This window comes from Thalassophryne amazonica, chromosome 6 (assembly GCF_902500255.1).
Source record: "Thalassophryne amazonica chromosome 6, fThaAma1.1, whole genome shotgun sequence".
Classification (NCBI taxonomy): domain Eukaryota; kingdom Metazoa; phylum Chordata; class Actinopteri; order Batrachoidiformes; family Batrachoididae; genus Thalassophryne; species Thalassophryne amazonica.
The window spans coordinates 101,130,383-101,241,284 of record NC_047108.1 but is presented as its reverse complement, the minus strand read 5'-3'; the positions used below and the strand labels follow the sequence as shown (position 1 = coordinate 101,241,284).

The following is a 110,902-nucleotide window of genomic DNA, read 5'->3' as shown; positions in this document are numbered from 1 at the left end:
TGTCAGCTGGTTTTATGACAACATCAAGTAAAAAGTATGACAGAGAAAGTTCTATTTGACTATTTAGAAACATTGATTACAACTTTTATGATTTGAATAACCCAAAACCTATTCTTATATTCACATCTAATGGGGATGTTATCCAGCAAATTTGGAAATATGTTAACCAGCCATTTGAAAAAAGATGTACCCTGTTCTAAGTGACGCCATTGTTGAGTGACTGGTTTCCACAGGTTTACACTGTATTCAAACAGTTTTAGTCCCATTCAGTGATGGGAGTTGACTCCACATGGTGGCACACTTGCAATACATACATACGTGGTATAGGAAGTCAGCTGTCTAGGTCTTCTGTCTGTCTTTACAGTCTCAATTTACATAAATTACCTTATGCTTTAATCACATTTTCAACTTATAGATATATTTCTGTGTCTAATAATACAAGATATTCATGGAAAATTTTGTCCCAGACTATTGTACTAGCTCCAGAACACTGGACAAACTGCTGGACATTATGAATGATGCCAGTCACCCTCTGCACACCGTCATCAGCAACCAGAGGAGCCTCTTCAGCTGCAAACTGCTCCTTTCCAAGTGCAGGACCAACAGAATGAAAACTCCTTTGTCCCCCAGGCTAACAGACTTTACAACTCCTCATTTGTGTGGAGGAGGAGTAACAGGAAGACAGAGGTCAGGAATGAGAAGAACACTAGCAGCCAGTAAGCCAGTAGTGATCAGTATGACTGGTATTGTGTATTTCTATTGATATTTATATTTGCAAACTGTTTTCCTTTTTTTTTTTTTTTTTTTTAAACTTGTTCTGTGTGCTTCTTACCCTGTGTGCTGCTATACAATGCTGATGGAATAACTTCACATGGGAAAACAGTGTACTGTTTTGTTTTCGGCTGCAATCACCGAAGCAGTCGCAAAAAGTTCAGTTTTTTTCAGTTCCCAGCGGAGAAGGAAATACGAGGCAAATGGGAGACGTGTCGGTCGGTAAGTGTTAGCCTACGTACACAGCTAACCAGAATAGGTGTGTTCTCTTGCCTGCAAAACTGCCTCGACACATTTGAGCTCTGGATCATAAACAAACCGCAACACATGTCCACTTACCACCGCATTGTCAATTTTTCTTTGGGTTTTCACTTTGTTTGCATGTAATTTGCCCAAAATCTCAGAGAAAGTGCTATGTTTCTGTCCCTGGAAGTACAAAAATTACATCATATGCATCATATTTTACCCCTTTAGTGCCCACCCTCAAACGAGACTACGGTGCCCGATTGCTGCTACAAAATTTACTGTAACGTTCTAATGAGAAATGCTAATGTTATTTCAGCATATACACAGGGTCATCACATTATAATCAGAATTTTTTTCTAATATATGTTATAGTATGAATATTTTCACATTAAAGAGTGATAACATATTGATACAACATGAAAGGTCATATGTGAAAACATGATACTTTTGTCATAAGAAAATATCTCATGAATCTAATAAGCATTTTACATTACAACATGATACTCATATTTTCCTTTTCTGATGTGACAACAAAACAAATTGCATAAATAACACTAAAACATCAATAAAATTACAATGTGGTAATAAGAAAATATCTCTATATCGTGAATCTAATAAGCATTTTACATTACAACATGATACTAATTTTCCTTTTCTGACATGATACAACAAAACAAATTTGTTGTTATTGATGTTATAGTGTTATTTATGCAGTTGATGTTATAGTGTTATTTATGCAGTTAACTGCATAAATAACACTATAACATCAATAAAATTACACTGTAGTAAAAGAAAACAAAACTATAACACAAGATGTTTGTAGTTAAATCTTTCGTATTATTACAAATCTGGAATTTGAAAACGTTTAGTAATTCTGTATCTTGTTTTTTTAAACAGTGAGGACAAAATAGACTGCGCAGTTTTACCTCTGCTACAGATAATCGGTTTGAACACACCCTTGTGTCTGATTGGCGGAGAGCTTTTAGCGCGACGTGCTGCAGCCAATCACAGGAATGTTTTTCCTGTCATGTCAGTGTTCGAGTAGTAAGCTAAAGGATAATATATGTATAAACTCATATAAAAGACGATTTTTGTCGTTAAGGCAGTATAGCACGGGGAGGTTTGTGTAATTCGACCGAGTCTTTCGTCTTGGAATTTATTCGTGAAGATGTAAATACAGTCATGAGCGCGACGACAAGCGAATTAGATTAAACCTGCTAGTAAATGTTAGCATTAAGCCGCTAATTTTTAACGTTACACAAGGCCGCGGATAATTACCACTGCCGCTTCCTGTTCTGGTTCCGTTGAGAATGTAGGTAACGCTGCGAAACGTTACGACATCTCATTAGCCGTTTAGTTGCCCTACTAGCGTATCCGAGAACAGCGAAGTTACTTTTCAATAGGCTTTCAAGCTGCTCTGCTTGTTAGCTATTTGGCTAGCTAGTTAGCATGAGTGAAACTCGGGAGTGCAGACAGTCCGCTGACTCTGCTTCGAGAAAACGGTGTCTGTCACCACCGTCCGAGCGGGATGATGGGAGCGGGATCCACAGCAAGTACCCCAGGGCAACCAATTCGTCAAACGAAGCAGGGTTAACTTCTGGAAGTTGCAGAAACAGCGAAGCCGAGAGTAAACAAACAGCTGCGAGGCAGTCGGGAGATAACAAGGAAGAAGCTGCTGCAGCTGTGCAGAAAGATCAAGGTTCAAGCAGCACTAATGGTGCACTACGTGTCAAAAACTCAGCTGATGCTGGTCAGGATGCCAGCATCACAGAAAACCCCCAGTTCTCAAATACTGAGAGATCTTCTGGAGGAAATGTGGGGGGAACTGCAGAAAGAGATTATCAATCTTCGTCCACTCTGGATCAGTCGGACTCTGCTGCCATAGCAGCTGCTGAAGCTCTTGCCAGTCTCACAGGGGGAGACGGCGAAGATGGCGAGGAGACACCTTGCTCATCTGAAAAGGCCAAGCAAGCAAAACAAGGGAGTAAATTTAAACACCGTATTGGTCAACAGCTGTCGGACTGTAAAACACAAGCAGCTGCGGACAGCTCCACATCTGTGCACAGTACTGACAAAGACGATGTGGATGAAGGTGATGATTCTGTATCCGGATCTTCTTCCACACCAAGCTCCTCTTTTCCATCAGACAATGAGGATAACGAGGATGGGGAGTGTGCCATTGTCTCCGTTAAAATGGCCCCAGAGATGCGACAGTCTGTGGCTCTTCTGGCACAGGTACAGATGAGACTGGAAGCCCTGGAAAAGAAAAGTGCTAGACTCCACCAGCGGCTGGAGTTGAAGATTAGTCGCCAGCGGCGCCCACATCTGGATCAGCGTAGCTCCATCACAAAAACCATTCCTGGTTTTTGGGTGACAGCAGTATCCTTAAACAATGAAATTCCTTTCTCTCAGACCATGTTGTTCTCACTAAAGTAACTTAAAAAATGCCTGCATTTTGTTTTACCTTGACTTCAATGTGCTAGCTGTTGAATCATCCTCATCTGTCAGCTCACATTGATGAGACTGATGAAGATGCGCTTAGTTACATGACCGATCTTGAGGTAGGACAGTTACATGTCAGGTTTTTACATGCTGCTTTTTTTTTTTCTTTTTTTTTTGTATGTTTGAGTGACACTAAAGCATGTCTTCCTGTATTTCTCAGATTGAGTCTTTCACAAATAATAAACTGGGCTACAGGATCCGCTTCCACTTCAGACGAAACCCCTACTTTCAGAATAACATCATCATGAAAGAGCTACACCTTGGGATGGGAGGTGACTAAAAAGCTGTTGTTTCTAATGCCAGGTTATGAGTGTAAAAATGCACACTTTATAGTACTATTGTAAATGTGACACAATATATGGTTCAAAAAATGTATATTGTTGAGCTAGGTGAGGATCTCAATTATAAATTAAAAAAGGAACATTGTCACTAGTTTATTTGAATAGGTAGCAGTTCATTTATATTTCATTTGGGTATATTTGGTCATTATTTGGAAGTGACGCACTTCCTCTAACAGTTTCTAAATTGTGCTGAGTGAGTGAGTATAGAGTCAGAAAACCTAACTAATGTTTCAGCTGTATGTTAAATGATGCAGTGAAGAAAATGTTTGATTATTGTACATCTTGTTTGTTTTTATATAGCAGTGACAGACCAAGGCCACACCTTGGTGTGGCTAGAAAAATGCATAGTTTCATCCATCTAAATAAATGTGCTTCATCCCAGCCATTTGTATTTACAATAACTCAAATGCAATAAATCATATTATCTTGTCATTCATCAAAATAAAAGAACATATACTGAGGGACACGCCCCACCTGAGCAGCCACTCTGTTTTGTATAAACCTGAGATGGTCAGGTTTCAAGCTAAGCAAAGAAATGCCTGATTAGTACTTGGATGGGAGACCAGGAGCTGTATGTGTTTCTCCAGGTAAAACTGTGGTCGCATCAAGAAAAGCATCCGGTGTAAAGCGTGTGCCACATCTCAATGTAGACCTGTACTGGTTCTGCTGTGGCAACCCTTAACGAATGGGGTCAGCTGAAAGACAAATGGCATCAATTGAAAATGAGGCCTCATTGTGCCACCACTTACTCACACTCATCTTCAGCCGCTTACTCCAATAAAGGGTTACGGGGCGGCTGGAGCAGGATGGCAGTGTGTTGCTGGGCCACATATACAGTGCATCCAGAAAGTATCCACAGTGCGGTTATAGCCTTATTCCAAAATGGAGTAAATGTATTTTTCCCCTCAAAATTCAACTCACACCTCATAATGACAACATGAAAAAAGTTTTTGGAAATTTTTGCTTTTTTTTTTTTTTTTGAAAACTAAGAAATCACATATACATAAGTATTCACACTCTTTGCTCAATAGTTTGTTGATGCACTTTTGGCAGCAATTACAGCCTCAAGTCTTCTTGAATATGATGCCACAATTTTGCCACACCTATCTTTGAGCAATTTTGCCCATTCCTTTTGCAGCACCTCTCTAGCTCCATCAGGTTGGATGAGGAGCGTCGGTTCGCACCCATTTTCAGATCTCTCAAGAGATGTTCAATCGGATTCAGGTCTGGGCTCTGGCTGGGTCACTCAAGGACATTCACAGAGTTGTCCTGAAGCCACTCCTTTGATATCTTGGCTGTGTGCTTAGGACCATTGTCCTGCTGACAGATGAACTGCCACCCCAGTCTGAGCGCTCTGGAGCAGGTTTTCATCCACATTGTCTCTGTACGTTGCTGTATTCATCTTTCCCTCAATCTTGACTAGTCCCTGCTGCCGAAAAACATGCCCACAGCATGATGCTGCCACCACCATGCTTCACTGTAGGGATGGTGCCTGGTTTCTGCCAAACGTGACACCTGGCATTCACGCCAAGAGTTCAATTTTTGTCTTATCAGACCAGAGGATTTTGGTTCACATGGTATGAGAGCCCTTCTGTTGCCTTTTGGCAAACTCCAAGGAGTCGGCTGTGTGCCTTTTACTAAGGAGTAGCTTCTGTTTGGTCACTCTACCATACAGGCCTGATTGGTGGATTGCTACACAGATGGCTGTCCTTCTGGAAGGTTCTCCTCTCTCCATAGAGGAATGCTGGAGCTCTGACAGAGTGACCATCAGGTTCTTGGTCACCTCCCTGACTAAGGCCCTTCTCCCATGATCATTCATGTTAGACGCGTGGCCAGCTCTAGGAAGCGTCCTGATAGATCTGAACTTCTTCCATTTACAGATGATGAGGCCACTGTACTAATTGGGACCTTCAAAGCAGCAGAAAGTTTATTTATTTATTTTTAACAAATTTGCAATAATAAAAAAACACAATATTTTGTTTTTTTCACCCACATAGTCATTATGGGGTGTAATCTGTAGAATTTTGAGGAAAAAAAATGAATTTCAAACATTTTGGAATACGCCTGTAACATAAAATGTGGAAAAACTGAAGCACTGAATACTTTTTGGATGCACTGTATATGCATTTTGATCTATGGCTGTTATAAGGCTGTCATTCAATCCTCTGGTGATCCTGTTGTCTGCAGTTGTCTGAATTCTGTTGTGCAGATTCTGGTATTTGTCCAGTAGCAGGTGGTCTGTTGTGAATTGCATCGTCCAGCTCTGAGGGTTATTAAGTATGGTTGAATAGGGTGTCTGCTTCTAGGCCAGCAGTTTTTTCTTCTTGCCTACATTTACTGGCTGCATCTTGTGCAAGTGAACTTCATATCAGTCTGCATTTCTTTGCTCCTTCTTCCTGTAGCCTGCTTTGCAAGCATCTTGGATACAGAGTTCAGCTACCAATATGTAGATCTGAGTTTGTTTCCTGGTCATGCTACCTGTCTGTGTCCTTAGATAAGACACTTGATCTGCATTGTCTCAGTCCACCCTGCTTTAAATGGGTGTCAGCCTTGATTGGGGACATAACCTTTGATGGAGTGGTGCCCAAACAATGGGAAGTCCTAGATTTTCATGGAGACTTTCCTAGACTTTCATGTTCTGTTAAAATTATTGAGAACACCCCTGACTATAAGTGATTAATGAACATGTTTTGATCATATTTTGATGACTGTATTTGAAAAACATTTTGCACAGACAAGACATGCATTGTCATTTCACTGCATCTTAATTTTACACATTTAAATCTGGTTGAGATTCTAACTGTGAGTCTTCATCTGCAGGCTCTCCCATGTCATTTTCCAACCCCATTCTGTGGCATCGTGGGCATAACCTGACAGCCCACAGTGAACCCAGGAAAACTGTACGTGGGGTTTACCAGACGTTTTTCAGCTGGTTCAATGACCATAGCAGCCCAGCTCAAGATGATGTCGCTCAGGTATGACTAATGCATGCATTGTGTCAGTTCATGATTGTATCAGTCAGACATCAGCAGTCAGTACATCAGTATTAATTCTGTCACTGTTAGGGCTTTCATTGTTACAGTACTTGCATAAATATGGCAGGGGATCCAGTGCAGAAACTGTGTGGTTCAAATTTTAAAATAGCAAGTTACCAGACCCTTAGTATTACAAATTTGTGGTACATTTAGTGGGAAAGGGGCTCTTATCTTTGTGATGTTGCAGTTGACTAGAAAGGATGCTGTCAGGGCAGCTATGTTCTGTTCAAATTTCTGTTGGATGTGAGAGTAGGCCATTTACGCCAGCTTGCATGTAAAAATAAATATTTCAGATGCATTAAAAAAATGCAGAGCTCGCAGCACATTCAAAAATAGTGTTGAACCAATATGGATTAAGCATAGTGGAATGGTTGTTTATTACCCAAGAATTAGGTGTTTCAAATTTAATTGTGTCATACTAGCATAGTACAGCAGGTGTTGCACAATATATAATGTTCCTCAAAGATCTTTTATATTTTTCCCAGAGTATGAAGTGGAGGTGATTGATATTTAGGTAGGAAATAGTTGTTGATTTCATTTTTTTGCAAGTGATATATTTAACAATGCAAAACTTGGAAAAACACAACAAGGAGGGATACTCAGGCAGTGAAACACCTGCTGTGCCATGCGTGTTTGACACATTTCCGTTTATTCTTGGGTATAAAAGTCTTTCCAACTGAATTACGTCAAACAAGCATGCTACACACGCACACACACTGTGTAGTTACTATCAAACAACCTTCTAGACGTTGCATGACCTTTGACCTTGACTGAGCGTAGTTTTAACCAGTTCCTAGAAGTAGCTCTCATTCTCTCTTGCTCGCTCGCTTGCTTGCTCCACATGAAAGCATTGGACAAAAATTTGACCTTTGCCTGTGAATTTCACTTTGGTTGAGTTGGTGGGGGGAGAGATCCAGTTTGCCTTTTTGAATTCAGTGATTTAAAAACAAACAACTTTAATTCATATGGGTCAAAACTTTAAGTTATTTTGTTCACACACAGATGAACATAAAAGATGAAAAATGACGCTACTGCATGTGGGTGTAAAAAAAAAAAAAAAAAAAAAATGAATATTCTTTGTAAACATTGATTTAGTGCAGATGTTTGTGATACATCTGTCAAATCATTTATATAATCATATCCAAATATAATCATCAGAAATTAACTGCCAGTGGGACAAACTAACTCATGTTTTTAATGTTAATTCATATAATTTTGAAGATACATTTACAACTTTTATGTAAAACCATTCATTCATTGTCTAAACCTGCTCATTCCAGTTAAAGTTCACCAGGTTGCTGGAGCCTGTCCCAGCAGCCATTGTGCAAGAGGCAGGGTACATCCTGGGCAGGCTGTCAGTCTTTCATAGGGCTCTACAAAACCAGTGACTTATTAAACATCCTGATTCTGTTCTTAATTATTTAAACTAAAGTGGACGAATGCTTGTTGTATGAACTGAGCTGTAAATGGTTTGGAATCCTCCTTAGGCTGGGATTCATAATTTAAGTAACCATGCTGTAGACAGACTACAACCTTTACGCACTGTGTCCAGTGTGTATTTGAATAGGGTTGAAGTCCTGGGTTGAACAGAAAATTATGTTCTCCAGTTGAATCTAAATAAAACATAAGACATGTGCATGCATATCTGAGCAGTATTGTTCATTCATTTAAACTATGTGGTTGTTTGTTAGGTCTAAAAATCTTATATGGGATGGCAGATAAAGTAAAAGCTCACTTTTTTAGTTCAAGGTTTTTAGAGGCATAAAATTTGATAAGGGTGTAGTAGCACTGAAATTAGAGGCTCTACCTCAGGTTCATTGTACTTTTGTGCAATGACAAAGATATTCTGATTCTGTTAACATGATGCAAACATGTATTTTAATCTGCATTACTTAATCATTGCATTTAAACGGTTATGTTCCTCTATGTTTAAGATCTTGTTGACATTCTAAATTGGTGCATTTTCTGAGACAAGTTGTTCCTTTTCAGGCTGAAGTGCATAAAGGTTTCAGGTTTTATGTTACAAGCTTTTGAATGGGAGATGCTGAAAAGCGGTCAGAACGTTAAAGCCTGATATGACTCGGCGACATGCATAAAGTAAAAATTTTGCTTCAATGGGAAATCTTTTTTCCAAAAATACTCCATTAACTCCAGTATTACCCAACAAACTCCCAAGTTAAATAAAAAATTAAGGTCTTAAATAAAACAAACAAAAAAACTTTGATGCCAAGGTCTTTCACATTAGGTCCCTTATTCAGGAAAGTCTTCCTGCTAGGAAGATTTGTATTAAAATCATACCATAATTCAAAACTCTTTTCTGGCTTTGGTAATGCTGCAGACTGTTTGTACAGTCTTACAGAACATGTTAGTCCACATATACTGAATGAAACTGACCTTTGTGCTGGTGTTTAGATACTTAAGGATGACCTCTACCGAGACCCTCTGAGATATTACCTCACTCCACTATGGGAACCAAGAGAGAACGGCAGGTACAACAAACAATCTCTTATACCAGCTTTTCAGTGTGTAAATCTGCAGACACAAACTGTGTAATGTGTAAATGGGGAAACAAACTGCTAATTAAGTGCTAAACTCTGGGAACATTTGTGTCCATTCAAATTATTGTTACCGTAAATATGAACAGTTTGTTGCCTTTTTCTGCTTGATAAGGCCAGGTGGGATACTTGCCAAACCAGTGCCTCACTCCTTTTTGGGTTGGTTGGTTGGTTGTTTGTTTCCTCCATAGTACTGCCAGTGGGACCAGAGTATCTGGAAACGGTAATGGGGATGAGTGTGTGGTAATCTCTGACTCAGATGATGAGACTGGTGATGAGCATGGTGAGGCTGAACAAGGCCACAGTAAGGAGCAGGAAGAAGAAGAGGAGGAGGAGGAAGAAGAAGACAGGGGACCAAGTGCGGGTCAGTGGAGGAGTAGAACTTAAGTTTCCTGAGCTAAAACCCTTAAACACCTTAAAGCTTTTTGATGTACAGTTTATTTCTACCAATAAAACAAATGCACTTTCGACTAGAACAGAAGCTAATACTTATTTTCATCATTGATTAATCTATAAATTATTTCTTACGTATTTGTTTAATTGTTGCATGTGAAATGTCAAAATAGTTTTCAAAAAGTCCTGAATTCCACAGAACACAAAATGTCTTCCAATTACTTGTTTTGACCAAGTAACAATTCAAAATCCACAGATATCCAGTTGTCTGACAGTGGTTGAAACAAGTTAATTTCAAATTCGAAGTCAAGCCACTAGGCACTTGCCTTCTCTAAGCTCCTCCCACAACTGAGTTTTTGCCTTGGCTGCAGTCATGCTGGCCTTCTGGTACCTGTTCGCTGATTCTGGAGATCTCTGTGCACACAGAAAAGACCTCAGACTTCCTTCAGCCTGACAGCTTCCATCACCACAGATTTGAACTAGTGGGATCTTAGGTTGACAGTGCTACAATCAAGAGCAACCATCTGGCCACACCTCAGAACAGCTGCTTCAACAATAGAGGCCTTATGGCCCTGTCACACCTTGACGATTTAGCCTGCGTATGCCGGCCGTATTAAAAATGCTGGCACATGTGGGCGTACATCTAATAAATTAATGCAGCTGTCACACATTGGCAATTATCCAGTGTATGCCGACAGCCCCGTTTCCACCCAGTGGTTCGTATCTTGGTGGACCATTTTCATTGTGTACAGAATGCTGACGAGTCGACAGGCTGTGGTAAATGCTGCCATGAATGAACGAACTGCTTTCTCTTTAAATTAGAGGTCTCAAATCGATTCCAGAAAGGGCCAAGAGGGTGCAGATTTTCTTTGCAACCAGCCACTCCACCAGGTGATTTCACTGATTAACTTATTCCATCTGCTCAAAGTGATGTTAATCAGTGAAATCACCTGGTGGAGTGGCTGGTTGCAAAGAAAACCTACACTCTCTTGGCCTTTTCTGGACTCAGTTTGAAACCATTGCTTTAAATGTGTAGAGCGCTGTTGATTTCTGATCAGGTCCACTAATCAGACCTGATCAGGTCATCACAGACCTGAATAATGAAATGCTGTGATGATTTAAACTTTTAAAGCGCCAGTCGACCGCGATCACGTGTGGTCTGAATGAAGATCTGAATGTGTGATCTGTCGGTGTGGTGATCACCGACAGCGACGGCGCTTTAAGTGTTTAAACAGTGCATTAATCAGGCGTGATCACCCTGATCGATCAGGTCGTCTGATGATCACACAACAGCGACGGTGCTTTAACAGTTTAACTCATCACAGTGCTTCTCTGTGAGAAACGCACCTGGAGCAGAAACACTACATTTCCAGTCACAAATTAAAGTATTTTCAGACGTCATTTAAAAAAATCAGGAGCTTTATGTGGATTCATGTCCATCTGTGATGGTGAATTGGGCTGAAATGAACAGGTCAGATTTACTCCATGTGTGAATGAAACAGTCTGCCCGCATGAGGACCGCAGGATTCAGCCAGTCAGTGGTCAGCATTAATGGACAATTTTAGACTTACAGTAGTGTTCAGAATAATAGTAGTGCTATGTGACTAAAAAGATTAATCCAGGTTTTGAGTGTATTTCTTATTGTTACATGGGAAACAAGGTACCAGTAGATTCAGTAGATTCTCACAAATCCAACAAGACCAAGCATTCATGATATGCACACTCTTAAGGCTATGAAATTGGGCTATTAGTAAAAAAAAAAAAAAAAAAGTAGAAAAGGGGGTGTTCACAATAATAGTAGCATCTGCTGTTGATGCTACAAACTCAAACTATTATGTTCAAACTGCTTTTTTAGCAATCCTGTGAATCACTAAACTAGTATTTAGTTGTATAACCACAGTTTTTCATGATTTCTTCACATCTGCGAGGCATTAATTTTGTTGGTTTGGAACCTAGTGTTTACTAGTGTGCTTGGGGTCATTGTCTTGTTGAAACACCCATTCCAAGGGCATGTCCTCTTCAGCATAAGGCAACATGACCTCTTCAAGTATTTTGACATATCCAAACTGACCCATGATACCTGGTATGCGATGTATAGGCCCAACACCATAGTAGGAGAAACATGCCCATATCATGATGCTTGCACCACCATGCTTCACTGTCTTCACTGTGAACTGTGGCTTGAATTCAGAGTTTGGGTATTGTCTCACAAGCTGTCTGCGGCCCTTGGACACAAAAAGAACAATTTTACTCTCATCAGTCCACAAAATATTCCTCTATTTCTCTTTAGGCCAGTTGATGTGTTCTTTGGCAAATTGTAACCTGTTCTGCACGTCTTTTATTTAACAGAGGGACTTTGCGGGGGATTCTTGCAAATAAACTAGCTTCACACAGGCGTCTTCTAACTGTCACAGCACTTACAGGTAACTCCAGAGTGTCTTTGATCATCCTGGAGCTGATCAATGGGTGAGCCTTTGCCATTCTGGTTATTCTTCTATCCATTTTGATGGTTGTTTTCCGTTTTCTTCCATGCGTCTCTGTTTTTTTTTTTTTTTTTTTTTTTTTTTCCATTTTAAAGCATTGGAGATCATTGTAGATGAACAGCCTATAATTTTTTGCACCTGCGTATAAGTTTTCCCCTCTCCATTCAACTTTTTAATCAAACTACGCTGTTCTTCTGAACAATGTCTTGAACGTCCCATTTTCCTCAGGCTTTCAAAGAGAAAAGCATGTTCAATAGGTGCTGGCTTCATCCTCACATAGGGGACACCTGATTCACACCTGTTTGTTCCACAAATTTGACGAACTCACTGACTGAATGCCACACTACTATTATTGTGAACACCCCCTTTTCTACTTTTTTTTTTACTAATAGCCCAATTTCATAGCCTTAAGAGTGTGCATATCATGAATGCTTGGTCTTGTTGGATTTGTGAGAATCTACTGAATCTACTGGTACCTTGTTTCCCATGTAACAATAAGAAATATACTCAAAACCTGGATTAATCTTTTTAGTCACATAGCACTACTTTTATTCTGAACACTACTGTATGAGTAAATTACAAGAAACGTGTGCCCACAATCACATAACTTACCTGCAACTCATGTACCGCATGTGTGGTACGAATGAGTCACACGCTGGTATGCGTTGAAAATTTTTAGCATGCCCAAAATTTTTTGAGGAGCTCAGCTTATTAGGATGTATATCGGCGAGCTTCAACGTGCGCTTAACTTATAAAAAACTTACCATTATTAGACATGCCAGCATTTTTAATACGATTGGCATACGCTGGCTAAATCATCAAGAGGTGACAGGGCCGTTAAACATGGACCACTCCAACTCCATGTCCCCAACCTTTCTTGGAATGTAGAAGAAGTTTCTTCAGTCATGAATTAAAGGCCATCTGGACAGGTTCTTCCACCAAATGTTTCCAGAGAACCCATCACAACTTGTTTAGGTTTTCCAGGTTGGTTTGGTGTATTACCCTGTCATCTTACACTGCTCATCACTTAGTGCTGATCAATTGACAGCTCTCTCTTTGAGTGTCTAAGACACATTGACAGCTCTAATGATGTGATTACTTAATCAATCATCAACTTTTGACCAAGGGTGCTCTGATACCAAGTGTACTTATGAACACCCTTGTGTTCGAACAAGGTGTTTGTGATGGCGAGTTCTTGACTAGTGCTGAAGTCCAGTAATAGTACACTCTTTCAGATTGGGGAGGGGGGGGGGGGGGCAATCACTTTACAAGTTTCTCCATCATTGTTAATGTGAGCACTAAAGTCCCCCAGCAGAACTGTTGAGTCCCCAGCAGGAACCTTTTCCAGGACTCCACCAAGAGCAGGGGCAGGCAACTTGTTCCAGAAAGGGCCAAGAGGGTGCAGGTTTTCTTTGCAACCAGCCACTCCACCAGGTGATTTCACTGATTAACTGATTCCATCTGCTCAAAGTGATATTAATCAGTGAAATCACCTGGTGGAGTCAGTGGCTGCAAAGAAAACCTGCACCCTCTTGGCCCTTTCTGGAACAAGTTGTCCACCCCTGACCTAGAGTGTTCAAGAAAGCTGAAGTACTCAAAACTGCTGTTTGGTGCATATGCACAAACAGAGTCCTCTCTGCAACACGAAGTCGCTTTGATGCATTCCTCTAATTCACTGGGGAAGTCAGCAATATTATTGGACTCAGCTGGTGGCTAGTGAGTATCCTCACACCTGCCCAGCACCTCTTACCCTGTTCAACTCCAGAGAAAGAGTCCCGGCCAGTAGGCGCTAACCTAAAACCCTGGCTCCAGGAGCTGGCCCCCAGTCTCCATAAACTGGATGAAGTAACTTTGTTTTTGTATCACTCGTGAAAGGGTCATTTTTGAATCACCCTTCAGCTGTCTCCTCACCTGGGACCACCATAGGAGGCCTTACCAGAGCTAGTACTCCAGGCAACACAGTTCCCAGGATCACTGGAACGCACAAACCCCTCCACTGTGTTAAAGCATCTTAAAAGAGATATTTGTAAAACTGGAAAAACTTTAAATTTTTCCTCACTTAAGAAAGTTTAAGATAAGACTCTTACTTTTAAAGACCAGGGGTTTTCAAAGTGTGGGAGAGTGACACCCCCCCCCCCCCCCCCCCTCAGAGAACAAATGAATAACTGCCCCCCCCCCCCCCCCAACCAAAGCACATTCACACAATTTCAACAGCTTTGTGTTTCTTTTTAGTCTTTTACACGTTAAACATATTTTAAATATATTTGTGTTTTTAAGGAACTGCCTATGCATTTACACATTTTACAGCCTTTGTAGACATTTTAAACATATTAAAAAAAAAATTTTCTATTCTTCTATTTTTACCTTTTGTCATATTTTAAATGTCATTCTTTAAACATTTAAACATCTCTGTGTTTTTAAATGACATAACTAACCTGACAAATCAACATCCAGACCGTGTGTGTGTGTGTGTGTGTGTGTGTGTGTGTGTGTGTTTTACCAGCAGTGTAACTGGACTTATGCCTTGAGTCATGAAGGAAGATTAATGGGAATTTTATTCAGTCTTACCCATAAAGTGTAAATAAAGATGGACGATGCCCCCCCATTAACTCAGTGTGAAGTGGCCAGCTCGAGTTTGGGAGCATACATCAGTGCTGGTTGTTGCTGCAAACTCATGGAACTGCTTTGGATCTTGATTATCTGCCACAGCCACGTTTTACCGGGGCATTTCTTTGGCCTAGTGCTGTCACTGGGTTCCTCAGCAATGAGGCATGTGCATGGTGGACCATGGTCATGATTAATCCAATAGAACTCATCTGTATCTGCTCTGAAGTATGTACTGGGAAGGGGGTGAGGGGTGGAGATCAGACACTTGGAGAGTACCGAGGGTAATGCCACTTAAGGTTGGTGTACTGTGCTGTACGGCGAGTGTCTGTCTCTTAGTGAGGATGACACTGTTCAAAAATGAAAGCCAAACTCAAGTTAATACAGGTGTTGCTTGTTCAAGATACAAGTGCTTTTACCGTATTTTCCAGAGTACAATCACACTTGTTAAAAAATGCCTCTTAAAGAGGAAAAACACATATAAGTCACACATTTTTTTTTCTGTATAATCAGCTCTTTAATTTGGTATGTTTGTGCATTGTTGTAGTCTACTTTTATTATTGGTGTTTATTTTGTTTATTGTTTTGAATCCTGTGAAAGTCCTACATAAATAGTTACTATAATTATTATGATGAATAAGAAATGCATGATTTTTTTTTTTTTTTTTTGGTATATAAGTTGCAGGGCCTTCCAAACTAGAAAAAAGTGACTTATACTCTGGAAAATGTTATGAATTTTTACTTTGATTTTATTTTTACTATCCATGGCCACTTGGAGATGATAGAAGCATTCTGGTTTCATTTTGGGTAGGAGGGTCCTGTAGTGAGACTATCTTTATTTACAGTCTACAGTCCTATTTCTTAAAATTTATGATGGTCAGTCTTTTTAAATATCTTATGGAGTCACATTGGCCGTGAATTGACAGCTTGCTGTGCATGTCTGAAAGTGGCTTTAATGTGTGCGTAATGCAGGCTAAACTGAATAGACAGGTAATATTTCCCCTCAGATGAGAGCCCAGAGGAGGAGGATGCTGGAGAAATTGTGATTGATGGTAAGATTTCACCAGTGATTTAACTTGATCTCACACACATACACAATGGTGGTTGGGAACTTCCCCCTTTTTTTGGTCTTCCCTTTTAATTCTGTTTTTATTTCCCACTCTGACTTGAGTTTGCATTGACAGGAGTAGTTAGACTCCAATGACAAAGGTTGACTCAGCAGCCTTACTTTTCTCCTGCAGGCTCTGACGACAGTGACCAGGAGGCCTAACAAGTGCAGAAGACGACGATGACATGTATGTTGAGAAAGAAGAGCCATCGTTGGACCACAACAGACCAAGGCCAGGGTGTTGGTTTTTGAAGACCACGAGAGGTTAAATTTCTCTTCCTGATGGTCGTTATTTTTATGCACAGAATATCCACTCTTGTTGTTTTATACCTAAAATACAGTTTAAATCAGGGTTAACTACAATGACGAAGCCAAGGCAGCATGTTTCCCTCTATTTTGTAGGCAGTCTGTGCTGGTGTATTCTGCTGTATTCTTAGTTCACACCACAGTTTTCTAGAGAACAGGTTCTTAGACACATTATTTCAGACAGTTTATACAATTAGTGTTCTACTATAGTCTGTCCTCATGGCTGTCTGGTTGCCACTCCTTGCGGGCATTAGATTTTGCATTGCGAATTCTTCACATAGGTGAAAGCAGAACCTCCAGCGGCATTATCACTGATCTTTTCAAGAACGATTTTAGAATCAATATGATTTGTATAAAAAGCTAAATTGAGGTTGTGACAGTACATGTCAGATGCACTGAGTACTGAACCAAAATTTATTCTCAGGGATGATCACGGTGGAAGTTTTTTGAGAGGAAAAAATAAAAAAAACTTTGCTGATTGTGAGACATGTTGGCTGTGTATTAGTACACATGTATTCTGCTGTAATAAGTAGGAACAGCCATCCATCCATTTTCCAAACCCGCTTATTCCAGTTGAGGGTCAGGAGGGGCTGGAGCCTATCCCAGCAGTCATTGGGGGTGAGGCGGTGTACACAAATAGGGCTTTATATGCCAGTTATTTCCTCCCTACTCATTCACACCAACCTTCACCCCGCTTAATAATTTGTAATCCCTCTATTTTTAAATTTGCTGTGTTGTTTGATTTACATTTTTTTTACAAAGCATAAATGCCGGTGAGTATCTTCTTTTCTTTATATTTTAACTTAATGCTTTGTATTTGCTTTCTAAATGGTTTTAATGTTGATTTAGTTTGTATTCATGTTGTTTCAGATTGTGTTTTCTTTTTAAGGTATTTATTACATTGTTGTTTCCATAGTTCTGCATCATAGCATACCTATGAGCTTGAAGTAAAAAAAAACATAATTACTTTAATAATTTGTAGAATAAATAATTTGGTATCCATTGTTTCACAGTGACAAAATAGTGTGCACTGTAACTATACTTGTATTTGTTTACTTTTCTTAGTAATGAGATGTAAATAAATTTGAGCTTCATCTTAATTGTTTTAATAATGGTAAGGTTCATCTCATAATATGGAGTTTTCACAAAGCTATATATATTTTGTGTGCCGTGTTTTGCAGAACACTGTAGTGTAGTAATACCTCCAGTACTGAACAAAAGTTTTAGGCACTGTCCAGTTTTTATGGGAAAAAAAATACAGCGTTTTGTTTTTATTCTTCATCAGCATATCAACAGAACATCAAATGTGAAAATATCTAAATGGTATTTTCCAATAAAAATCAAATGGCCATTTTTTTCTTTCTGTTGAACTAAAGAAAATCAAGTATCAAGCTAGAAACTTTATTTTAAGATTTAAAACCTTTTTAGATATATTGCCCCATGCATGACAACATGTAAAGATGATAGCCAGTGTCACTCAGTAATAAAATGCTTATTTAAAAAAAAAAATGGGTTAGATACAGCCCATTATATTATGATCTCAAGGAGACCGCTTAAAAAAAAATCATGTGGAGGTGAAATTAGGGTTGGGCAATTAAACGATCTTGAAGTGGGATATTAAAGTTAAGCCACTTTTGGTGATAAGCCTTGTATAATTTTACTCAATATTGAAATAGCTTTCCTCTTACTTCATGTGATGTATTTGGAGGCAGCAGAGTGAGCAGCCAGTCAGCGCTGCTGCTTCACTGGAGTGCACATTTTAAAATAGCTACTTTTACAAAATTCTCCTTTACATAAAATATGCAGCAAGTCCATGTTATTCATACAGCACCAACAGTGTGCACCAGTCTTGCTTTGTGTAGACGTATAGGGCCACTAAGCTTCCTAAGATTTAAGGCATAAAAAGAATTTGCTTTGGCACCACTGTAATTTTATTTATTAGCCTTTAAATAGGGATTCATAACATGACATTACTAATACAATAAAAATTTGCGTTGTCTAGTAAAATTGATAAAAAGTTCCCCTGAAGTGTAAATTTTCATAAGAACAAATGACCTTGAGCTGCTTACGGCATCGATGGTTGAGACCAATACAGTCTATGACAGCGAAGTCATAGATCACGTGGGGCCTTCCCTAGACTTGCACAAGGGATTCTGGGAAGCACATAGTGACAGCCAATCAGAGTAGAGAGGCACCATGATCTCTCTGGCTGCTAATCCAGCATGCCAGGAAACGCTCTGAAAGCAAATCTGTTTCTGTATAAAGCGAACATGCTTTTCATGTATTATGTAAAAGTTTGTGAGAAATAAACACTTCTAAATCTAAAAATGCTGTTTTTGTAACCTCATAACACCTCTGAAGTGATTTACAAAGACGTCTCATGGTTATCAGTGTGCACACTACGTGTGCGTGCATCACCCATGGTCAAAGGTAACTTCTGGTCTTTTCAAAAGCTCATGCATGCACACACTCGTGCCCTCCTACGCACAGCGTTAAAAGGTAAATAAAAAACTCATGGAATTCCCCCAAGATAAATATCTTCTCGTCATTAAAATAAGATGTGATTTTACAAGATGTTTCTAAGATAAACCTACATTATAATGCTTGGATTTCAGTTTAAACTAAATTTTTTGAGTTTACTGAAATTTAGGTAGCCCTATAGCATTAATAGGCTCAGTGCTGATACAGCAATAGCTGTCAGCGTCTGTTAGTCAGTGTTGCAGCACTGCAAGTTTTAAAAACCTATTTCACTGTCCTTTGCTTCAGATACACACCAAATATGTTTCTGATGCATGGTGCATGTGATATACCCTTCTTACCAGCCAATCAGATTGAAATTCCACATAGTAGGGAGGGGTGTTATTTCAAAAAATTTGGAAATCTATAAATGTTTGCATGGAATAAACCATAGCAGGATAAATTTTGGGTCATTTGGTTCCATAAACCCATATGGGCGGAGCCAGTGAAGATAACGGGTTCAAAAATCGCCAAAAATATCGACGAAAATGTCATATCTTGAGAACCGCTGCACCTAGAGACTTTAAATTTGGCTCCAAATGTTGCTTGACCCCAAGTTTATTTTCAAAGTCTATAGTAATAATAAGCCTATCTGGTGTTTTTTAAGAGTAATTGACAAAAAAAAACTAATTTCAGTACATATGTTATGATCAATTGTAACAAACAAAATCTATGTAGTTTTTATTTCAGGTACATCAGTTGAGTATAATCATTACATGTAAAGAATGATATGGCCACAATGAACTAATTATAAGCAACAGAGTGGTTTTCTACGTCAACACCACATATACCACACGCGTTACTTGAAATTTTCACACGCTCCGTCCATATGGGTTTTTGGAACCAAATGACCCAAAATTTATCCTGCTACGGTTTATTCTGTGTATATTTCCATATTCCATGTAAACATTTATAGATTTCCAAATTTTTTGAAATAACACCCCTCCCTAACATAAGCAAGTTTTTTGTCTTCTCATGTATGTTTTTGTCCTGGTAACAGAGGTGGCACAATTGCATAGCCAGAGGGGTATTGGGAAGAAAATGCCTCCCCCCCCCACCTCCACCCCACAAACACACCTCTTAGCGTAAAGGTCCACTTTTGAAGACATTTTTGAACATGATAATCATCACAGTGAAGAAGTCCTATATAGGCCCTGAGGGCTGTTGGTGCTGGGGCTTATCGTTGGATTCCATAGTGTCAAGCGGATGAGATTCTATGATTCTCTCTGGACAGGGCATGGGCTACTTCCCCAGGCCGGTGCGCATTTACAGCTGGGTGGACTGAGACAATGTAGATTAGGTCTGCTATCCAAGGACGTAGACAGATAGCATGAGCAGGAATCAGACTCAGGTCTGCATATAGGCAGGCCGAATCCTTATCCACCCAGCTAACTGCTGTACCTGCTATCACAATAATGAAAATTAATGTATTTTTAACCACTTAGATATTGTCCTCTCAGTATTACTCTTGAATGTCCCAGTTTTAGTATAAAAAGTCCATTTGCTTGAATTTTAAAAAGTAAGTAAATGCACAAATAACTTAAACATTCTGGAGCAGCTTGGATTGAAGGTTTTCTTTCACGCAAAACAGAACTGGGCTTGTAACACTCTTAAGTGTAATATCTGGGAAACTACAGATGTTGGATGTGAACTCCCTATTAGCAGATAATACTAAATGACTCAGAACAGGGAAAGAATTAATAAAATAAATCCATCCCTATTGAAAAATCTTGGAACTTTTCATTTAAAAAAAAATGCCCTATATCGTCACTCGCGCATTTTGATTCAGGCAGAGCAAAACTTGTCACTTTCACTGGAGTAGAGGCTTGTGTTTGCTGTCTACAGTCAGCTGATTTGTCACACAAAATCTATCACGGTACAATCAAAAGCCCTTACCTATGACAACATATTGGACAGACACTATGTTCCTGCTGAGAGTGAATGCTTTTATTATTGTACACATTATATGCTTGTAATTGGCTGCTTGTTGTTGCTTATCAAATAATTTGTGATGGTAGTCACAGCTTTTATTTCATTGTTTCAATAAGTTACCAGGCTGGCTAACTTGTTTTCTTTATTAAGGCACATAAATTTGTTTGCACAGATAAGTGATTACATTGTTTTATTTTTTTTAAGTATTCTAAAGTTCAAATAATAAATTATTTGTTTTCTATAGGTTTCAGTCATTATACAATTCAAATCGGCAGCATTATCAAATTAGATCTGTTGATAAATATTGAAATCGATCAATATGGAGGTAAAAAGTTGCAATTATATTATTTTGCCATATCGCCCAGTCCCAGTTCAATTACGTAATCAAATTGTGTATTTAAAAAAAAAAAAAGTTACATGTTTTACTTATTTATACTTTAAAATGATAAACATTTAACAGCGTTATGCACATTTCATGTGCCTAAAACCTTTGCACAGTACTTGTTTGTTGCTTTGCTTTGTTACTTGCTTAAAGATCTATGTCCAATTTTCGAGTCACACCTAATAAAATGGGTGGTTGTTTGACCTTTGTGTGTTCCTTATCTATCACAATGACTTGCTTTCCTCCGGGCACTCCGGTATACTCCCACCTTCAAAAATACAAAAACATGCACATTCAGGTCTGCTCCATTCCCTGCCCTTGACCAAGGTAGTGTTTCTACATCTGGATTTGGTCCCTGAGTACCAGAGTGGCTGCCCACTGCTCCTAGTGGCTGGATTGTGTGTAACTGGAATTAGGATGGGTTAAATACAGAGGACACCTTTCATTGTATCCATGTATGTACAATGACAATAAAAGCGTTTCCTTTAATATTTTCTCCACCCGCTCTGTAATTTGTGCTCGGCCACTAGGTGGCAGTGTAGTTCAGTTTATTATTGCATCCTGGCTTTACCTGTGCTCCTGGATTTGAAGTGATGAATAATTTATTTTATACTTTGGTTGTGGCTTGTGCTGACAAAAAAAAGTCTTGCTTTTACTCAGCAGTCCAGCTGCACAGAACCAGTTGTATAGTTTGAGTTATTGACATACCTGACCTCTGATCTGTTTTGGGTAATGGGGTGTTTTTTTTTTTTATCCTCTTCTTGTTACAAGAGGAAAATTAAAGGCATTTGAGATACAGCTGTTGTTACAACATTTCATCTCAGATACGATGGTGCTGTGCAGTACCGCTGACGTTTTACATGTTGCACTGCAAATAGCCTCGGGTAAGACATTTTTGGACAGGCCCAAACAAAGGAACAGCACTGGTGTTGTAATGGTACACTTAAACCCTTGAATCCACTTTTAATGCACAGCTATAAATATTCCACTAGCAAAAACCTGTCCTGCTGTGGGCCCAGCAGCACCCAGGGTATGCAGTCCAGGATGGGCATACACTATTAATACTGGAGCTGTGAAATGATTGCATGTGAAACACGCGGTGTTTGTCTTCCCTTTGAAGCACTTTCATTCAGACCACATGTTTTTATGGCTATGAATTAATAACCGGCTTGGTTCCTACAATATTGATCATGACAAACTAATTACAGATTGCTGGGACAACAAAGCTGCTTTGCGGTCTGAGGTTTGTCTGCGTAGGGTGTCAGAAGCATAAATGGATTCCCCCCTGTGTAAACTCCAACCTCCAGGGTTGAGCTGGTGTTGCTACTGTACACAAATCATGTCATGTTGCTTTATGTCCTCAGGTTTCAGAAGGTAGCTCTGTGGAATCTGCTGCCCAACCCGATTCAGAGTGGAAAGATAACGCAGCAGCTCATTACTCACCTGTGTGATTGATGTTTCCTCCTGTAGCGCGCAGAAAAGAGTTTGTATTGCGCTCTGAGGCTCATCCACAGAGAGTAATCTGATAGTGAGAAGGGCCGCTGAATACCAACTACCTGAGCGTGTAGTGCATCCCATAGGCTTGTTTGAAAAAGCTTGTGCACCTTGCCTTTTACAGTTTTTTGTTGATACCACATTTCATGCACGCCCGATTGTCTGTCAGCTACGGTTGTTGTAAATGAACTTTGCAGAATGGAAAAGGATGATAAAAGTGAATGAGTGTGATTGAGGGAAATAGATGAGTGCAGCGATAAGCGGGGCTGCCTGGACCCTGACAGATACATGCAGCAGATGGATGATTCTTATCTGGGAGATCACAGAGTGCACGCTCGCGCCTAGGCACGGTTACAGAGAGCCATGATCGCACCAGACAGATGAATGCGCTCCCTCTTCCTCCCCCTTCCAATCACACTGCACATACAGTAGACACACACACACACAGGAGAGGAATTGACAGAATGAACAGATTGCAGCGCTTCATTAACCTTCTTGGCTTTGACATTGAAATTCACCTGAGGTCTGGTGTCTCAAGGCTGTGCACATATAGAGTCAGAAAGCACATGGAGCAGTGTGCAGAGAGAAAATAATTTGTTTTAACTGAAACAGCCGAGCAAGTGCATATGTGCCGCACTTCAATCATGCAGTGCTATTCCACTACAGATAATATTTATCACAGCATCAGGAGGAGCAGTCACAATATATTTAACATACCCATTCTGTGCTCTTTTCGTTTTAAACTGCAGCACTCATCCACTTAGCTGCTTTTCTTAAGAGTACTGACATTTTCATGTACAGTAAGCCACCGCTTGCGCGCTTCGCAACTGAATACAAATTGGTCTGCAAAGAAAGCCCCTCCAATACACGCCACCACCGAAACACCCTCATTGTTATTTGGACGTCTTCTTCGACAGCTGTTGATTCTCCCAGCTGAATTTTACAGCCGAGGACAGAGTGCCAGTTTGTCTTCAAGGCAGATGGTGGCTGGCTGGCCCGGTAGACATGTGGCATGTTGGATGAATGCAAGCTTCTACAGTGTCTTCTGTTTAAAAAAAAAAAAAATCCTGCAATCTTCCAATATGGCTTCAGGCACACAGGCTGCAACTGCAATGTGCGCCACGTTTATGATCTTCATGGCCAAGATGTTTTCCAAAGTTGCTCCTCTTTGATGATCACTGGCGTGTGACGTTCATACGTGTGACAGAGCACCTGTTCTTTTATCTTTTGATGCTTGATACATTTTTGTTTTTTTTTGTTTTTTTTCCTGACCTGCAAGATAACAATTAGAAGCAAAAACAGCTGCGAGAGAAGTATTTGCTTGGAACGCAGAGCATAAATCTAATCTAATCCTTCCATATTCAGCGATTCTGTCATTCCTTCTAGTGTTTCTGCTCAGCACACATTTCAAATACAAAGCATGATGACTACCCCCCCACCAGGTGTAGGCATGTTCAAATGCTCAACGTTCAGTTCATCAATATCGACCATTAGTAGGCCAAATAATGGGTTGTTTTCCCTCGAGGGGACGGCGTGCTGCTTCTGAAATTGTCATGATTGATGTGTCTGAGGGCTGAGATTCATCAGGAGTGAAAAATGGATACCTCGCATTTCACATAAACTAGCCATTAGATGAGCAGATCCTCCTGATTGAGGGTTTTTGCCTTAGAACTGGTTCTTACACCCAGGAATCAGGATGTCAGGCTCCCGCCCAAGCCTGCTGGCTAAATGGAATTGCACTCAACACGAATGCCTTTGCTTGTGGTTGATGGTCCCACAAGGTGGTGGCTCCATGTTGCTATTTTGGGCTGAGCCTGGCTTAACCCTTCAGATATAGCTGGCTACCAGACACTCCCCCTTGAATCCCCTCCCAGGCTTGCCTCTAGAGCACCATTCTGGTCGAGGTTTTTGTAACATAATGATTTTTGAAACACTCTACGCATCAATATTCTGACAACCTTCCAAGGGGTTTCTCAGCACTAAAATATTCAGTTCAAAACCACAGATTGGAGACTGGTGTGGTGCTAAGACATTATCTCTGCGGGGATGTGACAATATGTTACAGAGTATACACTTTGTTCTCATGGTGGGAGAAAGCCATCAGCTTTAATTTAAAACTTCTGAGTCCTGAAACTGCAACTCCCATTCAGCAAGACTGTAATGACATAGGATTTGACTCTTGCCTTGCAGTGGAAAGACGTAACAATGACTTTTATCCCATGAGCCCCCAATAGAGAGATTTTACAAGGTGTTAAGATCCACAACAGTCAATTTTCAGTCAAAAGGTAAAGCTCTGTTTTGAGTTTATTTATGTTTTGGCCATAATGTCAGTGTACCTTTTATAATGAGTGAAAGAGCTCATGAATACAGACAGATGAAGAGTTATCTTTGCAGGGTGATGCAACTGGACATCCAGAACCACTGCTCCTCCAAGTTGAATAGAGCTGGTGGGTGCTTCAGGTATTAGGGTTCATCCTGGGCTTTTGTTGCTGATCCAACTAAAGGGAAACACTGGGGTAGAACCAGGAAATGCTGGAGATACTCCATGGTCCATGTGGCCCTGACATGGGATCACCCCCCAGGTGATGCTTAAAATTGCAATGAAATAAGTTGGCAACTTACCTTGTAATCATTGTTGCAAAATGCCCAAAAAGACAATCAGCTGCCCACTAGTGTCCCATCTTGTCCCCCCAATATACCAGTTTATGAAAACCTTCAGTTACTGCAAGATGTTAGCTCCAGTCAATTTGTTCACCAAAGATGTGGCACATGGTACGTGAATAATCCGTTTAGAAATGTATTAATAATACCACCAGTATATATTGTAAGTAATCAAAATGTAGGATGCAATAAATACAGTTTGCAGTTTTAAGGGTTGGAAAACTGATCATCACCAAACACTTCTGTCCAGCGACCTCAAGAATCCGTAAGCTCTTCCCAGGTGTCCCTCGAAGGCAGAGGACGCAAATGCATGAGGGTGATTCTTTAACTACGGGCACTATTGGCCTTGTAAATGTAATTTCCACCACACCATTGCCTTACAATATAAAGCGCCTTGGGGCAACTGTTTGTTGTGATTTGGCGCTATATATACATGTGCTCTGATGTCACTGTTTATCTCCATAGAAACTACCCAAACAATCTTTCATACAAACTGTTTAGGGACATTACAGTATTGTGGTGGAAATTACGGCAATAGTGTGGGACAACTACATTTTGTTTAAAAAAAATCACAACAGTTGTATGACATTGAATACCCCATTTATGTTTTGATTATTTTACTGATATTTTATTCAGAGATTTTAAAACATTAGAAAAAATGTTTCTTCACCATTCATTTTTATCATTGAAGATCAAAAGTCTGGGTGTGGGACAAGCACAAAACGGCAATATTTGCATATAATGATGCTGAAAAAAGGTGAAAAAGTCATCATAGACTACTAGAACAAATTTCTTAACACACTTTCATTGTAAAGATAACTATAAAAGTGTGAAATTTCCCCATTTTTCTGTTTTTCATACAATATGATCAAAGGACATAAGTGCCCGTAGTCTAAGAATCACCCATGAATGTCACTGTAAAGATAAGTTACAGATACATTTCTGATGTCTGAATCCAGGAATATTGAAAACCTCAATCTTGGTTTTTATTTCAGGACAATGGCAAACCCAGACACTCTTACTCCTCACTCATCTTCTCAAGCACAGCAGTCAGGGTCTCCATTGATTCTGCAGAGTCCAAATCAGTAAATTTTTCCTCGCTGACAAAGGTAGCTGAACTGTTTTCCACAAACCTACACTGCACTCAGTCCATACAGCAATGGAACATTGAGGGACCCAGAACACATCTCTGATGAATGCCAGTATTCGCTAGGAAAAAGGTCATAATCCATCCTCTATACCCGCTTACTCCAATTAAGGTTCACAGAGGGGCTGGAGCCTATCCCAGCAGTCATAGGGCATGAGGCGGGGTACACTCTGGACAGGACACCTATCACAGGGCCACACAGACAAACGCATTCACGCCCGCACGCACACTTACGGTCAGTTTAGAGTTTCTAATTACCCAAACATGCATGTCTTTGGATGTGGGAGGAAGCTGAAGCACCCGGAGGCAACCTACACGAGCATGGGGATTACATGCAAGCTCCCCACAGAAAGGTCCTGGGTGGGTAACGATCTCACAACCTTTTTGCTGTGAGGCAACAGTGCTAACCACTAAGCCACTGTGCTGTAATCCATGTGGTGCTCAAGAATTCTCTGGAATGACCTTGTGTCAAATGAAAGGTTACTTTGGGGGACTTGTACACCTTACGTTGTGAGGGAACATCAACTGTTACATTTTGACTCTGTGGCTCTTATTTTGGGCATTTGAGCCCTCATTGTTGAAGACCCCAGATACTGGTTCTGTATTGTGGTTATGCAGTAACACCTGATACTACCACATACTCCCAGGACTGACCAGAAAAACTGAGCAAACTTACTGCCAGAGTCCTGTTGATACCCACGGGACAGTGTGGAGGTGCTTACCTCACAGCAGGAAGGTCCAGGGTTCAAAACCCACCCATGCCCTCTGCGTCAGGAAGGACATCCGGCATAAAACCTGTGCCAACTTGTGCTGATACTAAACAGGAGTAGCAAAGGAATCACACACACACTGTTGATAACCATGTATTTCCTTTTCAGCAATTTCTTTTTTTAAAATTTGACATTACCACAACCTTTTTAATATGGCTAAGGTTGGAGAAAAAAATTGAACTTGTCCATCACAGCAGCTTGATTACAATATAAACATTTCACTTAATGATTTATTCAACACTCTTATTCAGATACTACAGATAGAGAAAAGAGGTAATTCCAATAGGGAGTGCATCTTTGTGGCTTAAGCAAGGCAGTGGTGGGGGGGCGCTGTTCTTTGAGGAGGCATAAATAGATATGGATGACGTTAAAAGGTGCTTATGAAGCTGTGGGAGCTGCAGATTGTACCAGTATCCGTGGCCAAAGTTAAGAGTACACGGAAATCTGAACTCTGATCACAGTCCTGACTCATTTCCTCAGCTGGAAACAGAGGGGTGCCTGCTGTAAGGAAGGAAGCAAAGCATCCCTCCTGAACATCTCTTGTCACACCGGCGGTGCTCTCAGCCCAAAATCACGTACAGTCACAGCAATATCACCAATTATAATGAATCTAACCCAATAATGTGCAGTAAAGGTAAACAAAAAAAAAATTGTAGATTAATCTTTCCAGAGCTCGCCAGGGACAGAACAGCAGTCCTCTGTGACCTTTTACCCGCTGACACACCACGTTCCCTCACGTGTTTATTTTATTTGACTGTCTGCACAGCTGTTGCTCAGAATATACCCATCCTCCTCTTTTGTGTCATCAGTGCCCCGACTGCATCAGAGTTTAGCACAAAACCGGTAATGATGAGAGTCACTCTAAAAGCTCTTTAAATTTTAAGCTCGAGGCCTCTGTTAACAAGATGGACGGCCTTTACATCCAGCACCCCCTCCGGGTTACTTTGTCGCCGTCGTCATGAGCACTGAAGGCGGCCGCGCAGGAATCTTAGGAATCTTTTTCAGCTGACCTGGCGCTTATGGCGCTGAAAAGTAATGGTGACATTGCCCAAGTGGCAGAATGTCAGCTCCTCAATCATAGACGTGTCTGCCTGGTGCACCCCCCCCCCCCCCCCAAAAATGTTTACACAACACAGTAAAATTAAGTTTTCAGTGGTTTCTTGAACTGTTCTTTTTCAAGGCAGAATGATTCTATAACATACATCTTTACTTACGAAAAATATCAATGTGTTTTGGGTTTTTTGAAAACACATGGTCAAAATTATACATACAGGCTCAAAACTACACACGCACACACACACACACTTTTGGATTATGCATTCAGTCGAACTGAGAGCTCCAGAATGTCCTTTAATCTGCCGAGGGCTCTTAAAATCTATCAGTGATCCTGATTGACTACAGCTGGTAGCTTCTCTGTGCCACCATTAAAAGGGTTTGTTTGACAGATCTCATTGAATACAGTAAAGCGGGAAAGTCCAACAAGCTCAGTGCAGATCTGGGAAAGAGGATCACAGATTTATGCAACCCAGGAATGTCTCCAGGAGCTATTTGTAAATAATTGCCTATTCCAAGAAAATCAGATCTAACAATTGTACACAACTACAAGTTATTAGGAGGTGTAGCCGCTTTACAAAGGTCTGGAAGAAGACCCAAACTGCAAACCTAAACTGAGAGGAAACTGGTTGGTATGATGAGGAACATCAAGGAACCACCAAGGCACACAGACCTGTCTTGAACTGGAACACCAGTGCTGCTGTTGTACATCACCATGGATTGATGATGCTCCAGAATCAACACTTAGAAGCTTAACTAAGGTTTGCAACTGAATGCACAAATGAAGGGGCAAAAAAAAAAGTGGAGGAACATTTTATTTTTTAGATGAGCCAAAGACTGAGCCATTTAGCCACAACAGCCAGAATTACTGTATGATTAGAGGAGGTGACAGAATCAATACCAAGAAAACTGTTGACAACTGTGGAGATGGTGATGTAGCATCGTGTTCTGGGGCTAGTGTGTTGTACAGGCTGGATGGAATAATGAAGAACTACCTCTTCAGCAACACAAACCATCAGCTAGGTGGCTTAAACTTTAACACAGCTGAGTGTTCTAACAGTGTAAATCCCCAAACACATCAAAGCTGTTGTAGAATAGAAAAAAAAAAAAAAATTGGTGAACATTTAGCTTTAGGAATGGTATGCCCAAAATTCTAACCTGTGCTTATGAGTCAGGTCTCTCCAAGACAACCAGCAAACTTAACTGAACTCCAGTTCTGCCAAGAAGAGTGGTCAAAAAAGTAGAATTCTGCCCGAAGCTTGTTCAAAATCAGATATTTGGCTCAGTATTTACGAAAACCCTAACTCTTGGTTTCCAAAAATCCAAAATAAATAATAAAAAAGTGCACCAATTTTTGTTTTTCCAATTACAGGTGTACAGAGCATCCAGAAAGTAGTCACAGCGCTTCACTTTATCCACATTTTATGTTACAGCCTTATTCCAAAATGGGTGAAATTCATTTTTATCTTTCAAAATTATACTCACAACACCCCATAATGACAACATAATTTTTTTCGCTAATTTATTTAAAAATTTAAAAAATAAATAAATAAAAAAAACACTTGTACATAAGTATTCACACTCTGTGCTCAATATTTTGTTGATGCACCTTTGGCAGAAATTACAGCCTCAAGTCTGGGTTCTGCCTAGGTCACTCAAGGACATGTAGAGAGTTGTCCTGAAGCCACTCCTTTGATAGCTTGGCTGTGTGCTTCAAGTCATTGTCCTGCTGAAAGATGAACTGTCACCCCAGTCAGAGGTCAAGAGTGCTCTGGAGCAGGTTTTCATCCAGGATGTCTCTGTACATTGCTGCATTCTTCTTTCCCTCAATCCTGACTAGTCTCCCAGTTTCTGCCTCTGACAAACATCCCCACGGCATGATGCTGCCACCAACATGCTTCACTGTAGGGATGGGGTAAAAAATTTTTTTTATATATATAAATCCAAAACCTTTTTCTGACTATTTTTGGGGAGGTTTAAATCTGATGTGCACTTTCCATTTATGTCTGTTGCAGTTCTTGAGTGGTTCGGTTCCATCGCCGTTTAAAGCAGACAGGTGAAGATAACTCTTAAGGTGTACTCGTGCGGCTGCAAAAGAACACATTTTCTGTGCATATCCTCCATTATTGTGTGTCAGTGGTTCCCCTTTTCTTGTCAAAACTCCCTTTGAAAACAGAAAGAAGTCACACTCCCTCCACCCTATCATCTCCAGCAAATTGGTTTAACTTTAATTGGCTGTCAAGTCACACAAACTGACAGTTTTTAGCCACAAAAAGCACAATTATCTTTCCCAAAGCTGACAGGGAAGCTAAGAGAAACATGAATCCTGCAACTGGCTTCATATACTTTGTGTGTGTGTGTGTGTGTGTGTGTCTATATATATATATATATATATACGAGGGCTGTCAATAAAGTTACGGTCCTTTTTATTTTTTTCAAAAACTATATGGATTTCATTCATATGTTTTTACGTCAGACATGCTTGAACCCTCGTGCGCATGCGTGAGTTTTTCCACGCCTGTCGGTGACGTCATTCGCCTGTGAGCACTCCTTGTGGGAGGAGTCGTCCAGCCCCTCGTCGGAATTCCTTTGTCTGAGAAGTTGCTGAGAGACTGGCGCGTTGTTTGATCAGAATTTTTTCTAAACCTGTGAGACACATCGAAGTGGACACGGTTCGAAAAATTAAGCTGGTTTTCAGTGAAACTTTTAACAGCTGATGAGAGATTTTGAGGTGATTCTGTCGCTTTAAGGACTTTTCACGGTGTGAGACGTCGTGCAGCGCTCTCAGGCGGCGTCATCAGCCTGTTCAAGCTGAAAACCTCCACATTTCAGGCTCTATTGATCCAGGACGTCGTGAGAGAACAGAGAAGTTTCAGAAGAAGTCGGTTTCAGCATTTTATCCGGATATTCCACTGTTAAAGGAGATTTTTTTAATGAAAGACGTGCGGACGGGTCCGCGCGTCGGGACGCAGCCGACGCGGTGCGGCGGCACAGGAAAAACACCTCCGTGTTGATAACCATTTGTAAAATCCAGGCGGCTTTTGATGGCTTTCAGTGGAGTGAGTATATGAGAAATTGTTTAACAGGCAGGACATGTTCCAACTTGTCCTTAAGGCTTTCAACAGAGGTGTTTTTCCTGTGGCGGAGCGTCGCGGCGGCTGCGTCCCGACGCGCGGACCCGTCCGCACGTCTTTCATTAAAAAAATCTCCTTTAACAGTGGAATATCCGGATAAAATGCTGAAACCGACTTCTTCTGAAACTTCTCTGTTCTCTCACGACGTCCTGGATCAATAGAGCCTGAAATGTGGATGTTTTCAGCTTGAACAGGCTGACGACGCCGCCTGAGAGCGCAGCGCGACGTCTCGCACCGTGAAAAGTCCTTAAAGCGACAGAATCACCTCAAAATCTCTCATCAGCCGTTAAAATTTTCACTGAAAACCAGCTTAATTTTCGAACCGTGTCCACTTCGATGTGTCTCACAGGTTTAGAAAAAATTTTGATCAAACAACGCGCCAGTCTCTCAGCAACTTCTCAGACAAAGGAATTCCGACGAGGGGCTGGACGACTCCTCCCACAAGGAGTGCTCACAGGCGAATGACGTCACCGACAGGCGTGGAAAAACTCACGCACGCGCACGAGGGTTCAAGCATGTCTGACGTAAAAACATATGAATGAAATCCATATAGTTTTTGAAAAAAATAAAAAGGACCGTAACTTTATTGACAGCCCTCGTATATATATATATATATATATATATATATATATATATATATATATATATATATATACACAGTGACCTCCAAAAGTATTGGAACACGGTATTTCACACATTTTAATTTATTTATGCCATTTCAAATACAAAAAAATTCTAAAATTATCTTCCTTAAACTCAAACTGAAAGAAAATCTCTACAGCTTGATATAAATTCATTAAAATATGAATGCCAAGATGATGGGTTTCATAAAGTAATGGGCCCCTTTGGTATAATACCTCTAAGTAATCAGTTTTATTGCCAGTGGCCAAGTGGTTAATGCGCTTGGCTTCAGTGTGGAAGGTTCCGGGTTCAAATCCCACCCCTGCCACATTTCTCCATGTAATGTGGAGTTGCGCCAGGAAGGGCATCCGGCGTAAAACCTGTGCCAAATCAACATGCAGATCCACCTTGGATTTGCTGTGGCGACCCCGAGTGCAAACAAGGGAGCAGCCGAAGGGACTTACTATGAAGAAATACAAACAGTATGACACTCTATGGTAAATCTGTATGGAGTAAATAGTTCTCAAAATGTGAGTGACTGTGGAAGAAGAAGAGTGAGGAAAGCCACCAAGACACACAGACAACCCAGAAGACGTTCTAGGCTTCTCTGGCTATTGGAGAAATTGTGCACAGTGCATGTTTTGCATTTTATATTACCAGTTATACAGCTTCATGATTAAATGGTATAGAGGAGGATTTTCTTAAAAAGACCTGAAAGTTCAACTACAATTTGCCAGAAGGTAAATCTGAGATGCAAGCCTAAATTTGATGTTTTGGTGAAAGAAAATCCTCCTGTATATCACTTCATCATGAAGCTGTATAACATTCAGGGTCAAGCTGATGCCTGTGTGTGGGTTTGTTTAATGTGGGAATATCGTTGCTTGCCGTTGACAGATCCTTAGCCTGGTCCAATGACTGGGAAATCCCAGATGATCCGAGTTCCTGTTGAGCCTTCATGGCCACTGTAGTAGCCACAGGGTACACAAGTCCTCACTGTATTTCACCCCAACAGGCAATCCCCTACTTGATTTGTTACCCAGGTGTCACAGTGTGGAAGAGGGGTTGGATTTTGCCACCCATCAGTAGTCGTTCCAGTTGTACCCAAGGATCCTCCAAAGAGAACTGGTACCAAAGACATCTGGTCATTGCTTTAGGTCACTGATTAGCAGCCAAGACTCACAACATACAATAAATCAGGAAAGGACTTTGTTCTCCTGCACACTCCATAACTCTTCCCAGGCTTGACATCTCTCAAACTCAAAGGCCAAGGACAGGAATGTCACTGAAGAGTAAAAATTTTGGGGTCCAGGGGTATTTTCTAGATTTTACCGTACTTTTATTGGCAGGGATGGTGGCCAAGTGGTTAATGCGCTTGGTTTCAGTTCAGAAGGTTCCGGGTTCAAATCCCACCCCTGCCACATTTCTCCATGTAATGTGGAGTTGTGCCAACTCAAACATGCAGATCCACCTTGGATTTGCTGTGAGCAGGTTGAGAAAGAGACAGACCCACGCAACATTCTCAGAGTTCTGGGATTGGCTGTGAAACAAAGGTTGTCTAGAACAGGGACTGAAACTAGAGGTGAAACACTGCAGTTTCAGGAAGTGGTTGAATCAAGTCTGTGACATTCTACCACTGATTTATTAATATAAACAAGATGAAAAACAGTTGGATGTGCGGGCTCATCCATCAACCTCAGAAGGTTTAGTGCATGGAACAAATGTTTCCCAACTTGACCAGGTTTACGGTCCTGTGTCAAGGTATTTGACAAGAAAATAAGTCAGATGTAGCCATGGTAGCATACTAAATCAAATGGGATTGTGACCGCAGGACCTTTGTGGCCAGGACGGTGGTGGGATCGAACCCGGACGGTTCGCACTAAAGACCATTCCTCTACCAGGTCAGCCAAAGGGGAATTCCCTGTTAGCCAAGCTGGCGGGAATGTCTTTTCAATCAGGACCCGGGACCTTCATCCCACTACATATCTCCCCACCATTTTTAACTTCGTCCCGAAGTCACAGGTGCATTTAAGCATGTTCTGTGACTACCCACATCCTGTTCGTGACGCCACATTGTGACCGCAGGACCTTTGTGGCCGGGACGGCGGTGGGATCGAACCCGGACGGCTCTCACTAAAGACCATTCCTCTACCAGGTCAGCCAAAGGGGAATTCCCCGTTAGCCAAGCTAGCGGGAATGTCTTTTCAATCAGGACCCGGGACCTTCATCCCGCTACAGAATGATAAAAAAAACATCTTGGATTATGTGTGTTACATGAATTTGATCCCAGTTGTTGGTTTTTCAGCTGCTCCCAGATTCCAAGTCCAGTTTTGCATGGAAGAGAAACACACACAGCTCTTGGTCTTCCCAAGGAGTCTCCCACCCAAGCGCTAATCAGGACCTACTCTGGTTCACGTCTGAGATCGGACAGTATCACCAAGCAGGATGGCGCCATGGCGGCGCACTCAGCCATTCCAACGGTGTGCATCAATATCTTATAGAATAGAGCCTTAATTGTTATTGTACATATATACATGTAACGGAGGCCAGCAGGTGTCGCTGTGCAGATGTAGTTAGTAAACCTCACTCCCAACAGCTCAAAAGGATTCTCTGGTCACAAGGCCAGAGCCCTGGGTTTTAGCCTTCTGGTTAGAGAGTCCGACTCCCATGCCGGAGATCGTGAGTTCGCATCCCGAGGGGAGCGAATGGGCGGAGTCATAACAACAACGCAGAGTGCAGCCGCTACATACATACATACATACATACAACAAAATTTCTCCTCTGCATTTAACCCATCCTAATTACAGTTAGACACAATCCAACCACTAGCAGCAGTGGGCAGCCAGTCTGGCACCCAGGGTGCTATGGAAACTGGAAAAGAGAATTTTTACTGAATATTGTTATGGAAGCATGTTTCAACAATGCTTGAAACATATTGGCAGAGCTGTGGACCCTCCCCCCAAAAGAGTTACTAGCTCCGCCCCTGTTACAGCCCTGCTGTGGCGCGTGCTGCGGCAGTTTGAGGGTTAATAATACCCATATGGCGCACCAAGAGGTTTGGTTTATCGCTGCTGAGGGCCAACAGGAGAGGAGGGCTGGGTGGAGGCACAGCCGAGACGGCAGTCACTTCCTGCACCTCCACCTGGTCATCCTCAGATCACGGTCAGACGGATCTTCAGTTCCTCGCGGTGATGGTTTGCGCCATCCGCGCTGAAACTTTTTGGAAAGAGTGGAATACGCGCTCAGAGTCTCTGTTGCGGGTTTCTCTTCTGTGAATGTTTCACGGCAGGAGAAAAAAAAAAAAAATTTCCGTGTAGTTAAGACACAGTGATCAGGTCGCGTTTTCTCCCCGTTCACAGAGGAATCCTTAAAAACCTCGTCCAGGATTTCTTTGTGGACGTTTTCTCGTCCGGATCCGAGGCGCAAAAACGCGCGGAACGCAGCGGTGACATCCCGCAAAGTTGTGGATCTCAGAGACTTAAAAACAAGAAATATATATTAAAAAATAAAGAAATCAAAGGTAGGACATTGTCTTCTCTCTGGATTAACTTTTAACTCTTGTTTGGTTGTTCAGTGTTAAATTCCGTTGACGTGCACGCGGTTGTTCCTGTTTCTCTTCACAGGTGCGAAATGTTCAGACTGAAAGGGGGGAGGGAAAAAATAGCGAAATTTCATATGAGATGACTGGAAAATCTGGGGAAATAAATCCAAAAAAAAAAAAAAAAAAAGTAGCACGTCTCGTGATCATTAATCTGCTTTAATGTGATTATTCGTGACCATTGTTTATGAAAATTAATTTTTAAAAGTGGATTAACTGTAAGTGCTGTTTTAATTTGATTTTAAAGTGAATTTGAAGCTAACGTGGGTGGTTTTAAACTGTTAGTGTGGCGATGCATTGATTTTCTTCTTTTTTAATTTATTGATAATATAATGGTTCAAATTGAAGCCATTATTTTATCAATCAGTCAAGTTTTAAGTCATTATTTCAACCAAAGAAGCCAGTTTCTAAAGCCAGTTTTCCCCTTTTCCTTTTTATGTGATTAATCAGACAAAGCAAGGAAGCTGATCATTGAACATTTGTAACAGGGACACAAATCCATCTTCCCAGTGTGTTGATCTGGATTGTGCCACTGGCTTCTGTTTTTCATTTCTAACTGGTCAGCATGTAGTCATTTCACTTTTCCTCAGAATAATCAAATTTTTGTTTCTTGGGAACATGGGAGTGGCTCTTAAATTAAAGTCTTGCATCCTATTATTAAATGAATTTAATATTCCCCCGTAGCTTTCCAGCATGAATATACTTCTCAAAGCTGTCATTTTAAAGGAGTCATATTGTGCAAAATCTGAGTGAAGTTTTACACTATACTCAGTAAAAAAAGAAATGTTATTTTTACTTAATATAGTTATGTCATTTGGTCCCACAGAACTTGGTTATTTCAATGGAAATATAGTAATTTGTTATAATTTCATTTTGTCATGTCACCAGTCATGTTTTGTTGGTCCAGTTGGTGTAACTAGATTAAGTAGATATTGAATTTCATAATGTATATTTGGGGTTGTGCTACTTACCTATGCAAGCATGTAGAAACTCTCCTGCTCTGAGCAGATTTTGGTGCTTCTAACGGTTCGTTTTAAACATTTGTGACATATGTAACAGAAGTCTGGATTTCCTGTTTAAGTTGTAATCCACACCCAATGAGACGGTCCGTGTTGTTGTGACACTGCTACACAGCGTGCAGTATAGGGTTGGATGTTTAATCACTTCATTATCACTGTAACTGGTTAATAAGAAAAATTCATTGCAAGAGCCATGACAACGGTTGATAATAATTATTCAAGCACAGACGTGCACAAAGCACTGAGAGCAGATTGCACATGTGCAGTATGTTTGTGCTGCAGGCATCTTTTACTGTCTTCTAGCTGAATCAGAAAGGAAAAAAGCAATCAGTGTCACAGCTCTGCTCTTTGTGGGGTAAAGCCACTGCTCGTGACTTTTTTTGAATTGACACAACAACAAACTCATTTTAAGATTAAAAGCATGACAGTGATTGCTGACACACAGGAAGGGCTGTTCTAAAATGCTGAGATTCTGTGATGCATGGAGACAAGTCAAAGATGCATGAGTTCGGTTCATCAGCATCAAACTTTGCAAAACACAACAAATATGTCACCGAAAAGCATGTGAGACAAATATAGAGATTTTCATATGCAACTTCTGAATTTGATTTGTAACAACAATAAAAATCCTAGTTAGTTCATAATTAAACTGCATTATTAGTTACGTATACAACCCCTGGCAAAAATTATGGAATCACCGGCCTCGGAGGATGTTCATTCAGTTGTTTAATTTTGTAGAAAAAAAAAAGCAGATCACAGACATGACACAAAACTAAAGTCATTTCAAATGGCAACTTTCTGGCTTTAAGAAACACTATAAGAAATCGGGGGAAAAAATTTGTGGCAGTCAGTAACGGTTACTTTTTTAGACCAAGCAAAGGGAAAAAAAATATGGACTCACTCAATTCTGAGGAAAAAATTATGGAATCATGAAAAACAAAAGAACACTCCAACACATCACTAGTATTTTGTTGCACCACCTCTGGCTTTTATTACAGCTTGCAGTCTCTGAGGCATGGACTTAATGAGTGACAAACAGTACTCTTCATCAATCTGGCTCCAACTTTCTCTGATTGCTGTTGCCAGATCAGCTTTGCAGGTTGGAGCCTTGTCATGGACCATTTTCTTCAACTTCCACGAAAGATTTTCAATTGGATTAAGATCTGGACTGTTTGCAGGCCATGACATTGACCCTATGTGTCTTTTTGCAAGGAATGTTTTCACAGTTTTTGCTCTATGGCAAGATACATTATCATCTTGAAAAATGATTTCATCATCCCCAAACATCCTTTCAATTGATGGGATAAGAAAAGTGTCCAAAATATCAACGTAAACTTGTGCATTTATTGATGATGTAATGACAGCCATCTCCCCAGTGCCTTTACCTGACATGCAGCCCCATATCATCAATGACCGTGGAAATTTACATGTTCTCTTCAGGCAGTCATCTTTATAAATCTCATTGGAACGGCACCAAACAAAAGTTCCAGCATCATCACCTTGCCCAATGCAGATTCGAGCTTCATCACTGAATATGACTTTCATCCAGTCATCCACAGTCCACGATTGCTTTTCCTTAGCCCATTGTAACCTTGTTTTTTTCTGTTTAGGTATTGATGGCTTTCCTTTAGCTTTTCTGTATGTAAATCCCATTTCCTTTAGGCGGTTTCTTACAGTTCGGTCACAGACGTTGACTCCAGTTTCGTCCCATTCGTTCCTCATTTGTTTTGTTGTGCATTTTCGATTTTTGAGACATATTGCTTTAAGTTTTCTGTCTTGATGCTTTGATGTCTTCCTTGGTCTACCAGTATGTTTGCCTTTAACAACCTTCCCATGTTGTTTGTATTTGGTCCAGAGTTTAGACACAGCTGACTGTGAACAACCAACATCAGTCTGCAACACTGCGTGATGATTTACCCTCTTTTAAGAGTTTGATAATCCTCTCCTTTGTTTCAATTGACATCTCTCGTGTTGGAGCCATGATTCATGTCAGTCCACTTGGTGCAACAGCTCTCCAAGGTGTTATCACTCCTTTTTAGATGCAGACTAACGAGCAGATCTGATCTGATGCAGGTGTTAGTTTTGGGGATGAAAATTTACAGGGTGATTCCATAATTTATTCCTCAGTCCATATTTTTTTCCCTCTGCTTGGTCTAAAAAAGTAATCGTTACTGACTGCCACAATTTTTTTTTCTTGATTTCTTATAGTGTTTCTTAAAGCCAGAAAGTTGCCATTTGAAATGACTTTAGTTTTGTGTCATGTCTGTGATCTGCTTTTTTTCTACAAAATTAAACAACTGAATGAACATCCTCCGAGGCCGGTGATTCCATCATTTTTGCCAGGGGTTGTACGTGCACCTGTACAAAATAATTGTGAAACAGGTGAGCAGATTTTTACCAAACTTGCTCGAAATGCCCCTTGGATGAGTGTCTCCATATGATTACCTTTTTAGAACAGATTGGACAAAGACAAAGCTTTGAAAGGACAGTCGGAGAAACTTTTTCCAGAATATTCCACAACAAATTGTGCTGACTTAAGGTGGATATCAATAAGTTATGAAATTACATCACTATTGTTAAAAAAACACATTTATGTGAGCACGCAGGGAATTCATCAACCCTACAATGCCTTCATTCTCTATGTTTCATGTCACACTTCACCCAACACACACACACACACCTCAGAGACTTGATTTGTGTGTGATCACTGTTGGTGTGTTCACGAAAGGCGCTGTGAGCGCTTCCATGCTCGGCAGAATTATTCACCATTCTGCTTCGATATCGCCATCGGAACTTGAACAACATGTTTGAAACTCACTGTTTTAATGGCAGAAGTATGTGACCAAGCACACAGAAGCTCTGGATGTACACACTTTCAGTCTTCATAAATCTCATATAACTAATGCATTCTTTAATCATAAATCCACTCCTGTGTTACCTACGAGGGAAGCTGACAAAGACCGGGTCCCTAAAGGGGCCAGCAGTCTGTTGTGTAGCAGCACTTCAGTTTTAAACAGATGTGGCCATTTACAGAACCTGTGCAAAATATGTCAAAGCCATGACCTTGTTAGCAAAGGTGCATAATTGGACCCCTTTAAAGTTAAAGTTGAACTTTTTTGCAACCCTAGTCGTAATTAAACATCGGTAGTGATTAATATTCTAAGGGCACTACTCATCTTTGATAATTGCTTCATCTGCAAGAAGTAATTTTTTGAAAAGTAGTTCTGGAAGTTAATCCATCAGAGTGAATAGGTCGGTGAATCTGGAGCAGGGCTTCAAACCAAGTTTTTGTTTTACTTTTTATTTTTCAGTCAGTTTGTTCTGAGCAGAATCTGTATTTTAACATTTCCAGTTTTGGATTCCACCATAAAATGATCCAGTTTCAACCAAATGAAATACTGGTTAATGATGCTCCATTTAAGGAGTGTAACTAAACAATATGTATCTTTTCATACAACCCCAATTCCAATGAAGTTGGGACGTTGTGTAAAATGTAAATAAAAACAGAATACAAAAATTTGCAAATCCTCTTTAACCTATATTCAATTGACTACACCACAATGACAAGATATTCAATGTAAAACTGATAAACTTTATTGTTTTTGTGCAAATATTTGCTCATTTTGAAATGGATGCCTGCAACATGTTTCAAAAAAGCTAGGACAGTGGTATGTTTACCACTGTGTTACATCACCTTTCCTTCTAACAACACTCAATAAGCGTTTGGGAACTGAGGACACTAATTGTTGAAGCTTTGTAGGTGGAATTCTTTCCCATTCTTGCTTGATGTAGGACTTCAGTTGTGCAACAGTTCGGCGTCTCCGTTGTCGTATTTTGCACTTCATAATGCGCCACACATTTTCAATGGGTGACAGGTCTGGACTGCAGGCAGGCCAGTCTAGTACCCGCACTCTTTTACTACGAAGCCACGCTGTTGTAACACATGCAGAATGTGGCTTGACATTGTCTTGTTGAAATAAGCAGGGACGTCCCTGAAAAAGACGTTGCTTGGATGGCAGCATGTGTTGCTCCAAAACCTGGATGTACCTTTCAGCATTGATGGTGCCATCACAGATGTGTAAGTTGCCCATGTCATGGGCACTAACACACCCCATACCATCACAGATGCTGGCTTTTGAACTTTGCACTGGTAACAATCTGGATGGTCTTTTTCCTCTTTTCTCCAGAGGACACAATTTGAAATGTGGACTCATCAGACCACAGCACACTTTTCCAATTTGCATCTGTCCATTTCAAATGAGCTCAGGTCCAGAGAAGGCGGCGGCGTTTCTGGATGTTGTTGATGTATGGCTTTCACTTTGCATGGTAGAGTTTTAACTTGCACTGGTAGATGTAGCGACAAACTGTGTTAACTGACAATGGTTTTCTGAAGTGTTCCTGAGCCCACGCAGTAACGTCCTTTACACAATGATGTCAGTTTTTAATGCAGTGCCACCTGAGGGATCAAAGGTCACGGGCATTCAGTGTTGGTTTTCAGCCTTGCTGCTTACGTGTAGAAAGTTCTCCAGATTCTCTGAATCTTCTGATTATATTACGGACTGTAGATGATAGAATCCCTAAATTCCTTGCAATTGAACATTGAGAAACATTGTTCTTAAACTGTTCGAGTATTTTTTTCACTCAGTTGTTCACAAAGTGGTGATCCTCGCCCCATCTTTGCTTGTGAACAGCTGAGCCTTTTAGGGATGCTCCTTTTATACCCAATCATGACTAGGGATGGGTATCGAGAACCGGTTCCTTTCGGGTATCGTTAAGAAATGGTTCGATCCACCGACATCAATAACCTTTTTACTTAACGATTCCCTTATCGGTAATTCAGAGTGGCCGTTGTTTTTGGGGGTGTCAGGAAAATTATAATTTCTCTACATTGATTACAGACCCTGCAACGGGTCTGTAATCAACTTTTCTGCAGCGCGGTTTTGCTTTGAACCTTGAACCAATCGAAGCAGTGATTCACAGATCGAAGCAGTGCTTCGATCATTGCTTTGTTGATTAATTTTTTTTCTTTCGCTTTCCACCGCTAAAACCCTAACGAGCATATGGCTGTGAGTATTATTTACCTTTTTTTTGTTAAACCGACATGTTATGGTCTTCTGAGACAGTTGATAGATGTATTTTATAACTTAAAGACGGGGCCGATGCTAACACGTTAGCATGTATATGGTATTTTCAATGTTAAAATTAGCATTAAGCAGTTGCAGCTGTCAAGCGTTTGTTGTCGTAAATGAGTCAAATGTATTACAAATTGTAATATTTTTAATTTTTTTTGTTTCTATATTAATAATAATAGCAAGCACAACAATAATAGTAAGAATGACTTATCTAATGATTATACAATTTTAGAGAAAGAGACAAAAAGAACCTGAATAGAAACACAACAGAAAATATAAAACCAACTCACAATGAACATACATACATACATACATGCATACAGAAATACGTGTTTCCAGTTAACACCTAGTGACTCTCACACCTCCATTTCATCCCTGTCTTATTTAAGTTTAATGATAGTTTGTTTCGGTCAAACCATATTTTTAATATGTTAATTTCTTCAGTGATTTCCTCCAGAACTATCTGCCAAGCTAGAAAACTGCTGCATCCTAGTAAGAGCAGAATACTACTGGAATGAATTTGAATAAGGAAAGTTTTTTTTTCTCTCTCTCTCACTAAATGGATGCTGCACTCACTGGAGTTTATTGTCTGGAATAGTCCCAGATTGCATTTCAGAGCTTCTAGAATTCAAACATTTTCGTGCAGGTGGTGTTGGGGGGTAATTTTGGGTTTCAGCTTTTTTTGTTTTTCAACACTTTCCTCCCTTAATATGTGAAATCGTGAGTCACTTTTGCGCGGATTAAAGTTACTAACTGGGACTCCCGTCTTGTTGGGAGAAAGAAACGAGAATCATCCTCCGTTCTGTTCACACAGCTCCAAATGCTGCGCGGCTCTCTGACAAGTCAAGTTAGAATGATAGAATCCAGTCGGAATTCATAATTTCAAAGCGAAACACTGTTTTGTTTATTTTTATTTATGTCCAGAGATCAAGGATACAGTGACCAATTTACTATTTATTTACTTTAAGACTCAATGAAATACATAGAAAACCTGTAAAGCCGACATTTAGTACAAAATTCACAAGAGGTATCGATAAGGGAATCGATAAGGAATCGGATCGATAATGGCATCGATATCGATAAAATCTTATCTGATCGATAAGCAGAATCGATAATGGCATCGATATCGATAAAATCTTATCAACACCCATCCCTAATCATGACACTCACAATTAGTGTCCTCAGTTCCCAAACACTTATTGAGTGTTGTTAGCAGTGGTGGGCACACTTCCAATAATCCGATAACAGATAATTATCGAAGATAATGTTTTCATTATCGGATTATCTTTTTAGATAAATTTAAAAACCATCATCAGACTAATTATCTTCCGATGAATTACCGTCCAATAACTTCTAGACCGATAACGTACTAAACTAACCTGAACAGTGAAAAACATTTTTAAACTGTTAAAGCTGTTGAGACCTACCTGTTAAAAGTTTCCTAAAAGGCATGTTGTTCTACCCTCTGCAATCAGAAACCACTCTATCGTCTGTAAGCAAAGGAGAACTGGTAACCCAAAAAAAGTCATTTTCTTTAACACCATACTAATATAATCGCAATGTCACCAAGTCATCCAGAGGCATGCATGTTTAACTTATGGTTCAAATTTTAACCACTCATTTTAGACAAGTTATTTAAAATTATTGTCATGTCTGAAGTTTATAAAGTGAAAATATCAGATATATGTTTTAGTTTTAAAGTAATGTGCTAATTTTTAAGGTTTTGTGAGCACATCCTGTGACCCGCAATGCATTTTGGGTAGGATGATGTAATCTCAGTACATCACGACAGGACAAATGCATTTCAGACACTCTGTTCAGGGTCCACAGATAACAGCATTAAACTCTAGTGCCTAAAACTCTCGTGAATATATTCTCTGGGTTTATAGACATTAGTGTATTTGCGTTTGTTAAATTCCATGCATCTTAAATGTAGCAGACACGGATTATCTGGAATTTTGTTTGACATTTTTTCAAGGGCACTACTGCCATCTACTGGCCAGGAGTGTTCATGGCAGTATTAAACGTCTGGGTACATGGCTGCTCTCAAAGTGTTGGTATTGTCCATTGTCCAGGTGCTTTTTGTGTGCATATATGTTAACTTTGTATTCTAAAACTACAGTTAGAAGTAATTCCGACTCCTTATCGGTCCACACGAACGAGGTTGCCGCCATGTTTTTAGTTTTTGTGGAAGTGACGACAAGAGAATAAGGCTCCTGATTGGATAGAATTTTAATCAGTACCGCCACCCAAAGGTTTGGCAGACTAATTACAACACATTTATACGGTTCGATGTGGATGGATTTTTTTTTTTTAAACAACGTAGTGTGGATGGTTTTTTCCCCAAACTGAAAGGGTAAGATATTCGGTTTTACAAATACCCGACAACGTGTGTACATGGCCTTATGTCTGTGAAAGCCACTATATAAATAAATTTACTTACTTATTTACTAATATTGAGTGCACGTTTTACAACATCATAAAAGTTTTAAAACATGCAATTGCGATGACACTTCCAGGAGCTCCGTAAAAATGCCTTTTTACAAATAAAAATGGAATATTTTATAAAAGCACATTTATCTTTAAACCAACACATGTCACATTAACGTGTTGGTTTACATAATGGATTACTGAACCAATCACTGTTTAGCACTTTTACCCAGAATGCTTTGCGGTGTGTGTTTGTTACAAAACCTCAGAATTAGTGCCTTATTCAACATTAAAAGATATATGTTATATTTTAACTTTGTACAAATGACAGAATTGACATTAATGGAGTTATTCTATCAGTATTTTCAAAAAACCATAAGTTAGTATGACTTTATTTTTCAAGACCGCTGCCTGACTGGAGTGTTGAAATTGATAAGGAGTTGGCGTTATGGCTGTGCTTGGTGGTGTTCCTCTGTGGTGGGGTGGGAGCGCTGTTGTAAACAAGAGCTTCCAGGAGGGGCAGAATGTTGAAAGAAAAATGATTATAATTAGTGAAGAGTTGATTTTGTGGGGGCACTCAGGATTTGTCTGTGCTGCTTCTTGCAGGGGGCAGCATGGTCAAACATTCTTACTTATTTTTAGGTCTTTTACCGCTTTTGATGCTTTTAAAAGCGATAGTGTTAAAAATCAATTTTAGCTCTATAGTAACTATAAATGTCCCATAGACAACACCGGAATGTATCGGTTAGCAATTATCTGTAACTTCCGACACATTTTTGGGTGGTTTATCAGTTTATCTTTATCAGAGATAACTTTTCAGTTATCTTATTATCTGTTATCGAAGTTAATTTTTTGGTTATCTGTGCCCACCACTGGTTGTTAGAAAGAAAAGTTATGTAACACGGCGGTAAACATACCACTGTCCCAGCTTTTTTGAAACATGTTGCAGGCATCCATTTCAAAATGAGCAAATATTTGCATGAAAGCAATAAAGTTTATCAGTTTGAACATTAAATATCCTGTTTTTGTGGTGTATTGAATATAGGTTGAAGAGGATTTGCAAATCATTGTATTCTGTTTTTATTTACATTTTACACAACGTCCCAACTTCATTGGAATTTGGGTTGTATCACTAATGCCACAGTTAACAAGCTAGGCTATGCTGGCCACATCGCTTAGCCTAGTTGGAGCTATCTAATGATTTCAAATATTATTTCTCTTTGAATGTTATCCTTTCCTTCAAACACTGATGAAGTTGATTTCTAAGACCAACATTTATGTGGTACATAGCACAATATTTACGACCTCTGTCCAGAAATGGGAAACCACAACACATTTTACTTTAGTTGCCTGCCGCTGGTACGTTTCTCTCCACCATTAAAAGATGTGGGTGACCTCAACACCAAACTATTACAAGCAGAAAATATTTTAATTAGCAGTAAAATAACCAAAAAATAATAATTCATGTGGTTGCCATTCTTTCAAAGAAACATCACTGTTCCATAACATTAAAAAATATATAAAGTTTCTGGTTTTGTTTGGTTCCTATAGTGATGTATTGTCAACTGTTTCTGGTTTTGGTTTTCATTCTTTGAACCAGTTCAAAGCTTTGACATGGAGTTAAAAATCCACTCTCTAAAATAAATAGCACTCCAACAACACTAACAACCCACTTTTTAATCATTAGCATGTTAGCTGTGCAAAACCTCTGAAGAGTTTTTTTTTTTCCCCCATAATAAACAGGTTTGTGTCACTTCTGCCACCACTGATCTTAAAGGATGGTTCCAGTAAGTTTGTAAATAGTTCCTATATTACCATAATGATAATAATATCACCAGCACCATGGGCCTGATTTAGGTTTGTGTGTAAGAATGTGCAAACATCATTGCATTTGCAAATACACATGTATATTGAATTACAAACCATGCGTAATGAGGATAGCATCTGCCAAATGTGTAAAATAGTACATTTTGTCCATTTAGAGCCTTTGCATTCGTGAATATCCAGTTGGGGTCTGTCCACCCGAGTGTGCAAAATTCTGGGAGGGAACGAGCAAATAAGTGTTTACACGCAACACAATTTATGATGGTCAATAGGAAATTTAGTGGGTGCTGATATCATTTGAATTTTGCGAGTTTAAAACATTAGCATTAACTTTTTGCATTTAACAGACTGCTATTCCAGCACAGAGACTGCACAGAATGAAAAAGGAAAAAAAAAATTAATTGTTAATTTTGAGCATAGTTAATGTTAATTCATGCTTGTTTCTTTTAGAATAAATGTCTTCATGCGTAACAGGTGGACCACACACACAGATGCACATATTAGACTCTGTGTGAGACATTACGGCTCAGGACACACAGCATGTGGACATGCTTATGCACTAGATATTATAATAAACAAACACACAAACAAAAACAACCTCCTATTTCAGACATTTAATTATTGTTCCATACATGGTATTTTAGCAAACTGGTGAATAATTATGCTGCATTCTGCTTGTGGAATGCACAGAGAACTGTGCACAAAGCTGCCTGTGTGCATTCCACCATCAGAATGAACCGTAATGATTCACCAGCTTGCTAAAATACCATGTAAGTAAGGACCTTTGGCTTCTCAATTTTTTACTTGGGGTTGCTGCGGCAGATCTGCATGTTGATTTGGCAGATGTTTTACACCGGATGACCTTCCTGACGCAACTCCACAATACATGGAGAATGGGCAGAGGTGGTCTTGAATCTGGAACCTTCTACTCTGGAAACAAGTGCACTAAATGCATGATCACCACGCTGCCCACAGCTGAAATACCATGTAACAATTAAATGTCTGAAATAGGAAATTGTCTTCTTCTTATTAATTTTTAATTACCAGGATGTGTGAACACACAGTTATGTTGCAGAGTTCTTGCGCAATAGCTGCAAGTAGCTGCTTTAACTTTATTATTATATGGTATGGGATTTTGCCTACTTCTGATTGGCCCATTTGCCACTTTCTGAGCTGTACCACATGTCGAGTTGACCGCTGGTGGATCCGAGTAGACCGCGCATGTGAAATGAGTACACCTCGCGTGCAGCGTAGCGCTAGCTAATCGAGCGACGCCTTCTATCGATCAATCAATCAATCAATCAATCAATTTTTATATAGCGCCAAATCACAACAAACAGTTGCCCCAAGGCGCTTTATATTGTAAGGCAAGGCCATACAATAATTATGTAAAACCCCAACGGTCAATTTCTAGAAATGAGAGCTGCTCCATCCAAAGTGGGATGGATGCCGTCTCTCCTAACAAGACCAGGTTTTCCCCAGAAGCTTTGCCAATTATCTATGAAGCCCACCTCATTTTTTGGACACCACTCAGACAGCCAGCAATTCAAGGAGAACATGCGGCTAAACATGTCACTCCCGGTCTGATTGGGGAGGGGCCCAGAGAAAACTACAGAGTCCGACATTGTTTTTGCAAAGTTACACACCGATTTAATGTTAATTTTAGTGACCTCCGATTGGCGTAACCGGGTGTCATTACTGCCGACGTGAATTACAATCTTACCAAATTTACGCTTAGCCTTAGCCAGCAGTTTCAAATTTCCTTCAATGTCGCCTGCTCTGGCCCCCGGAAGACAATTGACTATGGTTGCTGGTGTCGCTAACTTCACATTTCGCAAAACAGAGTCGCCAATAACCAGAGTTTGATCCTCGGTGGGTGTGTCGTCGAGTGGGGAAAAACGGTTAGAGATGTGAACGGGTTGGCGGTGTACACGGGGCTTCTGTTTAGGGCTACGCTTCCTCCTCACATTCACCCAGTCAGCCTGCTTTCCCGGCTGCTCGGGATCTGCCAGGGGGTAACTAACGGCGGCTAAGCTACCTTGGTCTGCACCGACTACAGGGGCCTGGCTAGCTGTAGAATTTTCCACGGTGCGGAGCCGAGTCTCCAATTCGCCCAGCCTTGCCTCCAAAGCTACGAATAAGCTACACTTATTACAAGTACCGTTACTGCTAAAGGAGGCCGAGGAATAACTAAACATTTCACACCCAGAGCAGAAAAGTGCGGGAGAGACAGGAGAAGCCGCCATGCTAAATCGGCTAAGAGCTAGTAGCTACGCTAAGCTAGCGGATTCCTAAAAACACGCAAAGTGAATAATGTGTAAATAATTTAGAGGTGATTCAGCAGAAGGAGTGCTTTAGTTAAGGCACGTAAAGATTACACTGGGAAACAAATCGTAATGTAGATAACTAGATCAATCTAACTGCGCAGATTAAATAGCTAACAGATACAGAAAAACACCGCTGTGCTCCGGAACAGGAAGTGATACAATACCGCAGTGAGAGCCAACCACCAGTAGAGGCAATCAAGATAACGACCAATCAGATAACACAATACAACGTCTACTTTGGCTGTCAGTTTGTTGGCAAGATGGCAAAGACAGGTTTGCGTCTGTTAGTGACGCTGACTTAAAACGAATTTTACACAAAAACGATGCGAAGAACACCCGCAGAAATACACAGTCAGCTGCCAACCTGTTACGCAAGTACGTCACTGAAAAGGGACATGCGCCCACTTTGAAACTTACGACAGACGGATGCTTGACGGAGTACTCGGTCGATTTTACGTGGAAGCTAGACAGGCGAATGGCGAACTTTATAAGAAAACAAGCCTGATGACACTTCGTCACGGACTCAACAGGCATCTCCAGTCGATCGATGGGATGTCAGTTGGTGCAGTATGACAGTAATAAGAAAGAGTTGAAACTTGAGATTGATTTTTTTTAGTTTTAGTATGTTTAACAAACACCCAATTTTCTTGTTTACCATATAATAAAGCAGTTATAGACTTTTGATTTCGGTGTACCCGTGATTATGCGGACCTGGTCAGGAAGGCCTCGGTGAACCCCATCCTGACCAGGTCCGCATAATCACGGGTACACCAAAATCAAAAGTCTATAATTGTATATTGTCCACTTATGGTGATTAACATGCACAAAATCCTTATTCACATACTGATGTCTGCATCGCATTACCACCTGTTAGTAAATCACCTGCAAAATTGTCTCCACCCACAGAAGTTTGAATTGCCCACACAATTCAACACAGTTGTTATCTGGGATCATAGTCGACTCAGGGGTGGTGGATAAGTGGTTCGTACATTTGGATTCAGTGCGGAAGGTTCCGAGTTTAAACCCCACCCCTGCCACATTTCTTCATGTAATGCAGAGTTGCGTCAGGAAGGGCATCCGGCGTAATACTTCTGCCAAACCAACATGCAGATCTACACCAAAAACTGGCAACGAAGGGACTCATCATAGTCAACCAGGCCCTCTGTGTTGTAACTCATCATGAAATTTAAGAATGTGTTAATAACTACGCTGTACAGTTTTAAGTTTCAGAAAAACATCATTTTGAGTTAATTTCGATCTACATCCATAAATTTCTTTGAAAACGGGATTTCTGTCACCTATTGCAGTCGTCGAATGCCAGTCAAGCCCTCAGAGACTTGGCGGTAACAAGACGCGTAGCGGCTGCTGAAGGCCTTGACTCCGCAGACGTCACGAACAAAAGTAAGCTCATGAAATGGCTTATAGCCCGAACCCGGCACACCTTCAGGGAGACAATTTAATGGACGTTATGGACTCAGCTTTTAGTGTTCATAATTTATGTGGGATCCTCCCTGGCAAAGTGCAGATGCATAATGAATGCTTGTGTTAAGGTCTCACAGTTCGGCTGCGTTTCAACACCCTCCAAAGTGTCAGAAACTGTTTCAGCGAGCCCTACGTGTTTCTTTGAAGTGTTACCCCTCCCCCCCCCACCCATCACCTTCAGGGGGATAAAAAAAGAACAAAACAAATGGACGTGCGCTTTGTTCAGAGAGATGGAGGGAATAGCTAATGGGGGGCTTGTTTAATGAAATGTGTTTTCTGAAATGTACACCTCTTATAATGCACGCGCGCACACACACACACAATCAATCAATTTCAATCAATCAATTTTATTTATATAGCGCCAAATCACAACAAAGAGTTGCCCCAAGGCGCTTTATATTGTAAGGCAAGGCCATACAATAATTACGTAAAAACCCCAACGGTCAAAACGACCCCCTGTGAGCAAGCACTTGGCGACAGTGGGAAGGAAAAACTCCCTTTTAACAGGAAGAAACCTCCAGCAGAACCAGGCTCAGGGAGGGGCAGTCTTCTGCTGGGAACTGGTTGGGGCTGAGGGAGAGAACCAGGAAAAAGACATGCTGTGGAGGGGAGCAGAGATCAATCACTAATGATTAAATGCAGAGTGGTGCATACAGAGCAAAAAGAGAAAGAAACACTCAGTGCATCATGGGAACCCTCCAGCAGTCTAAGTCTATAGCAGCATAACTAAGGGATGGTTCAGGGTCACCTGATCCAGCCCTAACTATAAGCTTTAGCAAAAAGGAAAGTTTTAAGCCTAATCTTAAAAGTAGAGAGGGTGTCTGTCTCCCTGATCCGAATTGGGAGCTGGTTCCACAGGAGAGGAGCCTGAAAGCTGAAGGCTCTGCCTCCCATTCTACTCTTACAAACCCTAGGAACTACAAGTAAGCCTGCAGTCTGAGAGCGAAGCACTCTATTGGGGTGATATGGTACTATGAGGTCCCTAAGATAAGATGGGACCTGATTATTCAAAACCTTATAAGTAAGAAGAAGAATTTTAAATTCTATTCTAGAATTAACAGGAAGCCAATGAAGAGAGGCCAATATGGGTGAGATATGCCCTCTCCTTCTAGTCCCTGTTAGTACTCTAGCTACAGCATTTTGAATTAACTGAAGGCTTTTCAGGGAACTTTTAGGACAACCTGATGATAATAATGAATTACAATAGTCCAGCCTAGAGGAAATAAATGCATGAATTAGTTTTTCAGCATCACTCTGAGACAAGACCTTTCTAATTTTAGAGATATTGCGTAAATGCAAAAAAGCAGTCCTACATATTTGTTTAATATGCGCTTTGAATGACATATCCTGATCAAAAATGACTCCAAGATTTCTCACAGTATTACTAGAGGTCAGGGTAATGCCATCCAGAGTAAGGATCTGGTTAGACACCATGTTTCTAAGATTTGTGGGGCCAAGTACAATAACTTCAGTTTTATCTGAGTTTAAAAGCAGGAAATTAGAGGTCATCCATGTCTTTATGTCTGTAAGACAATCCTGCAGTTTAACTAATTGGTGTGTGTCCTCTGGCTTCATGGATAGATAAAACTGGGTATCATCTGCGTAACAATGAAAATTTAAGCAATGCCGTCTAATAATACTGCCTAAGGGAAGCATGTATAAAGTGAATAAAATTGGTCCTAGCACAGAACCTTGTGGAACTCCATAATTAACCTTAGTCTGTGAAGAAGATTCCCCATTTAAGTGAACAAATTGTAATCTATTAGATAAATATGATTCAAACCACCGCAGCGCAGTGCCTTTAATACCTATGGCATGCTCTAATCTCTGTAATAAAATTTTATGGTCAACAGTATCAAAAGCAGCACTGAGGTCTAACAGAACAAGCACAGAGATGAGTCCACTGTCTGAGGCCATAAGTAGATCATTTGTAACCTTCACTAATGCTGTTTCTGTACTATGATGAATTCTAAAACCTGACTGAAACTCTTCAAATAGACCATTCCTCTGCAGATGATCAGTTAGCTGTTTTACAACTACCCTTTCAAGAATTTTTGAGAGAAAAGGAAGGTTGGAGATTGGCCTATAATTAGCTAAGATAGCTGGGTCAAGTGATGGCTTTTTAAGTAATGGTTTAATTACTGCCACCTTAAAAGCCTGTGGTACATAGCCAACTAATAAAGATAGATTGATCATATTTAAGATCGAAGCATTAAATAATGGTAGGGCTTCCTTGAGCAGCCTGGTAGGAATGGGGTCTAATAGACATGTTGATGGTTTGGATGAAGTAACTAATGAAAATAACTCAGACAGAACAATCTGAGAGAAAGAGTCTAACCAAATACCGGCATCACTGAAAGCAGCCAAAGATAACGATACGTCTTTGGGATGGTTATGAGTAATTTTTTCTCTAATAGTTAAAATTGTATTAGCAAAGAAAGTCATGAAGTCATTACTAGTTAAAGGAATACTCGGCTCAATAGAGCTCTGACTCTTTGTCAGCCTGGCTACAGTGCTGAAAAGAAACCTGGGGTTGTTCTTATTTTCTTCAATTAGTGATGAGTAGTAAGATGTCCTAGCTTTACGGAGGGCTTTTTTATAGAGCAACAGACTCTTTTTCCAGGCTAAGTGAAGATCTTCTAAATTAGCGAGACGCCATTTCCTCTCCAACTTACGGGTTATCTGCTTTAAGCTGCGAGTTTGTGAGTTATACCATGGAGTCAGGCACTTCTGATTTAAAGCTTCTCTTTTTCAGAGGAGCTACAGCATCCAAAGTTGTCTTCAATGAGGATGTAAAACTATTGACGAGATACTCTATCTCACTTACAGAGTTTAGGTAGCTACTCTGCACTGTGTTGGTATATGGCATTAGAGAACATAAAGAAGGAATCATATCCTTAAACCTAGTTACAGCGCTTTCTGAAAGACTTCTAGTGTAATGAAACTTATTCCCCACTGCTGGGTAGTCCATCAGAGTAAATGTAAATGTTATTAAGAAATGATCAGACAGAAGGGAGTTTTCAGGGAATACTGTTAAGTCTTCAATTTCCATACCATAAGTCAGAACAAGATCTAAGATATGATTAAAGTGGTGGGTGGACTTATTTACATTTTGAGCAAAGCCAATTGAGTCTAATAATAGATTAAATGCAGTGTTGAGGCTGTCATTCTCAGCATCTGTGTGGATGTTAAAATCGCCCACTATAATTATCTTATCTGAGCTAAGCACTAAGTCAGACAAAAGGTCTGAAAATTCACTGAGAAACTCACAGTAACGACCAGGTGGACGATAGATAATAACAAATAAAACTGGTTTTTGGGACTTCCAATTTGGATGGACAAGACTAAGAGTCAAGCTTCAAATGAATTAAAGCTCTGTCTGGGTTTTTGATTAATTAATAAGCTGGAATGGAAGATTGCTGCTAATCCTCCGCCCCGGCCCGTGCTACGAGCATTCTGGCAGTTATTGTGACTCGGGGGTGTTGACTCATTTAAACTAACATATTCATCCTGCTGTAACCAGGTTTCTGTAAGGCAGAATAAATCAATATGTTGATCAATTATTATATCATTTACTAACAGGGACTTAGAAGAGAGAGACCTAATGTTTAATAGACCACATTTAACTGTTTTAGTCTGTGGTGCAGTTGAAGGTGCTATATTATTACACACTATATTACACACACACCAAAGACATGGAAAATGCTGGTTTGTCTTCACACTGCACATACCACTACGTAGTCTTAACACATACCTGCGCGTGTTTACACTTTGACTAAATGATAGGCCTGTCATTTTTTCCAGAGCAGGTGGGGAGGTGTGGACATTGTGCCAAACACTACGTCTTTGAACGCCGTGGGCCATCTTCACATCAGACACGCCACAAAGCCTGTCCGTCCTTCTTTTTCTGTCCCATATTTCTCGTGGGTCAGCCTTTTTATAATAATAGTACACTCCTATGTCTTTCTTTGTGGGACAGATTTAGATCTCTGCGGGCTACCTGCATGACCGTTACCATGACAGCGTCTGGAGTCCGGCTCCTGCTGTTGGCCCTGTGTGTTTGCAGAGGTTTGGCCGTGCAGCAGTCTGCTCCCAGGGTTCGCCTCTCATTCAAAGGTGAGCTAAAAACCTTAGACTGTATATGTACTGGACAAAGTCTCTGTGACATCACCCAGAGGTTTTCTGAAGAGTTGGATTGAAGCTCAAATGGGGCGTCTCTAAATGTCACCATGTTACTACTGCCTGACCACCCAACTTCCAGCCAACCCATAAATGGGTAAAGAGGTGGAGAATGCGGAAGACCTACCCAACCTGAGCAGGAAGATTGAAGCTCACTCATCTATCTCAATGTTATTAAGCTAGCTAATGCTAACAGTTTAGGCTACCTGAATCAGGACGATTGGTTAATGCGTATTTTTGGTAAGGGTTCACTAGTCCGAAGGTTCAGTAGTCTCTGTGTGTGTATTTACTCCAAATTAAGCCAAGCATCGAAATTTGCAGAGTTACCTGTGAAGTTTGGATAATTGCCATTTGAATGAAATGCCAAAGTCTTAATTACGAAATATTGTGTATGACATTTACATTGTACGGTGCATCTTTATGACCAGTGAAGTTAAAAACAAAGTGATGTGTTTTTTGTTTTGTTTCGTTTTAATTAAAGTAACATTCATTCTGGCACCACAGATGAAAGAAGCGTCTTTTTAATTGAAACAAAAAAGTATACAGCTAGTAGTACAGTGAAACTTGGCATCAAAATATATTTATTTATTGACCTGAACCTTCGGACTAGTGGGATGTTACCATATTTTTTTGTGGACTGGTTGTTATAAAGGGTGGTTTGTGTATGGATATTAAAAACTAGTCAGCATATTGCCTCAATAACTACGTGCGACACTTTCACTATAGCTAATATCGCCAAGCTATCAGTACTTGATAATTAGCAAATAAACAAGCAAATGAAATAATATTAAGGATTAACTGAATAGGTATACTGGAGCACAGAGTTCTTACATACACAGTAGGCTATATTGTCTCAGATATTTAGAATAAAGTGCTCAGACAGGGCAAATACTGTTGAGTCCACACCAGCTAGCATCCACTGCTAACAGTACCCTGAACCCAGCTGTCACTCAAAGCAACCGCACACTTATTTATTCAAAAACTTGTTTGCTAAAACAATTTAAATTGATGGGTTATACAACAGTTCACTCCGTAGAGTCACCATGAATAACAAAAATAGCTACTGACACCAAAACAGTTTTATTGTACCAAGTTGAAAATGTTTATTTCTGCTGTAAAGTTGGAGATTTTAACATTTTGGGCTTCAATGGGGAATTGCTCATTTTTTGAGCCTGCCTCAAGTGGTTATTGAAGGAATTGCAGGTATTGGCACTTCCGCGTTGCCTTCACTGTTCTGCACAGGAGGTTACTACTTGGCTAAAATTCACATCTCATCCTTCATTTGTCTGGTTACTCATTCTTTGTCCCATACGTCCACACCGGCGCTTATGTTTCCTCTGTATACAAACATATTTCCTGCCTCATGTCAAACAAAAGGTGGATATTACGTGAGGTTTCTGAGGAAAAAAAAAAGTCACCACACCCTGAAATCCACACGCTATGGTTTATTGTTTCCTCTCTGTTGTTTATGTTTGGCGTTAAGACCTGACAAAGAAACACCTGATACTTGTAATGTGATGTCTTTTTTTTTTTTGGATAATGTTTTTGCTGTGAGGTGTAAATTGAAGATGGGACAGAATCGAGTTGGAATGTAACCCTTGGAAGTCTGCTCCCTGCACTCATTATCTCTATTGGCAGAGATTTAAGTTACAGATATGTGGATGATGCCTTTGATCCAAACAATACGGCATGATTACAGGTATGTCTGCAGACCTATCGTGTTTTCACCTCGAGTAAGCTCAAAGGTGTGAATGTGCAGACTCATAACCTGAAGTGTAAATAATATCAGAGGTGTGAATCCGGTTTGTAACATTCCTTACACGGGGAGCTGAGAGCTCACGACCGGGCGGCATTAGTGTTATCTTTAGTTAGCATAATGATTAAACTACAATTGGACTCTGCTGGGAGCCATTATTTCCTCAGCCACACCACAAATCTGAATTCAGACTTTTCTCCTTTGTGATGTCATAAGGGAAAAATACTAACAAAAGAGCAGCCATCTGGAAAAGTTAATGGACTTAAAGAAATGGATAAAAAACAAACGTTGATTTGGATCATCATCAAAATTTAATCAACTCATCCTTGACCCAAGCATCTCTTATCAAAAATCGAGCAGAATCCATCCACAATTTTATTTTATTTTTTTAATATATTGACTGCACACAGACAGAGGTGATCACATGACCTATGCCCTGCTCTGTTATTTGGTGGTGACAGTGAGAAGCAAAAAGGGACAAAACAATCCCTTTTGGAATGTTAAAGAAATTCCTTCAACAAAAGTCCTTTTTTTTGTGGATCTATTGTAGATTGAAATGTACCGTGTTTTCTTTCAGGTTAATCCACATTTTGTTTAGAGTTTCTTAAGTAAAGGCCCTATCTCACCAGCCACGTTGGCCTGGGTGGCCACCCAACCTAGGTTATGAAAATGAAAGAAACGTATAAACTCATTTCAAACTACTCTACATTATATTTCAAAACCATACATGTGGAGAGAGACAGAGAGAGAATGAAGAAGTGTCTGTTTCATCTACAGTCATACAAAATCTTTTCCACATGAAATGATGTCTTGACTTGTGACCATGTTATTTGAATTTTTGAATATCAATACCTCACTCACTCATTCATCTTGAACTGCTTACTTTAATTAAGGATCACAGGGGGCTGGAGCCTATCCCAGCAGTCATAGGGAGTGAGGTGGGGTGCACCGTGGCCAGTCTGTCGCAGGGCCACATATAGGCAAACAAATACATTCACACACGCGCGCACACCTACAGACAACTTAAAGTTTCCAATCCACCTAACCTGCATGTCTTTGGGTGTGGGAGGAAGCCAGAGCACCCGGAGAGAACCCACACAGACACGAGAAGAACATGCAAACTCTACACAGAAAAGCCACAGGTGGGAATCAATCCTATGATCTTTTTACTGTGAGGCAACAGTGCTAACCACTAAGCCATTATATAACACCTATTAAACATAAAATAATGGTTTATGTCTGTGTAGAAAAAGTCTCTCTTTCACATACCCCATTCACTGCATTCATCACTCATTCATTTCTCTCACTCGCTTTTTCATCTGCTGCTAAATTCGTACTAAATCATTTCTGGTTTGATGGATGGTGGCACGAGCATGTTATTAAAGTTTTATAACATAACAGCTGTTAAACAAGCGCAGTGGCCTCGGCAGTCACCAGACCAAGTCATTGGAAATGGAAATGAAAAGCCCTGATAAACACGCTCCTTTCCAGATACATGTAACTTCAAAACCACAAATATGCTGAGCACAGAGGCACCCAAAAGGTCATAAATTGTTCTGCAAAGAGATAAAATTATGTTACATAAATTGCACACATACAATTATGTATATTAATTTGAGAGACAATAGGGTTCAGGGTTAATTGGAGTAAGCGGATATAGAAGATGAATGAATAAAAGAATATTTGAGAGACAAGATGATAAGTACACTACTGTTTAATCTGCTTAACAGTAATTTATACATTTGCTGAGAATTTAAATGGCTGTGGTGGGCCAAAACAATGGGATTGCAGACTAAACCTGGCCCATGGGCCCCGCATTGGATAACCCCGGCTCAGAGACACAGTGAGAAGGAAGAAATCTGCTTTCGTTACTAAATCTTTGTATTTGTATGATATTGAGTTTTAGAAAAGAACCACTGTTCAGCAGTCAGAAGCAGTCACTTAGAAATCATGGAGGGGTCTGAAATTTTCATCTTAGGTGCATGTCCACTGTGAGAGATATAGTCTAAAAAAAAAAAAACGGAAATCACAATGTATGATTTTTTAAATAATTTAATAAATAACAAATAATTTATTTGTGCAAATAAGTATTTGAACACCTGTGAAAATCAATGTTAGTATTTGGTACAGTAGCCTGTGCTGGTTTGATCAGGGGGACCTTGCTGCCCTGCAGGATTTTAAACCATGACAGCATCATGTGTTACTAATGTAATCTTTGTGACTGTGGTCCCAGCTCTCTTCAGGTCATTGACCAGGTCCTCCTGTGTAGTTCTGAGCTTTCTCAGAATCATCCTTACCCCACAAAGTGAGATCTTGCATGGAATCCCAGACCGAGGGAGATTGACAGTCATCTTGTGTTTCTTCCACTTTCTAATAAATAATCATAACAGTTGTTGTCTTCTACCAAGCTGCTTGCCTGTTGTCCTGTAGTCCATCCCAGCCTTGTGCAGGTCTACAGTTTTGTCCCTGGTGTCCTTAGACAGCTCTTTGGTCTTGGCTATAGTGGACAGGTTGGAGTGTGATTGAGTGTGTGAACAGGTATGTGTATTTAATAAAATCAGAAATGATGGATGTGTCAGAAAGATGCCCCCCCCCCCCCCCCCCCCCCCCGAGATCATCTGCTACAAGAATGCCTCAGATAGCTGCAGAGAACCTGTGATAAGAAACGGGGACACGCTCCCAAAGGTGGTTGAGAACAACAGAGCTAAGGTCCTGTGGGACTTAAAATTCCAGACAGACAAGCAGCTGCTGGCCAGCCAACTAGACATAGTGATGATTGACAAGGCAACGAAAACCGCAGTTGTGATCAATGTGGTGATCCCAGCTGACAGCAACATCACACAGAAGGAGCATGAGAAAATAGAGACATGCCAAAGTCTGAAGGAACAACTGGACCAGATGTGGAAAGTAAAGTCTAAAGTGGACCCAGTGGTAATAGGGGTGCTAGGAACTGTAGCCCCAAACTGGAAGAGTGGCTCCAACAGATTCCAGGCACAACATCAGAGGTCTCTGTCCAGAAGAGTGCAGTCCTAGGAACAGCTAAGATGCTGTGCCCAACCCTCAAACTCCCAGGCTTCTGGCAGAAGACCTGAGCTTGAGGAACACACATACCACCCTGCTGGAGGGGGGGGCTGAATGGATGATTGTCATTTGATTGCTGCTTTGTATGTCACGTGACATGGATTATTTGTCCCATTTGTGTTGTGTTGTATTTAGAGTGCAGTTTGGTTCCATATGTTTGGCACCACTGCACGCTGCGAATCCCACCCACTAGTGAGGTGTGGCATTTAGCTAAACATGCGGAGTTTGTTTTGCTAACATACGACGATTTGAAAGAGCTAATTGACAGTGCTAATTCTTTGAACACACACAAACAAATCCACTGCTCTGTAAGACGTCTGAAGGCATGAAGAGCTGTTAGGAGGAAGTTAGAATGAAAAGATGGATTCATTTCTGATAAGATTTTTTTTTCTTTTTTTGTTGCACTGAGGAGTTTTTTTTTTTTTGGAAGTACAAGAATTCATTCATTCATTCAAGTTGGTGCACGGCATCACGGAATTCATCATCAGAATTATTTTTGGACTCCTATTTAAAATTCGTGTTGGATTGTTTATGTCAAAGCAGCAGTGATGGACAGAAGCTGGACAAATTTCTGCCGTGATTTTTCGCTGGAGTGAGGAAGTACACAGTTTTTTTTTTTTTTGTTTTGGAAGTACACAAAGTCAGTGCAGTGGAACACCAAAATGTAAGTCCCGTTCTGTTGTTTGTGAATGAATATAATATCAAATGACAAGGATCTATTTTAGCTGTTATATAAAACAAATAATGAATGTTTTTACATTATTTGTTTTTACATTCTTTCAATGGAACAAATATTTAATTCGGTGAAACGGTATGTTCCAGGTTTCACCTCATGAAATATTCATACCATTGAACTCATAAACATTCATTTATATATATATATATATATATATATATATATATATATATATATATATATATATATATATAAATGAGAGAGAGAGTGCATCTGTTGTTGTATTTATTTTTTAATTTTTATCCTAAAATGTACTTGCCCAACTGTTTTGTGGATTCACCTCAAACCGTAGCTGTACTCGTGGGTTTAATAGGTTCAGCACACACACTGTTTCAGTTCCAAAACTGAAGCACTTATGATGTATGTGCAAAAAGTACATGTATATTTTTAAAATTATTGGAGTTTACTACTAAAAAATATCATTAGTCCACCTCTTTGTTCATGTAAAATGTGAAATCTGTTGACATCTAAGATCTGTTTGACACTAAGTCCTATAATTGTGGCTCCAAACTGCTTGAGTTTGAAGCCTTGAGTTTGACCTTTCAACGTTGTCCAAGGTTCAAAGTCATGTGACCAATAGAAAAATGGCATCTGGCTTCATATTTGTGTTTAATTATAACCATAGGTGTATGGTTAACCATTTAGCCACTCTAAGTATCCTCTGTATATAAGCACTGCACCTAAAGTTTGTCCTTTATCAGAATATTTATGAAACCTCCTCCAAGAGCAAATAAACATTCATCAAATTGAATCAAAAGTGGTTTTATTAAAAATCCCGAAATGTTTTTTATTGGCACTTATTTTTTTCATATTTAAACTAGAATTTAATGGTTTCTTTCGTAGACTAAAAAATTCAACAACTTTTTGGTGAAACTCCATGAATTTCTTAATTAATCCTGCTAACAAATGCAAAAACACTCTTTGGTGGAAGTAAAAGATCTTTATTATACCACTTTATACCACATTATACCACTTTAGAAATGGGTGCTGGATATTTACTGAAATCATCACATCAGCTTTTCTCTGTGCTTCGGCGTAATCAGCATGCATTTTTTATATGAACTTTACCACCAATCCCATTTCAGTAAATGGCTTGCGTCCACCAGACTTTTTTTTCGTAGAAAAGTGCAGAAAGGCTGATTAACGGTGCAGATTTGGTCTTGAATGTGATCGTGTTGCTCCCTGACAAGATTTAAGAATTCACAACCGCACCAAATAAAGTATTTATAGCAGCTTGTGCAAAATGTGACATCTGGTTCAGTTAATAGATTGATGGGTAAGGTGCAGATCTCTGTCTCCCCCAACACACACACACACACACACACACACACACACACACACACACACACACACACACACACACACACACACACACACCTCCCACCCTTCTCGTACCAAACAAAAGAGAAAGTTGGATTTGCTGGCCAACTGTTTTCTGCTACTCCAAGGATTTACTGTTCATTGTTAGTGACAGCGACTCTCTTTGTTCCCTGAGGCGCCTGTGGAGGTTTGGGGGGCCGCTGGGGGGCATGTGACTCTTCTGAACAAATGCCTGGGTGACACTCTGGGGTGCAGGAGGTCGACAGAGGATAGCGATCCTGTATTGTTTCCTCTGTTGCTGGGAAAATACGTCAGATATATGCACTTCAGAGGAACTGGCCGAGCCCGATTCGAGTTAGTTGGATAGAAATAGTCGTCATTGCTAGAGAGCAAAACGTGCAGTGTAACCAAAGCCAGGTTTAGAATCTCATCCCCTGGCAGTGGCGTCACCCGTTTCTTCATGCTTCACATAGGCTGGAGGCTAAACAGCAACAGTCATTAGTGCCTTAGTGACAATATGCTGTAATACGAGCGCTTATACAAGTGGCCCAGCCCGCGGCTTCATACTTGTGTCCTTCCCTGTGTTTCCCTGACAGAGTTGGTGTTCGCTGAATGTTTACCAGATGATGGCAGTACATTGTTTGCTATTTTTGGAGAATGGAGACATGTATAGGGGTGTGGCATTTCTACATTTAGCCTGTGGCGTGAATCCACTATGGCCCGGTGACGATCGGACAGAGGCTTGTTATCGTGTGTTTACCTCTCACAAACACAACCGGACCTTGTCCCACCTCCGAGCCGCCGTCCCGACCGGAGATTCGATAGCATTGCTTATTTTAGTGCCACCTTGACTGCATCCTGTTAGCACTGACCTCAAACGGAAGATGACGGACACTTTGACACTTCCTCTTGGAAGACAGCGCCTGTGGGTCTGAGGGACAATTCGTCCCATAGCAAGATCCGGTGTACACACACATTGTGGGTGTCTAGAGTACATATGCCAAGGGTACAGTCACATCTATAAGTTTTAATAATTTTACCACTGTACATCACCATAATGGAGATGAAATGAAGCAATCAAGATGTGCCTGTAGTTTAGAATTTTATTTTGACTCACAGCCCTTTTTTTTACTAATCATTCCCACCACTTTCAGAGGACATAAGCAACTGGACAAGTATTACATTCATAAAAATAATCACTTTCACACACAGTTTTCTTTTAACAGGTCAGAGGATGGTGACATGAACTTTATTAATATCTTGGGAAGACTCCCTCAGGGAAACTGAGGTTTCAGCAGCATTGGATAGTAGCACACAGGGTAAGAAGCACACAGAGTATTAAAAGTAGAAGTAAAACAATTGGCAAAATATAAATACTGCTCGCTACCAAATACTACTGTTCCTCTCCGTCCCGTCCTCTGTCTTCCTGTTACTCCTCCTCTCCCTGAGTGAGGTGTTGTACAGTCTGATGTCCGGAGAGACAAAGGAGTTTTTCAGTCTGTTGGTCCTGCACTTGGGTAGGAGCAGTATGTGGCTGAAGAGGCTCCTCTGGTTGCTGATGACGGTGTGCAGAGGGTGACTGGCATCATCCATAATGTCCAGCAGTTTGTCCAGTGTTCTCATCTCTGCCACCGTCACCACCAGAGAGTCCAGCTTCATGCCAACAAAAAACATGTTATGGTTTTTGTCTAAAGAAAACTGAGGGTTAAAGACGTTATTTAATCCTTATATTTAGAATTATGTGTTTGTCCACTTATAGCCTCTAAAAAGGAAGGACTGTGTATAAAAATGGCTGTAATTCCCAAATAATTGAGATATTTTTGTTAATCTCCTTGAATTAAACCTGAAAGTCTACCCTACAAACTCGCCTGGTTTCATTTCAATGCATTATGTTGGCGTACAGAGGGAAAAATAAATAACTTAAAAACAGTATATGTCCAAATACTTATGGGCCCATCTGTATGAGTTAATTAAGAAGAATTTATAAAGAAATGACCTCAGGTAACGTTGAGTCAGTTTATGTCTCCGGCAACAACTTAAATAGTTCTTTGAAAGCTTTGAGAAAAAAAAAGGGAGAAACATTTTGTGCTGCGGCATGTCTTAACAGGTTCTGCTCTGCCGAACACAATCCTGTTCTTAAGAATTAACTGCAAGTTCCACTGACCGTCTGCGTCCTCAGGGGTGAGTGCACAGGGCCGGCGGTGCCTTCAACTCAATCACACAGTCAGAACACATAAAATATTGAGATCGTAAAAGCGAGAATGTTTCTTAAAACGCTCTAAGATGAGTTATATTTAATCAATGACATATGTTCCAGAAAAAAATGAGAAGGGCGTTCGCCAGTGGACCGTGAGTCCATTTACGTTGGTCATGAAACATTAACACAAAGGCACTTTAAGGCGACAGTTGGCCGCTCAGCTGTTTTGCGATCTGCTGTGTTATTTCCTCATTATTTAAAATTTACAAATAAGCAGGGAAAAGTTGACGTGTGTGTGTGTGTAATGTGTCACTGCCAGTGAAGCACGTCAAACTATTGTGTACATTCTTTCAAAAAAGAAAGAACACTCAGGTGAACTTAGTGACACCAAAAGGTTTAAAAATCTGGAAATAACTTGCAGTCATTTGGCCAGATCAAGAACACCCTCCATTGAGAGTGTATACATGTTAAAGTCAAGAATAAAGAGGCTTCGTCAGAGTCAGTGATGGTCTAGTGGTTAAGCAGTGGGCTTGAGAGCAGAGGATCCTTGGTTCAAAACCCCACCAGGCCAGAAAATCATTGACGGCCCTTGGTCGGGGACCCAAGGCCAATCTATGAAGTGCGAGATGCAGCAATGTGCAGCACCAGCGCATGGTCCCTGACCTGACAGTTCTCAAATAACATTGTTGACAGAGGTGACAGTTATCAACTTGTATCAGAATAAGGCGATGAAAATAACACTGATAATTGAAGGAAATGTTCACGATCATAAGCAATTGAACTTGTGTGTCTGATGTGGTGGAGGTCGTATTATGGTGTGGAAATGGAAGGCTGACAGTGGAACTGGTTCTCCAGTGATGATGTGACTGCTGAGAAAGAAATCAGACCGAATTCTTTAAAACTAAGGTTGGGACAATGTATGGTCTATCGTCATACCGCCTGTATTGAATCATGATTTTTTTCCCTTTGGTTTTTAGGAATATGGTTTTATGAAAGTCAGCTACCGCATGGAAGGAATAATGATCTCATGGAGAAATCATAAATGTTTTACGGTCCATCTGGAAAGTATTCACAGATTCACACATTTTTTAATGGGTTAGGGTTAGAAATTCATTTTTTTCCTCAAAATTCTACACACAATACCCCATAATGACAATGTCAAAACCATTTATTTAGATTTTTGCAAATTTATAAAACAAAAACCAAAACTAAGAAATCACATGTACATAAGTATTCACAGCCTTTGCCTTGAAGCTCAAAAAAAATTAAGCTCAGGTGCATCTTCTTTCCACTGATCATCCTTGAGATGTTTCTACAGCTTAATTGGAGTCCACCTACATATAAGGCCCCACAGTTAACAGTGCATGTCAGAGCAAATCTGGAAAAGGGTACACAAACATTTCTGCTGCTTTGAAGGTCCCAATGAGCACAGTGGCCTCCATTGTCCGTAAATGTAAGAAGTTCGGATCCACCAGGACTTTTCCTGGAGATGGTCACCAGCGATTGGGGGAGAAGGGCATTGGTCAGGGAGGTGACCAAGAACCCGATGGTCACTCTGTCAGAGCTCCGGCATTCCTCTGTGGAGAGAGGAGCAATGTACAGAGACATCATGGATGAAAACCTGCTCCATAGCGCTCTTGACCTCAGACTGGGGCAATGGTTCATCTTTCAGCAGGACAATGACTCTAAACTCACAGTGACGATATCAAAGGAGTGGCTTGAGGACAACTCTGTGAATGTCCTTGAGTGGCCCAGACCTGAATCTGATTGAACAACTCTGAAGAAATCTGAAAATGTCTGTGCACCGACGCTCGCCATCCAACCTGATGGAGTTTGAGAGGTTCTGCAAAGAGGAATGGGCAAAAGTGCCCAAAGATAGGTGCACCAAGCTTGTGGAATCATATTCAAGAAGACTTGAGGCTGTAATTGAGCATCTGCTGGATGGAAAAAGTGCCATAAAATGTAAATTACTTTGATGAAGCTCTTATCATTTTATGTTTGTACTTTAGGGTTCTACTGCTGTTTTTTTTTTTGTTTTGTTTTTATTGATGTATAATCTTATACAGTAGTGTTCAGAATAATAGTATTGCTATGTGACTAAAAAGATTAATCCAGGTTTTGAGTATATTTCTTATTGTTACATGGGAAACAAGGTACCAGTAGATTCAGTAGATTCTCACAAATCCAACAAGACCAAGCATTCATGATATGCACACTCTTAAGACTGTGAAATTTGGCTCTTAGTAAAAAAAGAAAAAGTAGAAAAGGAGGTGTTCACAATAATAGTTGTGTGGCATTCAGTTAGTGAGTTCGGCAATTTTGTGGAACAAACACGTGTGAATCAGGTGTCCCCTATTTAAGGATGAAGCCAGCACCTGTTGAACATGCTTTTCTCTTTGAAGGCCTGAGGAAAATGGGACATTCAAGACATTGTTCAGAAGAACAAAATGGATAGAAGAATAACCAGAATGGCAAAGGCTCACCCACTGATCAGCTCCAGGATGATCAAAGACAGTCTGGAGTTACCTGTAAGTGCTGTGACAGTTAGAAGACGCCTGTGTGAACCTAATTTATTTGCAAGAATCCCCCGCAAAGTCCCTCTGTTAAATAAAAGACGTGCAGAAGAGGTTACAATTTGCCAAAGAACACATCAACTGGCCTAAAGAGAAATGGAGGAATATTTTGTGGACTGATGAGAGTAAAATTGTTCTTTTTGGGTCCAAGGGCCGCAAACAGTTTGTGAGACGACCCCCAAACTCTGAATTCAAGCCACAGTTCACAGTGAAGACAGTGAAGCATGGTGGTGCAAGCATCATGATATGGGCATGTTTCTCCTACTATGGTGTTGGGCCTATACGAGGTCTGTTAGAAAAGGACTTCAAAAAATGATGCCCACCTCTTCCACCATTCAGAAGATTCAGACGGCTTTCGGTGGCTTTTCAGTCGTGTGACTATCGGAGAAATTGTGGAAGAGGTGGGCATGTCACAGCATGTCCTGTGAGACTTCAACACGGAGTTGCTTTTGCTCTGCCGTCAGCAGCTTGGTGCCAAAGCCATCGGCATGAATTTTACCGCCACTCTTTTCATGGCCAAATCTTCTGTCACAGTGGAATGTGCTGAAAAAGTGCTGATGTCCACCTCTTCCGCAATTTCTCGGATAGTCACACGATGGTCCCGCATCACCACAGCGTTCACTTTGGAATGATCTGCTCATTTCAGCATGTTGATGGCCGACTGGAGCATGGCTCGCTCTCCACCGTTGTGCGGCCGTCTTTAAACCGGTTGTACCGCTCCTTAATCTGTGTGATGCCCATAGGATCAACACTGAAAGCCGTCTGAATCTTCTGAATGGTTTCCACCTGGCTGTCGCCCAGTTTCTGGCAAAATTTGATGCACTCGCGCTGCTCCAGTCGTTCTGCCATTTTCCTTGCAATGAAAATCCGATGAGAGACTACACCCGTCCTCACACAAAGGCTGCTTACCAGCAAATGACGCAATCAACAGGCGTGAAAAAATTCACGCACGTGCATGAAGGTTCACGGTTGGCTCATGCACGCACACGTGATTCAGATCCATCAGGTTTTTGCAAAAAATAAAAAGGTCCGATACTTTTCTAACAGACCTCGTATATCGCATACCAGGTATCATGGATCAGTTTGGATATGTCAAAATACTTGAAGAGGTCATGTTGCCTTATGCTGAAGAGGACATGCCCTTGAAATGGGTGTTTCAACAAGACAATGACCCCAAGCACACTAGTAAACAAGCAAAATCTTGGTTCCAAACCAACAAAATTAATGCCTCGCAGATGTGAAGAAATCATGAAAAACTGTGGTTATACAAATAAATACTAGTTTAGTGATTCACAGGATTGCTAAAAAAGCAGTTTGAACATAATAGTTTTGAGTTTGTAGCGTCGACAGCAGATACTACTATTATTGTGAACACCCCCTTTTCTACTTTTTTTTTTTTTTTTTACTAATAGCCCAGTTTCATAGCCTTAAGAGTGTGCATATCATGAATGCTTGGTCTTGTTGGATTTGTGAGAATCTACTGGTACCTTGTTTCCCATGTAACAATAAGAAATATACTCAAAACCTGGATTCATCTTTTTAGTCACATAGCAATACTATTATTCTGAACACTACTGTAGATAGTTGCAAGTGAGTTGTGTTATTTTGTGATGAAGCCTTTTTGTAACAATATCTCATATATAAAGCTGACTGTGTGTGTGTGTGTGTGTGTGTGTGTGTGTGTGTGTGTGTGTGTGTGTGTGTGTGTGTTCTTTATTACACGTGTAGAATGGGTATCTCAGCTAGTAAATGATTTAAAACTATGACCTAAAACATGCTAATAATCCTCTAGTGTTTTAAGGTAAAGAATCGGTTAAAAATGTCTCCTGAGCTGACTCACTTTCTGAAGGCAAAAAGTCCCAAAAAGAAAAGGGAAGTGAATTCATATGGAGTGTAAACCTGGCACAGCGTCACCAGGGAGGAAACTCAGCATCTGGTGCTGTGTGCTGGTTCCAAACTTCATCCAGTTATTGGCAAAGGGTTTCCAACTAAGTATTTAAAAAAAAAAAAGAAAAAAGACAATTTAATTTGTGATTATGTTAGTACATCCAAGTACTTTCACTTCCTTAAAAATAAACAACCTTGTACAAATTTTCCTGGAAGTCTGATGTGGTTGCAAATACCTTCAGATTAACCATAAAAATCTGCACTTTGAGCACATGTTCACAACAGTATTTGCTTTCAGCTCCAACATGCTGTAGCTTTGTTAATGCTAAAATATTTATGGACCCCTCATGAATTTTTCTTCAAAGCAGCAGCACACGTTTCCCACGGGGGGCGCTCTGAGCAGATACAGCATTAATGCACACACGTTTCTTTCCACAGAGCTGATGGACACACGGGGAGCTCGACCCTTCAGCTTCTCCTTCAACACCAGCGACTACCGCATCCTTCTGATGGATCAGGATCAAGGCCGTCTCTACCTGGGCAGCCGGGAGTACCTGGTGGCTCTGGACATGCACAATGTCAACAAGGAGCCACTCATAGTGTGTAAAAAAAAAAAAACACAGCAGCTCACTTAAATCTTTGAATGTGACCTTAAATAGATCATTACACACATTTTCTGCATACGAACATAAACCACCAGATGTCTTAATATAACGCAATGCTAAAATACCCTCAGCCATATGAGCATTGTGTTCTTTATAATTTGCAGTTGTTTAATTAATTATTAAGCTCCTATTGCCTTACGTCCAATTTGTACATGTTCAATAAAGCCCATCTATCAATGAATCAAATCAAGTTTGCAGGAGGCCAGGCCTGTGCGCATATATGAACTTTTGAGAAGAGCGGAAGTTATGCAAATCAAGGAATATTTGTAGATCACCCTCTGTGCATTTGCAGGTATTAATGAGACAAATTTAGCTTTGAGTTAGTGTGCATGCTAATGTCTGCGAATTGCTTGTAAATCAGTTCACAGGTGTTTATTAGGTTCCAAAAACAGTGTTTTTAGTTTTAGAAGTGTTTATTTATCGCTAGCTTTTACATAATATGTGAGAAAGGTGTTATTTCTAGCCAAAAACAAAGTGAAGTTAGCACCTAGCAAAACCCGGAAGTGATGTCAACATGCTAACATCCGCTAAATGTTTTGTAAATCCTTCCAGAGGTGTTACTAGGTTACAAAACATTTTTTTTTTTTCAGTTTTAGAAGTGTTTATTTATCACTAGCTTTACATAATATATGAGAGAGGTGTTATTTCTAGCCAAAAATGAAGCAAAGTTAGCAGCTAGTAACACCAAGCAGTAACGTCACCACGCTAATGTCTGCAAAATCTTGCCATAAAATTAGGTACAGAATGTGACTTTTCAACCTCTTAAAATAGGTCAGTGCTAGCCATCCAAGGTCTGTGTCCCAAGATTGTTCTCTGTGAATTTGAAGACTCTGGTAGTAATAGGACTGGATTTATGCTGAGCACAGACAGATGGACAGATGGACAAATGGACGGACAAAAAGCCTTTGCAATACCCGTTGATGGCCTTGGATAAAAATGGATTTTAACATTTGTATGTAAAAATACCCTGAAGACACTGATGTGCAGACCACGTTCAAGACATTTTGGTTCATATCCCCTTTAATTGGAGAGGAGCTACTGCTTGCCCCCCACCCCACAACTCTGTGGACAGCAGTATCTCTGTGCCATTCTACCACAGACTGTGGGCGTGTCACATGGCACCAACAGGAATCCAGATATGAACTTGTGTGACGTATGCAGTGTTGCCACAGTTACATTGAAAAAGTAATCCAATTACTGATTACTGATTACTCCTTGAAAAAGTAACGTAGTTACTTTACTGATTACTCAGTTGTAAAAGTAACTAAGTTAGATTACTAGTTACTTTTTTAGTTACTTTCCCCAGCTGGCGACAACAACCCATGTCAACATGACAATGATACCTGTTTTGCCAAAACTCACTTTATAGTCACCCTTTCTTGACTTCAATGAAAATAAATACTTGTTTTATAAAAAGTAAAATAAAGACCTCTTTCTTGACCTTATATTTAACTGTTGACAGCACTGTAACAGTAAAACTTGCAGTTTCAAACCTACATTGTTTATAAATGTAACTATTAAATTCTAACATTTTTCTAACATTTAAATTCTCTCTAAACATTTTACTTCTCGAAATTATTATTATTTTAAGCAATATTAGTAGCTGTAGTAAAAAACGGCTTCAAAACTGGACCTTTTAATCTAGGGGTGTTGTGGGGGAGGGGGGCACATCCTTGCCCCATGCCCCCATTCCATCTGGATTCGCCCCTGCTTTGGCGTTTGAGCACAAAGAATGGATAACATTTATTTATGCAGAAAACAGGACCAGATTTACAGGTAAGAAAGTTTTATTGCATTTTCACATCATGTGGTCCTCAGAAAGAGAGTTTAGGTGCATTTGAGTGGAAAATAGTGTTAGTTGTTGACGCGTCGCGGAGGATCAGCTGTTTTTAACGAGACGATACGGAGCGGCTCAGCTCAGAATTCTAAATAAAGGAGGGAAAAAAGTTTAAAAATGTCTTTGTAAAGCTCAGTGCAGGTGTGCTGTTGTCACCATGCTGTAAGAGGTGAGGACGAGTCGAGCAGCTGCAAAAAACCGTGGATGAAAAGCTCACAGCTCGCTGAAAGTGGGCAGTTCAGTCGAACCCCGACCTCCTGCCCACGGACCAAGTTTAATGCTGCTATCGACCCACAATGAAAAATAATAGTAACGCACAGTGACATGGAGAAGTAACTTTAATCTGATTACTGATTTGGAAAGATTAACGCGTTAGATTACTCGTTACTAAAAAAGTGGTCAGATTAGAGTAACGCGTTACCGGCATCACTGGACGTATGTCACTAAATTCTAAAATTATCCGTTTCAGCCCTACATTTTGCTTAAAGAAAAGAGGCATTGACAGAATCCTCGAACTTCCATTTCAAAGTAAAACGACGTGGGGGCAGTCCCAGCGCCCTGAAAGTAGAATTCTCAGTGTTTTTACGCCTCTGTTTCCCAACTTCTACGGAACAAAGTAACCCCACACACAGCAATTTATGGCAACGTGATCTTGAGATCAAAGCAAAAGCACATGATCCCCTTTTGTTGAAAGCGTACTTTTACTTTAGTTTGTTGCTTTTTGGTGACGGAACTTGTAGGAGGACTTTAAATTTTAAAGGCCTTCTCTGTAACTCAACAGTAAACTAGCTGAGGGTTTGACTGATGTGTTGGTGACCCTATAAGCACCTTGGTAACAGGCAAGGATTCTTCTGCATTAAATACAATGTGTGTGTTTGTCCCATGAAGAGGTCTGCTTGCTGCTCAGCATAGATCAGGAAAGGTCAATTAAACTCATCCCGATTTTGAAAAATTTCAAAATTTTCAGGAGCTCAGCTGGACTAGCAGTGTGATGCATGTTCAGTGCAACTCTGCATCTATTTTTCATGCTGAGCATGGAAAAGGTATTTAAAGATATCAAGAGTTGAAGATGTAGTGTACACCAAGTTTACCCGGAGTTGTACCAGGCCTGTTCTGAGCCGCGCGTCGGTGAGGCTGAGGTGGAAACACATTTTCATGCCTTTTGCCAATTGTTGTGGCTGCTCAGGAAGGACTCGGCACGCAACGCTTCCAGGCAAGAGCTGCTTAGGGTAATCATCCGAATTATAAATCAGCCTGTTACGCCACAAAAGTAGGTCAGGTGTGAGTGCTGCTTTCGAGTTTACATATTTGCACGTTCACAAACGTTAATCCAGGGAGCTGGCTTGTTGTGATGCTGAAATAACCATTAAAAAAATGTAGAACATGAATTTCTGGAAATACCCTAAATTTATACTTCAGATTATCATCATTGTAGAACCTGAGAATTTTATTTAAAATGCAGAAAAGCAAAAGAAAGCAAAGTAAACCTGTTCAAGAACAATGAGCCACAGGACAGAGTTAGCATAAGCATTAATTGATACCCTAATAAAAGCAAAAACTTTTCATAATATGATTAGAGCTGGGTATCGATTCAAATTTCAAGATTCGATTCTGATTCTCAAGATTCAGAATAGATTATTTTGATACGATCCCATATTGAATTGGTTTAGTGTTATTAAAACCATTTTTGAGCTGGTTCCTAATTGTCTAGTTATGCAACATAATACTAGTATTATATTGACATTTTACAGCAAATTAATGAAGTATTGGTAGTTAATAATGATGGCTATAAGACTGATGGCACAGACCAGTCCCCCTCCCAGAATGATAGAGTAGTATTTTTATTTTACAAACATACTGAACAGATAAACAAACACTACTGTGTGAATTAAACGGCAGACATTTCTCTTGTCTTGCCTGCAACAGACAAGTCCCGGTTGTCATGATTGACTTGACAGAGGTTGATGAATAAATTGTGGACGTGTTACTTCTTCATCAGAACCAGCGCGTCCACAATCACTGTAGAGAAATGATCTTTTTCACACCCTCAGAAACAGCGCGACGGCAACTGCAGCATCATTTCTACAGAGACGCTGTTCCAACACTGGCGAGAAGTGCATATATATACAACCCCTGGCAAAAATTATGGAATCACCGGCCTCGGAGGATGTTCATTCAGTTGTTTAATTTTGTAGAAAAAAAGCAGATCACAGACATGACACAAAACTAAAGTCATTTCAAATGACAACTTTCTGGCTTTAAGAAACACTATAAGAAATCAAGAAAAAATATTGTGGCAGTCAGTAACGGTTACTTTTTTAGACCAAGCAGAGGAAAAAAATATGGAATCACTCAATTCTGAGGAAAAAATTATGGAATCACCCTGTAAATTTTCATCCCCCAAACTAACACCTGCATCAAATCAGATCTACTCCTTGACATTGACCCTATGTGTCTTTTTACAAGGAATGTTTTCGCAGTTTTTGCTCTATGGCAAGATGCATTATCATCTTGAAACATCCCCAAACATCCTTTCAATTGTCCAAAATATCAACGTAAACTTGTGCATTTATTGATGATGTAATGACAGCCATCTCCCCAGTGCCTTTACCTGACATGCAGCCCCATATCATCAATGACTGTGGAAATTTACATGTTCTCTTCAGGCAGTCATCATTATAAATCTCATTGGAACGGCACCAAACAAAAGTTCCAGAATCATCACCTTGCCCAATGCAGATTCGAGATTCATCACTAAATATGACTTTCATCCAGTCATCCACAGTCCACGAATGCTTTTCCTTAGCCCATTGTAACCTTGTTTTTTTTATGTTTAGGTGTTAATGATGGCTTTCGCTTAGCTTTTCTGTATGTAAATCCCATTTCCTTTAGGTGGTTTCTTACAGTTCGGTCACAGACGTTGACTCCAGTTTCCTCCCATTCGTTCCTCATTTGTTTTGTTGTGCATTTTTCGATTTTTGAGACATATTGTTTTAAGTTTTCTGTCTTGACGCTTTGATGTCTTCCTTGGTTTACCAGTATGTTTGCCTTTAACAACCTTCCCATGTTGTTTGTATTTGGTCCAGAGTTTAGACACAGCTGACTGTGAATAACCAACATCTTTTGCAACATTGCATGATGATTTACTCTCTTTTAAGAGTTTGATCATCTTCTCCTTTGTTTCAATTGACATCTCTCGTGTTGGAGCCATGATTCATGTCAGTCCACTTGGTGCAACAGCTCTCCAAGGTGTGTTCACTCCTTTTTAGATGCAGACTAACGAGCAGATCTGATATGATGCAGGTGTTAGTTTTGGGGATGAAAATTTACAGGGTGATTCCATAATTTTTTCCTCAGAATTGAGTGATTCCATATTTTTTTCCTCTGCTTGGTCTAAAAAAGTAACCGTTACTGACTGCCACAATCTTTTTTTCTTGATTTCTTATAGTGTTTCTTAAAGCCAGAAAGTTGCCATTTGAAATGACTTTAATTTTGTGTCATGTCTGTGATCTGCTTTTTTTCTACAAAATTAAACAACTGAATGAACATCCTCAGAGGCTGGTGATTCCATAATTTTTGCCAGGGGTTGTATATACTCAACAAAAATATAAACGCAGCACTTTTGGTTTTGCTCCCATTTTGTATGAGATGAACTCAAAGATCTAAAACTTTTTCCACATACACAATATCACCATTTCCCTCAAATATTGTTCACAAACCAGTCGAAATCTGTGATAGTGAGCACTTCTCCTTTGCTGAGATAATCCATCCCACCTCACAGGTGTGCTATATCAAGATGCTGATTAGACACCATGATTAGTGCACAGGTGTGCCTTAGACTGTCCACAATAAAAGGCCACTCTGAAAGGTGCAGTTTTGTTTTATTGGGGGGGGATACCAGTCAGTATCTGGTGTGACCACCATTTGCCTCATGCAGTGCAACACATCTCCTTCGCATCATCCATGAAGAGAACACCTCTCCAACGTGCCAAACGCCAGCGAATGTGAGCATTTGCCCACTCAAGTCGGTTACAACGACGAACTGGAGCCAGGTCGAGACCCCGATGAGGACGACGAGCATGCAGATGAGCTTCCCTGAGACGGTTTCTGACAATTTGTGCAGAAATTCTTTGGTTATGCAAACCGATTGTTTCAGCAGCTGTCCGAGTGGCTGGTCTCAGATGATCTTGGAGGTGAACATGCTGGATGTGGAGGTCCTGGGCTGGTGTACTTACACGTGGTCTGCGGTTGTGAGGCTGGTTGGATGTACTGCCAAATTCTCTGAAACGCCTTTGGAGACGGCTTATGGTAGAGACATGAACATTCAATACACGAGCAACAGCTCTGGTTGACATTCCTGCTGTCAGCATGCCAGTTGCACGCTCCCTCAAATCTTGCGACATCTGTGGCATTGTGCTGTGTGATAAAACTGCACCTTTCAGAGTGGCCTTTTATTGTGGGCAGTCTAAGGCACACCTGTGCACTAATCATGGTGTCTAATCAGCATCTTGATATGGCACACCTGTGAGGTGGGATGGATTATCTCAGCAAAGGAGAAGTGCTATCACAGATTTAGACTGGTCTGTGAACAATATTTGAGGGAAATGGTGATATTGTGTATGTGGAAAAAGTTTTAGATCTTTGAGTTCATCTCATACAAAATGGGAGCAAAACCAAAAGTGTTGTGTTTATATTTTTGTTGAGTGTGTGTGTATATATATATATATAAATGATCTTTTCAACCCAGCACTAAATATGATCACTTCATATCTGTAAAGGCTGGATGGAATAATTCAGGTTTGGGTTTTTATTTGTTTTAACATCTGTGGTTTTCAACAAAACAGATCCACTGGCCAGCATCCGCTAAGAGGAAGGGAGAATGTCAGATGGCAGGAAAAGAAAAACAGGTGAGATTAGGCTTATGCATCCGAGAATCACGCCCATCACACAGGATGATGATGATGATGATGTCTGAATTCTGTTGGTCTCACCTGTCTCTGTGTAGGGCGAGTGTGCTAACTTTGTGCGGTTGATTGAGCCGTGGAACCGCACTCACCTGTACACCTGTGGAACCGGAGCGTACCAACCCATCTGCACATTCATCAACAGAGGTTGGAGAGCGGAGGTGAACATGTTGACACTTCCCGTATTGGGACTTCCTGTGAAAAATCTTTCACCCTGCAACACTTTTTATACTGCTAAATATTTCAGGATAACAATCTGGGACACTCATTTGTTTATTATGTTCTTCCTCCGTGTTCCCCTGCAACACTTTTGTGGCCTATTTTTACACGTACTCTCTGTGTCTGATGTGCTCCTGCAGGACTACCTGTTTCGGCTGGTCCCTGGATATGTGGATTCGGGGAAGGGAAAATGTTCTTATGATCCCAAACAGGAGAACGTGGCGGTTCTGATCAGTAAGGCACTCTGCATTTTTAGAGAAAAGACGACAATTTTGGAATTATACACACTATTAAATCCATCTTCCCTCTGCAGGTGGGAACCTGTATGCAGGCGTCCACATCGACTTCATGAGCACAGACGCCGCTCTGTTTAGGACCATGGGAGGGAGAACAGCCATCAGGACGGAGCAGTATGACTCCAGGTGGATCAACGGTAAGTAAGTGTGGGTGTGAGGAGGTAAACGTTTCTGATTACAGGTTGCTGCTCCTCTCATTTTATATGACAGCCTTCTTGCTTCATTTCTCATCTCTTATCTGTTTTTATTGTCCAGAGCCTGTGTTTGTTCAGATCCAGCAGATCCCTGACAGCGCAGAAAGGAATGACGACAAACTTTACTTTTTTTTCCGTGAGAAGAGTCTCGACACGAGCGGTGGGGCAAGTCCAAGTGTTCTAGCCCGCGTGGGAAGAGTGTGTCTGGTGAGCCAACCATACATTCACACTGTTTAGTTTTTAACCCTCTGCAATCAGTGGTGCTTTAAAGGTGCAATGAATGGCATTTTAAATGACTAACAACTATTTCCTAAGGGATGATTTAATGGCGTCCTGTACAGGGAATGAAACCCCTCTGTGCTCTCAGCGTTTCTATCCCCTTTTAACACTGTCTGGCTGCACATGCACATTTAGTGCATTTCTGCATGTGCACAATTTGCCCCTCCCCATAAAGAGACAGCAGTACTAACTACTCATTGCATAGCTGTTGAAGTATTTTGAAGATATTTGATAACAGCTACTGTTGATAAATACAGTAAAACTCGAAAATAATGGGGTTCAGGTGGACCAGCAAATTTTGTCTGTTATCTAAATCCATTATATGTAAAAAATGGACAAAATCCTTTATATATATACACTCAACAAAAATATAAACGCAACACTTTTGGTTTTGCTCCCATTTTGTATGAGATGAACTCAAAGATCTAAAACTTTTTCCACATACACAATATCACCATTTCCCTCAAATATTGATCACAAACCAGTCTAAATCTGTGATAGTGAGCACTTCTCCTTTGCTGAGATAATCCATCCCATCTCACAGGTGTGCCATATCAAGATGCTGATTAGACACCATGATTAGGGCACAGGTGTGCCTTAGACTGCCCACAATAAAAGGCCACTCTGAAAGGTGCAGTTTTATCACACAGCACAATGCCACAGATGTCGCAAGATTTGAGGGAGCGTGCAATTGGCATGCTGACAGCAGGAATGTCAACCAGAGCTGTTGCTCGTGTATTGAATGTTCATAACCACACCAGCCCAGGACCTCTACATCCAGCATGTTCACCTCCAAGATCGTCTCAGACCAGCCACTCGGACAGCTGCTGAAACAATCGGTTTGCATAACCAAAGAATTTCTGCACAAACTGTCAGAAACCGTCTCAGGGAAGCTCATCTGCATGCTCGTCGTCCTCATCGGGGTCTCGACCTGACTCCAGTTCGTCGTCATAACCGACTTGAGTGGGCAAATGCTCACATTCGCTGGCGTTTGGCACGTTGGAGAGGTGTTCCCTTCATGGATGAATCCCGGTTCACACTGTTCAGGGCAGATGGCAGACAGCGTGTGTGGCGTCGTGTGGGTGAGCGGTTTTCTGATGTCAATGTTGTGGATCGAGTGGCCCATGGTGGCGGTGGGGTTATGGTATGGGCAGGCGTCTGTTATGGACGAAGAACACAGGTGCATTTTATTGATGGCATTTTGAATGCACAGAGATACCGTGACGAGATCCTGAGGCCCATTGTTGTGCCATACATCCAAGAACATCACCTCATGTTGCAGCAGGATAATGCACGGCCCCATGTTGCAAGGATCTGTACACAATTCTTGGAAGCTGAAAATGTCCCAGTTCTTGCATGGCCGGCATACTCACCGGACATGTCACCCATTGAGCATGTTTGGGATGCTCTGGACCGGCGTATACGACAGCGTGTACCAGTTCCTGCCAATATCCAGCAACTTCGTACAGCCATTGAAGAGGAGTGGACCAACATTCCACAGGCCACAATTGACAACCTGATCAACTCTATGCGAAGGAGATGTGTTGCACTGCATGAGGCAAATGGTGGTCACACCAGATACTGACTGGTATTTCTCCCCCCCCCCCAATAAAACAAAACTGCACCTTTCAGAGTGGCCTTTTACTGTGGACAGTCTAAGGCAACCTGTGCACTAATCATGGTGTCTAATCAGCATCTTGATATGGCACACCTGTGAGGTGGGATGGATTATCTCAGCAAAGGAGAAGTGCTCACTATCACAGATTTAGTGTTGTGGGCTGGGGTGTTTGGCTGCCTTGGTTTTTGTTTTCTGTTTCTCCCACCAGGTGGTATGCATTCAGGACTGAGTGGCTGAGCATCAGGACCTCACCCTGAACACCTGAGGCTTGTTATCACGTGCAGGTCATCAGGACTCACAGCTGTGGTGTATTTTGTCTTAATCAGAGATTGCTGCATTTAAACCTTGAATGCACAGTGTGTGATTGCCAGAGACTCGACCTTGTGAGCAGACGTGTGAGATCGACGTCAGGAGAACAATCTCACCATCACGGACGCAGAGACCGCTCCAGGTTTGACGCCACAGTCTGTGAAGGAGGATTGGGTGAGGTCTCACGCTCTTCCGAACACTTCCTGAGGTAATTTGGTTTTGGTGACTTTTATGAAGTAATGACAGTGGATTTGGTGTCCCTCACACCTTGTGTTATTGAGCTGTCACGTTATGCTAATTGTCTAATCAGCTTCTGCTGCAGTGGAGATTTGAACTGAGTTGTTCCGTGCCTGCAGGGTGAGAAGCTGATGTATAGCTTTAAGCCAGGAAGTGTTTGCTGATTGCGTGCACCTTTGAGTTGTGTCTCTCTGTGTGGAGTTGGACTCACCTCATGTTTTCTTTCTTCACAGACTCGGTTTGTCGCGGCCACCTGGGGGGTGTCGGCGGGGTCCCTGGGTCCGAACTGCTGTGGCTCCGGACTGTTTGCGCTGTTAAGAGCGCGCCGTGTTTCCACCTCACCAGACCGCAGACGTTTTAGTTGTTTAGCACTACTCACTGTTATGTTTATTAAATTCTGTTATCCTTTTGAACCGTGCTCTGCTTATTTCATGCTTGGTCCTTTCAAACGCTGGGTCGGTGCTCCGACCGCGTCCAAAACATAACATTTAGACTGGTTTGTGAACAATATTTGAGGGAAATGGTGATATTGTGTATGTGGAAAAAGTTTTAGATCTTTGAGTTCATCTCATACAAAATGGGAGCAAAACCAAAAGTGTTGCATTTATATTTTTGTTGAGTGTGTGTATATATATATATATATATATATATATATATATATATATATATATATATATATATATATATAAAAACAATCATCACCTCCAAACCAGCGATACAGCACGTACAATTTTCCTCCATGAACTGTGGTTCATTTCAGCATTTTGTTTTTTCCGGCTTTGTGTTGTGAAGTTGGTCATATTTGCAGACTTTTCTGCAAAACATTTTTAATCCATGATCAAAATGTACTCAGCTCAACTCAGACTTTATTTATAGAGCACATTTAAAACAACCAAGGTTGACCAAAGTGCTGTACACATTAAAACAGGATAATCAATAAAATGCAACAATTACAATAAATAGTACTAAAATACATAACACAGTACTACAAATAGAATTGATTAAATTAATTAAAATATAATTAAAATTAATTTAAAATCAAATTAAAATAAAATTTTGATTTAGCAGGTGCAGGGGTTCACAGCCATACAGAGGACTGTGCTCTAGCGGTTTGGTTCATCAGACCCAGGGATATATGTGAAACTTAGTACCATATTACAGTGCAGGCAACAAGCTGCATTTTGTTAATAATCACCGGCCATGAATTATGCCCTGCCTCGTTTAGGTGCTGGATCTGGGCATGGCTTGAAAAAGATAAACAGCCAGTTTCTTTAATCATGGAAATACAGTACCGCTGAACTTCATTTCATACCTCTGTTACTGGGCACATCCAGACTGCTCTGTCCGGTTCATGCGAGGGTTTTTTATGGAAATGCATTACGATGGGGTGGGACATTCTGTCGGATAGGGGCAAAAATCTGTTGGAAAACCATACAAAAGCATTGGAACTTTGGCTTTTGTCCAGAGAGTGTGAATATCCAGTTTATATGATGACAGTTTAAGCAAGTTTTACTGTTCAACACATTTAGAGACTAAAAATGCTTCCAACCAATAACATGGTCAGTCTATAATCAATATGCAGTTGTATGCAAACGTTTGGGCACCCCTGATAATTTCCATGATTTTCCTTTGTTGGATTTTCCTTGTTTGGATCAGAAATTTCAGTTAAATATATCACATAGCAGACAAATATACTAATATTTGAGAAGTGAAATGAAGTTTCTCGTATTTACAGAAAGTGTGCAATAATTATTTAAACAAAATTAGGCAGGTGCATAAATTTGGGCACCCCAACAGAAAAAAATACATCAATATTTAGTAGATCCTCCTGCTGCAGAAATAACAGCCTCTATATGCTTCCTATAGCTTCCAGTGAGAGTCTGGATGCTGGTTGAAGGTATTTTGGACCATTCTTCGTTACAAAACATCTCAGGTTTGTTGGTTTCCGAGCATGAACAGCCCATTTAAAATCACACCACAGATTTTCAATAATATTCAGGTCTGGGGACTGAGATGGCCATTCCAGAACGTTGTACTTGTTCCTCTGCATGAATGCCTCAGTAGATTTTGAGCAGTGTTTAGGGTCGTTGTCTTGTTGAAAGATCCAGCCCCGGTGCAACTTCAACTTTGTCACTGATTCATGAACATTGTTCTCAAGAATCTGCTGATATTGACTGGAATCCATGTGACCCTCAACTTTAACAAGATTCTCAGTACCTGCACTGGCCACACAGCCCCACAGCATGATGGAACCACCTCCAAATTTTACTGTAGGTAGCAAGTGTTTTTCTTGGAATCCTGTGTCCTTTTTCTGTCCCTTGTTATGTCCAAATAACTCAATTTTAGTTTCATCAGTCCACAGCACCTTATTCCAAAATGAAGCTGGCTTGTCCAAATGTGCTTTAGCATACCTCAAGCGACTCTGTTTGTGGCGTGTACCCAGAAAAGGCTTCCTCTGTATAGTTGAATGATGCACAGAGACACTATCTGCAGCAAGATCATGTTGTAGGTCTTTGGAGCAGATCTGTGGGTTGACTATGACTGTTCTCACCATCCTTCGCTTCAGCTTATCTGAGATTTTTCTTGGCCTACCACTTTGGCCTGCCTTAACTAGTACTGTGCCTGCGGTCTTCCATTTCCTTACTATGTTCCTCACAGTGGAAACTGACAGCTGAAATCTCTGAGATAGCTTTTTGTATCCTTCCCCTAAACCATGATGTTGAACAACCTTTGTTTTCAGGTCATTTGAGAGTTGTTTAGAAGATCCTGTGTTGCCACTCATTAGAAGAGATGCAAAGAGGGGGAAACATTTGCAAATGGCCACCTTAAATACCCTTTCTCATGACTGGATTCACCTGTGTAAGGAGGTCAAGGGTCATTGAGTTTACCAAACCAATTTTGTGTTCCAATAATTAGTGCTAAATGTATTCAAAGCAATAAAATGACAAGGGTGCCCAAATTTATGCATCTGCCTAATTTTGTTTAAATAATTATTGCACACTTTCTGTAAATGCTAGAAACTTAATTTCACTTCTCAAATATCACTGTGTTTGTCTGCTATATGATATATTTAACTGAAATTTCTGATCCAGACAACCAATGATTTATAAAGGAAAATCATGAAAATTATCAGGGGTGCACAAACTTTTACATACAACTGTATGTCTGTCTTTTCGCACACAGAAAGCTATCAGAGCTGTTAAAAGGCTCCATCTGCCGTGTGTTCTGCTTGGTGAAGGGAGACTGAGTGGCCGAGGATGGAAGCTTTGTTTATGTCATGAAGTGTGGCATCTAGTGGCAGAAAAAGTATTGATAGCACCTTTAAAAAAAATGTTGAAATTCAGCTGCTTCTATGATAAACATCTTTTGATGATTAAACCTCTACTTCCAAATTTGCAATACCAGACCAGTGTCCTTTTTATGTCAAATTACATTATCAAACTCAATGAGCTTTCCATTTCTTTTTAAACTTCCATGCAAAAAGTGTCTATTTAATCTGTTGGAATAAATCTTGCTCAACTGAGATAATCCTGTGAACTATTATTTTTTAATCTGCACTTGAATCAAGTTCATTTGAATTCAGTTGCAGATTTTTCCCTCCAGTCACCTTTGCCTCCTTGAGGTGGGGGGAATGGACGTTCTGTTCTCGGTCTATCAATCACAGCTGGCAAGGCCAAAGGCAGTGAAGTGCTGGTCTCATGGAACAGCAAATCTGTGCAGATGAGCTACAACGGTTCTGCAAGAACAAGGATGACTGTCTGTGTGTTGACTGCCTGCCAGTCATCCAGGGTTTCATAGCGAGAATTGCATGAGGTGCAGAGCCTCCTGTTTTGCAGTTCAGGGGACCCCTCTCCGGGACACATACGCAGTGTAAAGTGGGTGTTATGTGATTTATCTTTGGTCTATTCAGAGAGATTTAGTATCTATCATAACCCCGACTCTCACGTTATGACTGCTGGGATAGGCTCCAGCTCCCTGTGACCCTGAACTGGAATAGGTGGATATAGAATATAAATTAATGAATGAATAATGAGTTTTGACTCCTTGCAAGTTGATCCACTTACCAAAAACTGTCATAGGGTTAGACGTCCATTGATATATACAGTGTGTGTGTGTGTGTGTGTATATATATATATATATATATATATATATATATATACACACACACACAGTAGTGTTTAATTAGCTTATAATGCGTTAAATCACAGCAAAAGCCGTCTCAAGGCGCCTTACATAAAACAAGTCAACATAAAATTGAATAAATAATTAAAAATGAATAAAAAAAAAAAGTAAAAGAATAAAACATAAAAATAAAAACTATCCATAAGAAAGAGAATAAAAATAGGTTTTGAGTCTTGACTTAAAAATGTCCACAGACTCAGACTGCCTCACGGTCGCAGGAAGACTGTTCCATAGGGTGGGTGCACGATACAAAAAGGCTCTTTGACCTGCTGACTTCTTCTTCACCCTGGGAACACAGAGAAGTCCCGCATCCTGTGACCGCAAAGCCCGGGCCGGCACGTAGAGTTCCACCAGATCAGCCAGATAAGATGGCGCCAGTCCATGAACAACCTTATAAGTCAATAACAAAACCTTAAAATCTGCTCTCACAGAGACAGGGAGCCAGCGCAAAGATGCCAAAATGGGTGTGATATGTTCAGACCTTCTGCTACGTGTCAGAAGTCTGGCGGTAGCGTTCTGAACCAGCTGAAGACCCCTAATGCTGGACTGTGGTAACCCTGAAAATAGAACATTACAATAATCTAGTCTAGAAGAAACAAAAGCATGAATCAGGGTCTCAGCATCAGCCATGGACAGGATGGAACAGATCCTCGCTATATTTCTCAAATGGAAAAAAGCAGTCCTAGTAACATCCCTGATGTGGAGGTCAAAAGACAACTTGGGATCAAAAATTACCCCAAGGTTCCTCATTTTGTCCGTATGATGTATGACACAGGAACCCAGGCTGAGCACCAGCTGGTCAAACTGATGCCGATGTCTCGCTGGACCAAGAACCATCATTTCAGTCTTATCAAAGTTTAAAAGTAGGAAGTTACTAGACATTCAACTTCTCCATGATAGAAGACAGTCCTCCAGGGATTTTATGGGAGTGAGATTTCCCGCAGTTATCGGCATGTACAACTGAGTATCATCAGCATAACAATGAAAGGCAGTCCCAAAACTCTGCAGTATATGCCCAAGGGGTGCCACATACAGGGAGAAAAGCAAGGGGCCTAAAACAGATCCCTGTGGAACCCCAAATCTCATGTCAGCAAGGTCAGAGGTAGTGCCATTATACAAGACACACTGAGAACGACTGGACAGATATGACGTCAACCAGGCAAGGGCACTTCCAGAAATCCCAAAAAAATTCTCCAATCTATTGAGCAAAATATGATGATCCACGGTATCAAACGCAGCACTGAGATCTAACAACACCAAAACCGTAGTGGTGTCTGAGTCCATTGCTCGAAGAAGATCATTCACAACTTTAGTGAGCGCTGTCTCTGTGGAGTGATATTTCCTAAAAGCAGACTGCAGCGGCTCAAAAAGATCATTCTCAGTGAGGTGGTCTATGAGCTGCCGTGAAACCACCTTTTCTAAAATTTTGGAACAGAATGATAGATTTGATATCGGCCTGTAATTCAGTGTTCAGAATAATAGTAGTGCTATGTGACTAAAAAGATTAATCCAGGTTTTGAGTATATTTCTTATTGTTACATGGGAAATAAGGTACCAGTAGATTCTCACAAATCCAACAAGACCAAGCATTCATGATATGCACACTCTTAAGGCTATGAAATTGGGCTATTAGTAACAAAAAGTAGAAAAGGGGGTGTTCACAATAATAGTAGTATCTGCCGTTGACGCTACAAACTCAAAACTGTTATGTTCAAACTGCTTTTTTAGCAATCCTGTGAATCACTACACTAGTATTTAGTTGTATAACCACAGTTTTTCATGATTTCTTCACATCTGCGAGGCATTCATTTTTTGGTTTGGAACCAAGATTTTGCTCGTTTACTAGTGTGCTTGGGGTCATTGTCTTGTTGAAACACCCATTTCAAGGGCATGTCCTCTTCAGCATAAGACAACATGACCTGTTCAAGTATTTTGACATATCCAAACTGATCCATGATACCTGGTATGCGATATATAGGCCCAACACCGTAGTCGGAGAAACATTCCCATATCATGATGCTTGCACCACCATGCTTCACTGTCTTCACTGTGAACTGTGGCTTCAATTCAGAGTTTGGAGGTCGTCTCACAAACTGTCTGCGGCCCTTGGACCCAATCAATCAATCAACCAATCAACTTTTTTTTCTTGTATAGCGCCAAATCACAACAAACAGTTGCCCCAAGGCGCTCCACATTGCAAGGCAAGGCCATACAATAATTATGAAACACAGTCTACGTCTAAAGCAACATAACCAAGGGATGGTCCAGGGTCACCCGATCCAGCCCTAACTATAAGCCTTAGCGAAAAGGAAAGTTTTAAGCCTAATCTTAAAAGTAGAGAGGGTATCTGTCTCCCTGATCTGAATTGGGAGCTGGTTCCACAGGAGAGGAGCCTGAAAGCTGAAGGCTCTGCCTCCCATTCTACTCTTACAAACCCTAGGAACTACAAGTAAGCCCGCAGTCTGAGAGCGAAGCGCTCTAATGGGGTAATATGGTACTACGAGGTCCCTAAGATAAGATGGGACCTGATTATTCAAAACCTTATAAGTAAGAAGAAGAATTTTAAATTCTATTCTAGCATTAACAGGAAGCCAATGAAGGGAGGCCAACACGGGTGAGATATGCTCTCTCCTGCTAGTCCCCGTCAGTACTCTAGCTGCAGCATTCTGAACCAACTGAAGGCTTTTTAGGGAACTTTTAGGACAACCTGATAATAATGAATTACAATAGTCCAGCCTAGAGGAAATAAATGCATGAATTAGTTTTTCAGCATCACTCTGAGACAAGACCTTTCTGATTTTAGAGATATTGCGTAAATGCAAAAAGGCAGTCCTACATATTTGTTTAATATGCGCTTTGAATGACATATCCTGATCAAAAATAACTCCAAGATTTCTCACAGTATTACTAGAGATCAGGGAAATGCCATCCAGAGTAACGATCTGGTTAGACACCATGCTTCTAAGATTTGTGGGGCCAAGTACAATAACTTCAGTTTTATCTGAGTTTAAAAGCAGGAAATTAGAGGTCATCCATGTCTTTATGTCTGTAAGACAATCCTGCAGTTTAGCTAATTGGTGCGTATCCTCTGGCTTCATGGATAGATAAAGCTGGGTATCATCTGCGTAACAATGAAAATTTAAGCAATACCGTCTAATAATACTGCCCAAGGGAAGCATGTATAAAGTGAATAAAATTGGTCCTAGCACAGAACCTTGTGGAACTCCATAATTAACTTTAGTCTGTGAAGAAGATTCCCCATTTACATGAACAAACTGTAATCTATTAGACAAATATGATTCAAACCACCGCAGCGCAATGCCTTTAATACCTATGACATGCTCTAATCTCTGTAATAAAATTTTATGGTCAACAGTATCAAAAGCAGCACTGAGGTCCAACAGAACAAGCACAGAGATAAGTCCACTGTCCGAAGCCATAAGAAGATCATTTGTAACCTTCACTAATGCTGTTTCTGTACTATGATGAATTCTAAAACCTGACTGAAACTCTTCAAATAGACCATTCCTCTGCAGGTGATCAGTTAGCTGTTTTACAACTACCCTCTCAAGAATCTTTGAGAGAAAAGGAAGGTTGGAGATTGGCCTATAATTAGCTAAGATAGCTGGGTCAAGTGATGGCTTTTAAAGTAATGGTTTAATTACTGCCACCTTAAAGGCCTGTGGTACATAACCAACTAACAAAGATAGATTGATCATATTTAAGATTGAAGCATTAAATAATGGTAGGACTTCCTTGAGCAGCCTGGCAGGAATGGGGTCTAATAAGCATGTTGATGGTTTGGATGAAGTAACTAATGAAAATAACTCAGACAGAACAATCGGAGAGAAAGAGTCTAACCAAATACCGGCATCACTGAAAGCAGCCAAAGATAACGATACATCTTTGGGATGGTTATGAGTAATTTTTTCTCTAATAGTCAAAATTTTGTTAGCAAAGAAAGTCATGAAGTCATTACTAGTTAAAGTTAATGGAATACTCAGCTCAATAGAGCTCTGACTCTTTGTCAGCCTGGCTACAGTGCTGAAAAGAAACCTGGGGTTGTTCTTATTTTCTTCAATTAGTGATGAGTAGAAAGATGTCCTAGCTTCACGAAGGGCTTTCTTATAGAGCAACAAACTCTTTTTCCAGGCTAAGTGAAGATCTTCTAAATTAGTGAGACGCCATTTCCTCTCCAACTTACGGGACCCAAAAAAAACAATTTTACTCTCATCAGTCCACAAAATATTCCTCCATTTTTTAGGCCAGTTGATGTGTTCTTTGGCAAATTGTAACCTCTTCTGCACGTCTTTTATTTAACAGAGGGACTTTGCGGGGGATTCTTGCAAATAAATTAGCTTCACACAGGCATCTTCTAACTGTCACAGCACTTACAGGTAACTCCAGACTGTCTTTGATCATCCTGGAGCTGATCAATGGGTGAGCCTTTGCCATTCTGGTTATTCTTCTATCCATTTTGATGGTTGTTTTCCATTTTCTTCCACGTGTCTCTGTTTTTTTTTTTTTTTTTTTGTCCATTTTAAAGCATTGGAGATCATTGTAGATGAACAGCCTATAATTTTTTGCACCTGCATATAAGTTTTCCCCTCTCCAATCAACTTTTTAATCAAACTACGCTGTTCTTCTGAACAATGTCTTGAATGTCCCATTTTCCTCAGGCTTTCAAAGAGAAAAGCATGTTCAACAGGTGCTGGCTTCATCCTTACATAGGGGACACCTGATTCACACCTGTTTGTGATTTGACAAATTCACTGACTGAATGTCACACTACTATTATTGTGAACACCCCCTTTTCTACCTTTTTACGAATAGCCCAATTTCATAGCCTTAAGAGTGTGCATATCATGAATGCTTGGTCTTGTTGGATTTGTGAGAATCTACTGAATCTACTGGTACCTTGTTTCCCATGTAACAATAAGAAATATACTCAAAACCTGGATTAATGTTTTTGGTCACATAGCACTACTATTATTCTGAACACTACTGTATATATATATATATATATATATATATATATATATATATATATATATATATATATATGTATGTATGTATGTATATATATATATATATATATATATATATGTATGTATATTCTGGTGATAATAGTAAAGTGTGATCAACTGATTCCTTACATTTGCGAAATAAAGATTCATTTATATCTTTTTCAAACATTTCTTCAGTGGTTTGGTGACAACAGTGACTTTAATATCAAATTAGCAATTATGAATGAATATGAAAGTTGCTCAGAAATTACAGTATTTTCAGATGTGGAATGTTTATACTGGACATGGTTTTCTTAGCATTGACATGGTGCCTTTGACTATGTAGGGGCTGTAATATAGAAAACTATAACGATAACCATGGCTAGTGTGACTACACATGCTAACCACGGTTAAATAAACTGTTAGCACCTATTGTAGTCAATGCTGTGAGTGCATATTATTGAATTTTCAGCAATGCATAATAAATGATGTCAATGTTTTTGATATGGAAAAACGATAAAGTTGTAAAAAAAAAAAAGTCAGTAGTCAAATGCGCCATGTACACGTAACTGTTTACTATAAATGGGGGCGTGCCTACTGCTTTCTTTATTCTAAATACATAGAAATAATCAGTCTTAACCTTTTTTATGTTTGTTTGTTTGCTTAGAATGATGAAGGTGGACAGAAGTCCCTGGTGAACCGATGGACAACGTTCCTGAAGGCTCGCCTTATCTGCTCCGTGATTGGAGACGATGGGGTTGAGACACGATTTGATGAACTACGTAAGTGACAGTAAAAACAAATGAATAAATAAAACGCTGTTTAAACTCATTGAATTCTTAAATGAAACCGCGTTTACGATTATGTTATTGATTCGCATGTCATGGCCTTTCTAGGGGATGTGTTTATTCAGCCAACGCAGGACGAACGGAACCCTATGGTGTATGCTCTCTTCACCACAGCAGGGTGAGACGTTCTGGAGGTTGCTATAACATCACATCAAACTTCGCCAATGGCGTTTGATGTTTTTGTGCAAGTCAAGCTTGGGTTGCGATAAATCTTGCCCAATTGTCTTTCTGTTGAAGGTCTGTGTTCAAAGGCTCAGCAGTCTGCGTATACTCAATGAGTGACATCCGCAACGTCTTCAACGGTCCTTTTGCCCACAAACATGGTCACAATTACCAGTGGACAGAGTACACAGGCAAGATCCCGTATCCTCGCCCTGGAACGGTACTTTTCATTCACATTATATCCCAAGTAGTATTTCACAAACTGAAATGGAAAGAAAGCTGACAAATGATTGATATCCTCATCTGTGTACATTGTACCCAGTGTCCAGGAGGAACCTTTACTCCTGGTATCCGTTCATCCAAGAACTTTTCAGATGAGGCTGTGAATTTCATCAGAGCTCACCCCCTCATGTTCCATCCAGTCTATCCAATCCACCGCCGCCCCCTGGTGGTGAGAACAGGTGTGGACTACCGCTTCACTGCCCTGGTGGTGGATCAGGTTGATGCTGTGGATGGGCGCTATGAGGTTCTCTTTTTGGGTACAGGTGAGGTAACTGCTTCTCTTAAAGATTAATTTTTACATAATAACCCAGAACCTAATCGTACCTTCACTCACAGATCGTGGCACGGTCCAGAAAGTTATAGTTTTGCCCAAAGACCCCACCAGCATGGAAGAGCTGACACTAGAGGAAGTGGAGGTTTTCCGGGTATGTCTAAAAATCTGCTTCTGAAAAGACTAAAATACACAGATTATTAGAAACTGAAATGCAACAAATTCACTGTTTCTTGTCAACAGACCAGAGCGCCTGTCAAAACAATGAAGATATCTTCCAAAAGAGTAAGAAACTTGTTCTCTAGCTCGAGTGTCATTTAATATTATGCTTATACTTTAAATACATGGACCCCCCCCCCCCTGCCAATCAACCTGATTTTTCACTGCCACAGCAACAACTGTACGTGTCGTCGGATGCCGGGCTAACGCAGGTGTCGCTGCACCGCTGTGGTGTTTATGGGTGGGCTTGTTCCGACTGTTGTCTGGCTCGGGACCCATACTGCGCGTGGGATGGCGAAAGCTGCTCAGCCTTCACCCCGTCCACCAAGAGGTCTGCTGTGTTCCACATCACAGAGCTTCCAGGTTTTGATTATGAAATAAAAAAATGTTGGGTTTTTCTTTCAGGAGGAGCAGAAGACAAGACGTCAAACACGGCGATCCACTGAGGGAGTGCAGGGGCTTCAATGCCAAAGGTGTGGAGTTATTACTGCAATGTCTTTGTTTGTTTGGAGCCTTTCTCACCCGTTCTGTCCATCTGTGCAGTGGAGAAACGTCTGAGGGAAACAGTGCAATTTGGGGTGGAGGGCAGCAGTACATTCTTAGAGTGTCAGCCGCGCTCTCCTCAGGCTACCGTCAAATGGCTTTTCCAGCGGGAAGGGAAGAGGAAAGTGGTGAGAAAGGACAATTCCATTTTACTGAACTATGTATTTAAACCGTTGTTCTTGGCACTCACTTAGGCACCATTCCAATCAGGTGTGATGATGTTTGTTGTACTCAGCAACAGCAGCAGGGCAATGAACAATAATGGAATTTATTTAATGTCTTAATCTCTATTTTCGTCAAAGCAAAAACTCATCTGCTCATCTCATCAAATTTGGGACAAGTAAGTCCTCGAGAGGTCCTTGGTGCCATTGGTGCCTGTGCTTATCTCATGTACCATAATGTGAAGCAGATGAGAGTCTATGACTCCCCCTGTATAGGTCACTAGTCAATGAGAGGTTACCTCCCCAACCAAAGCTGGTATACATTTACTGCTCGATGGATTGCAATGATGCAAATGGAGTGTCTTGTACTAGAAGACAGAGAGGAAGCCTGAAGTACACATCTGGAGTTGATCCCAGGTCTATATTTTTGTGTTCCCACTCGTATCCCAGAGAGCTACTTGCTGTGAAAAGTTAAAGCCTCAATGATGTGATTTTTAGAGTGGTCATACAAGCTAGTATTTGTCTTGGAAGTGTTTGCTATTGCACGTCTGTGACTAAAACAGGGGTTTGTTGAAGATTACGAATAATTTAGTTATCAAGACAAGGCAGGTGGTTGCTAAACGGGACTCAAGGCAGTTCCATGGAGCAGTGGATGTGGCATCATGCAGCACATGCTGCCAAACCTGACCGCGATGAGACAAGATTTTCAAAATGTTGTAGATACAGTAGTGTTCAGAATAATAGTAGTGCTATGTGACTAAAAAGATTAATCCAGGTTTTGAGTATATTTCTTATTGTTACATGGGAAACAAGGTACCAGTAGATTCAGTAGATTCTCACAAATCCAACAAGACCAAACATTCATGATATGCACACTCTTAAGGCTATGAAATTGGGCTATTAGTAAAAAAAAGTAGAAAAGGGGGTGTTCACAATAATAGCAGTGTGGCATTCAGTCAGTGAGTTCGTCAATTTTGTGGATCAAACAGGTGTGAATCAGGTGTCCCCTATGTAAGGATGAAGCCAGCACCTGTTGAACATGCTTTTCTCTTTGAAAGCCTGAGGAAAATTCAAGACGTTCAAGACATTGTTCAGAAGAACAGCGTAGTTTGATTAAAAAGTTGATTGGAAAGGGGAAAACTTATACGCAGGTGCAAAAATTATAGGCTGTTCATCTACAATGATCTCCAATGCTTTAAAATGGACAAAAAAACCAGAGACATGTGGAAGAAAATGGAAAACAACCATCAAAATGGATAGAAGAATAACCGGAATGGCAAAGGCTCACCCATTGATCAGCTCCAGGATGATTAAAGACAGTCTGGAGTTACCTGTAAGTGCTGTGACAGTTAGAAGATGCCTGTGTGAAGCTAATGTATTTGCAAGAATCCCCCGCAAAGTCCCTCTGTTAAATAAAAGACATGTGCAGAAGAGGTTACAATGTGCCAAAGAACACATCAACTGGCCTAAAGAGAAATGGAGGAATATTTTGTGGACTGATGAGAGTAAAATTGTTCTTTTTGGGTCCAAGGGCCGCAGACAATTTGTGAGATGACCCCCAAACTCTGAATTCAAGCCACAGTTCACAGTGAAGACAGTGAAGCAGGGTGGTGCAAGCATCATGACATGGGCATGTTTCTCTTACTATGGTGTTGGGCCTATACATCACATACCAGGTATCATGGATCAGTTTGGATATGTCAAAATACTTGAAGAGGTCATGTTTCCTTATGCTGAAGAGGACATGCCCTTGAAATGGGTGTTTCAACAAGACAATGACCCCAAGCACACTAGTAAATGAGCAAAATCTTGGTTCCAAACCAACAAAATTAATGCCTCGCAGATGTGAAGAAATCATGAAAAACTGTGGTTATACAAATAAATACTAGTTTAGTGATTCACAGGATTGCTAAAAAAAAAAGCAGTTTGAACATAATAGTTTTGAGTTTGTAGCGTCAACAGCAGATGCTACTATTATTGTGAACACCCCCTTTTCTATTTTTTTTTTACTAATAGCCCAATTTCATAGCCTTAAGAGTGTGCATATCATGAATGCTTGGTCTTGTTGGATTTGTGAGAATCTACTGAATCTACTGGTACCTTGTTTCCCATGTAACAATAAGAAATATACTCAAAACCTGGATTAATCTTTTTAGTCACATAGCACTACTATTATTCTGAACACTACGGTACATTTAATTTTAGAACCTTTCTTTACAAGTGAATTAGCCACACACCTGTAAATAAATTCATTACTACTTAAAATACTTTACCATCTCAGCTTGACTTTATGTCTTTCTGCAGCTAAACCGTGTGGGCGGGGTTCTGAAAACCCACCATGGTATCCTTCTGAAGTCTCTCAACCAATCAGATGCAGGCCTCTACCACTGCCTTGCCACCGAGAACAACTTTAAACACACACTTGCCCGTATCGCGCTGCGCATCCTGGATCGAGACATCGTTTTAGCTCTCACAGCTCAGGACGACGACGATGACGGGCCAAAAATACGCCAAGCAGGATCTCACCCACGGTCCACCCTCGTCTCCACACCGTTTCCGCCTGAGATCAGACTGATTAACCAGTACTGTCAGTCCTACTGGGAACAGCTCAGTCCCAAACAACAGCAGCGTAAGCGCACAAGCCGCAGACACACAGAGAGCCAGGAACAAGGACTTGGCTAGAGGACGGGACCAACGGTGGTCAGAAAGGCCTGTCTGGACTTTATGGTGGACTAACAAGTTTGACACATGTTTGTGCATCAGCAACTTCCATGATGCAGGCAAAGCTTCAAACTGATATTAAAGTTCTATATCTGTGGTAGTGCAAGTCTCAGCCAAATACGCATTGCATGTATTTTAAACTGACAACCAATTTCCAAAGAAGGTGCAAGTTTTTGAATTGTTTTCTCTCAGGCGGCCAAGGCCTTCATACAACAGGATTGTAACGATGATCAGTTACACACTTGACATTCGCCAATCTTTTAACTCACCAGCAGTAATGAGTAGTATGTCCAGGTGCTCGTGCAGAAGCTTTTGAGGTTTCAGCATTATTACAGACAGACCTGCCAACATTACACAGCACGGTGTCCAATAGCGGGTAAGATGGGGGTGTCCCCCTACATGGAGGAGTAGTGATGAAATTAGGTTGCATTTTATTTTATCAGTTTTTCTATATTGCAAAATTATGTTAACTACTTCTAGTAAATATGACAAATTTGTTCATGGCTATGGCTAGAAAATTAGGGGACCCCAAAAAACCTGAAACTTTTTACATTCCTTAGGCATAGATGGCTCCAAAATAAAAGTTAAAAAAATAAAATGGCCTCAAGCCAGATATTGAAGATGGTGTCCAAAATATGACCACTGAAATATAATGTTATTTCTTCTATTGTGTGTGTCTATGATGCATTTTAATGGGAAACAGTTGTTTGGTGGCCATTTTGGAAGCCATTTTTGGTTTAAAACGTGTGATTGAAATGACGTTTTATGGTCATGGTTTAGTTCTAGGGTTAGGGTTGGATGTCACGCCAACATTTATCATCGTTAACACGGAGATGCGGTTTATTCTTTACAATGAATGATTAGAGAGATGAACCGTCCTTACTCTGTCTCAATAATGACTGTTTGTTGAATCCCCAAACTACAAAATGTGTTTGTGGCAGCATTTAACTTCCTCACTCCAAGTGAACATGAGCCTGCGTTGTTTTGAGCCCCTCTCTTCATCATGCTTTGTCACACGTTTGACAGAACACATTTCAAACACGCAGAATTTCTAAACACGTTCCTGACAAAGCATGTAATATGGTTTAAATTTAGATTCCTATGACAACCACAAAATAAAGCACCGGCTTGACTGTGTAAGCACCATTACTTTGAGGTTAAAATGCTTTTATTGTTGCGCACAGATTCTGCAGCAGCATAGTTTGTTGGATTGTCAGCATCCAGCTGACAAATCCCAGATGTGCACAACATCTTGAGTCACTATGATGCATTTGACAAGCTGAAAGAAATGGCTGCCTCGACAGAAGAGAAAAAAATTGTCAGTTCCATAAAGTATGTGTAGTTAACTGACTAAAACATGCAACACCACTGGTATGGTCTTTTAATTTTTTTTAAATAGAAATGTAATATATTGATTGTGAATATAATATATGGTTATGACATGGTCAATCCAGTGGATTACTCTTGTATGAAGATAATATGCTGACGTAAATGCTGCATGCTTATTTGTTGTAAGTTGTACATTTTACTGTTCTCTTTTCGACCTCAGTGATGATGTTTGTAAAGTGTAATGTACTTGGTTAAGCTATTTCCATTGGATGTCGTCATATAATGACTGTCCTGTACTTTGGTGACCTACCGTGTGTGAGTGCTGAAGATATTCAGTGTTCTTCCAGTTATGCACTTTGGTGGTGGTGCTGTAAGAGGGATTTGGGGTTCTTTGCACATATGTATGAGAAAATGATACAGGAGCATTAATTTTACATGTACAGTATGTTATAATAACAGGAGTGAATAGTGCTCAGTTTTAGCATTAAGATTCTTGTTGTGTTGTTCTAATACTGCTGTAGTTACAGGCGTTAAAATGACGGTGGGTCAAGGAACCAAATTAAGACAACACTAACAAATTGTAGAAAATACAAAAAGAAAAAAATACATGCATCATTTCAACTACAGGTAGTTGCATTAAAAAATGTCTTGCAAACTGAAATTAAAAAAATGCTTTCAAACCCACATAACACAAGTATCATCACTGTATTTTACACAACACCTCTAAAAACAGACACCCTGAAAAACTCCACAATACAAAAAGAAGATTCTCCCCAGAGGAATTCAACTGAATCCTACACTTCAATACATTGCCAGTAAAAATATAGCTAGCTTGATTTACTTTCGATTAAGAGCAGAATGTCAGTTAAAGTGCTCCAGGCAGAAACTGATTTATGTATTGTTACTACGTCTGTTGTGGAGCTTTGCAGCGTGTCTGTGTTTTGGGGTGCGTTGTATGAATTTGCGGCAGTCACACTATCAAATTAAATTGTTGCAAGTTCTATTTGTGATCTGTTTGTTTGCAAGTGGTGTTTTTTTTTTTACCATTTTGCAAAACATTTTTTATGCAGCTACCTGTTACTGAATGAATGCACACTGTAAAACCTTTACTTTAAAAAAAAAAAAAAAAAAGGAAACCAATTGCCTGGAAAAATGATAACTAAAGGACAATTACTTTTTCCATTTAAAATAAACTAGCATGGTTCTTTTAAATTAAGTAAAGTCAACTTGTGTTTGTTGTATTTGCAATTGTGTTTTTCATTTGTTAGTATTAATATGGAAATGTTGCGGCACCGATCAGTCACCGTAAGGAACAAACGGAACTCTTTTCCAATCAAAGCTGCCGATCATCTTCCTTGCGATGTGCGCTCACGCTGTTAAACACTACACTGGAACTGTTCAAACTACATAAACATTTCAGAAATCTCAAAATGGCCTGGAGTTAGTTTTGAAAATGTTTCCCTTCATGTGTTTATTTAAGCAACACAGCGTCATATTCAAGTGTGCAAAAACAAACAAAAAAAATCCATCAATGAAAAAAAAATTTCACTTTCATGAGTTTACATTGTTGAAGAAATTCCAGAGAAGAAAGATGTTCTGCATCAGTCGTCCCACTCGTCATCATCGTCGTCCTCGTCTCCTCCGTCACCGTCGCTTTCATCTGAAAGATGCCAAATATTCATCTCACTGTCAGAAAATAACTTTGACCTGCTGTGAAATATGGCGGTGGATTTGTTAAAGAAAATACTACCAGAGGAGTGGATGACTTTACTCCTTTTCTGCATGGCGCACATGAGAGCGCCGACGATGCCCTCGCCTGATGTTACTGGCGTAGGTGGCGCTGCGTCGGGAGAGTCCGTCACCTGTAATAACCAAACTTTAAATGAATGATTTTTCCTGATGTTCTGCAGAATAAAACTTGCATGTTTGTTGTACATGTGGAATGGTTTAGATGATGGAGAAAAAAAAAAGTTTTACATTTCTGAGCTTCTTTCCCAGACGGATCTGATCTAGAAGAGCACCTCTCCCACCACCTCCTCCTTCTCCTCCAAAAGACAGAGTGGGTGGTGGAGGGCAGCCGCTTGGGGGAGGAGGTGGTGGGAAGTTTGAAGAAAGTGGAGGCGGTGGAGGAGGAGGTGCAGGGCCTCCTCTGCTGGGTGTAGATGGGACAGGAGGAGACGGGAAGCCCAGAGATGGAGGTGGTGGGGGAGGCGAAGTATGGGAGGACACAGAGCGTGAGACATGAGAGGGTTTTGAGGATGGCAGCAAAGAGGTGTGAGAAGATGAAGAGTGTGGCGGTGGCAGGGGAGGTCCTCCTCGACTTGCAGGAGGCGGCGGTGGCTCGGCTCCACGTGTCGGGGGTGGCAGACTCCCTCTCTGTTGCTGGCCTGGGATAGGAGGCAGCGGGCCAGAGCGACCTCGTGGAGGCGCAGGAACGGGTGGCGAGGGACTGGATCCCGGTAGAGGCGGAAGAGGGCCTTGTCTGCTAGGTGGAGGAGGTGGAGGTCCAGCAGCTAGAAGACGACAGCAGGAGACAAGTCAGCACAGCTTAACACCCTGACAGGCATCTGCAGGGAGATAAGGAGGTGCAAAGTGATGCAGTGTCAACCTGACCTCCCTGCACCTCCCGTTTGACCGCCTCCATGCCTCCAGATTTCTCAATGATGTCATAGATGATCTGAGACGTGTCTTCGTCCCTCATGTCGGCCTCATGGATGCCGGCTTGGGACAGAAGCTTCAACAGGTCGGGGTCCAGGTTGTTGGGGTCCCAGCCGACATGACTCACGTGCCTGACGGGAGCAGAGTCAGCAGATCAGTTTGTGAAAACACATCTTACGATGGACCAAGAACAAACACTCACTTAAATTCACTGGGTGCTCCTATGTCCGCTTTGGACAATTTGGGGCCCTTTTTCTTGCTTTTTTTCTCCTTCTTCCCTTTGCTGCCCAGCGATAAGGAAGCCGGTGAAGGCACAGAGCGGTAGCGTGACGTCTGGATGTCTGGGTTCTGAATGTCCACCGTCGCCATGTGAAAGGAACCAGGACTACCACAACCTGCTTTCAGGTAGAAGCACATATTTTGCTTAGTTTAATCTCTGTATTATGTGTGATAGTTATTATTTCAGTCTCGTGGGACATAAAAACTTGTTGAGCTGAAGGAGTTACGCACCTTTATCAGGTGGTATTGGAGGCAGAGAGCCTCTTTCTGCAGTCAAACAGGAGAAGAGAAACATACACGTTTAATTTCTTTGTTTAATAGGTCAGTTCTGTAAGTTCACCAGTGTGAGTGCTATTTTACCATTAGATGGGAGGGGGCGTTGTTTCTTATCTATAACAAAGTGAGAGAAACCATTTTGAATCATTAATCACATAAAACACAATAACAATCTTATTCAGGCCTTAAAGGGGTCACACGGCATAACACTGGATGATATTGATCTTGTTAAAGTCCATCAAGTTCTACAAATCCGTGTGTGTAAAACTGCACTACTATATAAGGAAAATGCACTGCCTGCTTTGTCTGACACTCCAACACACACTGTGGGGAAGAAGAACTATATTGCACTCTCTATAAGCCCTTCACACAGAGCTGTGATGTGAGCATCAAGGAAAAATGCAAAGGCAAGGCGCCATTTTGTTTCCATCCATTTTGTGTTCATTCACAGTTCGTCTATTGCTGGAATGGCCACTCAAAAAGCATCTTCTAGAAATGCAGAAAGCGTGACTTGTTGCTGTGCCTCTGGATATAACAGGTCAGGGAAAGGGCACAGAATGTACTTGCAGATTCCAAAAGGAGAAATATCTTGAAAATCAAAGCCCAAACTAGTGTTGGCAGAGGTTTGTGGTGTACGAGCGCGGTGCTCTAGTTTATTTATGTATTTGAGTTTTAGGTGCACTAAATTTGACGAACACCTTTACACAGTAGAGTATTTTTGAGTGTAAATCTTCATATTTGGAGTTTAACAATTAGAAGACACCTAACTAATTTATGTTATGTACAGTGGACCTGGAAAGTATTCACAGCGTGTCACTTTTTCCACATTTTGTTATGTTACAGCCTTATTTCAAAATGGAGGAAATTATTATTTTTTTCTCCAAATTCTACTCACAACACCCCATAATGACAACATTTCTGACATCTGCCAATCCGGATCCGGATCACCTCCAAAATGTAATGGGTTCTTCCATGGCCTAATATGTATCTGTGATGAAAATTTCATCAAAATCCATGCTGTATTTTTGACATAATCCTGGTAACAGATAGACGGACAGACAGACAAATAAATAAATGCCGATGTTTTTATTCCATCCATGGTGAATGGGATAAAAACCTAAGAAATTTACATGTACTCACAGCCTTTGCTCAATACTTTGTTGATGCACCTTTGGCAGCAATTACAGCCTCAAGTCTTCTTGAATATGGGGCTACAAGCTTGGTGCACTTATCTTTGGGCAGGTTTGTCCATTCCTCTTTGCAGCACCTCTCAAGCTCCATCGGGTTGGATGGGGAGCATCGGTGCACAGACATTTTCAGATCTCTCCAGAGATGTTCAATCGGATCCAGGTCTGGGCTCTGGTTGGACCACTCAAGGACATTCACAGAGCTGTCCTGACGTCAGCCCTTTGATATCTTGGCTGTGTGCTTAGGGTCATTGTCCTGCTGAAAGATGAACCGTTGCCCCAGTCTGAGGTCAAGAGCACTCTGGAGCAGGTTTTCATCCAGGATGTCTCTGTACATTGTTGCATTCATCTTTCCCTCATTCCTGACTAGTCTCCCAGTTCCTGCTACTGAAAAACATCCCCACAACATGATGCTGCCACCACCATGCTTCACTGTAGGGATGGTATTGGCTAGGTAATGAGCGGTGCCTGGTTTCCACCAAACATGAGGCCTGGCATTCACCCCAAAGAGTTCAATACTTTGAGAATTTTGTTTCTCATGGTCTGAGAGTCCTTCAGGTGCCTTTTGGCAAACTCCAGGCAGGCTGCCATGTGCTTTTTACTAAGGAGTAGCTTCCGTCCAGCCACTCTACCATACAGCTTGACTGGTGGATTGCTGCAGAGATAGCTGTCCTTCTGGAAGGTTCTCCTCTCTCCACAAAGGAATGCTGTAGCTCTGTCAGACTGGCCATCAGGTTCTTGGTCACTTCTCTGACTAAGGCCCTTCTCCCTGATCACTCAGTTTAGACGGAGCTCTAAGAAGAGTCCTGTTGTCATCCGAACTGGAGACCACTGTGATCCTGCAAAGCAGCAGAAATGTTTTTGTACCCTTCCCCAGATTTGTGTCTTGAGATAATCCTGTCTCAGAGGTCTACAGACAACTCCTTTGACTTGGTTTGTGCTCGGACATGCACTGTCAACTGTGCGACCTTATATGCCTTTCCAATTCATGTCCAGTCAACTGAATTTACCCCAGGTGGACTCTAAATAAGCTGTAGAAACATCTCAAGGATGATGAATGAATGAATTTACTCCACCCACCCACCCACACACACACACACACACACACACACACACACACACACACACACACACACACACACACACACACACACACACACACACACACACACACACACACACATTCAGCACAAAAAACTCCTTGTCAAAAAAAAAAAAAAAAAAAAATCAGTGGAAACAGGATGCACCTAAGCTAATTTTGAGCTTCACCACAAAGGCTGTGAATACTTTTTCACATTGCCATTATGGGGTACTGTGTGTAGAATTTTGACGAAAAACATTAATTTTATCCATTTTGGAATAAGGCTGTAACATTTGGAATGTGGAAAGAGTGAAGCGCTGGGAATACTTTCCAGATGCACTGTAAGTACATTCTAAACCTGAATAACATGCTTTGTAATGTAAACAAAACAAGTAAAATGTTAAAGTGTGCCTGACCGGCTGTGCCCTCACTCACCTTGTCGATTACATCTTTGGATGATTTTCTCCTCAACAGCGTTCTGAAAAGTTTGCGCCTCCTGTTGTTCTGCAAAGTTCAGCCCCACTTGACAACTCTAAGAATTGATGAAGGAAACGCATGCATGAAAATGTAAAGTCTGTGCACAGAAGATGCTTTGCAGTAAGAGGAATTAATACAGATAACTACCGGTAAGCATTTAATATGAATATCTTAAAATACAAGAAATGAGAGGCGTTCTGTGCTTACATCTGCTGAAAATGTATGAAAGTACGGCCGCGTGGAGCTGTACAACATTTGGTCATAGAGCTCCTGTTCCCAAACCATCCTCCCTGCCTGTGTGGGGGGGCAATGGTAGTTCATATTTCCAGCAACACAACAGTGGATAATATCAGCAGTATGAAAACGGCTGGATGTCTGAGTACGACAGTACTGTGTGAAGTTACCTTTAAATCAAACATCCGTATAAAGTAGGAGCGCTGGGGGTTGTCTTTGACGAAACACAAGACTCCAGTGTGCTGCAAGCTCCAACCAGATGGATTGTTAGGCAGCGCCATCAACAGCTGTGCGACAGTGGTGGCCACAGACTGACAACACAACAAATTTAGTGCAATTAATTGTCATACTGTCTTGACTGTACAATTTTCTTTTTCATTTAAACAACCAAGTTTGTGGAAGTGGCTGACATGGCTGGATTAAGTAAATATATATATTCAAATAGCCTCGAGTCTTTAAATGTAACTCCAGATGTTAATGTTGTTAAAATGTGCAAGCCACCTTTTTCTGTTGTTGTGCCATTACACAAGCAGCGGTGGCCTTGGTAGTTACGAGTCCTAGGCTTTGGAAATCAAAGAAACTGACAAACAAGCTCATTTCAAGCTCCGTGTAACTTCTAAACCACAGGTACATATGCTGAGAGAGATGGCAAGAGAAAGAAGTGTCTGCCTCAATTCCATTTAGAGAAAACTCCTTCCCACAGGGATAGAAAAAGAAAGTAAATACTGGAAATCAAATCTGAGGCAATGTCAATCATTTATGACCCCCCCTTAATTGAAATAAGTGGGAATAGAAAACAAATGAACACTGTCACAGATTACATTCACTCTGTACTTCGCTCTACCATCTTCCTCATTGTGGTTTTCTTGTGCAACTACATTTATACAAAATCCTTTCGGCAGGGTTGTGTGGTCATGTATGAAGTTGTCATTTGAGTTTTACAATGTAAGCACTGCAAAACAATTAGAAAGTAAGGGTTTACTTTATAATTCATTTCATATATTTCTGTGTCAAAACCACAGACTGGATAGTGGACAAAGACTGTATGACGTCACCCATCGGTTTTCTGCAGAAACCCGAAACAGTCGATATGAAGCCCATATCTGGGTGTCACTATGTTGACCACACAGGCTGCACTGATTCATGATGAACTCATTAATGCATACAAGGGTGACTCAGTGTGTGGCAAAAGAAGCCTGAACTCGCCCGTGTCTTCAAATCCAACCAACAAAGCTAACAGGCTAACCTCAGTTCTGGTGTGGACATTAAAAGTTATGAGCCGCTTATTTTCTCACTAATCGACCTAACCAATGAAGCTATTGACAGCTGCTGAAAGTGCTAATGCCGTTAGCATACAACATTAAATCTGATAATAACTTCACTCAGTGCAATTATTGCCACAGAGACGTCTGAGATGATCCCTTAGGACTTTTCTCCACACAAGCTGTATTATTCCAGGTGTTTGCAATAAAACAGCCACACCTGCTCCTAATCCATCATTCATCCAGCTTCCACTGATCATCCAGCAGGTTGCAGAAACAAATATTGAATTTATCTGGTGTATCAAAAGTTCCCTACATTTGTAAGATCTGCAATATGTCCTTTTAATTTCCTGGTTACAGTATGACAGCATTTATTATTTGAGTTATCGTGTTAACAAACTGGAGGAAATAGACTAATTTATCAATCCATTCACTGTGTTTTAGAGGGCAGGAAATAGTCTGATATGCCCATAAAGACCGTTTTACTTCAGTGGCTAAAACGGCACCCGGAACAAGCAACTTCTGCTCTGATGTGCGAGCCGACTCAAAGATAATGTCTAATTCCGACACCAGAGGAAGAAATGGTTCATCCACCATTTCCTGTTGCAGCTACCTCCTTTTTGATGACCGAATGTCAGCGACAGACGTTATAAAATGCACTTGTATCAGCGCTCAGTCGAGTCCTTTAATAAGCACGTTACACATTAAGTCTGGGAGTCAAATTTACTGAGAAAATAACGTTAAAAATACACTCACAGCAAATCTTGCAGAGTAAAATAAACTCTGCAGTGAATGAGGTACATTTGGTTCCACTTCAGAGTTAAATAAACTGTCGTAGTGGTAAATCCACTCCAACGTAGTAATGGTGATTCTTATTAGAGTTGGACAACTTGAATTAACACAATAACAGAGCTGATTTAAGACTATAAGAGAGTTGACTGAACTCTATTTGGCATAGCTCCGAGTGTGTCGTCTCAACAGTTTATTTTACTCTCCAAAATTGACTTTGCACATGTTAGATTAAAGCTGAATAGGTGCAATTAAGTTAAACCTCATCTGCTTTTTGTAAAAATGCAAGATAATACATTTAACAGGCAAACAGAGATGAAGCTTTGCAGTGACAACATGAATGAGTTCAAGTATCTTAAAACTGAAGTTAGAGCTGACAGCTATGTTTTGTTATCCTTCAGGCCTTCCTGGTCAGATCAGAACTTACAGCACACCTTCTGCCCAGCAGCTCCTCCAACTTCTCATTCTCCTGGAACTTCAGCAGAGAGCTGTGGACGCTCTCCATTTTAGTTTTGGACCCACGGCTCATAGCGCCTCAGCAAAGTTGCCCAGGTTAATCTGAAACGACAGTGTGCAGCATTTGTGAAACCCTTCACACAGCAGCATCAGAATAGCAACAAGCGAGGAAGTTTCTCTTCTCTGTTCTGTGTCCGCGCACACGCACACACACGTACACACACACACACACACACACCAGCTCAGAGTAGGAAATGCACAACCACATTTCTCTAACACCCACTTTTCTTCTTTCTTCTCTGACTGAATGTGTTACTTCCATTTTCAGAGGAAGGCCGTGTTTTTGGCCCCTGCCTTTGTTCATTTTAAGGTCTACAAAGATCAGTCTACAATCATGTATGAGCTGATTTGAAACAAGTGAAAAACATTCTGGGGGGAAAAAAGAGAATTCATTTAACAAATTTGAGGAGAAGAAGCACAATAGCTAAGTCAAGGAGCAAACAAAAGAGATCATAAGGTATCACACACAACCGTTTCTGGAACTAGTAAACTGTAAATTTCTTAAATTTTTGCATATCTGTCACATATGGTTGTGGTTGGCATGAAGCTGGACTCTCTGGTGGTGACGGTGTCAGAGAACATGACAAACTGCTGGACATTATGGACGATTCCAGTCACTCTGCACGTCGTCATCAGCAACCAGAGGAGCCTCTTCAGCCACAGCCTGCTCCTTCCCAAGTGCAGGACCAACAGACTGAAAAACTCCTTTGTCCTTCAGAACATCAGACTGTACAACTCCTCACTCTGGGGAAGGAGGAGTAACAGGAAGACAGGGGACGAGAAGGAGAGGAACAGTAGTAGCCAGTAGCGAGCAGTATTTATATTTTGCAAATTGTTTTACTTCTATTTTTGATACTCTGTGTGCCGCCATCCAATGCTGGAACCTCAGTTTCCCTGAAGGAGTCTTCCCAAGGGATTAACAAAATTCTATCTAATCTTAATAAACACATATGTGCACACGTAGCTGGACACCGTGTAAATGACATTTATGAGATGCAAAAAAAAACAAAGTGCACTGATATCAGTAGGTTCATTTATAAGTTGACCATATTTATATCATCTGCTGTATCTTGTGTGTAAAAATAAAGTAATAAAACTGGTGTAGTCAACTCCAAAATCACAGAGCGATTGAGACTGAGTTGAGACAGAGAATTTGGAGGTTGTGAGAATGAGTTGAGACAAAGATCAAATTTGAGCACTACATTACTAAATAAAACATTATTTTTGTTTTTTCCTACTCCATGAGGTCACTGAATAGAAGCGTGTATGGTGATGTTGGTATCTTTGTAGGAGAACGATGGTCCAGCCAGGTCTTTAGTGTCCTGGTGCTTCCTATAATGGGACTTGGACATGAATCAGTGCCCTAAGGTGATGATTGTACAGTTTTGGTACTAGATCTTGCTGAAGGACCTTTGGATACCGCTGACTTTGTGTCAAACAGGCAGTTACTTAGAGACTCAGATGAGAAGTATCACTTGTACTGATTCAGTGCAATTGGATAATCCGCTGAGTGAATTCCGTGCATTTATGGAATGACAGTATAATACTGTCACGGATATTTAGGAAGCAACACTTTCTGTCATGAATACTAATGTAAAAAAGTCAAATTTGCAAATTAAAATACTTTTTTGTAGGGGAGGTTATGGTCTCATGGTTAAGGCATTGGGCTTGAGTCCAGAGGATCCTCGGTTCAAATCCCAGCCTGACTGGAAAATCAATAAGAGCCCTTGGGCAAGGTCCTTAATCCCCTAGTTGCTCCCGGTGTGTAGTGAGCGTCTTGTATGGCAGCACCCTCACATCATGGTGAATGTGAGGCATTATTGTAAAGTGCTTTGAGTGTCTGATGCAGATGGAAAAGTGCTATATCAATGCAGTCCATTTACGATTTAAACCATATCTGTCACAATTACTTGTGAATTTTAGACAGATTAGCCAGGAATCTTCAAAAACACTTATCTAGAATAGTGTCATGAAGTTCATAGATGTTTATCCTACTATGGACACATGACACGGCGTAAAAGTTATTTCATATTGTCGAAGTCAGATATGTTCCGCTTTTTTCAGTGGAAGATAATGACTAAGAAACTGTGACAAACATTAGGTTTTCAGATTTAAAAATGTTCCCTTGTTTTATTTTATTATTTAACGTTTTTCTTTGTGTATTTTTTTTTTTTTTTTTTGCCGGTGGGGGCAGAATGCATATATATATATATATATATATATATATATATATATATAAACATAGAAACAAACGTGGGACATGCTTATATATGGATCCATCTCTGGTCACTTAACGGACTGTTGTTAGTTTAACAGTAGACTGAATTTGAAAATTAAGTCAGAGCTGGAAACAAAATTTGATCCAATTTTGATTTGTTTCATTAAACAGACAAAACTAGCATAAATGGGCAGGGGTCAGGGGTTCATTTTCAGTCTTGAGCCTGAGTTTTTTCCTCATCTTTCAAACTTATGTAATTATGTCACAGAATAATTTTGTAAATAATTTCTCCTTACCTTGTGATATCATAAAAATATGCTAAGAATTAAAAGTAAACTGACCGCCCTCCTCTGCCAGTTAGTGGAGGCAATATGGACTTGGAGTGGAGTTGTAGTCTTACACACCTCTCTGCAGCTTCTCTCCCCCTGCCATCCCCTCATTACCCCATCCCCGTAGAGACGGTGCCTGCTCCCAGACCACCAATAACCAGCAAAAATCTATTTAAGCATAAAAATTCAAAAAGAAAAAATAATATAGCACCTTCAACTCCACCACAGACTAAAACAGTTAAATGTGGTCTATTAAACATTAGATCTCTCTCTTCTAAGTCCCTGTTAGTAAATGATATAATAATTGATCAACATATTGATTTATTCTGCCTTACAGAAACCTGGTTACAGCAGGATGAATATGTTAGTTTAAATGAGTCAACACCCCCGAGTCACACTAACTGTCAGAACGCTCGTAGCACGGGCCGAGGCAGAGGATTAGCAGCAATCTTCCACTCCAGCTTATTAATTAATCAAAAACCCAGACAGAGCTTTAATTCATTTGAAAGCTTGAATCTTAGTCTTGTCCATCTAAATTGGAAGTCCCAAAAACCAGTTTTATTTGTTGTTATCTATCGTCCACCTGGTCGTTACTGTGAGTTTCTCTGTGAATTTTCAGACCTTTTGTCTGACTTAGTGCTTAGCTCAGATAAGATAATTATAGTGGGCGATTTTAACATCCACACAGATGCTGAGAATGACAGCCTCAACACTGCATTTAATCTATTGTTAGACTCGATTGGCTTTGCTCAAAATGTAAATGAGTCCACCCACCACTTTAATCATACCTTAGATCTTGTTCTGACTTATGGTATGGAAATTGAAGACTTAACAGTATTCCCTGAAAACCCCCTTCTGTCTGATCATTTCTTAATAACATTTACATTTACTCTGATGGACTACCCAGCAGTGGGGAATAAGTTTCATTACAGTAGAAGTCTTTCAGAAAGCACTGTAACTAGGTTTAAGGATATGATTCCTTCTTTATGTTCTCCAATGCCATATACCAACACAGGGCAGAGTAGCTACCTAAACTCTGTGAGTGAGCTTGATTATCTCGTCAATAGTTTTATATCCTCTTTGAGGACAACTTGGGATGCTGTAGCTCCTCTGAAAAAGAGAGCCTTAAATCAGAAGTGCCTGACTCCGTGGTATAACTCACAAACTCGCAGCTTAAAGCAGATAACCCGTAAGTTGGAGAGGAAATGGCGTCTCACTAATTTAGAAGATCTTCACTTAGCCTGGAAAAAGAGTCTGTTACTCTATAAAAAAGCCCTCCGTAAAGCTAGGACATCTTACTACTCATCACTAATTGACGAAAATAAGAACAACCCCAGGTTTCTTTTCAGCACTGTAGCCAGGCTGACAAAGAGTCAGAGCTCTATTGAGCCAAGTATTCCTTTAACTAGTAATGACTTCATGACTTTCTTTGCTAATAAAATTTTAACTATTAGGGAAAAAATTACTCATAACCATCCCAAAGACATATCGTTCTCTTTGGCTGCTTTCAGTGATGCCGGTATTTGGTTAGACTCTTTCTCTCCGATTGTTCTGAGTTATTTTCATTAGTTACTTCCTCCAAATCATCAACATGTCTATTAGACCCGATTCCTACCAGGCAAGGAAGCCCTACCATTAATTAATGCTTCGATCTTAAATATGATCAATCTATCTTTATTAGTTGGCTATGTACCACAGGCTTTTAAGGTGGCAGTAATTAAACCATTACTTAAAAAGCCATCACTTGACCCAGCTATCTTAGTCAATTATAGGCCAATCTCCAACCTTCCTTTTCTCTCAAAAATTCTTGAAAGGGTAGTTGTAAAACAGCTAACTGATCATCTGCAGAGGAATGGTCTATTTGAAGAGTTTCAGTCAGGGTTTAGAATTCATCATAGTACAGAAACAGCATTAGTGAAGGTTACAAATGATCTTCTTATGGCCTCAGACAGTGGACTCATCTCTGTGCTTGTTCTGTTAGACCTCAGTGCTGCTTTTGATACTGTTGACCATAAACTTTTATTACAGAGCTTAGAGCATGCTATAGGTATTAAAAGCACTGCGCTGCAGTGGTTTGAATCATATTTATCTAATAGATTACAATTTGTTCATGTAAATGGGGAATCTTCTTCACAGACTAAGGTTAATTATGGCGTTCCACAAGGTTCTGTGCTAGGACCAATTTTATTCACTTTATACATGCTTCCCTTAGGCAGTATTATTAGACAGCATTGCTTAAATTTTCATTGTTACGCAGATGATACCCAGCTTTATCTATCCATGAAGCCAGAGGACACACACCAATTAGCTAAACTGCAGGATTGTCTTACAGACATAAAGACATGGATGACCTCTAATTTCCTGCTTTTAAACTCAGATAAAACTGAAGTTATTGTACTTGGCCCCACAAACCTTAGAAACATGGTGTCTAACCAGATCCTTACTCTGGATGGCATTACCCTGACCTCTAGTAATACTGTGAGAAATCTTGGAGTCATTTTTGATCAGGATATGTCATTCAATGCGCATATTAAACAAATATGTAGGACTGCTTTTTTGCATTTGCGCAATATCTCTAAAATTAGAAAGGTCTTGTCTCAGAGTGATGCTGAAAAACTAATTCATGCATTTATTTCCTCTAGGCTGGACTATTGTAATTCATTATTATCAGGTTGTCCTAAAAGTTCCCTGAAAAGCCTTCAGTTAATTCAAAATGCTGCAGCTCGAGTACTAACAGGGACTAGAAGGAGAGAGCATATTTCACCCATATTGGCTTCTCTTCATTTGCTTCCTGTTAATTCTAGAATAGAATTTAAAATTCTTCTTCTTACTTATAAGGTTTTGAATAATCAGGTCCCATCTTATCATAGGGACCTCATAGTACCATATCACCCCAATAGAGTGCTTCGCTCTCAGACTGCAGGCTTACTTGTAGTTCCTAGGGTTTTTAAGAGTAGAATGGGAGGCAGAGCCTTCAGCTTTCAGGCTCCTCTCCTCTGGAACCAGCTCCCAATTCGGATCAGAGAGACAGACACCCTCTCTACTTTTAAGATTAGGCTTAAAACTTTCCTTTTTGCTAAATCTTATAGTTAGGGCTGGATCAGGTGACCCTGAACCATCCCTTAGTTATGCTGCTATAGACTTAGACTGCTGGGGGGTTCCCATGATGCACTGTGTTTCTTTCTCTTTTTGCTCTGTATGCACCACTCTGCATTTAATCATTAGTGATTGATCTCTGCTCCCCTCCACAGCATGTCTTTTTCCTGATTCTCTCCCTCAGCCCCAACCAGTCCCAGCAGAAGACTGCCCCTCCCTGAACCTGGTTCTGCTGGAGGTTTCTTCCTGTTAAAAGGGAGTTTTTCCTTCCCACTGTCGCCAAGTGCTTGCTCACAGGGGGTCATTTTGACCGTTGGGGTTTTTCTGTAATTATTGTATGGCTTTGCCTTACAATATAAAGCGCCTTGGGGCAACTGTTTGTTGCGATTTGGAGCTATATAAATAAAATTTATTTGATTTGATTTGAATATGGCTGAGACGTCTCAGTGTGTCATTCCACTTTGTTAAAATTATTCCATGTGGTTGAATTCACCTTATAATACATGTCAGTTAGAGAGAATCAGACTTCTTCTGGTTTTGAACAGGATAAGTGAATATACTTGTATGTGTAATGTTATTGGTCTACTCAATAAAAAATTACTCCAACAGCTTGTTATCCACTGAGCAGAACATTCACCACACACAAACAAGCTGATGTCAGCATGCTGCCATGCAAGATGATAAACTACACACCAGGAGCGACATGAGGATTAAGCACCTCACTCAAGGGACCTAGAGATTTTCCTGACTGGGAATTAAGCCAAAGATCCTGGTTTAGTTGGTCTGCTGTGCTCAACGTGCTCTAATCCCGAGGCCATCACCTCTCCAAACTGGGGAGAGTGCAACCTTTGTTGTGTCACCAGTCACAGCTTTGTGGTGGAGTGGAAGAGGTGTTTCTTAAAAAGATGTAAAATTTCTGCATTTGCTGGAAGGCACATGGGAGATTCACACCTAAATCTGATCGGTTTTCTTTCATAACATTTTTTTTCTCTGCTCCATTTCACCATGCAGCTGTGACCAGTGATGCAACATGTAAAATGTGCACAAGTTTCTCCAATGACAGCTGTGGAAGCCTATAACTCCTTCAGAGCTGTCATACCATTCAAAAACAAATTAAAAAGGTTTCTTGTGTGTTTTTAAAAGGTTTAATGTGATATTTTTGTTGAATCCCTTGAATTAAAGTTGAGAAAGTTACCACCACAAGCACATTTGTTTACTTTTAACTCCACTGTAGTGGCATACCGGCAAAAAATAAAAAATATACAAAACCGAAAAAGTGAGTTCTTTCAGCTTCTCCCTTTTTGGACTGGGGGCACCACAGCAAAAACTGTCAGAGTACAAATCCTTATGGACCCAAATTTATGTTTTAAATAAAATGAGTCTTTGCTTTGAAAAAAAGAATTCATAAAGAAATGAGCTGTACAGAGGAAAAAAATTGTGTCATTGTCCAAATGGACTCGACTGTAGTATATGGGTGATTAACTATGGGCACTACTGGCCTTGTAAATGTAATTTCCACACCATTGCCTTACAATATAAAGCGCCTTGGGGCAACTGTTTGTTGTGATTTGGCGCTATATACATGTGCTCTGATGTCACTGTTTATCTCCATAGAAACTACCCAATCTTTCATACAAACTGTTTAAAGGGACATTACAGTGTTGTGGAAATTACGGCAATAGTGTGGGACAACTACATTTTGTTTAAAAAAATCACAACAGTTGTATGACATTGAATACCCCAATTATGTTTTGATTATTTTACTGATATTTTATTCAGCGATATTTTAAAACATTAGAAAAAATGTTTCTTTACCATTCATTTTTATCATTGAAGCTCAAAAGTCTGGGTGTGGGACAAGCACAAAACGGTAATATTTGCATATAATGATGCTGAAAAAAGGTGAAAAAGTCATCATAGACTACTAGAACAAATTTCTTAACACACTTTCATTGTAAAGATAACTATAAAAGTGTGAAATTTCCCCTTTTTTCTGTTTTTCATACAATATGATCAAAGGACATAAGTGCCCGCAGTCTAAGAATCACCCACATATTTGTTAATTTGTGTGTACAATTAACAAGAGTCATCAGGAGATGACACATTCCCCTGTCCCTGCAAATCAGTAATACAAAGTGTCGGGGATCATCCAAGTACACGTTTATACTAAATATAAATTAAATTGGTCAACTGGTTATTGCAATATCACACCATCAAGGGTGGCAATGACAATAACTTGAATATCTCACTGTAACCTTGAAATTGAACACAAGGTCATTATAATCAAATGGTGTCTGTGGATCACCCAAGTACACTCTTATGCTAAATATGAATGAAACTGATCAACTGGTTCTTGAGATACCATGCTAACAAGCGAAAACAGACGGGCATATTTGTTTTGATACTATTCTGGTTTTAATTCTTCAGCTTGGGAAAATTTTGTAAAAACCTTGTAACTATTAAAATGGCTTAAGCGGTGGGTCACCTCTGGTCTGGCCTGCTTGAGGTTTCTTCCTCAACATCATTGGAGGGAGTTTTTCCTCACCACCGTCGCCTGTGTGCTTGC

The 110,902-nt window shown here is 40.5% G+C and overlaps 3 protein-coding genes across 9 annotated transcripts; 2 read left to right on the top strand and 1 right to left on the bottom strand.

Moving 5' to 3' along the window:
• Positions 1-1,986: 1,986 nt before the first annotated feature.
• On the top strand, positions 1,987-17,588 carry tspy (testis specific protein Y-linked). Of its 2 annotated transcripts, XM_034172967.1 has the most exons (8): positions 1,987-3,396; positions 3,501-3,578; positions 3,680-3,791; positions 6,681-6,835; positions 9,308-9,384; positions 9,642-9,814; positions 15,937-15,981; positions 16,171-17,588. In XM_034172967.1, the coding sequence occupies exons 1-8, from the start codon at positions 2,467-2,469 to the stop codon at positions 16,197-16,199; spliced, it is 1,599 nt and encodes a 532-aa protein (XP_034028858.1). In that variant the 5' UTR covers positions 1,987-2,466; the 3' UTR covers positions 16,200-17,588. The 2 variants fall into 2 exon arrangements, with proteins under 2 accessions (XP_034028858.1, XP_034028859.1); XM_034172968.1 differs by lacking the exon at positions 15,937-15,981 and having other exon boundaries at positions 1,991-3,396.
• A 17,527-nt stretch (positions 17,589-35,115) lies between these two features.
• Positions 35,116-94,749, top strand: LOC117512754 (semaphorin-3F-like). Of its 3 annotated transcripts, none has more exons than XM_034172960.1 (18): positions 35,116-35,571; positions 53,843-53,979; positions 68,031-68,191; positions 74,939-75,001; positions 75,100-75,219; positions 75,418-75,511; positions 75,591-75,710; positions 75,829-75,974; positions 88,066-88,180; positions 88,295-88,364; positions 88,484-88,628; positions 88,731-88,953; positions 89,027-89,115; positions 89,205-89,246; positions 89,354-89,511; positions 89,586-89,653; positions 89,724-89,851; positions 92,189-94,749. In XM_034172960.1, exons 2-18 carry the CDS (start codon positions 53,868-53,870, stop codon positions 92,564-92,566), a joined length of 2,232 nt encoding a protein of 743 aa, XP_034028851.1. In that variant the 5' UTR covers positions 35,116-35,571; positions 53,843-53,867; the 3' UTR covers positions 92,567-94,749. The 3 variants fall into 3 exon arrangements, with proteins under 3 accessions (XP_034028851.1, XP_034028853.1, XP_034028852.1); XM_034172962.1 differs by lacking the exon at positions 35,116-35,571 and adding an exon at positions 46,647-46,824; XM_034172961.1 differs by lacking the exon at positions 35,116-35,571 and adding an exon at positions 53,609-53,754.
• Positions 94,750-95,056: 307 nt separating this feature from the next.
• wasb (WASP actin nucleation promoting factor b) lies at positions 95,057-102,845 on the bottom strand. Of its 4 annotated transcripts, XM_034172965.1 has the most exons (11): positions 102,605-102,845; positions 100,297-100,437; positions 100,100-100,186; positions 99,851-99,947; positions 97,232-97,261; positions 97,103-97,138; positions 96,795-96,990; positions 96,548-96,723; positions 95,912-96,447; positions 95,685-95,796; positions 95,057-95,594 (listed from the first exon to the last, which is right to left on the bottom strand). In XM_034172965.1, exons 1-11 carry the CDS (start codon positions 102,704-102,706, stop codon positions 95,536-95,538), a joined length of 1,572 nt encoding a protein of 523 aa, XP_034028856.1. In that variant the 5' UTR covers positions 102,707-102,845; the 3' UTR covers positions 95,057-95,535. The 4 variants fall into 4 exon arrangements, with proteins under 4 accessions (XP_034028856.1, XP_034028854.1, XP_034028855.1 ...); XM_034172963.1 differs by having other exon boundaries at positions 95,057-95,796; XM_034172964.1 differs by having other exon boundaries at positions 95,057-95,796; positions 96,795-96,987.
• Positions 102,846-110,902: the final 8,057 nt, after the last annotated feature.

What these genes read in the sequence shown, in the direction of transcription:
- tspy (XM_034172967.1), top strand. Translation starts at nt 2,467, where the DNA reads ATGAGTGAAACTCGGGAGTGCAGACAGTCCGCTGACTCTGCTTCGAGA. An exon ending in CTGGTTTTTGGGTGACAGCA is followed by an intron (nt 3,397 to 3,500) that starts GTATCCTTAAAC and finishes TCAATGTGCTAG; the next exon opens with CTGTTGAATCATCCTCATCT. An exon ending in AGACAGGGGACCAAGTGCGG is followed by an intron (nt 9,815 to 15,936) that starts GTCAGTGGAGGA and finishes ATTTCCCCTCAG; the next exon opens with ATGAGAGCCCAGAGGAGGAG.
- LOC117512754 (XM_034172960.1), top strand. Translation starts at nt 53,868, where the DNA reads ATGACCGTTACCATGACAGCGTCTGGAGTCCGGCTCCTGCTGTTGGCC. An exon ending in GGTTCTCTTTTTGGGTACAG is followed by an intron (nt 88,954 to 89,026) that starts GTGAGGTAACTG and finishes CTTCACTCACAG; the next exon opens with ATCGTGGCACGGTCCAGAAA. An exon ending in AGGAAGTGGAGGTTTTCCGG is followed by an intron (nt 89,116 to 89,204) that starts GTATGTCTAAAA and finishes TCTTGTCAACAG; the next exon opens with ACCAGAGCGCCTGTCAAAAC.
- wasb (XM_034172963.1), bottom strand. Translation starts at nt 102,706, where the DNA reads ATGAGCCGTGGGTCCAAAACTAAAATGGAGAGCGTCCACAGCTCTCTG. An exon ending in TCCAATACCACCTGATAAAG is followed by an intron (nt 96,991 to 97,102) that starts GTGCGTAACTCC and finishes TCTACCTGAAAG; the next exon opens with CAGGTTGTGGTAGTCCTGGT. An exon ending in TGGGAAAGAAGCTCAGAAAT is followed by an intron (nt 95,797 to 95,911) that starts GTAAAACTTTTT and finishes TGGTTATTACAG; the next exon opens with GTGACGGACTCTCCCGACGC.